Source organism: Panicum virgatum, chromosome 3K (genome assembly GCF_016808335.1).
Source record: "Panicum virgatum strain AP13 chromosome 3K, P.virgatum_v5, whole genome shotgun sequence".
Lineage (NCBI taxonomy): Eukaryota > Viridiplantae > Streptophyta > Magnoliopsida > Poales > Poaceae > Panicum > Panicum virgatum.
The window spans coordinates 1,193,459-1,317,855 of NC_053138.1; the positions used below are offsets into that span (position 1 = coordinate 1,193,459).

At 45.5% G+C, this 124,397-nt stretch overlaps 16 protein-coding genes, 2 long non-coding RNA genes, 1 other non-coding gene and 3 pseudogenes across 28 annotated transcripts; 9 read left to right on the forward strand and 13 right to left on the reverse strand.

Annotated features, from left to right (window-relative positions):
* Positions 1-9: 9 nt before the first annotated feature.
* On the forward strand, positions 10-1,902 carry LOC120696612 (annotated as a pseudogene).
* Positions 1,903-2,059: 157 nt separating this feature from the next.
* Positions 2,060-7,185, reverse strand: LOC120696611 (UV radiation resistance-associated protein-like). The gene is made up of 6 exons (XM_039979569.1): positions 6,734-7,185; positions 6,180-6,386; positions 5,709-5,889; positions 3,530-3,684; positions 3,074-3,304; positions 2,060-2,443 (listed from the first exon to the last, which is right to left on the reverse strand). Exons 1-6 carry the CDS (start codon positions 6,974-6,976, stop codon positions 2,324-2,326), a joined length of 1,137 nt encoding a protein of 378 aa, XP_039835503.1. The 5' UTR covers positions 6,977-7,185; the 3' UTR covers positions 2,060-2,323.
* Positions 7,186-8,920: 1,735 nt separating this feature from the next.
* On the forward strand, positions 8,921-9,646 carry LOC120700319 (calmodulin-binding protein 25-like). The gene has a single exon (XM_039984547.1). The coding sequence runs from the start codon at positions 8,921-8,923 to the stop codon at positions 9,644-9,646; it is 726 nt and encodes a 241-aa protein (XP_039840481.1).
* Positions 9,647-17,262: 7,616 nt separating this feature from the next.
* Positions 17,263-17,947, reverse strand: LOC120700510. Its single transcript, XM_039984772.1, has one exon. It carries the CDS (start codon positions 17,763-17,765, stop codon positions 17,331-17,333), a length of 435 nt encoding a protein of 144 aa, XP_039840706.1. The 5' UTR covers positions 17,766-17,947; the 3' UTR covers positions 17,263-17,330.
* Positions 17,948-19,053: 1,106 nt separating this feature from the next.
* Positions 19,054-19,127, forward strand: TRNAV-CAC. The gene has a single exon. It is a non-coding gene; the product is annotated as a tRNA-Val (tRNA).
* A 500-nt stretch (positions 19,128-19,627) lies between these two features.
* Positions 19,628-23,653, reverse strand: LOC120696613 (histone-lysine N-methyltransferase, H3 lysine-9 specific SUVH3-like). Its single transcript, XM_039979571.1, has 3 exons — positions 23,351-23,653; positions 20,594-22,655; positions 19,628-19,997 (listed from the first exon to the last, which is right to left on the reverse strand). The coding sequence occupies exon 2, from the start codon at positions 22,644-22,646 to the stop codon at positions 20,643-20,645; it is 2,004 nt and encodes a 667-aa protein (XP_039835505.1). The 5' UTR covers positions 22,647-22,655; positions 23,351-23,653; the 3' UTR covers positions 19,628-19,997; positions 20,594-20,642.
* Positions 23,654-23,788: 135 nt separating this feature from the next.
* LOC120696614 (mitochondrial import inner membrane translocase subunit TIM8-like) lies at positions 23,789-25,722 on the reverse strand. Its single transcript, XM_039979572.1, has 2 exons — positions 25,553-25,722; positions 23,789-24,194 (listed from the first exon to the last, which is right to left on the reverse strand). Exons 1-2 carry the CDS (start codon positions 25,598-25,600, stop codon positions 24,009-24,011), a joined length of 234 nt encoding a protein of 77 aa, XP_039835506.1. The 5' UTR covers positions 25,601-25,722; the 3' UTR covers positions 23,789-24,008.
* Positions 25,723-27,165: 1,443 nt separating this feature from the next.
* LOC120696615 (alpha-L-arabinofuranosidase 1-like) lies at positions 27,166-34,172 on the forward strand. Of its 2 annotated transcripts, none has more exons than XM_039979574.1 (18): positions 27,166-27,530; positions 28,064-28,276; positions 28,364-28,418; positions 28,976-29,172; positions 29,516-29,637; positions 29,724-29,871; positions 30,512-30,581; positions 30,698-30,843; positions 30,926-30,971; positions 31,051-31,103; positions 31,613-31,757; positions 31,981-32,099; positions 32,222-32,293; positions 32,744-32,847; positions 33,039-33,095; positions 33,178-33,370; positions 33,453-33,596; positions 33,853-34,172. In XM_039979574.1, the coding sequence occupies exons 2-18, from the start codon at positions 28,100-28,102 to the stop codon at positions 33,973-33,975; spliced, it is 1,971 nt and encodes a 656-aa protein (XP_039835508.1). In that variant the 5' UTR covers positions 27,166-27,530; positions 28,064-28,099; the 3' UTR covers positions 33,976-34,172. The 2 variants fall into 2 exon arrangements, with proteins under 2 accessions (XP_039835508.1, XP_039835507.1); XM_039979573.1 differs by having other exon boundaries at positions 27,220-27,530; positions 28,097-28,276.
* On the reverse strand, positions 34,043-35,097 carry LOC120696616. Its single transcript, XM_039979575.1, has one exon. It carries the CDS (start codon positions 34,977-34,979, stop codon positions 34,356-34,358), a length of 624 nt encoding a protein of 207 aa, XP_039835509.1. The 5' UTR covers positions 34,980-35,097; the 3' UTR covers positions 34,043-34,355.
* Positions 35,098-37,823: 2,726 nt separating this feature from the next.
* On the forward strand, positions 37,824-40,193 carry LOC120696617. The gene is made up of 2 exons (XR_005684248.1): positions 37,824-38,435; positions 39,652-40,193. It is a non-coding gene; the product is annotated as an uncharacterized LOC120696617 (long non-coding RNA).
* Positions 40,194-44,355: 4,162 nt separating this feature from the next.
* LOC120696618 lies at positions 44,356-51,210 on the forward strand. Of its 3 annotated transcripts, XM_039979578.1 has the most exons (3): positions 44,356-45,894; positions 46,382-47,927; positions 50,542-51,210. In XM_039979578.1, the coding sequence occupies exon 1, from the start codon at positions 44,361-44,363 to the stop codon at positions 45,570-45,572; it is 1,212 nt and encodes a 403-aa protein (XP_039835512.1). In that variant the 5' UTR covers positions 44,356-44,360; the 3' UTR covers positions 45,573-45,894; positions 46,382-47,927; positions 50,542-51,210. The 3 variants fall into 3 exon arrangements, with proteins under 3 accessions (XP_039835512.1, XP_039835510.1, XP_039835513.1); XM_039979576.1 differs by having other exon boundaries at positions 44,356-47,927; XM_039979579.1 differs by having other exon boundaries at positions 44,356-47,927; positions 50,545-51,210.
* A 2,260-nt stretch (positions 51,211-53,470) lies between these two features.
* LOC120700511 lies at positions 53,471-55,938 on the reverse strand (annotated as a pseudogene).
* Positions 55,939-57,564: 1,626 nt separating this feature from the next.
* LOC120696620 (aladin-like) lies at positions 57,565-62,409 on the reverse strand. 2 transcript variants are annotated; one of them, XM_039979581.1, is made up of 15 exons: positions 62,136-62,409; positions 61,978-62,033; positions 61,715-61,876; positions 61,048-61,162; positions 60,848-60,947; positions 60,548-60,730; positions 60,252-60,310; positions 60,070-60,157; positions 59,919-59,994; positions 58,977-59,076; positions 58,813-58,864; positions 58,339-58,476; positions 58,148-58,235; positions 57,990-58,052; positions 57,565-57,887 (listed from the first exon to the last, which is right to left on the reverse strand). In XM_039979581.1, the coding sequence occupies exons 1-14, from the start codon at positions 62,191-62,193 to the stop codon at positions 57,999-58,001; spliced, it is 1,329 nt and encodes a 442-aa protein (XP_039835515.1). In that variant the 5' UTR covers positions 62,194-62,409; the 3' UTR covers positions 57,565-57,887; positions 57,990-57,998. The 2 variants fall into 2 exon arrangements, with proteins under 2 accessions (XP_039835515.1, XP_039835516.1); XM_039979582.1 differs by having other exon boundaries at positions 61,974-62,033; positions 62,136-62,222.
* A 90-nt stretch (positions 62,410-62,499) lies between these two features.
* Positions 62,500-64,830, forward strand: LOC120696619 (protein ROOT PRIMORDIUM DEFECTIVE 1-like). Its single transcript, XM_039979580.1, has 2 exons — positions 62,500-62,739; positions 62,897-64,830. Exon 2 carries the CDS (start codon positions 62,980-62,982, stop codon positions 64,327-64,329), a length of 1,350 nt encoding a protein of 449 aa, XP_039835514.1. The 5' UTR covers positions 62,500-62,739; positions 62,897-62,979; the 3' UTR covers positions 64,330-64,830.
* Positions 64,831-67,048: 2,218 nt separating this feature from the next.
* Positions 67,049-72,783, reverse strand: LOC120696621. Of its 3 annotated transcripts, XR_005684251.1 has the most exons (10): positions 72,678-72,783; positions 72,204-72,303; positions 71,878-71,934; positions 71,300-71,437; positions 70,490-70,628; positions 69,596-69,664; positions 68,756-69,006; positions 68,478-68,682; positions 68,069-68,230; positions 67,049-67,384 (listed from the first exon to the last, which is right to left on the reverse strand). It is a non-coding gene; the product is annotated as an uncharacterized LOC120696621 (long non-coding RNA). The 3 variants fall into 3 exon arrangements; XR_005684249.1 differs by having other exon boundaries at positions 68,478-69,006; XR_005684250.1 differs by having other exon boundaries at positions 68,478-69,006; positions 71,300-71,442.
* Positions 72,784-73,873: 1,090 nt separating this feature from the next.
* LOC120696622 (glutamine--fructose-6-phosphate aminotransferase [isomerizing] 2-like) lies at positions 73,874-79,360 on the reverse strand. Its single transcript, XM_039979583.1, has 11 exons — positions 78,549-79,360; positions 77,857-78,029; positions 77,229-77,340; positions 76,702-76,841; positions 75,963-76,124; positions 75,424-75,745; positions 75,049-75,299; positions 74,846-74,960; positions 74,493-74,748; positions 74,256-74,424; positions 73,874-74,146 (listed from the first exon to the last, which is right to left on the reverse strand). The coding sequence occupies exons 1-11, from the start codon at positions 78,802-78,804 to the stop codon at positions 74,063-74,065; spliced, it is 2,040 nt and encodes a 679-aa protein (XP_039835517.1). The 5' UTR covers positions 78,805-79,360; the 3' UTR covers positions 73,874-74,062.
* Positions 79,361-97,315: 17,955 nt separating this feature from the next.
* LOC120696626 lies at positions 97,316-102,462 on the reverse strand. 3 transcript variants are annotated; one of them, XM_039979592.1, is made up of 3 exons: positions 102,164-102,462; positions 101,484-101,614; positions 97,316-98,972 (listed from the first exon to the last, which is right to left on the reverse strand). In XM_039979592.1, exons 1-2 carry the CDS (start codon positions 102,362-102,364, stop codon positions 101,501-101,503), a joined length of 315 nt encoding a protein of 104 aa, XP_039835526.1. In that variant the 5' UTR covers positions 102,365-102,462; the 3' UTR covers positions 97,316-98,972; positions 101,484-101,500. The 3 variants fall into 3 exon arrangements, with proteins under 3 accessions (XP_039835526.1, XP_039835525.1, XP_039835524.1); XM_039979591.1 differs by having other exon boundaries at positions 97,316-98,981; XM_039979590.1 differs by lacking the exon at positions 97,316-98,972 and having other exon boundaries at positions 101,251-101,614.
* LOC120696624 (probable protein S-acyltransferase 4) lies at positions 98,691-101,356 on the forward strand. 2 transcript variants are annotated; one of them, XM_039979587.1, is made up of 4 exons: positions 98,691-99,036; positions 99,636-99,869; positions 100,324-100,825; positions 101,225-101,356. In XM_039979587.1, exons 1-4 carry the CDS (start codon positions 98,716-98,718, stop codon positions 101,284-101,286), a joined length of 1,119 nt encoding a protein of 372 aa, XP_039835521.1. In that variant the 5' UTR covers positions 98,691-98,715; the 3' UTR covers positions 101,287-101,356. The 2 variants fall into 2 exon arrangements, with proteins under 2 accessions (XP_039835521.1, XP_039835520.1); XM_039979586.1 differs by lacking the exon at positions 101,225-101,356 and having other exon boundaries at positions 100,324-101,005.
* Positions 102,388-105,324, forward strand: LOC120696625 (phosphoglucan phosphatase LSF2, chloroplastic-like). The gene is made up of 4 exons (XM_039979588.1): positions 102,388-102,836; positions 104,151-104,356; positions 104,534-104,704; positions 104,777-105,324. The coding sequence occupies exons 1-4, from the start codon at positions 102,581-102,583 to the stop codon at positions 104,981-104,983; spliced, it is 840 nt and encodes a 279-aa protein (XP_039835522.1). The 5' UTR covers positions 102,388-102,580; the 3' UTR covers positions 104,984-105,324.
* Positions 105,325-105,708: 384 nt separating this feature from the next.
* Positions 105,709-110,738, reverse strand: LOC120696623. Its single transcript, XM_039979585.1, has 2 exons — positions 110,227-110,738; positions 105,709-108,515 (listed from the first exon to the last, which is right to left on the reverse strand). Exons 1-2 carry the CDS (start codon positions 110,231-110,233, stop codon positions 106,402-106,404), a joined length of 2,121 nt encoding a protein of 706 aa, XP_039835519.1. The 5' UTR covers positions 110,234-110,738; the 3' UTR covers positions 105,709-106,401.
* A 2,022-nt stretch (positions 110,739-112,760) lies between these two features.
* On the reverse strand, positions 112,761-117,203 carry LOC120700320 (annotated as a pseudogene).
* Positions 117,204-119,743: 2,540 nt separating this feature from the next.
* LOC120700512 (probable rhamnogalacturonate lyase B) lies at positions 119,744-122,544 on the reverse strand. Its single transcript, XM_039984773.1, has 9 exons — positions 122,412-122,544; positions 122,178-122,297; positions 121,928-122,069; positions 121,669-121,845; positions 121,216-121,569; positions 120,772-121,067; positions 120,573-120,689; positions 120,313-120,436; positions 119,744-120,190 (listed from the first exon to the last, which is right to left on the reverse strand). The coding sequence occupies exons 1-9, from the start codon at positions 122,534-122,536 to the stop codon at positions 119,921-119,923; spliced, it is 1,725 nt and encodes a 574-aa protein (XP_039840707.1). The 5' UTR covers positions 122,537-122,544; the 3' UTR covers positions 119,744-119,920.
* Positions 122,545-124,397: the final 1,853 nt, after the last annotated feature.

The following is a 124,397-nucleotide window of genomic DNA, read 5'->3' on the forward strand; positions in this document are numbered from 1 at the left end:
TAACTAAACCTTACCGAGGTCTAACTGGAAAACGAGGGAATGGGATGGAGAGCGGCGGCGACGCCGACCGCCGGCGGCCAGACGAGGCGGAGGAGTCGTCGGACGGCGACGGCGACGAGTCGGGTATGCCAGCTTGGAGCTGGGACGGGATAAACTGCGGACTGCTTGACTGCAGCAAGCATGGTGACGGATCCATCTACAGGGGCACCCAATTTTGGCACAGATTCTATCACGTCGCCGATACCAGAGAGAGTACGCCTCCCATCCTCTGCCTCTCTTCCTCTCATGCTATCCCGCATCTGTCTATCACCCCATGTACAAGTTTCATCATTTGTCAAATTTAACAATTTTATATCAATTCTTCAACTCTATCTGTAATACATTACCATATTGATACAGAATTCGACTTTTCATATATTATATATCAAGTTGTACTACTCCATGCTTAGTACATTGTGATTTTGATATCAAATTCTATTCTTTGGTATTAAACCATTCTACTCTATATATTCTTAGTATGGTATGGAACTGATAGCATCTTCATTGTTTTAGAAAAATGCCGGGAATTCATTAATGAAAACACTTTCAAAAGTATAAAATGAGTAGATTTTTTTTGCCATGGCAGTGCATTGTGTGCTAATTCAAACCATGCTTCTATCTATAATCTATTCTCTTGGATTTTCTTTTATTTCCTTTTGATTCAAAGTTGGGGCTGAAATTTTAATTTTTTTTTCATATCCTTATGCATGATTCTCTATTGCTGCTCAGCCCTTCTGGAGCCAATGATGTTGTCGACTCCAACCGACTGCCGGCCAAACATGTGGGCTTGCAAAGCCCACAGCGGGGCGCCATGATGCAGATCTTCTCTCTCAAGTTGGCTCATACTAGTGCTGCCATTGATGGCCCAGTTCAGATTTATGGTTTCTTGGCTGTCCGCGATCGCTTGAACCCATTGCGTAACTACATCTTCAACCGCACCAGGGAGGATCCTTTCATTGTGGGGCGACAGGGCGGTGATTCCGATTCGTTTATACAAATGGCTGGCCCCAAGAGAGGCATCGAGATGAGAGCTTCTGTGCTCATTGAGTATGACATGAAGATCAAGAGAGGAGGGAGACAGGAAGACGATTTGCAGCTCATCGACGGAGCTGCGTGTTTCAGCGAATTGGCCTCACTAGACCGTAGAGTTTATACACAACGGATTGAGGGTGATGTTGGCGCGGTGGAGGCAACTATACAAGTTGGGATATCACAAATGCATCATAACAGTGGCTTAGACCTCTCCCTGAGTTGCCATGTTAGTCTAATGCCCCCCAAAATTGAGCTCTTTCAAGGCGTTATTGCTGAGCCATGTGACCTAAACAAGTTTGTGGTTGCTGTGGTGAGGGGCTCTGCACTGGTTGTTTACCTCACAGTTGATCAGATAGGTGGTTCGGATCGTGCTCGTCCGTGCTATGCATTCAGAGCTAAAGCGCATGGACATGACGTGCAAGAGTTCAAACTTGATTTTGCCAATATACTGGTGAAGGTGTCATGGTCAACTTTGGTCCCGTTTAGAATAGCCCATGGCCTTTTGTGATCCACTACTCTACCCAGAAAATAGTGATAGATCCCAAGGGCTTTTGTAGCAGGGAGTGGAGGACCACGCCGTTCATCAGCTCCCAAAGCCAAAGGCAGTGCTGTGCTCAACTGGCATCAGGTCCGTCAGACCACTCAACTTGAGCAACAAAACAGAGTCAGTCAGTCACTCAAATGTACTACCATCTTGCCTCATACTCTCAAAGCTATCAGACCGAGCTTAAAACTTCAAAACAATCACACCACCCATTCGAGCTATTCGCATGAAGAGGCGGAAAGCATGCTGATTCCTATAACTTCAACTATACGTACAGTGATCGATCATTTTGTGAGGGTTATGCTTTCCTACGTCAACCACCAGTCGAACCACACTGAATGATACAGGGAGTTCGAGAGAAAATAACATCGCAGCTCCTCACGTTTTTTTTTATAAAAAAATGCTATTGACATGCAGTGCACAACCGCGGCGTACAAAACAGGCTAAAACATGAAAAGACACCTCAATTGCACCCCCAGTTATTTCGTTTATATCCACATCTTTTCATGTACACCTGGAAGTTACAACGTTTTCACCAATATGTTGATCTACTCATCTCCAATGAACGTATCAGCACAGAAACATTGACAGACTCTTCCGTGTCGAAACTCAAAAGGGGGTTAATATAACAAAGGTGCTTGTTAAAAGTAGCACCAACTTTACCTAGACTAAACTCACTCAGAACTCCAAAACTGTATCTGGGTCAAACTAATCAACACAAATGTATTGTTGCGACTGGATGATCGTTGTCAGCTGCTTCAGGTTAGCTAATACATGTCTCAGCCCAAGGCTTTCAGCACCAATGTAATTCACAAGTTGTTCAACATCCTGCCAGGAGGAAGCATGCAGGAGGTTATTAATGTCCAAAATAAAACAATGCCAAGAACACGTGTATTAGTCCTGATAATCATAAATTCCAGGTGGCTACAATAATTATATGAAAATTTTGCCTTCAAAATGTTGAGCAACTCTAGAGAAATGACAACCAGTTGATCACAATTTCATGAATCACACATCACTAGATTCTTTGTTCGATAATTTTGTTCTTCACAGTTTCATATGTTGTCCAGAAATATGCCAACATCTTCATCAGTTGACACTGTTTCTGTCAAATTCAGTTAAGATTTATATTTTATCCTAAACCGAGCAACTTCTAATCATTCGCCCACTCCAGTACCAAAACACAATTAAACTCTGAAGCTCAATCAGGATTAAAGGGGATAAGCAAACAGACATAGGCAGGCCTTTCTTTCAAAGCATCTTTGAATGCGCTAAAATATTTTCTACCTACCTTTTAGTTACATGGGTTTCCAGATTTGGCAAACAAAGAAAGAAGAGAAAACATGTATATTCTTCCACAGTTCGTTTTACATCATCCTGATTCTATTATCAGCAACAGTGCTAAAAAGTAAGACTCATTGACATTAACTATGCACTTTGAATGAAATAGAGACAAACCTTGTTCAATAAGAATATTGCATAAGCTGATCTTGTTGTCTCCTGACCATCGAAAAATAGAGGGAATTCCATTGTTCTCATGATTGTGCTCAACGGGACAGAACTCACAACTGAGGTCATAGATGATGGTTCAACTGAGGGCGAAGGATCAAGAATATACGACTGCGAACCTCCAAAGCGCAAAGGATATCGAAGAGGAACATTGAGATATGATGCAATGAGGGAGACTGCCTATGATTCATAACAAACAAACAGTCAGGTTTGTAAAATAGTACCATCTGGAGAGCATTGTTAGTTATATGTCCACCCAATCTGAATATCTTCTTTCTTCTAAAACAGAATGAAGTCATAAACTGATAGTATTTCAAAATGCTCTGGCAAAGAAATTAGAATTGACAAAAGAATGGTGCATTTAATTTCCAGTTTATAATAATTAATCAAACTAGATATACTTACATGTGCAGCATATCCCAGAACAGTAGAAGATTTATGAAAATCAGTCTTGTCACTGAAATAGCCAGTCTTTTTGGCATTTGGCTTCGATAGCTGTAGACCCAATATGGCCAGAGGTCTTCTCTGAGAGCCATTTGGCAACATTGATTCAGCAGCGCCTGAAAAAAATTCGTAGCATTTAAGTTTTGGAAAGACACAATTTCAGAATAAAGAGTCTTACGGCAGAGAACTAGTTCTCTATCCAATAAGTTTGACAAAAGTATTAAGAGTAAAATGCACTGGGGGTCCTTAAACTAGTTGAAACTAGTTGACATGTTCTGTTTAGGTCCATGAACTTCGAAAATGCATTTATAGGTCCACAATCTATTCAAGTGTGTCACTTGATGTCCAAAACACCTCTGACCAGTGTTGACCGCCTACGTGGACCGCCACGTCCGATCCAACGTGGCTGCTGGATGCCAAGCGTGCCTCGCCGGCTCCCGCGCGAGCAGTCCTGCTGCATCGCTCCGCCCTCCCCCCCCCCTCTCTCTCTCTCTCCCCGTTCTCCCCCTGCACCGCGCCTCCGCCTCCCATTTCTAGCCGGCGCCGCCCCCTCTCTCCCCCCTGCGCCGCCGGCGAGGCGAGCCGCGGCGGAGGGACCGGAGCCCCGGCGAAGTGAGCCGCGGCGGAGGGGCCGGAGCCCCGGCGAGGCGAGGCTGGCGGCGGAGGGGCCCTCCTGCCCGACGCCCCGGCGACCACGTCCTCCTCTACCTCGCCGGGGCGGAGTTGCGGCGGGCGAGCAAGGCCATGGCGGATCTGCGCGCGGCGGAGCTCGGCCGGCCATGGCGGATCGGCGCGCTGTCGGATCCGGCTCCCCCTCTCCGGCCTGCGTGCTTCGGTGGCGGCGGGCCGACGCGCGGCAGGTCGGAGCAGCGGAGCGGGCCAGGACGGCGCTCGGTCGGCCGCGGCGGGGCAACGTCGCAGGCGGCGGCAGGGAGCTCCCTGGGTTCCGGTCCGCGGCAAGATCTCCTCGGTCCGCCGCGCGCTCGACCAGCCCCTCAACTACACTCGCATCTACCTCGCCGACCTCCTCCCGCGCTCCGTCCCACGCGTCCTCTACCTCGACTCCGGCATCCTCGTCCTCGCATGCGGCGGCCCCCGCAGGGCTGCGCCGGAGGCCTGCTCGGCGCTGGGCAACGCCGAGGCGAAGGCGGAGGCAGGGCCTCGGCGCGCAGATGGCAGGCTCGCGGCCAGGGTGCGGCGAGCGGCCGAGGCAGGCGAGCGGGGCCGGCGCGACGCGGAGCAGTTGGGAGCGAGCGAGCGGCAGTGGCGGGACTGCGCGTGGGGGAGCCGGCGAGGCACGCGTGGCGGCCAGCGGCCACGTTGGATCGGACGTGGCGGTCCACGTAGGCGGTCAACGCTGGTCAGAGGTGTTTTGGACCTCAAGTGACACACTTGAATAGATTGTGGACCTATAAATGCATTTTCGAAGTTCATGGACATAAACAGAACAGGTCAACTAGTTTAAGGACCCCCGGTGCATTTTACTCAAGTATTAATGTTTCATATTTAGTATACCTCTTCTTAGAAAATTTCAAGCAACCCAGTGAAATAAAACAATAGTTCTGTCCACAAAAAATAAAATCAATTCATGCAACTAGGAGATCGCTGCCAGACACAAAGGTACACTTCGTACAACACTGTGAATGATCATACTTTTTACAATAAACACTTCATGACTTTCTTTGTTAGCAACTGTAAATCATGTGATGATGCGAAAGGTCCTCTAGCCTAGCGGCTAGAGCTTCCAAGTAGCACCCAGCAGGCCCGGATTTGAATCCTAGTCGGAGCGAATTTACGGGGCTGGTGTTAAAAAAAAATCCCCTTGCCGGCAAAAACTGGGGTTTCGGGGATTTTCTTGATCTGTGATCAAGGTTGTTTTCTACCTTAATTACAATACCTTCGGGGGTTCCCCCAGCGGATCAAGTTTTTTTTGTAAATCATGTGATGATAAGCCCATAACTACAATTTTTTTTTGTCTATCACCATTCACCAGGCCATCCCTTATTTTTCAATAAAGGTCTGCCACAGAACACCAGTAATACGGTACAATTTTTTTTGAAAAAAGAAAAATTATCCCTAAAATTGTGTAGTTTGAACACAGAACTGAAAACCCACGAAAGATGCACAGAAAAAGACATACTTGTTTTGGTGCTGCTAGTGGTAATTCCAGGCTTGTGATCTGGAGATTGTTCATCCAAAGGCCTCACAGGATATATTTGGGCAACTTGAGTTACCATATATTGTTGTCTTTTCCGTAACTTCTGTTCCATATTTTTAAGGCGCCCATGACCATTTTCGCCTGACAGCAATTTATTAGCTTCCTATAACCATCAAATAAAATATCCAGTTAAGATTTGTGGAAAGGAACATACTTGTTAAATGCAACAAACAATACATGTAAGGGGCGAATGCATAATACACAAGTTTAGACAAATAATTTATCAAAATGATTATTACTTACACAGTCACTTTTTGTTTGCACTCAAAAGTTTCTCAAGGAAACTACTTGCTACAGTAGACATCCTGTTTCTGTAGCATTTTGGTATTGGTACTGGCAGTGCTCTTCGAGCTCAAGAGGGAAAAGAAATGTAAACATGGGAACATGGAATACCTCGAGCTTATTGCGTGCAGTGCCAAGAGTTTTGTTTGCCACAGACAATGTTCTAATTTTGACGCAAAGCTGTTCCCTTTTACCCTCAACATCATCTGACGATTTCTTTGTGCGCACTTTCAAATCCCCCAGATGATGAGTATGCTCTTGCAGTCTGTGTCTCATTTCAGCCAACTCATTATCCTGCTGGAGAAACGCCCGTCTAGCCTGCCCACAAGCACAATGATGTTACAAATCTGTGTTTTCTTGGGTTCCAAAACCAAACACGGGAATTACAATTACTCCATGGATGTTATTCAATTAGTTTCAGCTTTTCAGGACACGCTGCCCAGTCAAGAACTGGGAATGTGCGTTCCCCTCCTTTTGACACTCGAAGCACAACCGAAGGTATGGAGACGAATCCAACCTTTCCCAGGAATAATTCTGGGCTGAAAAGGAAAGCACCAAGATCCGAGCACCCACCCATTGGTAGAGCGCACAGGATCCGACAGTTCCACTAGGGATCGAGCAAGGAGGGGCGCCAATCGAGTTCCAACCTCAGTGATTATTATTACCTCTAATGCGGACTCGAGTCGCGCGGCGAGCTGCGCCTTGCGGTCCCTGCCGGATTGGAGCGCGGCGGAGAGGCTCCAGAGGCGGGCGAGCTCCTGCTGCAGGTCCTCCCAGTGGATGACCTTGGGATCGCCGATGCCCTCGACCTCGCTGGGCGGCAGGATCACCCAGCCGTCCCCCTCCTCCGGCGGGGGCGAGGGCGGGGGAGGCTCAGGGGCGGCGGACGACGGGCCCGGATCCTCCATCGCGGGGGGTCATGTCCGCGGGTGGGGGTTCGGGCGGAGGAGCGAGCACGGCATGGGCGGGCGGTGGGGGCTCGTAGTGTTGTGGTAGGGGCTGGTGGGAGGCGTCGGCCGTCGTCGTCGGGTTGGGGGAGCCGGAGATGCTTCGCCGGCGCGCTCCTCCTCCGGCGACTGCTTTGTTGTTTCTGGGAGGAAAAAAAATGTCGTCGATGGTGACGGGAGGCGATTTGGGTTGCAAATCTCTCATATAGGAAGAAGGCCCACGGCCCATTATCTAGTTTGGGCCGGATTGTTTGCTTACTAGGTTGGGTTGGACAAACAACGTACTAGTATTGAAGAACTAAGCCGGATCACAATTTATATTTTCTACTTATATACTGCTGTAAGAGCTTCGGTAGCACTTGAGGTTCTGAGTTCGACTTCTCATGGAAGTAAATATTTTGGAATTTAACGGCGTTATGCATACAGTGGTAGGCGACATTCCCGTCGACAGCGAGACGCATGTGGTGACTCGTCAATCTCGAGGATTTGCCGGCTCAGTCTTCGAAGATGCTCATAAGGGTAGGATTTGTGTACGTATGTTCATAGAAGTACGAGTATGCGTGCGTTGTGAGTGTCTGAGTTTGTACTGTCTAATCTAAAAAGAAAAAAACTTATATACTACTACGAGTCCTATATATATATGGACTAACGTCAACTAGTAACTCCTCCCTTCAAAAGATATGATCATCTAACCGGAGCACAGCTAATCAAGAATATATACAACTTTTGAAACAGAAAATGTCCCTGTTGAAAATAAAGAAAAAGCAACACTCAAAAAGCAAGCATGCTTAGTCAATGAAAATTAAAAAAAAAAGAGAAAGAGAAAGGGAAAGAACAAAGCAAGGTGCATTTAAGTCCAAAAAGATTTGATGATGAGTGATCACTGATCAAGCCCCACTTTATTTGTGCTTGCCGATGGCAGATAGTATTAGTAACGACTACTAGTAATAGTCAATGGACAAGTCAACTGCGCCCCCGCCGCCCCAGTTCGTACGTACTCTCTCTGACCCGGTCAAGCAGTGAGCCGCAAAAGCCATTGACCCCGGCCTAGAGTGTCAGTTCGGACGAAACCAGTTTCACACACAGGCCATGTTTGGTTAGCCATCCCATCACAATTTCACAAAAAGACGAATGTCCGCATGGAGTACTAAATGAAGTTTATTTACAAAACTTTTTCAGGGATGGGTGTAACTTTTCGAGACGAATCTAATGAGCCAAGTTTCATCATAATTGGCTACAGTGATGCTACAGTAACCGCGCCCAATCATCCCCGATCGTGCGGTCAAAGGCCTCATTAGTTAGAGTAAATGCTACAGTACCATAGTTGTGAAGGTAATTTTGTAATTAGACTTTATTTAATACCCTTAATTCGTAGTCAAAGTACCAAAATATTTTCATCAAAACTTTTTCACAACACAACCAAACACGGCCACACACTGCAAAGTTCAAAGCAAAGGGCGGGATCAATTTATGTACGACGCAACCGGTGTGGCCAGCATGGTCGGTGCTGCCCGCAATTATTAACAAAGCACACGCATGCATCCATCACTCCTCATCTCAAGCATGCATCCGCCGCTTGAATTTCTCATTGATCTTTTGGGTACCTACCTACCTACCTACTACCGGTGGTCAAAATAAAAACAAGCAAATACAGTATTTCTTTTATATGTTTGTATACATTCTCTGTTTTTAAAATTGCCAGCTAGTATTTCGTTTCAAGTTTACTACTAGTAGCATCATCCAGCACTCCAAGCTGAAGCCCGAGATATCCTGCCTCACTGTCAGCGTGGGACCAGCATCGCGCTGTGCTGACGTGCCTGGCGTTTGCAGCCGTGTCGTGCCTTGACTTTTTCAACCCACCACCTGCCCCTCATATAAACCACGGCGCAGCGCGCCCCGGTTGCCATGCCATCCCGCTCGCCTCCCTCGCCTACTCTGCTCATCTCCCTCCGCTCGCCAAATCCTGCAGCCACCACCACCAGAGCAGACCCGACCACCAGGATGCTCATGACCGCAGCCGCCTTGCACATGGACTCTGCCCTGCCACCCTCCTCCTCCACCTCGCCGGCGCCGCCATGGCTCCCCGTCCTTGCCGATGGTAACCACCATCACCAGCTCCTCCGCGACTTCACGGCCTCCTCCGCTCCATCCCAGTCGACGCCCTCCACCGCGGCGCCGCCGAGCCACCACCACCACCTCCGCACCGCGGCTACCGCAACCCGTCGCAGCGCCACGAAACGCCGCCCGCGCCCGTCGCGGAAGCTGCCCACCACCTACATCACCGCCAACCCCACCAGCTTCTGCCGCATGGTGCACCAGGTCACCGGCGCCGACGACCTGCTGCCTGCGCATCCTCCGGAAGCCGCTCTCTGCCGCCCGGCGCCCTACCGCGCTGGTGCCGCCGGCCCGGGCGGCGCGCTGACGACGCTGCCCACGCTCGACACGTCGGCGTTTCTGCTCGGCGCGGCCGGATCCGGAGTGGCCGCGCCGTGCGCGGCCTCGGCCGGGTTTTCCACGGCGGCGCCAGCGGTGGATCGGGCGGAGGCCGGTGGACCGCCTGGAGGGGCTCGCAACTACAGCAGCTGTGGTGGCTTCCCGACCTTGGATTCCTGGGATGCTCATCTCTTCTAGCTCCCGTTTGGTTGCCTGCTGCCATCCTCACTATTAGCTTGCTGCTGCTTTAATTTTCCTTGGAACCAATGACCAGCAAGAGAGAGCAAGAGATCGTCGTCATGTCTCATTTTCTGTCGTTATTAGGAGGATTGTGTGAGGTGGCTCGATCAGCAGGGTACCAAAATAAAGCAAAGCCTAAAGCGTGATTTGTTGTTATTATAATTAATACAGTACTAGTAGCATGTTAAACTGAAAGGATGCTTAGACCGCACGATACGTTGAGATGAAGCCAGCCAAACTGATGGAATTGGACAGCGACAGAGCAGGAGTCAGCTCGTCCGATCCTTGAGAACTAATTAAATATGGGATTGATCCTTGGCTTGCCTGACTGCCAGCCATCAGTATCAAACGAAATGAAAAAAAAAACAATGGGTTGACGTTGACGATCCTCCCAAACAGAAAAGGCAAGCGATCGATCAATGGAGAAGAAAGTCCAAATTCAAAACAAAGCCGGCCGGACTAATCAACCATGACACTGATAGGTAGCGGTGCGGTGATGGTAAAACCTGACGCTTCTACCACCAGCAGCCTACTGTACTGACAGAGAAGACCAAGGAAAAGAGCTGCAGTCGCAGAACGGCAGTCAAAAGGAGCGGCCCGTCGTCGCAGAGGATCGGAGCGAGCTCGGCGAGGCAGTCCAGAGTGCACGTTAGAGCAAGGCTTACTGTTACCCCGCTCGTCGACGAGTCGCGTTCCACATCAGCTCAAGCAGCGGTGCCGTGGTGGTGGCCCCATGTATCATTCAATGTTGTGCAGAGTCCAGGAGCGATGTGGAGCCAGCGGAGAGGTTGTTGGCAGGCGCACGTTGCCGCACAGTGCAAATCGCCCGCTCCAGCCAGCGCCGAACGAATCGCCTGTTTCATTCTCTCTTCCTTTCTCTCTCCCACGTCGAATCCGGCTGATGTGCACATGCATTTCGGCAGCTGACGTGGCTCGATAATAGCTGCTGTTAGGGCCGGAGTCTCGGTCGGAGTTCGTACCGACAGCCAGAATCCCCATGAATTGAACGGTGCGTGTTTGCTTGTGGTTTCAACGCAACGCCATCGATGTGCAGTAGTACTGCAGTATGCCGGCGGGCCTCCGTTGACGGCTGCCCCGTCCTTGGGACTGCCTGCTCGATCGTCAGACAAAAATCCAGGGTCCACCCACCTCTACAGTCCACTCCACCGTCCACGTGCTTGGCTTCCTCGCGGCCAACCTGCCTGCCGCCTCATCACTCTTCGATGGGTACCGCCGCCCACATGTACACGCCATCATCTCGCCATGCTCATGTCATCATCATCTCCTTGATTGTCAAGTCGCGCCTTTTCTTTTCTTTTTTCTTTCTGAAATTAGAAATTAATATATAGTTCATGTATCAGTGCAACTGCAGGCAACTACTTAAGCAACAAATATCTATCGGTGTGAGCTCAATGACAGCTTAACTGGATCGGATGGCTGCAACTGCCTCAAGGGATATATTAATTATATACCAAATTATATATAAAAAATTATTACGGTATTACCCTTCTTCAAATCCTAGATACGCTAGTGGCTTATAGCATCCACACTTTACCTTCAACCGGATAGGTCGTCATTCCTTGGACTGTAATTTTCCTCCGATTCATCCATCATATCGTCGCTCGAGGCATATTCCTTTGCCGCATGAATGCTTTCGAGCATGATTTCCACCTGTCTCATCGTCGGCCGGTCCTTGCTTATGGCCTTCACGCACATCTTTGCTAACAAAGCAATGTCGACAATTTCTCCACCTCCCTCCTTCGACACTTGTGGATCCAATATGCAAGCTAAGTTGCCTTCGGACAGTAGAGTCACGAAATGGTATACAAGACTATGTCCCTGAGGGGATCTGTATGAAACAGGCTTCTTTCTGGTAAGCAACTCTATCAGGATCACACCAAAACTATAGACGTCACTTTTCTCGATAAGATACCCCCTGCTATAGTACATAGGGTCCAAGTATCCGAATGTTCCTTGGACTGTAGTATCCATCCCGGTCTGATCAATTGGAAGATACCTTGAAGCTCCAAAGTCTGATAACTTTACCGTCAAATTATCATCAAGAAGTATATTAGGAGACTTCACATCTCTATGAATTATTGGCGTTGAAGCGAGTGAATGAAGATATGACAGAGCCTTGGCAATTTCAACTGCAATCCTCAGTCTATATTTCCATGATAGTGATACCGAAGCTTCCATGTGAAGATGATTATGAAGAGTGCCATTGGAAATAAACTCATAAACGAGTAAAGGAACTTCTGTCTCAAGGCAACATCCAAGAAGCTTCACAATATTTCTATGGTTTATTTGAGAAAGAATAGCAACCTCGTTGATGAATTCATCGATTTCTTTTTGTATCACTATCTTTGACTTCTTAATTGCCACCACATGTAGACTCGACAAAATTCCCTTGTACACTGTGCCATGCCCTCCACCGCCAAGCTCACGAGCTCTGTCAAAGTTGTTGGTGGCTTTCTCTAGCTCTTCTAGAGGAAGGATCATTCTTTCTGCTATGTCTGCCATGTGGCACATTAGTTGTTGCAGCAGTTGCCCTCAGTTCCGTATGAATAACAGCAGTCTCATCCCTTTCTTTCCTTTGTCTCTGGATTATACGAATTATAAATGTGCTGCCTATAACTAGAACCATAAGGATCCCACCACTTCCAGCTCCTAGGCCAATGATTAGCCCTGAGAGAAGCACACCGAATTATTGAATTTTGAATTATAAAAGGTCCATATAGAGTATAGATTTTGGAAGGGATTCGGAGCAATTTTTTTTCTCTCTTATGTGTGTTTTTGACAAACCTACAAAAAAAGGTTTGTATTAACCCTGCATATGGTTGGTTGTGTGGGTTAAGTCTGAAAGCTGTAGCGTGAATTGTTACCTGTATCAAGATCATGTGGCGGCAGGCAGCCATTTTGCTTGGATGGGTCGCCGGCAGTTCCCTCTGGGCACTCGCACAAAAATTTGCCAGGTAGATTTATGCAGTTACCAAAGCATTTATATTTATGGCGAAGCTTGCACTCGTTGATATCTAAAACAAGCATGCATGAAAAACAAATTAATTTCCATCCTTCTCCCCACAAAAAAAAATCATCCTTGAACTGCATGCACATTTGATTACCTTGACATCCGTTGGGGAGGTAAGGGTTGCCTCGGTAGCCTTTATCGCACTTGCAGAAGTAGCCGGTGGTGTGATTGAGAAATATAAAGATTTATGACATCAAATAGGTGCACTATGAAAATATAGTTAACAAAGAATCTAATAATACTTAATTGGTATCATAAATGTTATTATCTTGTTATATAAATTTTGTCAAATTAAAAAATTTGACTCTCTAAAATTTTTGAAATAACTTGTAATTTAGAATGGAGGGAGTAGCTAGCTGGAGGCGGCGAGTAAATTACACGGTCCCAACAATTGAAGTGGACGACGTATATATGTAAGGCCTACACAATGCAGCGTAGTTAGGATGATCCATCCACAGGTGCCGCCGCCGGAGGACCCAACGACATTCCTTTACCAAAATCCAAAGGGTAATTGGTCTCTGGGACATCCTCAAATGATGATTTTGTGCCACGCACACTCCATACTTCGAATTTGTGCACAGCACACTGTGATTCTATATTTTTGTCTCCAACACACCGCAACACATAAAAAGACTTCTTTGCCCTTGAAAAACCGGGCCCACCCGTCAACTCTCCCCGGCTCGCCCCGAAGCCGCGCGCTCCGCCGCACCGCCGCCGCCCAGCCCTGCACGCCGCGACGCCGCGCCCACGCCGGCCTTGCTCGCCACGCGCCGCGGCCCGGCGAGGGGAGGAGAGGCAGAGGGCGGGCGAGCCGCCGCGCGGAGGGAGCACCACGGCCGACGCCCCTGCTTGCCGGAGCAGGACGGGCGTCGCTGCTCCGTCCCACCGCCTCGACGCGCCGCCGCCACTGCTGCCCGAGGGCGCAACGCCGGAGGCCACCTGCCGCGCCGCGACGGAGGGATGGCGCCCCTGCTCCTCCCCCCTCCCGCACATGCGCCGCCGCTGTTCCGGCCCGCAAGGACGAGGAAGGCCGGCACGGGGAGGGCCGCCGGGGAGGAAGGTCGGAGGAGGGACGCCGGGGTTCGGGAGCGACCGCGCCGGGGAGGAGGGCCATGGCCGCCGCGGCGCCCGCCGTCGAGCTCGAGCCGGGCCGTCCGCGCTCGCCGTCCTCCGCGGTGGAGAGGGCGAGCTCCCGGCGGCGCCCGGCGAACGGAGCAGGGGAGGCGCCGGCCCCGCAGAGAGCCAAAGAGAGGGAGGACCGGGGAGGAAGGGAGGGGGACCAGGGAGGGAGGAAGGAGCGGCGTCGGGGGAGGGAGTGTCGGGTGCCACAATTAGTGACACCCTAATCGGGGTACTAAGACCGCTTTTAAAAACACAAACACCTGTTAAGTCAACTAGGCCCACGGCCTCCTTTCAATCCGGAAGAAAGGAAAAGACTCAATAAAGCCCAGCACGCGGCCCATTCACATCTCCCTCGAACCCGCAAAACGATCTCCGCCTCGCTCGAGGGTCCCTCCCGGGCCCACTGGACAATCTCCGCCTCGCTCGAGGGCCCCCCCAGGACCCTCGACCGCGCAACACACTTCCGCCTCGCTCGAGGGTAGCGGATCTACCCTCGAGCGGGTAACTCATCTCCGCCTCGCTCGAGGCCGTCTCTCGGCACAAGGGACAAACGGCCCCGCCGCCCAACCGCCCGCCGTATGAAGGCATTAAAGGCCAGCCACTCCGCCACGGCTCAAAGGACGGGTGGTGTCAGAACGCCACTCCCACAGTAGATGTGACCGGGGTCCCATCCGCTGACCCTGGTCATCACTCCGCCATCCCGGACGCTGTAGCAGCGCCTTGGGACCTGCGACGCGGGACAAGACAGGCTCGGTACAACTCCCGCCGACCTTCCGGACCCGCCCCCCACTAAGGAAGGGGTCCGGCGACGTCACGTGTCCCCCGGACCTTCTAGTGTGCACACCCGCACTCCGACAGGGGGTCCGAGGCCGACTCGCGCCATAACTACCGCCAAGGCACTGCAGAACGACCGGCGCCGTCCCCGCAGGACCAAGGACGAAATCCAGGACAACAGCAGCGCGCGCCGCCTTCCCACAGTGTACTTCCTACAGTGTTCGACCACTGTACCCGCGGTTTGGGGGAAAACGACGACTTCCGCGCCCTACACTCGTGTACGCCGCCCCCTCCTTGTGACTATAAAAGGAGGAGGCGGACCCCCTTTAAGGCTCTCGGGGGCTCATCTGGACGCGAGGCTCTAACTGGACTCTAGCCTGCTGGTCTCTCTGGTTTCTATCTCCCAAGAGAACTCTCAGCACTATTGATCACTCATCTCAACCGACTCCACTCCTAGCAGAGACTTGGGAGCTCCCCTCCCTCTCTCGCCTCGCTTGTATCCCCTACTACAATCACCCCGGGTGCAAGATAATACAGTGCCCTCGCACACCCCCTTTGCTGGACGTACGGCCCCGCGGCCGGAACCAGGATAAAACCGTGCGTTACTGTGATTGCCTCTTGCATCATCATCTGGGACGAGGAAACACGCAGCATTTACTAGTTGGGATCCAGGCCCCCGGGTCGGGACACCGACAGGGAGCGAGCGCTGCCGCCGGTGCGTGCGCGGCGGAGGGAGCGAGCGCCGCTGCCGGTGCGTGCGCGGCGGAGGCAGGCAGAGGGAGGACAGGGAGAGAGGTACGGGGAGGGAATGGAGGAAGGAGGAGAGGGAGAGAGCTGACGGTTGTCCCGATTTTTGCAAGGGCAAAAAAGTCTTTTTATGTGCTGCGGTGTGTTGGAGACAAAAATATAGAATCACAGTGTGCTGTGCACAAATTCGAAGTATGGAGTGTGCGCGGCACAAAATCACCATTTAAGGATGTCCCACGGACCAATTACCCAAATCCAAACTAGTGGCGAGCACCACGAGCGCAGCTCATCTAGTAAAAGATGTTACCAGCTGCGCGCGGCTAGCTACCCAATGACACCGGACCAACACAAGGCCCCACGCCCAACAATATATATAATCTGTCTCTCCTCTGAACGACAGGCATATAGATCGGATCATATCGGAGGAATACAAAAAGCTAAATAAATTAAATATAGTGAAACCTAATAATCTACTAAGTTAGTAACAAGGAGGAGGATAGGAGGAAATCAGTACTGGATACGCCTGCTAATGGGTGTTCACCTACCCCACTCCCGCCCCTACCCATTGTCAGATCAAATATTTTGTCACCCGCCCCACCCACGCCCAAATATTTTAAAACCCGCCCCAACCCACCCTGCAGTTGTGGGTTAAACATCAAGTTGCAGGCAGGCGCGCCTGCAGGCTGCCTGCACCCCGCAACCTACCCCGCGATGGCATCCAAAATAAGTGACTTGAAATATACCAGTATATTTCCATGAAATTCTCACAGTTTACAGGAACTTGGTCAATCGATTTAAATCATCAATTGCTCGCTCCTGATAATGACGCCTCGTCTAAATTCGCCCTAAGCATGCCTCGATGCTTACACTTTATCCATACGGGCCATTCCACATGATGGAAAACTAGCAGCCTAGTAACCGGCAGCGCAGCCCATTTGTTCTTTGTAATATATATGGGCTTACTGGGCTGGGCTGCGCTACTCGTGTAGCCCTGTGGATCCTATACATTTTCGCAAGATTTTTTTTCTTCCCCGCCTTTTAGTGTTTGAGATTCGTGTAAACATCTACATCCGTTGAATCATCTCCATCAAAACCTACCCTCTTTGCCTCCTCCATCCCCGCCGCTGGCCTGAGACGCCGCCCCGGCCCTGCCGTGCGCCGCCCCGGTCTCGATGGGCATTGCGCGCCGCTGCCGGCCCCGCCATGCGCCACCGCCGGCCGCCGCGTCGCCGCTTAGGCCACCGGAGATGAAAACCCAGGCCACCGGGAAGAAGACCCAGCCACCCAAACCAATCAGACTAATTCAACATTTTGAATATAGCTTTTTCAACATTTGGCGTTTATAGTTTCAATATTTCATCTTTCTAATTTCAATATTTGAACACTAAATGTTGAACATGTTTTAAAAAAATATTGAACACATTTATAATAATATTGGACATTAAATTTATCTTTATCCTCAGCTAACTGGTCCAAATGGACTTTAAAGATATATGATTTATCTATTTTTCACAAGATAGATAGAGCCCCTAGTAGCCCAAACCCAAATGAGACCACGTCCAGCGGATTAGCAAGGGGAGGATCCCGTTACAAACAGCAGGTCATGTTCGTTATTACCAGACCAAATGCTGGGTCAAAGTACTATGAGGACTAGGACAATTAGTTGATCCAGGTCAAACCTGTAAGTGCGTGGCAGCAAGTAAAAGCTCAAACCTGTAAGAAAATAAAAATGCGGAACAATTAGATAAAGATGTTATTTACGAAGATGATGAACTGACCGGTTACTGTGTACAAAAACATGATCAACTGTTTTCATCATACCCAATCATGTTCTTTTTTCAAACAGATTGACTTCAACGTTGCTTGCTTTCTTTCACAGAAATAAAGGTTACAGTGAATCTCAGAAATGCATCTGTTACAGCACATGCATCTGACGGAAAAGAAGAGGTACAGTATCAATATAGTTTTTCAGTCACCAGCATGTTGGAGCAAGGCTGATGCAAGCTTGGCCAGCTTGAACGCGCAGCCGTCCTCTACCGTCAGTGGCGACGCCACACGCCTCCTGACGAACTCGGCCTCGCACTGCTCCGCCTCCCTCGCCGCTTGGCCCAGGCAAGATTTCGCCTCGCCGTACCGGAAGTCCTTGACTAGATCCGAGCACCTAGGCTGCATTTGCAGCATGCTACCGTACAGCGCCTGGCACGCCTGCAGGCACCACCTCATGGGACCTCCTATGTTGTCTTCTTTCTTGAGCTGATTACCAATCTGTGTTGATGTGCTGGTGGCGTTGGCGGTTAGGAGATCGACGGCGATGATGGCGAGCTTCTGCATCACGCAAGGTGGGGCAGCTGCCCCAGCTATCGGCGGAGCAGACCCCCTCCCCTGCCCCTCCCATGGCGCCATGGCGTTCCAGGCGACTGGCGATGGAGCAGCCGAGCACTTGCCGCCTACCCGTCGATCTGTCTGCTCGCCGGCTGGAGGAAGAAGACAGTCATTTTGGGCTGGTGGCAGTCGTGTGGCCCATTTAGTTTAGTTATTGGCCCAGCCCATTGACACGCTGAATGAAGTGCTCCTGGCCAACCCGATGCCCCCTCCCCTTCCTCATCCCTCTGCTCCACGCCTCCGTCCGACGCCCCTCCTCGCGGCCTCCCGCCTCCCCTGAATCCCCTGCCTCCATCTGCGGCGGCGCCAGGAGGGGCCGAGCCTGTCGCCACAGTCCGCGGAGGAGCCGCTTCTTCCTCTTCCGGGGGCCAGAGGTGCGGCGGGGGTGGCACAGCAGCAGCCAGGGCCCTCTGTTGAAGCCCAACTGTCTACGCGACTATCCCGTGCCGCATGCGGACTCGGCGCACGTTCCCGACGCGGTCACGACGTCCTCGCCACGGCGCGCTTTGTGGATCACGTTCCCGACGCGGTCGCCACGTCCTCGCCTCGGCGCGCTCTGCGGATCACCCAAGACTCGGACGCACACGCCCACTGCTCCGTTCTTCCTGGAACGCCAGCGCGTCCTGTAATCTAGGGTAGTTTTGATCCCTTCATTGAGTTGGATGTATATATAGGCTATGCCGGTGATCAATGGAAACCACGGTTGATCCAGTTCCACTCTACACCCTCCGGGGGCTCCAGGAGCGCGGGCCACGAGCCGGCGCCGCTGCGGCTGCGCCTCGGGCGGGCTAGGCGCCGGGCAGGGCTCGGCACGCCGGCGCCCTCGGCGAACATGCTCTGCTCCAGCTAAAATTCCGGGCTAGCTCCGGTCTTGCATATAGGAAACAACGGCCGGTCGACGGGCGCTGCTGCTGCAGCAACCTCAGCGCGAGTGGCCGAGACTGTTAGGAGCGCCAAGAGGAGCAAGAGGAAGATGCTGACAGTACTGCTGAAAGAATAAGGGGAAGAGGCCATGTCCACTTTTGTTCTTGGATGGATGAGTAGTTGAGATGTTTTTGTGGAGCATAGTGCGCATGTGTATTTTATACTCCAGTTCATCAACACGGCAACGAATAATTGATGAGAGGAATCCAAGATTAGACAAAGCGAATCCAATTGTGGGATATGGCATTGATTGGGTGGCAAATTGCATGTTTGCTTTCCATTCCTTCGTTCCATTGCCGCTGCTCATCATTGATCATTGTCGCTATGCTATCTCATTATGAGAATATGTGATGTAATAATGGACGATCAGTGAGCTAATTGAAACGTCTGGGTGGTGTAGTTGGTCATCACGTTAGTCTCACACACTAAAGGTCCCCAGTTCGAACCTGGGCTCAGACATGATGTCTTTTGTTCCTTGATTTCCCACTGTTTTTTTTTCTTCTCCCCTGTCTATCCATGCTGGAAGATATAGGCGTAAGAACATTACTCTGGCAACTATACAACTTTGCTCACATTTTATCACAACATTATCATGCTTGTGAACCATCTAGTGACCATTTCGTTAGAGCATCTCCAAGAGTTTGCCATATTTTACTTGGCATATTTTGTGTTTTGCCAACTTCTAAAAGGATATGCCAAGGAAAAAAAGAGCTTATCTCCAACAGTTTGACATAATTCACTTGCCAAATCCAGATCTAACTTACATCAGGAATCCTGAGAGAGAAACAAAATTATATTTATGCCCTTCCACCTCTTGAAAACTTAAATCAAGAACCCTTCTCTGTTATTTATTTTTTTTCACCCTCCCACCTGACTAAAACCACGATGCCAACCGCGCGGCGCGCGTATATTTACGCGTTGGAGGCTGGTTTTTCCCAAGTTACCAAAAATTGCTGTCTTTTGCCAAACTATTGGAGAAGTATTTTTAAAGTTTTTGCCAAAAATCAAAGATAACAACTCGATTTGCCAAACTCTTGGAGATGCTCTTATATTACAGAACTTAAAACAGTCCGTAGCGCAGACGTACATGACACCACATACTGCCATTCTAGAGTCTGGGCCCTAGGGTAACACATTTTTCCTAAACTAGAGCATTCCAGCCAGACATGCTTACACAAAATACCCATTGCCACAAAAGCTAAGCGCCTCACTGACTACTAACGCGCATTTCAACCTACTACCTGTCTGCCCCGTTGCCAGTAGCAGTAGAAACCAAAATCCTTTACAAGACAAGTCCCTGCTTACACAAGCCCAAAGGAACACTGCAACCTGAAAAGACAAGATAGAAGCATTAAGTAACCATGGCCAAATTGAGCTTACCAAAATTTACCGTACAATTTTACCACATTACACACATTGACAAATGCATGAGCAATGAAATGCATTGTTACTCTAGTTGTCAGCGACTTTTTCCCAGATTTTAGCAAAACATACAATGCTCAACTGCCTTATCTTTATGTGTGGAATGACCTGCAGTCCTGATAAAAAGTTGTCCTTTCTTGTGCTTTTTCTTGGGGGTAGAAAGAAAAGATGTTGGGGTTGAGATGGACATGCATTGTCCAAATGTTGGCCAAGAACAGAACTGAATTATTAAACAATCTTAAAAGTGCCATCATGAATAACAGCTACTCAATATGTAAACAAGACTGTGATCTACTAACCAGCAACCACTGAGCACCGGAGCAAGATATATTCAAATTTAGAAGGATTATATTGATGATTGATAAATTCGATAAAAAGAAAATAATCATCATAAAAAATATACAGAATAGTAAAGAGTTCAGCAGAATGGATCAATACTAATACATAGTAAGTTGTAAGAATAATTTGTAGCGCAGTGATCAGAAATGATAAAATTTCTTTACCTGCTTTAGTATATAAGTTCATGCATTCCCAGCACGTCTTTCAGTTTTATCAGAAAGAACCTCGGCAATTGGTAGAGCCACAAAGGCATGGCTTGAGTTTGGGAGCATTTGGAAACTTTCCCTTGATGCCAGGAGGAGCTCCTCTTGTTCCATAATCATAGGTCAATTCAGTCATGGGAGGAATATGTTTCATTGCAAAAAACATGATATGTGGGTAACTGTTGTCGGCATGATCATACTGTACAGGCTGCCAAAGGAGATTTGGAGAACAGCTATGGTTCAGAAAGCGAGCCACATTACCTGAACTTTTTGCACTTATGACAATAGGTAATTTCTTTAGTCTCTCAGTTCTGACATTAGCACTTGCGTCTTCAAGTAATTCTGCTCCTTGGTTCCATCTTAAAGTCTTATCAATGGGCCATGATGTGCAAAAGGCATATTCATCTTCCTCTCCATCCATGTTCATATTTGTTTCATCAATGATTTTACCAGCATACTCACAGATGAATGTGCCAGCACGAATGGGATCCCAAGACCGGACACCCCATCCACAATCCCCAGTCCAAAAGACCTCAAAGTTCAGATAAACACCCTTCTGTGTGACCCTGTTTCGACAATCCTGAGAACACTGGCATCTGGAAGAGCACTCATAAAGCATTGGAATATGCTTCACAAGCAATCCAGAGGAGGTGTAAGGAAGATCACCACCGTTCAGCTGTGAACATGAACAATTAGGATCACCAGGCAAGCACACACTAGGACACTTGCAGCTCTGTAATGCTTTTGTCTTGCTAAGTGGCCTCAAATACTCCACTCCAGTTACATAGTTGAAGTAGCTTGGCCCTTTCTCATCATCAACATCATTGACAAGGCAAACAGGTGTGTTCTCCACTTTTGATGATAAATCCAGTAGTATAGCCTTGTCTCTTGTTGCAGGATTTGCTTTCCACTTCTCAGTCATCTTCCAAACTGAAATTCCATCAGGCTGTCCTGGCTCCCTTCTCAGATTGTACTTGAACACACTAAAACCATTCTTTGCTTTGTCCATCCAGGAATCTTCGACCCGATAAAGTCCATCATAGATGTAAATTTTGCCCGAGTTTAAGAAAGGGTCTTGTTCACTGCGCACAACCCTGATCAGGTTTTTCTTTTTCATGCTGTTCATGAGAGCGAGGTTACCTCTTTCAAGCTTCTGATCATGCTTCTCCTTGTGCCGACTATTGCCTCCCTGGCCTGTGTACACCAAAATGTTCATGTCATTGTCATCATTCTCATAACCACCAGATGAGATGATGCTGACAGCCAGAGTATCATTGTTTCCAACATGCTTAGCGGAAATGTAATCAATGCCAGCCATTGCAGGTGCATGTAAGCCTACAATGCACATTTCAATCCTGAAGAAGAAAATGTCTCCAATTTCAACACCAGGTACAGGTCCTATGGTCTTCAGGTTATTGATCCTCAGGCCATTCTGCATCATGAGAGTACCAGCTTTCAAGTCAGCCCTCCTGCCTGCGTTCTCTTTTTCATCGAGTTGCAGTATACGGCGCCGAAGTGAATCAAACATCATCATGATTTCTTCAACCGATTCATTTGGGTCACTTGACGAGGATGGACAGGAGGTGAGTTCTATGTTGAGGCTTCTCTTTGTTGACCTGCGCTTGATGTTAGCTGCATCAGAGTACCCAGCCTGCTGAATCCTCTTGGTTGTCTTCCGTGATGTTGATGCTGGTTTTTTATGGTCAGAAAAGGGCTTGTAGTCTTCATCCGATGATTCATATTCATGTCGCGGAATGGGAAATGCTGCTGAGATTGGAGTAGCCTTCATAGGAATTGGTGACTTTGGTAACGGCTGATCAAATGCTGCTGCAGATTGTTCTGGTGAGGCGCGCGGCCTGAACGGCGTGACAAAAACTAGCATTGGATCAGTTGACTGGGTTGTCACATCATATCCCAGAGGAGTTGGGAACATTGGTGCTAATGACCGCAAAGGCTTCATGTCCAATGGTTGCTCTTGATCATCATTTTCTGATTCATCTTGCGAGTTCTTCATGGTGAACTCCTGATAGTTGCACTGAACAATGGTCAATAAAGGTCACCGAACAGTCTGTATTTGTAATGGTAGCAGTGATAAAAATAACCAACAAATTGTGATTACCGTGTGTAAAATGTATGCAAAATTGTGTACTAAACAAGTGAGATGGATGTACAAGAAACAAGAAACAGAAATGACAGACACAAAATAAAATATAAGAGATAACACAAATGACGAGCAAAACAACGACAAATGACAATTTCTAAAAGAAAATAACAGGAGCATAATATCTTCTTAAGTCCAACAATAATCAAATCTAGAAGAAAATGAATATCCATTGATCATTGCATGTTTTGCTGAGCATAAAGAAGTCACACTAGATATATGTATCTAGTATGCTTACAGATTCAAGTGGATGGATTCACACAAAGCACAAATGCTTCAGCGATCTTCCACCTTTACATATTAATAAAATAAAATGCAGGTATAAATAAAGAGACGATGGGGGGGGGGGATATGATATATTTCTGCAACATTGAGGAGATCGCCCAGGCAACCAGAAAAAAGAGGGCCATTTCTTTCAGTCAAATCTAAATCTTAGGTTATTCTAGGCAACCACTTGCACGCACCAAAAGAACACTAGCAAAATCAAGAGTTGGGCGTTGAGACTAAAACTTTCAGAGTAGCAGATTGGCTAGGGAAGATGAGATGAGAGCTGTAACCTTGGGGGTGTCGCCGGAGCAAACAGTGCACGGAGTCTTCGGAGCTCACAAGGTCGGAAGAAAAAGGCGCTGGGTGCTGTGCTGGTACAGTGGTGGAGTTGCTCCTCGTTCAGGTCGCTTCTCTCAAGATATATACGAACACGTATACGAACACGGGACAGCAGGCAAGTCGTGTCACCGCTCATTAATCTCTGGCGGACTGGCTTTCACCAAACAAAACAGTGAATCCACTCTCCACCGTTGGACTTGGTTAAACCTCGAGATACGGGCCCCTGGAATTTGCTGGAAACAACTACAAAGAATGTAAAATAGTAGTTGCTAAACTGATGAATCAGCGGTTAGTCGACGTAGCCAGGATAGGGTGGTAAATTTGTAGGCCTTGTTGCACATCAGCTCATGATCATTTTAATCCAACATCACGTCACCTTAGAACGCATGTAGGAGCATTTTTTGGCCTCTGCTTCACTCCAGGTTAAAACATAGAGAAGTACTAACAGAACATTGCACATTGGGCCTGCCTTTCTATCAATTTCACCAACAATAGTGCGCCAGCAAAAATATAGCAGAACTCGTGCTACAGCACAACACATGTACTCTGTTTGGATGGTCCAGAGGGTACAAGAATTTTAGCTGTAGAGAAACGCCGATGTGACTTCAGCTAGCGCTCGGTGAAGCGTTGCATGGTCATCATCTTCACTTCTGCGAAGCGTTTTGCGCAGTTGGACAAGCACGAAGCCTCACTCCTGCTGAAGCTGCTTCCGATGCTCCCAGTAACGCATTTGTCCCAGCAAACATGAGTCAGCTTTGCCACGAGCTCGTTTGTCAAGGCCTTCGTTCTCTCCTCCTGCAACACACGAAAATTTCTTCAGTAATTCTATTTCTGTCAGAGGAACCATCACTGTGTCAGTTCAGTTGCACAGTTTTTTCCCCAAAGAGATACGGGAGGCACTAATTGTAAATGCTACAAAAGATTCGAAGGATACAGGGTGATACTAATTAACTCTCCAGTATGCAGATAAGAAAATCAAACTGAGACAGAAATCAGTTCCTTGAGTAGCAAAGGTACTTTAACAAAGGCCATGTTTCCGTGAAGCATAATAGAAGGAAAGAGTCATTGCCTCATGTAACTATTCGCTTCAAATTGGAAATTTGACATCACCAACCATCATTATTACCCCAGGTTCGACTACTTAACTACAAAATGCAGACTTTTGCGCTATTTAGACCTTGCAGATCACCACAGCACATCTGTAAGTGTAAACATGCTAATTTTTATGCTACTCACAACTACACAGCTCACAAATTTCACTACAGAACCATCACAGATGCTGTCTAAAAATAGTTAATCTCAATCATAGAAACAGTGTGCATCCTGGACAGATATTAGGTTCAGTTAAAAACACGGGAATGCAACATGCCAGCTCCTTGTATAAATCACACATAGACATGGGAATTCAAGAGAGTTTAAATTCAAGCAATTAGCTTATAAACTAAACTGTTTCTTTGTTACCATGAGGCCAAACTCTTTTTATGGATCCACGAGATCACTTATTATTATATGGATCCATGAAGTCACTTTTAACACCCATTCTGAACTAACACGGTCGTTAAGTACGGGTTACAAGAAAACCAGTCAGGAAGTCCTGTTAGTTTAGATCAGATAGAAACATTTTATATTTTTTTTAGAAAAAAAAATGTGTGAGCCCATTTAGGCTTTGCCAGAATTAGCAGAGAGATAGTTCGATAAATCAGTACACAGTCATTGCTATGTATGGTTTACGAACAGAGAAAAATCTGGTACTACCTCCAGTTATAGAATGGATCTGAGAGCAGTTACATCTCTGTACGAACCCCTGCCACACCTGTAAACCCCGAATCCAGGGGCACTATCGCTCTCAGCATATTAAAGATTCGCTTAGCTCTATTATAATCCAGGAACTATATAGCAGAGCACACCGAAGAAGAATAATAAGTCTAAACAACGGAAAAGGGGAAGATACGAAATCCACGTGGGGGTTTAATGGTTCACACAGCAAGAAGAATCAGTACATTTTAGCCACGATTTACCAAGTTTTTGCATCATAGGTGCCTGCCTAGGTGTACATCGAGCAGCAGCGTCCACTAGATCAGAGAGCCCGAGAGGGGGGAATCGCTAATCACATCAGATGTTCTTTTTAGGTCTACTAGGTTGGAGTGGGATACCTCTATGAGCGCCTTGAGGCGCGGGTTGTTGAGGACCGAAGCATCCATGGCTTGGCTTGGCTGGCTGGCCTTCCTCTCTGGAGCTCGATCTCGGTGGTGCCGGGTGCCCTCGCCGATTTTTTTTCTAGGCAAGAACGGGAATGGGAGGAGCGGAGGCAGGAGGGGAGAAGTGGAGATGTTGGTAGTTGGGCCTTGATTTGACGAGCTGGGCTTTTGGGCCTAGTAACCTTTTTGGGCCGGGCCTAGACCGGGGAACCACTTGAATTGTGCATATGTAAGGGAATTCCAACCAATTTACGTCAATCTGGAGCATTTGCCGGCTCAGTCTTCGAAGATACTCATAGGAGTATGATTTGCGTATGTGTGTTCATAAGGGTGTGAGTGTGCATGCGTTGTGAGTGTCTGAGTTGTACTGTGTAATCTAAAAAAACCAAATTTATATTTTTATTTATCAGGACAAGACAATTGTGCTAGCTAACTAGCGATGCACACGATCGTTTCGATGCGTAATCGTACGGTTACGTTTCGGAAAGATAATGATATAGTACATACTAGTATGTGACGTCATCAACCGTCATCTTTAATAATTGACATGGTGACAGATATGGATGGATACACAGGTTTCTTGCATTGCTTCTCTTCATGCCTTGTGTGATGATGGATCGATGGATAGATAGAGTTTGTTCCGGTTTTGGCGGTTGCGTCCATTTTAATTCTATGCGCTACCGCCACGCAACACTAGCCAAAGTGAGCACCATCTGTCTGTCTGTCACTGCTAGTGCGATCGATCCATGTTGCATTTGGAGCCAAGCAAAGCCATGGACTCACGCATCGCATTTGCATTGCACGCGCACGAGTAATACCAAGACAGCAAAACGACGTCAATTTTTTTTTAATTTCAGTCATCCAGCAGAGCTATGCATAATGCTGGTCTCCTGAATCGTTCCAAGTGGGGTATTTGGATCCCAGCAGCTAAAATTTAGTCATGTCATGTCCGATGTTTCGATGCCAATTAGAAGGAAGTAACATGAGCTAATTATAAAGTCTAGGGCTAATTCGCGAGCGAATGTTGAATGCTAGTGTTTTTTCTTAATTACTCCATGCATCTCTAGCTTATATATTTACAGTCTCATCAGTTCTATTTAAAGGTGGGACCAGAAGGGGCACGGCCATTGCTGTTGAGTGCTTCACTCTAATTAAGTTGCTGAGTGCTACCTGGCACCTACTAGCAGTTTGAACTTAATTTCAAGATACGGCCGGAATTAAACAAGACGACACTCTTTGCTAGCTGTTGAGTGCTTCATCAAGTAAGTGTGATGACGCGCGCCACGTCAAAACATTGATTTGCTAGGCGGTAGAATTTTTCTTGCACAAATGGAGTAGAAACTAGTTAGTTTCAACTTTCAAGGCATGAAACAGAAGGAAAACCATGAACCGGCTAATTAGTAGCCTTTGACAGTGTGAGTAATTAGCTAGCTAGGGTGGAAGCACACAAAAGGTACACCAAAGATGCGGCCACAGCCAGATCAAGGCTCCAAAGTCGTTCCTTGACGAGGGGAATTGCCCGCTCCATGATTAGTACTCCTCCAGAAATGCTTGATAATAATTAAGAAAAAAAATAAAAAATCCAAATGGGGCGGATAAGGCGACAGTGCCGCTCGTCGGGCCCACATGACGGCAGCCGCGCGCCGCCAACCGCCGCCGAACGAAGCCGCGCTCCGGCAAGCAACTGGCCGCGGCGCGCCCCCTGACGTCCGCCTTCTCCGGCACAAGATGGGCGTCTAGACCGGAGAGCGGAGCCGGGCTCCACCACACTCCTTGCGTGGCTTCCGTAGTCCGTAGGCACACTTCCCTTCAAAGCCACTGCTTCGTCTTCCTCTACTTAAGCGCACGCCCCCCGGGCCCGTGCCCTGTACTCGCGTCCGGGACCGGGAGCTCGCCTCTTCTTCCTGAGGAGGTGTTGGATGGTGGATGCATGGTGAGCGCTTCGCTAAAGACTCCATCTTTTCTCACCCACTTGCTGATATTTAGTTTCCTGTTCTTTTGGTTCCAATTTGAGCTCTTGGTTGTGCGGGCAAGTTGTTTGATGGAATGCCCGAGAGGGAAGAATTGGTTAATCTCTGCGTGTGTTTTTTCCCTTTTAAATAAAGGAGCGTCCGGTGTTAGTTGAAGGCGAATCTCTATGTGCTTTTGTCTGGTGAACGAAGTGATCGATAATCTCGAGGCCCTTATTTGCCTATTTATAATAATTTATCCCTATGTCTTATCACAGCTTTTCAGTTTTAGATTTCCAGTGTACGGAAGAAGATGAACTCTACTCTGGCTTATATATACATTGTTTTAGACGTTCATCGGTTCTTTTCCGTATGTACCATTACTATGTGTTTGCCTTTTAGTTGTTCTATTGCTGCTTCAGTTCTCTCGAAAATGGAGATGCCATTTTGTTGTAGCTTCAGTTTCAGTCTAGCTCAACTGACCTGTATGATACTCTCTTCTCTATTTGTCCATTAGACACACTCATTGCATTAGTTCTTACAAGGGAAGCCTATGGATTTCAAGGAAGCGTCATCTACTACAATCTTCTGCCTCTTGCTCCTATTCTGCCTGGGCTGCAGATGCCTGGCATCAGAACTAGTGGCCACACAGGCAGCAACTCTCAAGGTTGACGCCTCACCGCAGTCAGCCCGAAAGATCCCTGAAACACTATTTGGGATATTTTTTGAGGTGGGACAGTAATTTATTCATACATGCCAGTTTCTTGGGCTTCTCATGTTTTACCACATATAATCAAATGAATTGGTTATACTGTAGGAGATCAATCATGCAGGAGCTGGTGGAATTTGGGCAGAGCTTGTTAGTAACCGAGGTACGTCGGTTATCCTTGATTGTACTGTGCCTTTTGGAATGAACTTTCTGGAAAGAGACTGGACCTGCTTATTTTTTGCTGTGGGTGACATGCAAAAGAATTTTTCCCATTTAATAGCCTCAAGGTGATAATTTGGCACATTGTCTGGTAAACTCAAATCTGTGCTCCCTGAACATTTTTTTTTCAAACCATGATTATTCTGAGCATAGTATGGCCCTGTTTGGGACCGCGAGCGGGATAAGCGTAACGCGGCTCGCGGCCCGCTTATGCGATTTTTGGCCGTGCAGTTCAAATCTCGCGTATTACCTTCGCATGCGGCCAGAATAAGCACGTAGGAAGCGAGGCGTTCGGCGGGATTCTTTTTGTGTTTTTCGCGGATAAGCACCGCAAACGCAGTCCCAAACAGGGCCTATGATTATCTGAAACAATAATACCAAGTTTATTCTGATCATAAGCTGGGAAAAAACATAATAGGTCATTTCTGTCAGATGCTGTTGTCAGTTGTTGATGTTCAACTTCATGGTTCGGCATAAACAGCTTCTGGATTTATGCTTCAGGTTTCGAAGCTGGAGGCCCACATACTCCCTCAAACATTGACCCATGGTCCATTATTGGAGATGACTCTTCCGTATTTGTGGCGACTGATCGTACATCATGTTTCAGTCGAAACATTGTTGCTCTGAGGATGGTGGTCCTCTGTGATGACTGTCCTACTGGTGGTGTTGGTATTTACAACCCGGGGTTCTGGGGCATGGTATGACTTTACCATATATTGCGTGTATGAGAAATGGATAGTTTCATTGGGACTATCTAGTTGATATCAATAATTTGTATGATACTGTTGTAGCCTTAGGTAGTTATGCTATGTGATTTTTTTTCTTTTCCATATTTTGCCAATTCCCAATTGCGGTAACAATTGCAATAGCTGAAGGACTAGTGTTAGGAATTATGACCATCAAAGCTCCAGGCATTTTCTCTATATTATTTAGTAGTGTTACCTTTCATGTTCTGATGTTAGGAAGATATTCAGTACGTGTTCTGTTTTCCAACCTTTTCAACTATTTTCCTTTCTATAATGTTATCATTTAATCTTGCAGAACATAGGAGATGGAAAAGCGTACAATCTTGTTATGTACGTTAAGTCACCAGAAACAACAGACTTGACTGTTTCACTAACAAGCTCTGATGGGTTGCAAAACCTGGCTTCAACTACTATAACGTTAGTGTCTTTTCTCTCAATATTGGGATGGGATCAAGGAAAGTATTTGGATATTCAAAACAGCTGAAAGGATTGCTTTGTTGCAGAGTTTATGGTACATCAAATTGGACAAAAGTGGAGCAGAAGTTGGTTGCTAAAGGAACCAATAGAACCTCAAGGCTTCAAATAACAACTAACAAAAAAGGAGTTGTTTGGTTTGATCAAGTCTCACTCATGCCTGAAGACACATACAAGGTATATTACAGTATTAATATATTATTATGGATCTTATAGTGAAAGACACAACTAAGGCCAAGAAAAAACCTTATAAAATATGAATACTAAATATAGATTAGTAGTGAACCTCTCAGTACGAATCACTAGTCATTTACTTCCGACTAGCAACAAAACATTGCCCCTTTAAACCAAAAATAAAAAAGGTCAGCAGGTCGAGACTCCCCCCTTCAGTTATCCAATAATTATGTCCCATTTTCATTGACTATTGGGCTGCGTACATCGATGATGTGCCAAGCATGCTCTGTGACACCCACTTGGCTGCAACATTTTTACTATGATCTGCACTTCATCTTCCTGCAAACCATACTACTGACCACCTATAACTGTTTACCTCAAGAGAAGAATAGTGTACTGTAGCACCCAGTTCACTGCTTTAGTTTACTTGATGAACGAAATCACCAAATAAATGTTTCTAATCGATACCATGTTTGGCTGAATTTATATTTTGATTCATCTTTTTCATGTACTCAATATCTCCAGATTCGTTAATCTTGTCATAATCTTGAAAATGGAATTGATCTGTATCTGGTATATGGTCATAATTACCGTGCAAGAGTTTATCTGAGTATCTGTCAACAATGCTTCTCGTTACACACAGGGACATGGTTTTCGCACAGAACTTATATCCATGCTTTTGGATTTGAAACCGCGATTCTTGAGATTTCCTGGTATGCTCCATCTTTTCTGATTGAAAATCAGGTTCTTGATTTTGGACATTTATGATAGATTGATATATGTTCATACACGCTGGGATAATCGACTAGATTCCATACAACTATTGCAGGAGGCTGCTTTGTAGAAGGCGATTGGTTAAGAAATGCATTCAGGTGGAGAGAATCTATTGGTCCATGGGAAGAGAGGCCTGGACACTTTGGGGATGTTTGGCATTACTGGACTGATGACGGCCTCGGATATTATGAATTTCTCCAGGTACAAGATTACACTGCTTCAATTCACCTGTCCTTTCCTGTCATTGTCCCTCTAACAATTAACTTTGAAATGTACATCAAAGCTTGCGGAGGACCTGGGTGCTGCCCCAATCTGGGTATTCAACAATGGTAATTGTTTTCGGACTTGTTAAATCATTGATCACTGTTGGCCTTCTGAACTGATAGAAAGTCCACCCATAAAACTCAGGAGTTAGCCACAATGATGAAGTTGATACTGCTGCTATTGCTCCGTTTGTAAAGGTATGTTTTTTTAGCTCCAAAGTTATTTCTCTAGCAGGCTAAACATTTTTTTTGTAATAGAAATATAAGAGTCTTCAACTTTTTTAATGCACTGTACTTTCTCTGCAATAGGTGCAAATTACCATCGTATATCAGAATAATAGCATTTCATTTATTTGTGAGCTAGAAAACATATGTCAAGATGAAAAATTTATTACTCAGATTACAGCGACAACAATAACATGTGATCAATGTTGAATAATACTGAAGTTATTCTCTTATTCTTGAGTGCTGAAAAAAAAGATATTGTGATGGGTTTAGTCCATTCCTTTTTACTCTGGCAGTTCACATGCAGATATGATGCTTGGCTTGAGTTGTACATTTGTACTACCAAGATTCTCCATGAACTAGCTTCTTCCTTCATATGAATAGTGGCTAACTGAATAAGACCTTATATTCCTATAGACTTAGGTAGTTTTTATACTCATGATTGTAGTTTAATTGCTGTGGAACTGTTTGTTTTTCTACAGGATGTATTGGACAGTCTAGAATTTGCAAGGGGGAGTGCGGATTCAACATGGGGTTCTGTTAGGGCTGCGATGGGGCACCCTGAACCATTCCCAGTGAAATATGTTGCAATTGGAAATGAAGATTGTGGAAAAAAATTTTACCGCGGTAAATTTTTCAATTACATATGTATTGCATCCTTAATAGAGTTTAAGTCGAGAAGGTTTTGTGCACAAGGGCTACCCAATATCCCTTTATTAGGAAAAGAAAATTAAGTTGAACATAATTCCAAGTGGTAGTCAACAAGGGAAATAACTTCACCTACAATCTGTTTGTATAGATGAAATGTACTTTTAGTTGCATGCTTATATTCTCAGTTTCTGTTGAACAGGTAATTACCTCAAGTTCTACAATGCTATAAGGCAGGCCTATCCAGATATTCAAATGATTTCAAACTGTGATGGCTCGTCTAGACCACTTGATCATCCTGCTGATTTATACGACTTCCATGTAAAGTTCTTGTTGCCATATCTATTTGTCTCAGTTTTTCTCTGTCTTGATTCTTGTAGTTCTGTTTAACAATTCATTGTCAATTTTCCTTTTCTTAAATCTCGAAAATCCTTCTTTTTTAGGTATATACCGATTCTAAAACTTTGTTTAACATGAAGAGCACATTCGACAGCACATCTCGTAGTGGACCAAAGGTAAATCTCAACTTTCACAAGGAAAATTCTTGAGAAATAACTCTCTTTCATGACCTATCGTTTATATTGATTCAGGACATCCTGATATTTCTCTTGGGGTGTTCTTAGGATAGTATAAAAATTAAGGAAAGGGTCCTGTGTTTCTTATATAATCACTGCCCTGGAAATGTTACAACTTACAACTCCTAGTGCGAATCCTAGCTAAAAAAAAGACAGGAGGGAGAATAAGGTTGCAAATTCTTAGGGGTCATTGTTATCATAATGGACTACGAGAAATATACATATGTGGAGCCTTAGCCGCAAGTACTGCTTTTTGTGATGTTATTTTCATGTTCAAGACTCTGAAGAACTTCATTGACTTCCTTCCTTTCTCACCATCATTCATGCCTATTGGCATCATTATTTCCTGTTCAGACAGCAAACATTTTTCTGAATATGATTCAAATGCAGGCCTTTGTGAGTGAGTACGCCGTTTGGAGAAGTGATGCAGGTAGAGGAAGTCTTCTTGCTTCATTGGCGGAAGCTGCTTTCCTTACTGGTCTGGAGAAGAACAGGTGCTCTCTCTATTACTGAAATTGTTGGTTGTTAGTTGCATGATGATCAGACCTGAGTTTTCGTGGATAAATTGTAGATGACATCTTTTCGCTTTAGTCACCATGACCTGATGAACTTCCATCTGCTGTTGTTTCACTACTAAGAAAGTCTTTACTGAGAGTTATTTAACCTTCTTGTTGTTTCTTTGCAGTGACATTGTTCAGATGGCAAGTTATGCTCCACTATTTGTAAATGACAATGACAGAACGTTAGTATTTATGGGTTGATGCTTTCTTTATTTCTTTTTTGATTTAACATTGAGGTAAATTTTGTTTGAATAAAACTGTCAGGTGGAACCCAGATGCTATCGTCTTCAACTCGTGGCAACATTATGGAACTCCTAGTTACTGGATGCAGACACTTTTCCGTGAGTCCAGCGGTGCTATGATTCATCCAATTACAGTCAGTTCCAACTACTCTGGTTCGCTAGCAGCATCTGCAATTACTTGGCAGGATTCAGAGAACAGCTTCCTAAGAGTAAAGGCAAGTAAAATTTATCACATCCATCCTAGCTACTATCTGAAGGAGCAAAATCTCCTACTAATCTTGGAATGCTCTTGTGCAGGTTGTAAACTTTGGATCAGATGCTATTAGCCTTACAATCTCCACAAGTGGACTTCAGGCCAGTGTTAATGCTCTGGGATCAACCACCACTGTTCTCACATCCGGGAATGTGATGGATGAAAATTCTTTCAGTAACCCAAACAAGGTAATTTTTGCCCCTTGCTTTTGTCTGAGTGACCAGATGTCTCGATGCATGTTTGCGCTCTGTTTTCAGCTGTCCTCTGGCGCATCTGATTTTTTTTTAAAGAAGGGCAGGAGCACTGCCATATCATATAAGGAGAAGATAGAGTTCAAGTCTTACAAGAATGTGATTACATAAAAAAGCGCCAGATGAAACTATTGTGCAGGTTGTAAACTATTGTGCATCTGAATCCAAAGCCTGATTGTAAACTATTGTGCAGGTTGTGCCGGTGAAGAGCGAGCTGAGCAATGCCGCGGAGCAGATGCAGGTCACGCTGGCTCCTCACTCCGTCAGTGCGTTCGATCTCGCGCTGGCTCAGTCCAAACTTATTGCGGAGATGTGATCATGTGAAGTGGAATGACCCATAGTAGGCTGGTGACAGATACACGAGCAATACACTACAGATGGTGTGATACGCGAATACCAGCAACCAGGGAGTTGCTGTTAGCATCTTGATAAAACTTTGTATAGTGTAACACGATGCAGATATACAGTAAATAAAAATCACATCAGGGTGGTTTGCTGTTGGCTGATTGCTTCCTCCATGTTTGCTTTGCATGTCCGATCATGCCATACTTGCTTTGTTTTACTCATCCATTTTATTTCCAGACATACAGTAAAGCCACATCCTTGTTCACATCCTTCAGAAAAAAAAAGAGAGAAAATGAAACATGTTCGCCCTACTAGACATGACACATCAAGAAGCTGCTTCATCAGTTACTACTAATGAGCCCAGCTGAGCAGCGCGACGGCGAGCTTGGCAAGCTTGAACGCGTCGTCGTTCTCCATCGTCACCGGCGAGGCCACCTTGCTCTTCCGGAACCCCTCCTCACACTCCTCCGCCGCGCTCGCAGCTCTCTCCAGGCACCTCGTGGCCTCGCCGCTCCTCCTGCCCCTGACGGCGGCCGCGCAGCCGGGCTGCCCTCTCACCACGCCGCCGTACAGCGCACGGCACGCCCGGAGGCAGCGCGTCGTCGTCGTGGCCTCGTCGTCGTCCTTGCCGGCGCGCTCCCGGAGCAGGCCGTCGATCTTGTCCGCCGTGCTGGTGGCGTTGGCCGTGAGGAGGTCAGCGGCGATGACGGAGCAGGCGCCGTAGTTCGCGCCGGCGTTGGCGCTCCGGCCATCGGAGCCGAGAGCCTCCAGGCAGAACTGGACGTCGAAGAAGGTGCTGCCACCGCCGACTGTCTTGCAGACGGGGAGTATGCTTGGGACTTGAGAGGTTGTTGCCACCTGGGTCGGGTCGGGCTCGGCGTGAGCGCCGGCGAGGAAGAGAGCGGCGTAGAGCAAGATGGCACTTGCATTGCTCAAGTAGGAGGAGGAGGCGGCGGCGGCGGCTGCCATCGCCATTTTCGTGGCGGATTCTTTTTTCTTCTTGCCAAAGTATGTTGTGTCGTCGTCAGAATTCAGATGAGGATGAGCGGCGCAAGGATTTATACAGAAGGACTGGTTTGACCTTGTGCCACTCGAATTAATGATGTGCAATGTACTGGTCATCATTTATTGTGCACACGTTTTTATAGACACTAAATATTTGCAAAAAAAAACACACAACAGGTGGCACAAGTTGTGGACCACTTGCTCACCGCACAACGAGGGAAACCACCACGTGTAGATGCATGTCTTTACTAGTTTGATGGCAAGATGCCTCTCTGCAGTTTGATCCAGATGCCAGTTACCAGATAACAGCATGATGCCCGACGAGTTCGATCACGACGGTGAACAATGGGCATCAGAGGTCCCTTTCCCTAATCTCATTCTTGGGGAAGCTGGCTCTGTCTGTAACTTGCTCGACGCGGGTCTAGTTCACTTGCTGGAAGTCGGTCTTGCTGCATCCTCGATCAGCGGCGCGCGACTCAGCGGTCTGTCAGTTAGTATGCACGCGTCAGCTTCATGCGCCATGGCTGGACGCCTACCTGACGCCGGAGCAAGAGACGCGTCTGAGGAACAGAGGCTCCTGTTCCGGTGTCTGAGGAACAGACGCCCGGCGCGGTGGTCTGCAGAGGCCGCCGCCCGTGCGACGGCGACGGGGCGAGGCGATGCCGTTCCAGCCGCGTCTCCCGCACGAACCGTCCGCGCGGCAGAGCAACAGTGTCCTCTGACCTGCGCCGCGCTCCAATGGCCGTCCTGAAGCCGGGAGCGGCGGTGACCGCGGCGAGGGGGGCGGACGGTGCTCGGCCCCGGCCGTGGGGGTGGACGGTATTTCATTGACCGTCCACCACTGGGGGGTTACAGGAGCCGTCGGATCTGAAACGTGCGGCTGGAATGGATCCGAGCAGAGGAAGGCCAATGGGCGCGTCGCGTGGGCTGGAAAGCCTAGTAATCAACGTGGGCCGTTAGTCGCGATGCACGGCCCAGGTGGTGGCCGTCGCCGGCGGCTTCCTCACTGTCGGCGGCCTTGACGACAATAGTTCCCCTGCGGACCGGTTCCTCTCCCCTCTCTGAATTCTGAAACTTCTGCATGCGGAGGGCTTTCCGGGGCTATTCTTCCCCGTCGCCGGCCGGCTTCGATATCCTGTGATCCTGGTCAATGCAAGCTGCCGCACGACCTATGGGGTGCTTCATGCTCCAATGATGCATCGCTATTGCAGTTCACTGTTCTCAGCGGTCAGCTCATTCGCTGCGCGCTCTCCGTTGTTCTCCGGGACACAAAGCTCTCAGCTTCTGACGTTGGCTTCTTCTGGTTCGCGTCCTGTGCGTGCATCCACGCCTGACGAACTCAGCTCTGATCCGTCTGTCTCACCAGCAATAATTATGTGTCTCTGCAGTTTGATCCAGATGCCAGGGAACGGCATTGATGCCCGACGATTTCGGTGACGACGGTGGGCACCCGCACCAGAGCTCGCTTTGGGGGGCTGGTAAGGTGCCTCTGCGTGCAGCGATTCAGCACGAACGCGTCGGCTTGGCCCGCCACGGCTGGACCTCACCCGCCGGAGCTTGAGACGCGTCCGAGGAAAGAGAGACTCCTGCTTCGGAGTTGGGAGCGCGTGACCGCCGCGTTTCACCGCCGTGCCGCAAGCCGACGCCCGGCGCGGAGGTCTGCGGGCCGCCATGGCGCCCGCCATCTGTGCGAGGGTGGCGAGGCTGTTCCAGCGTCGTATCCAGCATGAACTGTCCGCGTGGTGGGGCAACCGCGTTCCCCGACTCGCGGCGCGCTCCAGTGGCCGGTGAACGGCGGCGGGAGCGGCGCTCACCGCGGCGAGGGGACGGACGGTGGCTCGTTCCCCGACCAGGGGGTGGACGGTATTTCATTTACCGTCCACCCCTGAGGTTATGGGAGCCGTCCGATTAGCAACGAGCGGCGAGATCCGAGCAAAGGAAGGCGAGCGGGCGCGTTGCGTGGGCTTGAAAGCCCAGGAAGCAGCCCAGTAATCGGCGTGGGCTGCGCATACGGGCTAGAATTCCTGCAACGACTCCACCGACCACCAACCAGGCAGGGCAGCACCTCTCAAAAAAAAAAAAAAAAAAAAACAGGCAGGGCAGCAAGCGTTGGCGAACTAGGTGGGCGAGGACAAAGGGCCATGGCCCAGGTGGTCGCCGTCACCGGCGGCTTCCTCAGCCGCGGCTGCGCACGATCGAATTGAAACTGCTTCAATTCTGCTTTCAAGCAGGGCTCTTCTTCCCCGTCGCCGGCAGGCTTCGACATCCTGTACATGATCCTGGTCAATGCAAGCTGCCGCAGTTCGCCAAAGAAAGATGCTTCATGCTCCAAAGAAAGATGCATCGTTATCGCAGTTCGCTGTTGTCAGCGGTCAGCTCATCCGCTGCGCGCTCTCCGTTGTTCTCCGGGACAAAGCTCTCAGCCTCTGACGTTGGCTTCTGCTGGTTCGCGTCCAGTGCATGCATCCATAGGCATAGTTCAGATTTTATTTCTTTGCAACAAACAAATTTCTCGGTGCGCTGTTCCATGAGAGGAGCAATAAGAGGTGGCTGGTGTAGCACCATCAACGATCCCACTCCGTGGAAGTTGTGTGCCACACTAGACTCTCACTGCAAAGGTGCAAGCTGTTGAGTAGCGCAACCGTGTCCGCTCTTCTGTACAGCTGCAAGTGTATCTAGAAACTATAATCTCGTTTCGTGGAAGGTGGCTCTGCAGTTTGATCCAGATTTCAGGGAACGGCATTGATATGATGCCCGACGATTTCGGTGAGCGAGGACGGTGGGCACCAGAGCTCGCTTTGGGGGAAGCTGTCGTCTGTGCGTGCAGCTAGCGATTCAGTCGCCACGGCTGGACCTCACCCGCCGGAGCATCCGAGGGAGATGGACGGTGGCTCGTTCCTCCGACCACCCCTGGGATCATGGGAGCCGTCCGATCGGCAACGAGCGGCGAGATCAGTGTGGAGGAAGGCGAGCGGGTGTGTCGCATGGGCTTGAAAGCCCACGAAGCAGCTCGCTGAGGCGCCGGCTGACGGACGCGGCGGCTCGCTGCTGCACAGCACAGGCACGGTGGAGGAGAAGGGCTAGAGGCCTCGACGACGACGGCCAGGGCGGGTCCTCGCGCCCTCTCCACGATCCGCTGCTCTCAAGATTTCTCGACAGTGCGTGGCCAGTGTGCTGTTCCCCATCCTCTCATCTCCCGTCATGCCGTCGATGTCGTGCGGTCGTGCCTGATCCTCCGGGCGGCTGCTCGCGTCTCCAGCTCAGTTGCGTCGGCTACATATCGCTTTGCGGCGGCGACGGAGGCCCGCTCTGGTTCAGGCGGTGTGGCGGCCTCAGATCCGCTCTAGCACTCTTCCTCCGTTGCTGCAGCGGCAGGGCCCCCTCGGAGCAAAGCAGTCTTCGTCGGGCCACCCTTCGTCGTACCAGGTATCCGTACCCCCAATAATATCTCCCTATATCTTAGTGCACGCAGCCTTATACTGATGAGGCCGTCTAATTTTTTCGGCTCTGAATAATCCATGTTATATATGTTTTATTTGCCCAACACATCCATGTTGGTTTAGTGCTTAAGTTTGGATGCACACATCATTCTAGGTTGAGTTGGAGTGGATTTTGGTAGAAATTAGATAATTTTAAATCCCAATCCACTCTAGTGCACTCGGACTGGGATAAATACGAGTCCATTGGTTTTCAATGGATTACTGCTTGTGTGGGTCGATCCAAGGGTTGCTGCCAGCGCGGCGGTGGCCATTCTGAAGATGTCCATTGATTTTGTGGGAGGCAGAGCAGCTGCAGCTGCAGCTCGGCTGGAAAAAATTCAGCTGCCCAACCATATTGTCGACTTTGCATCTGGTGGCGGGTGGCGTCTCTGCATGTGTCATGGCCAGCAGGTCCCGTTTGGATGCGTAGCACAAAACGTGCTAGGAAAAGAATCTTCAATGCATGAGCTACTAAATAAAGTTTATTTGTAAAAAATTTTCAAGGATGTGTGTAACTTTTCGCGACGAATCTAATATTGGTAATTAATCCATGATTGACTACAGTAATGTTACAGTAACTATCTTCTAATCGTGCGGTCAAAGATCTCATTAAATTCGTCTCGCGAAATAGCACAGGAGTTGTGGAGTTAGTTTTATAAAATACTTTTATTTAGTATCTCTAATTATTGGTCAAAGTGAGCTATGCTACCCAACCAATAGCGCAGGTTCTCCGATCATCGGAACTGAGCTGGCTGCGCAGTGTCCACGGTGGCTCGGGCACTTGGATTCCCAGGTGTTGCGTTTATTCCGCCAGCGGCCGCTACTGTAACTTGATCTGATACTGTCCACTATGTTTCCCTGTTGTTAGTTTATTCCGCCAGCGGCACCAAAACAGGTTGGGGTTGTGCTTCACAGTGGCAGGAGCCTGAATGAATTCTTTTGATGTATCCGGCCGGTCTTGAATTGAGTTGTATGCAACCTTTTTGCCTCCTATGTCATTGGTTGGTTGTGGACTGGGTTACGGTTTAGCTCTCAACCAAGGAACAGGCCTAGCCTAAATGTAGTCTGTATCATTAAGGAATTAGGCGATATTTACTCTCCTTTTTGTTGTTATATGCATCATTTTATTCATTTATTTATAACATGAAATTATGTCTCTATAGATTGGGCGAAATTCGAGGCAAATGACAAGGATCTTGAGTCAGATGATGCCCTATGGGACCTGTATGAGCGCTGGTGCAAGTTTTTTAACCAGGAGCGTGACCGTGAGGAGATGGCTCGCCGGTTCAGCTCCTTCAAGGAGACTGTGCTGAGAGTGGAGAAAAACAAGAAATCTAATCTGCCTTACAGACTTGCGATTAACAAGTTTGCCGATGGGAAGCTAAGGGAACTCTACATCAAAAGTTCGACCATGAACCATAGAAGGCCTCGTTCTGCTTCACCGATCTATGGGAGTCAAGTAAGGGGCCAGGCCAAGCGGGCCGGCCGCCGCAACTGAAACCTCGAATCCATCTGCAATTGAATTAGGCATTACCGTTCTCAGGATCCACAAGACCCATGAATAACTTTTCGTTCGAACCTGTATTAAGTTATTGTATATGTGTGACTGTCATTCGGAACCATATATGCATGCATATGTCTACTCTACTGAGCTGCATGTTTGGTTCTGTGCAAACTTGCATGCAATTTTTCAAGCTTACCATTACAATTCTATCGCTCTCCCATTTATGTCATTTTCTTCGCTTTTGATGACCCACCGTCAGGGGCATATGCATAGGGGCATATGCATACATGGATGCGTATCTATACTATAAGGATCCGAATAAGTTGAAATTGCTTCCCACCAAAAAAATTTACAATTAACATCCAAGGGGCATGAGGGATTGAGTAATATTACAATTAACCGTCCGCCCTTGGATTAGGTAATCACACTTTTGTAAGTCCCCACTTCCACTCCTCATGCGCGCCCCCTTGGATATTGATCCGGTGGCTCAGATTGAAATTTGCATGATTTGCACCAGATATGTCCCCACATGTTTATTGGGGATCACATATCACATGAAGTTGCTAGCTGCAGAATGGTAACATGTATCATTCTAGAATTTTAGAAATCATGAAACAATATTACTCTGACCTTAACTTCTTGTAAATTCTTATTCCTGTCTACAATGAATCTTATTGGTCCTTGCAGACTTGGTATTTTGCTACTCAAACAATATCTGCGCTTGACCCACTCACTAGTAGTTCAGACATTCTTCCTAGAAAACACGACCAGACAGTCAGCTGTCTGCATGAGGCAATGTTATCTTGCAAGCAACAACTTTTTCATTGCTACAAGTCACAGAACAATAAATGGCAGAGGAAGTATTTACCTGAGATAAACAATCCAGTGTGCCATGGCTGAGAAAGGTACACACCCACAAGCAGTCCAGTGTGCCATGGCTGAGCAAACCTGGTCGATACATAGTCAATCTATCTGTTTTCAGTATGATCTAATCCTGCTGGCCAGTCATGCATGTGCAACAGATGTTAAAGTTTTCTAGTGATGGTTGTAAGATACAAACAAGGATCTATTGTAAAACGTTATGTTCAGTTTGTTGGACAGAACTATTTGCAAGACCTTCAATTAATCAATGTAATTATGTAAAGAATCTATGCCTCAACTCTTCAGCGATGTATTCATAAACTCACTGTGTTCATGGGCATATCTTTTTAATAGCAATATTTTGACTAGGTCAAGATAGTTGTAGTCATCAGCTAACAGCTAGATGTTTCCAGCAGTTCATCTGGTCCCATCAGATTCAAAATTACCAATCACTATGTCTAAGCAAGTGGATTCCAGCGATGCATCACAATTCATCACAATTAACGGCCCACGTTATCACTGGGCCAAAATTAAGCGGCTCCAGCCCAATGGAGTTTTTTTAATTTTTATATTATTTATTTTTTGATTTTTCAAAAATATATGCCGCAAATATTTTTTGCAGATCTGTCCTCCTGTCGCCAATTCAACCGGCGGTAAGGACATACCGCCGGATGAACCGGCGATAGGGTACTGTATCCGGCGATAGGGTAGTACCCTATCACCGGTTCATCCGGCGGTATTTTTTTTTTGACCTGGGCATCTCATTTTCAAAAAATCATACCTAATATATATGAATTCGGATGGAGATAAACTTTAAATGAAAATTGTAGATCTCGACGAGATCTACAACTTTGTAGTTCAAACTTTTTTCATTTGGAGCCATCTTGGTGCTCAAATAATCGATAAATGCTCCAGATCTAACATTTAATTTTGGATCTGAAACTTGTGACAATTATTTGAGCACCAGGATGGCTTCAAATGAAATAATTTTGAACTACAAAGTTGTAGATATTATTGATTTCTATAATTTCTATATAAAGTTTATCTCCATACGAGTTTATATAAATTAATTATGATTTTTTAAAGGTGTGCTGTCCAGTGTTGAGACCAAAATTTAAATTTTAGATTTAAAATTTGTGTTGATTATTTGAGCACCAAGATGGCTCCAAATGAAAAAAAATTTGAACTACAAAGTTGTAGATCGCATCGAGATCTACAATTTTTGTATAAAGTTTATATCCATCCGAGTTCATATAAATTAGTTATGATTTTTTGAAAGTGAGCTACCCAGGTCAAAAGAAATTCCGCCGGATGAACCGACAATAACACCGCTATAGTACCCCTATCGCCGGTTCATCCGGCGGTATGTCCTTGCCGCCAGTTGAACTGGCGACAGGAGGCTAGATCTGCAAAAAAAATTGCGGCATATATTTTTAAAAAATCAAAAATTAAATAATATAAAAATTAAAAAAAGTCAGCCGCAATAAAACGGCCCACGCTGATCACTGGGCTTTCCAGCCCACGGACGCGCCCGTTGGCCTTCCTCCGCTCGGATCCGACCGCTCGTTTCTGATCCGACGGCTCCCGTAAGTCTAGGGTTGGGCGGTAAATGAAACACTGTCCACGTGGTCGCCCCCCGTCACCGCCGCTCCCGCCGCTGTTCACCGGCCGTTGGAGCGCGACGCGGTCTGGGGAACGCGGCTGGCCCACCATGCGGACTGTTCGCGCAGTATACCCAGCTGGAACGGCCTCGCCTCGCCCCGCCGCCCTCGCACGGACGGCGGCCCGCAGACCACCGCACCGGGCGTCGGCCAGCGCCGCGGCGGTCACGCGCTCCGGACACCGAAGTAGGAGCCTCTGTCCCTCGTAAGCGTCTCCTGCTCCGGCAGGTGGGCGTCCAGCCATGGCGGATGAAGCCGACGCGTGCACTAACTGACCGACCCCTGATCGAGGATGCAGCAAGAGCGACTTGCAGCAAGTGAACTAGACCCGCGTCGAGCAAGTTACAGATAGAGCCAGCTTCCCGAGAATAAGATTAGGGAAAGCGACCTCTGATGCCCAGTGTTCACTGTCGTGATCGAACTCGTCGGGCATCATGCTGTTATCTGGCAAACTGGCATCTGCTCATCTGGATCAAACTGTAGAGGCATCTTGCCATGCATCTCCGTGGAGTGGGATTCTTTTTTTGTTTGTGTGTGTGTGTGCGTGCGTGTGTGAACGTTCATATCAAGTTTTTCGTTAAGTAGAGAAGAAAGCAAGTGCACAACAGATTACAGGGATCTTCAGGAAAGAAAGAAGCTAGTTGGTGATCTTCAGGAAAGAAAGAAGCTAGCCAGTTCATGGAGAATCTTGGTAGTACAAATGTACAACTCAAGCCAAGCATCATCTCTGCATGTGAACTGCTGGAGTAAAAAGAAAAGGACTAAACCCATCACAATATCTTTTTCAGCACTCAAGAATAAGAGTAAAAGTGTATAACTTCAGTATTACTTCAGTGTTATTATTCAACACTGGTCACATGTTATTATTGTCGCTGTAATCTGAGTAATAAATTTTTCATCTTGAGATATGTTTTCTAGCTCACAAATAAACTCCATCCATCTTGAGCTGATGACCGAGCGACGATCATATTTCTCCGGCACGACTGGGCTAGGCTGGGCTGACTAACTATTATGGGGTCTTTCCTTAAAAAAGTTATTATAGGCTGTGCTTAATTTTTCTCCATTACAATTTTCTGTGAGTTGAAGAAACAAAGAGACTGCTTGGTTTGCTACCAATTTTTATCATGCCAAAATCTAGACATGTCAATAGAATTTGGCTATCAATTGGTTTATGACTAGAATTTGGTCATTTTGACCAAAATTATGACAAGTCACTAGAAACTTTTTAAACCTTACAAGAGAAAAGAGTATTGGTTGGCACTAAACCAAATGTACCTAAATTTTTTGCCAACACTTTGGCATGTCCAAATTTTGGTAAGCTATATTAGCTAGCCATGATTTTGGTTTGGCAAAAATTGATATCCAACCAATCAGGCTCAAAATCTTGAACCCTGCTGGTATTTTTGAGGACTCGAAGAAGTGGCGTTTGACTGATGACTACTAGTCGTCTTCAACATTTGATCCGTCTAGGAAGGAGCAACATTTGATCCATCGCTCGTCGTAGTCTTCCATGTAGGAATTAGCCAACTTGTGTCCACTATAATATAATACTTGCTTAGCAGTGAAGACGACGACGAGAGATGGACCAAATGTTGCTCCATCCTAGACGGGTCAAATGTTGAAGACGACTAGTCGTCAGAGGAAATTTTTCCTTGACGACGAGCAGTGGCGTGATGCCCTCCCATCCCTTCTTCGAGTCCTCAAAATACCAGCGGCATTCAAGACTTGTTTCTTCAACTCACAGAAAATTGTAACGGAGAAAAATTAAGCACAGCCCATAATAAATTTTTAAGGAAATAGCAGCCCATAATAGTTAGTCAGCCCAGCCCAGCCCAGCCGGAGAAATATGATCGTCGCTCGGCCATCAGCACCTCTGCCTCCGCCGCCGCCCCTCCCCTGCGGCCCCGTCGCCGGCGTCATGAACGACCAAGACTCCCCTCCCCTGCTGCCCCGACGCCGGCGTCGGTGTCTGACCTCCGCGGGCATCCTCTCCGACACTCCCCTTCCTGTTGATCTTCGGTCTTCCCAAGCGACACGGGACGAGATGGCCCGCCGCCGGGCGTCCCCGATCGACGTCGACGACCTCCTCGCCGAGATCCTCCTCCGCCTCCCCGCGCTGACGTCCGCCCTCCCCCGCGCGTCCCTCGTCTGCACCCGCTGGCGCCGCCTCGTCGCCGACCCCGACTTCCTCCGCCGCTTCCGCGCGCACCACTGGAACCTCCTCGGCGTCTTCCTTGCCAGCTTCCCATTAGAACACACAGATTTCTTCTCCAGCTTCTTCCCGGATCCGCTGCCCGTGCGCTGCGAAGGCGGCGGCAATGACTACATCTGGGAATTCCAAGGCTGCCGCCACGGGCTCGTGCTTCTCTTCAACACGACTCGCTACAACTACGGCCTACGCCAGGTGCTGGTGTGGAACCCCGTCGCAGGCGAGCACCACCTCCTAGGCACTCCGCACTTCTCGGATACTAAAAACTGGGACAGGTACTACCCTTTCAGTCCCAGCGGGGCGGTAATCTGTGCCGCCGGCGACGAGGGCCCGGGACCCTTCAAGGTGGCTTTGGCGTGGTTCTGGAACAGCAGCCGCACTGCACACGTCTGCGTTTACTCGTCAGACACCGGTGAATGGGGTGATGTCGTCTCCGCAGCTGTCCAGTCTGAATCTTGTTTCATTGTTTGCTCTCGCAATGTCCTGGTTGGGAATTCGCTTTACTGGATTCTATTTGGCAGCCAGCTTCACATCCTTGAATTCGATTTGGGTACCCAGAACCTATCCGTGATAGAGGTGGCGCTGCCGACGGATGTCCATGCAAACCATCGTGGCCTCTACCTGACTACGGGAGCAGAGCATGGTGGGCTTAGTTTAATCGTCATGTCAGCCAACCTCAGACCTCAATTGTGGGAGATGGCGGCCGACTCGGATGGTGTTGCTCGATGGGTGCCAGGACGAACAATCGAACTGGACAGGCTTCTTTCGCTCGGATCAGGGGGGTTTCCAAAATGCATAACAATACTTGGGATTGGTGGGGATGATAATGTCATATTTGTGATACAGTGACATGCGGCTGTAAATCAACTGTTTTGTTTTCAATATCTTAGTTGCTAATCATTTTAGTATTCATCACGTATTTGATCATTTTGGATTGGCATTTTCTGAGAGCTGTGTAAACAAACTGGAACATGTGCCATGTGAGGGATATAACCAGTTACAGTTTATTTGTTCCCCATCTCTTAACAGTCATTTGTTCCTTACAGGATTGCCTCATAGCATTCAATTATTCTTTTTCTGAGTTCATTCAGCTCAATTTCTTTTCCAGATTAAATAGTAGGGACAGGAGAACTGAGGCGGGGAAGGTGATAGACAGGATGAAGTAAAATAGGTGATTCAGGAATAGGTCCAGATTACAATTTTGCCCACAGATCCCTTTTTAATTCCTTCTACTTATACATACTCACACATGCACACACACTACTCGATTTGGCCCATCTACACTATTTGAACCGAGGTGATTTGTGTTTAATTCTGTGCGTACGGTAATATGGCGAGGTTGACTTGTTGATTGTTCATACCTTTAGAGGTTATACTCAGGTTAGTTAAAAAGAGCTGTGCAACAGTGCAAAGCATACTTTTGTTAGACCAACTTCACATTTGAGTTTGAGAAAGTGAAAAGTGTGATAGCTTTGACTAGAAGGAAAAATTAGCTATAGACAATCTATGGGTGTCTCCAACATTTGAGATAGTATCATAATACAGTACTGGATAGTTGCCTGATTTAATCCTCGTAATTATTATTATGTTCTTTTGGCATTTTCCCTTGAAACAATTAGCAAAGCTGTTGATAGTATCTTCTGTTCCTCTATGTGCAGGTACTGGCTCGATAAAGTGCAGCTTGGGGCCCTGATATTTGGCTCCAGTGCAAACTGGGGATTCTCGTGGACTAGGGACAGCGTCTGTGTGTACTCCGTCCTCAAATGCAACGTATCGTTGTTTGAAGCATATTTGCATACTATTTATCTTCCTCCAACTAATAAGAAATAATTAGTTTTCAATGAGAGAGTGTCATAAATATTAAATTTTATGCCACATTAGCAAATTTGCTGATATGACAGTCATTATAAGAAGAGGGGGAGTTTCATGAGATGGGAGAGGAGTTTCTTTGCTAAAACAATATCTAGCTCGGTTACTAAGTTTCCAATCTTGGTTACTGTGCGATGATACTTCACACTGAGACTGCCTTTATAAGTTTGAGTAAATTAGCTTAACCATAATAAAAGTTCATCTTAGTTTCTTTGTCCCTTTTCAATTGAACTCGCTTCTTTGGCTCAAAAACAAATTTTGTTTTGGTTCTTGGCCCTTTCGTTAGTTTGACAAGCTAAAGGTGTTAGAAGCAACGCGAAATAATTCTTTTACCCTGACGCCAGATGAAACATTACAACAACGTGCACAATAAAGTTGTACAAGTATTTAGGCTACCTATTATGTCAATCTACGAAAATAAGATATAAAATTTTTAAGCATGAAATTATTTTCATATATATTTGCACATGGTATCACATTAAAAATCATTATTTTCATATATATTATTGCAATTGTGGATTTATATGCAATTCAAATGGCCAGTGTGATGTCATGTGCAAATATATATGAAAAACTAATTTCATATTTGAAAAAATTATAAATTATTTTGGTAGAATAATGATAATAGGCAGGTTTGTATGACTTTACTGTACGCTGCTGTATTGTTGCATTTGATGCTAGAGGTAAGAGAGTCATTTTGCTTTACTTTAACATCATTAGCTTGTCAAACTAATGGAAGGGCTTTATTCGCAAAAAAAAAACTAATGGAAGGGCTAAGGAGCAAAACAAAATTCATTTTTAATCCAAAGAAGAAGCAAGTTCAATCGAAAAGAGGCCAAGAAACTAAGCTGAATTTTTTTAGAGCCAAGAAACTAATTTACTCTTAAGTTTTTTCACAATATATTGTATCATGCCGGTCAAATAATTACAATTTACATGTATGCTTTCTTAATTGTTTTTGGTAACAAAACATAGAAGAGAAGAAAATCGTACCTGGCATGAGAGTTTCGTAATGAATTTTTTGAGGGTAAATGTTGGCACGAGGGTTAAGGAGAAGTTGATGAGCTTTATAGCATGGGCCGGTTTGTGCACTTGTGGGCCTTTCGCCAAGCCCACGGCCGCCGCCAGCTCCAGCCTCTAGCAAACCAACCTTATCCCTTCACTTCACTTCACTGGTGCGGCGGGGGCTGCCGGCAGGACGCTCCGCGAGCGGCGGCGGGCGGCACCACGACGCGCGACCGCTGCAGTCGGCGCCCGGCGGCGGGAAGCTTCAGCACCATGACGCGCGGCCTCGCGGGGCTGGCCTGAGGCGGCCGCAGGCCGACTGCATGCTGTGTGAGTACATCTGCACTGGTTCCTCAAGTTCCGTGAACTCGCAGCCAAGGCCTCCCCACAACGACCTTCGTCGCCGCCAGCTCCCACCACCATAAGCGCGCTCAACGATGACCTTCTCCGCGAGATATTCCTCCGTCTCCCTGCCGTCACGACCCTCGCCCGCGCGGCTTTCAGCTGCCGGGCCTTCCTCCGCGCCGTCCGCTCCTCCCCCGCCTTCCGCCGCCGCTTCCGCGAGCTCCACGCGCCGCCCCTCCTCGCCTTCTTCCTCGTGCCCTACATGAGAGCCATTGTCCCTGCAGATGGAGGCAGGCGCTGCTTCGAGGCGCGCGCTTTCACCGATTTACTCCGAGATGACGACGCCTCCGTCTGGTGTACAGATTCTGATACAGATTCTGGGGTTCCCTACGCCGACGGGTACATTTGCTTTAGCAATCGAACCACCGATCAATGTGTCGACTATAGCCCGCACTCGCAGGCCCTGAAAATCTACCCCACGACGGCGATGAAACCCGTCTTGAGTTCCACATGCTCTCTCCCAACGCAGAGGAAGAGCGGCCCTCCTGTGTGGTCTGCGTCCACCACGAACGCTCATGGGCGTGGGCAGTGGCGAATCTAGTTTGAAAATATAGAGGGGGATCATGTCCGCACTCTTATTCTTCCTCCTCTTATTTTCTTCTTTCTCCCCTCTTCCTCTCGATTGTTTCATCTCAAAAATCAAGGGGGGGCTTAGGGGGTATCCATGGGTATTAGGGAGGTAGGGGGGGGGGGGGGGGGGGCTTAAGCCCCCCTAGCCCCCCATGTGGATCCGCCCCTGGGCGTGGGCGCGCATGGCCGTCTTCTCATCTCACACCATGGAGTGGCACATCTTACCTGAAACCGGGACGCTGCTACTTGAGGGTGACAGTAACACCATTGCTACGGTTGTCAGTGGGTTCATCTGTTGGGGGCACAAAGAGAAGGGCTGCATCCTTGTTCTCAGCACTGAGACATTTCAGTTCTCTATAATGGATCTGCCGTCGCCCTTGAAGTTTCCATTGTCAAGTTTTATGCTTGGTCAGACAAAGGATGGGAAGCTCTGTATTGTACATGTACATGAATGCAAGCTTGTTGTTTGGCTCCGGACAGTTGAAGATGGTGTTGAGGGGTTTATGCTGCATAAGGTGATTTCACTATGCACAGCAGTCAAGGAGGTCACTGAGCGTCCAGTGTTGGATAATGCTGATGTGCGGCTTATGACGATTATCAATGGCTTTGTGTACCTATCTGTTTTCTACTGGAAATCGCAATCTTCTGATTCTGAGTGGTTCCTGTCCATCTGCCTGGAAACAACCGAGGTGAATTTGCCCCATAAGGCAGGCAGGCGTTGGTACTGCCCAGTTGATCCCTACATCATGACCAGCTGGCCATCTTCTTTGACACACAACAAGGTCGGCCCATGCTTATGTGTGTAAGATGTAGATAAAATATGTTTCATACCTAGATTGTCCACTGTTTGCATTGCATGAGAGCATTGGGTTATCATATTGCTGTTAAATTTTGCCATCCGCTTTTAGTTTAGGTTTAGATGAAGTAAACATGTCTGATTTCATAACTCGTAGCAGAGGCGCTCAATTTCTGGTTGTGTATGATAGCATGAGGGTTTGTGCATATTGTATGATACCGTAAGGATGTAAAGGGCTATATTGTAGTTATTTGAGGCTGGTTCTTATTTCTGGTGACAGTGGTTATGCAACTGTTCTTATTTCAGTTTCATTGCTTCTGTAAAAGCTAAATAAATTGGTCCGTCTATTGGTTCCTATTGCGCCCTGCTGAAATGTTTCTATGCAAAATTTTAGATGATTACTTATATGAATTTTAGATGATCACATGATGTGCGATTTCAGCGCGACTAGGCATGAGGGGGGAGACGTTAGTCTAGATTGGCAAGTGGTGGTCCAGAAGGATACTTTTCGGTATTTAGGATCGGTGCTACAAAAGGATGGCGACATTGATGAAGATGTCAGGCATAGAATTTCAGCTGGCTGGTTGAAATGGCGGCAAGCTTCTGGCATCCTTTGTGACAAGAGGGTGCCACAAAAGCTAAAAGGCAAATTCTATAGGACAACAATTCGTCCGGCGATGTTATACGGTGCTGAATGTTGGCCTACAAAAAGGCGACATGTGCAGCAACTGAGGGTAGCAGAGATGCGGATGTTGCGGTGGTTTTGCGGGCACACAAGGAGGGATAGAGTCCGGAACGAAGTTATTCGGGATAGGGTCGGGGTGGCACCAATTGAGGAGAAACTTACTCAGCATCGGCTGAGATGGTTTGGACATGTCCAACGAATGCCTCCTGAGGCGCCGGTGCGTAATGGGGTTCTTGAGCGGGTCGATAATGTAAAGAGGGGTAGCGGTAGACCTAAACTGACGTGGGATGAGTTGGTTAAGAGAGACAAGGATTAGAATATCTCTAAAGAGATAGCTTTGGATAGGAGCGCTTGGAGACTAGCTATCAATGTGCCTGAACCTTGAACTTATTTCTTCCGGGTTTCATCTCTAGCCTACCCCAACTTGCTTGGGAAAAAAAGGCTATGTTGTTGTTGTTGTACTTATATGAATTCCCTTTATGTCACAGCAGGATTTGGAAACTGGAGTGACAGGAGGCATTTCTGAAGATGATGGTCCTATGGGCACACAAGAAGCTTGCCATATCCTTTTGACCGCACTGCGTTCATTCAAAGAAACTTTGATTGATGATGACAAGGTGAATTTTATGGAGATGGATGCCGTCTTACTTGATGATGAGATGAACTCCCTTGTGAAGAGAATAACTACTTTAGAGTCAGGATTAGCAGCTGCAAGAGACAGTATCTTGAGAATAGGTGGCGACTATGATAACAGGAAAGAAATGGAAAGAAGGAGCTGGTGGCAAATGTGGACGGCAGGGCTGGGAAGAGCTTGTTCCCGATTCTTCACTAGTTGATGGATATCGTTGTCTTTTGTTGAAGCATGTTGCAAGGGAAGGGAAGGTTGCAGACCGTTTATGTGCTAGTTTAGTTTCATGTTCCATGTCTGTTTAGTGTAGTACCCATCATCAGTACCTATATGTGTGCCTAGTTGGCAAGGTGCTTTATCTGCTCTATGCAGCGATGTCAATCAGTGGCCCATGGTCTAGAAAGCAAGCCATGCTCTTTAGCTTTTAGCCCAAGGGTTTGTTGTCTTTGCTCTGCATGATCGAATTTGCTTGAGTAGCCGTTGGCTTTTGATCCACTACATATTATACTATTTTCAAAATCCAGATCCACGGCAATCAATCCCTTCGTTACTCGCTTGGTTCATATGGTTGCATGTCCAGCCTACACATGCCAAATTAGGGCCTGTTTGGCATGGCTTCGCTCCTCTAAAAACAGCTCTGGCTCTTTTCTCCATTGGTGGAGTGGCTTCTCTGGTACGATTGGAGCCGTTTAGAAAAATATTTGGCAAAACGGCTTCACCTGTTGGATTGAAGTAGTAAAATGTCTAAATTATCCCTCCTTGTATTTTCTTTTTTTTTCTTTTTTTTCTTTTCTTTTTTCTCTCCCCTTTAATTTTTTTTCGTCTTCTACTCCTTATCCACTCGGACCTCTGGTGCACCGACGGCCTCGGCCGCGTGCTGCCTCCGCCGCCGCCCTTCTCCACACCGCCGGCCGCTCGGGCCCCGCCGGCGTCCGCTTGGCCCTCGCCTCGGGCGTGCTCTCCCTTTGCTGCCGCCGGCCGCCTCCAGCGCGCACTGTCCGCTCGGGACCTGCCTCGGACGCGCTCCCTCCGCCGCCGCTCGGGCCCCGCCCCGGGCGCGCTCTCCCTCCACCGCCGCCGGCCGCCTCAAGCGCGCGCTGGCCGCTCGGGACCCGCCTAGGGCGAGCACTCCCTCCGCCGCCGTCGGCCGCCTCGAGCGTGCGCTGGCCGGTCGGGACCCGCCTCAGCCGCGCGCTGTCACCGCCGCCGCCCTTCTCCATGCCGTCGGACACCTCGGCCGTGCGCTCCCTCCGTCGCCGCCGGATACGCAGGCCCCGCCTCGTGTGCGCGCTCCGTCCGCTGCCGCCGGGGAGGGGCATTCTGGGACGGGGGGGGGCAGAGCCGCTTGGAGCCACATTTTCATGGCTCCGCCTCCCGTATGGAAGCCGCGACTGGCTCGAAGTCTGGCTTCTTGTTTGGAGCTGCAGCAAAAACATGCATTTGACTCCTCGGGCTTGGTACTCTCGATTCGCCACGTTCTTGCTGACATTGGGGTTCACGGAGGTCAAGTCTGACACGTCTCTCTTCATCTACCGCCGTGGGGATGAGACTACCTATCTACTGCTCTATGTCGATGACATTGTGCTCACAGCCTCCAGTCAGCAGTTGCTTCAGAGTGTCATCTACTCTCTGCAGCAGGAGTTTTCATCTACTCTCTGCAGCAGGAGTTTGCTATGAAGGATCTGGGTCAGCTCCACCACTTCTTGGGCGTCACTGTTGAGCCTCGCCCGTCTGGTCTTCTCCTTCACCAGCGACAGTACGCACTTGATATTCTGGAGCGGGCTGGGATGTCTGATTGCAAGCCCTGCTCCACTCCTGTCGACACTCAAGCGAAGCTGTCTGCTGATCTGGATGATCCGGTGGCTGATCCTACTGACTACCGGAGTCTGGCCGGCGCTTTGCAGTACCTCACCTTCACCAGGCCGGACCTCACCTACGCTGTTCAGCAGGTCTGTCTCCATATGCATGACCCCCGGGAGTCGCACCTTGTTGCGCTGAAGCGTCTCCTCCGTTACATCCGTGGCACTGTGGACCTCGGCTTGGTACTTCACCGCTCGTCCTCTGCTGAGCTGGTTGTTTACACCGACGCTGACTGGGCTGGCTGTCTGGACACTCGCCGCTCCACTTCCGGCTACGCCGTCTTCTTGGGCGGCAACCTGGTCTCCTGGTCGTCCAAGCGGCAGCCGGTTGTCTTCCGCTCTAGTGTCGAGGCGGAGTACCGTGCTGTCGCTAACGGCGTGGCGGAGGCGTCCTGACTTCGACAGCTCTTGGCGGAGCTCCACAGCCCGCTCGCCAAGAGCACGCTCGTCTACTGCGACAACGTCAGCGTCGTGTATCTCTCCACCAACCCCATCCAGCACCAGCGGACGAAGCACGTGGAGATCGACCAGCACTTCGTGCGCGACAGAGTCGCAGTCGGCGATGTTCGGGTACTCCATGTCCCGACCACCTCCCAGTTTGCTGACATCTTCACCAAGGGACTGCCCTCCTCGACCTTCACGGAGTTTCGCTCCAGCCTCAACGTAGCCGGTGGCTAGTTGTGCCTGCGGGGGGTATTTGCCCTTTGTACTTTCTTCTTGTCCAGTCTTGAACACCGCTGCGTCGGTAGTTCAGACTGCGGGGGGTTAGCTTTATTGTTGTCCAGTCTTGAACACCGCTGCGCCGGTAGTTCAGACTGCGGGGGGGGGGGGGGGGGGGAGGGTGTTGGTGTATATTGAGCCCATGTATAGAGGCCCATGTATGGGAACTATATATCCCACCCTTCTAGGGTTTGGAGGAATACAAGTCAATTATTCTCTCCAATACTACTAATTAAGAAACAGAGCAAGCTGGTGTCTTTCTTACAATTCATGGTAATATAATTTCTTCTTGGATCCTTATGAATCATGAGCTATGCTATAATACTTTTTGCTTGCAAATAGTCAAAAAGGATAAAAATGCAATGCACCTTGTATGTATCTGAAGGCATGAGTGACACTTGGTCAAGCCATAATACTCCCCTTTTGGAAGTTGTTAGTTCAAGTCTTGCAGTTCTGCATGTTCCTTGAGCCAATAGTTGCAGTTCCACCCTTGTCCAGTTAGATACATTGATATCTCTGCAACAGTCAATATGCAATTATATCATCTGACAAAGAAAAGAATAAAATCAAATCAAAGTAACCTCCATGTCAGGGAAAAGATGTATACTGTGTAGAAGCTGATGCAAGGTTTTGCAATACGCCTGAAGGTTTTGAACATGTAAGTGAAGCAGTCAAGTCCACAGAGTCAGAAGATCTGATGTACATGACTAGATTATAGGTTTTTCCTTCTTCTATGTTCTGGAAAACAAAATGGTCAGGATCTTCGTAAAACCAGAAGGGAAAAGTGGAAATGGTTTGGAGAAAAATCAGAGTAACGGTTCAAAACAAAATGAGGTGTATCCATTAGATAGGCTCATGGAAAGCTGTTATCACCAGCAAAAGGATCAACATGAATAGAAACCAAAAAGTGATCTTGCTGTGCCATTCACTTCCTCATGTAAAAGAAATACACTGTGTGACAACTGACAACACCTAGTGTGTGAACTGTTGACTTAGAAAATATTCTATTGATTACACTTATATGTTCATGCTGTGGCAGATGAGTTATGCGTTAGGATGAGTACTATACCATGCCCCAGAATCCTGGGTTGTAAATGCCAACTCCACCAGGTGGACAATTGTCACATAGAACCTCCATTCTTAGAGCAACAGTGTTTTTAGTGAAACAGGAGACCCTATCAGCCGTGAAGGGAGGATTCATCTCCAATGATGCTCCATGGTTCTATGGTTAGCGTGTTGTTAACCAGGGCCTCGAAACCTAGAACAGTTAGGTGAGGTGAAACTTTTAGTAATGGCAGCGCGTTCAGTGTATTTATTTACATAAAAACCTCAACTATTCAAGTAGCAGAACTGAGTTAACCAGCAAGCAGCATAAACAAATGAGAATAAATAACACCATGGATAAGACATCTTTTAGAGTTGTCCTTTTCATAAGACATACTTTTTTTTTCTCGAGAGCGCAGGAGAACTACGCTTCATTATATTAAGAAGAAGAACATAAGACATACTGTAGTTTCATAAAAAAATAATTTTTTCTTTAATTTGATCAAAAGGAGCAATTTACTCTTTAATTTAAAAATCTGATTTTGGACCTACATTTCTACTACCTTGAACGAACCAAGTCAGCAATTTGATCAACTGCTGAACTACATTGAGCCATTTGCAAGGGCATTTCATTTTCAGACATAACTGCTAAGAGCAGGAAAACAGGGAAGAGTAACACACCTCTGTTGCTAACTAACTCTGCCCATAATCCACCAGATCCCGCGTGGTTAATCTCCTGTAGTATTGATAGTTAGCGTGAAGAAATACTTTGATTGGTTTCTACTAGGTAATGTAACTGAATAAGCTGATAAGCGCTGTGACTTTGCAAGGGCAGAAAGGAATTGGCGCAGCAAATAAAGAACAAGTTGCATAAATCTAGGTTGAAACCAAGAACTTAAGGCGGAAAGTACAATAATGGATGCGTACAAATTAAAACACTAATCGAGGGGAGGAAAGAACAGGAAGGCAAATCTTGGCGTTGTGATGGCTAGAGCTGCAGGCAAACCTCCACCTCCAGGCAAATCAGGGGCCTCTGCTGCACATTCTGGCAGCAGCATGGCCTTCTCGCCAAACTGGATCATCACTCCTCTCGCGACCCCCTAGTGTGGATGCGACGGAGGAAGATCCTCAGCGAGGGGAGGGGAAAAGAAAGACAACGGCTAGGGATTTGTGCTTGTGGCCCAGGCAGTAGGAGGAGAGAGCATCCCATGAAATGGGCCTCTCTTCCCTTCAGAAAAAAAATAGAGAAATGGGTCTCTCTCGTCGTCAGCCGGCCTGGCCTGGTAAGCCACCCAACAGGCTGGACCCTTTGTGGCGGCTGTGAACAACAGTCAACAGGGGTGATTAGTACAAACAGGGTCGTCGTCGTCGTCTGTTGTCTTGTGGATGCAATCGTTGGATGGAAGACTAATAAGAGAATGAAGAAGAAGAAGATGAAGAGTCACCTCGAAGAAGATCCCAAAGAGTGTCTGAGGGATCTGTCGGGACTTGCTGGAGTCCACGAACAGAGATGCTTCCTGCTCGTCCAGCCCTCCTGCTCCTTTGCAGCTCGTCGTCGTCGTCACCAACAACACGGCAACAAGGGAGCAGCACAAGAAGGCCCATGCCTGCTGCTTGGATCCCATGCTCGCTTTCCGGCACGCTGCTACCTGGCTGCAAAGCACACAAATTAAACCACATGTATCAAGCCAAGAACATAACTGACAGAAGGGATCAGCAAGCGATGAACGCAATGCACGCAGAGGATCAGAGCAAATATAGCCAATGCAACCGAAGATCGGAGGAGGATCTTGAGTAGGTAGAACCATGCATAGAATTGATACGGGTCGAGCACTCACCAGCAGGCCACCAGCCAATGCAACGCGCTCGAATCAGAGTAGTGTGATTCTTCTGCACGGTGTGCTTCTGTGCTCGAGGAGTAAGAGCTCTCCTTGTTTTAAGCACCAGGCAATGGTCAAGTTTGTTGGAATGAGGAGGAGGAGGCACATGACCAGCCACCCCAAATATAATCGAACGAGAGCTAGCTAGAAAACAACACCGGCTACAAGTGTTGGTCTACAACGTAACTAGCAGAAATGGCACTGTGCAACCTCCGAGATAAGCTTTGCATTGCTCTGCTCCAAGGAGCACTGCATGCCACTGCGACCTCGCTGACGTATCTTGTCAACAAGCTCAATTTAATTGGTTGGGAACATGCAAAGCAGCAGCAAAAAAAGAATGATGCGCTGAACAATGCCAGCCTCAGCTGGAAATAAAATGATGCAGTGCATGGCAGCTCACTATCATCCTGTTCAGTTACTACTGTTGGATAGGAGAGGAGAGGAGCCTTTTATTTAGAAAAGGCAATTGGTTTTGTGTATATATATATATATAACTCTTTACATAGAAACAGACTTATTACCTGCTGATCGAGTTCATCGTCTTCGATGGGAACGAAATTGCTGGTGCTTCATTTTCAGAGGTTCTTGTTGGCTTCCAAAAGAGAGAAAGAACCAGAGGTTGGTGGACAAGGCTCGCTGTCGCTGGGGAGAGAATGAAATTCTATTCTCGAGGCGGGTCGATTGGGACACATGCTTGCATGCACAAGCACAACATACAAAGGAAGAGACTGGCCATGGGCCAACAGAACGCCCCTCTATTCTCAGCTACATGGTAGCAAGCCATGGCGTGCCAAGGTTGCAAACAATCCTTTTTTGCTTTGATTATATTTGGTCTGCATTATATCGTCTACCGATCAGATGCATATGGGGTGTGTGTGCATTATTGCTGCCCGTCTTGGATCATGTATGCATCGCTTGCTTCAAGTATTCGGCAGCTCGTTGCTAGTACTACCTCAACCGGTTGCTAGAATCATGTCGGCATCCAGCTACAGTGTTCCATAGGAAAGGGACGCTCAAACCAAATCCTCCATTCCAAAGGCTCACGTGAACATCCTTTCCTCCGTCTTCATTAGAGGAACTCTATTCCGAAGCTCGTTGCAGTTCTGTTTATCTATGCCGTAGCCGCCTGTTAACTCTGTTACACTTCATTCATCTCCATTCCAAAAGCTCACATGAACTTCCTTTCCTAAGTTTCTTTATTCCTGCAATTTTCGTTCTTGGTTCACTCTGCTTGAATGATACTCGATTCTGAAGCTCGTTGCAGTTCTATTTATCTGTAGCCGCCTGGCAGCTTAAATTCCAAAGTACGCGTCCATCTTAACTCTGTTACACTTCATTCACCTCTGCTTGTTGCTGTTGGAGTGCAGACGGACACAAGTGGAACATGAAAATGTAACTAATAAATAAAATCAACTTAACGCAAATGTAGATACAGGTCAAATACATCTGGAGACGAATCCGCTAATAGATACACCCTTTCTCAAGCTACAATGTTACATATATGGGATGCAATCATGCTTTGCATTTCGCCTAGGCGCATAGAAATTGCACCTGCTTTACAAAAAGCAAGGCTTTGCAATGCATCTATACAGGCCATCAACAGTACTTCGAAAATTGTCTTCCGATCTGTATGTGAAACATTCGATATTCCCACTCTACAGCAGTAGTTGAAACATTCAGTACTGAACTGGTGAGGCGACATGCTGGACATAAAAAATGAAAGGAACGTGAAATTATCAAAACAGTAGGCAACAAATATCAAGTCATCGTAGATAACTGAAAGAAAGTCTGCTGAAGAAACTTACATTGTGGAGTTAATGGGAACGAAGTATAAGTGGATATGTACAGCACCAGCCACTGCTCCAGCACTGCATGTGCAGTAGAACCATATGTGAGCAAAACAAGCTGGTAGCACAAGCCCATTGTTGTCTAATCATATATGCAAGATTCACAGATATCTTACCACAGAAAGCAAGGGTCCTTGCTTAAATTTATTATGGAAAGCAAAAGCAAGTGGTTTCGCTCCTTCTCCAGGTCCTCTAATGAATCCACTGGATGTGCACAAAGGAATATCATCAAAGAATGGTTAAGGAATAACATGGAAACACAAGCTAATGATTGACATGACGCAGTATAAAGAAAATTTGCTCTTACACTAGTGATACTGAGACAAGTGGAGATCTCCTCACGTCATATACTGCAACAAGACCATGGTACATTTCATTTCCATCTTTGAACGACAATGCCAAACGCTCCCCTGAAGCATCCCATGCTAATTTTTCTATGCCTCGGCTAGATGAAGCACTTAAACCATTAATATGTGAATCAAAGGCAGTAACAATGGATGAACTTCCTAAATACATGGGAAATAATACTAGTCTAGGCTATAATAATGGATGAACTTCCTGAATACAAAGTATACTAAATGAAAATATGTGTAGTGCAGTGGTTTGCATGCATCTGTTAGATAACAAGTTCTTGTCTTTCCTTGTGATCCTACAAACCTATCCTATATACATTAAGACCGGATTCTGAGCTAGATGAGTGGATTCACTGCATACATGAGAAATAAATTACTAATTAATTGCAAATAAGATCAAGAGCTTATTCTAGTATCTCTGTTTGTACCTGACAATCAGGGAGGAAATTTCTGGGAGTTCAACTGGTAGGAGATGAGCATCTGAAGAAAAGAAACACAGGACAAATTGTCAGGATTCATCAGAAAAATAGTACAGCAGCATAGTTTTAGCAAAATAAATAAATAAATAAATTGCAGGTATATCTGTACATACCTATAGATGGTGGCTTAGATGAGAAGAGAATTGAGCCAAGTGTTGTGGAGTTAGAAAAGGATACCAATGCAACACGACCTTCTGGGTCCCAATTCGCTCCCTGTGAGGAACAAAAGTAGAAATAAGCAAACATGCGAAACAGTTGTAGAACAGATACCATCAAATGTGTAAGGGTACAGTGGACACATCATGTGTTGCTGCAAAGTAGATTGGCCATAAAGCAGGATTATGTATTGCTATAGCTTAGATACAATCAAATCAAACTAAGCTTTATGCAGTATTTACAATATTAAAATAACAAAACTAGAGTTAAATGCAGAACAAACATCTATATTTATGTGTTGCTGTGAAGTAGATTGACCATAAAGAAAGATATGTGTTGCTATAGCTTAGATACAAACAAATCAAACTAAATTTTATGCAATAGTTACAATATCCAAATATTCAAATTTCCAAATTAGTGTTAGTCACCATTAACTGCCAAACAAGCATCTAAATTTGTTTTCAAAAGAATTTATCCACCAAATAAATAAGTCTCATATCTTTTTGCCTTGAAAAATAAACTATTTTGAGTTGTTGGGACTACAAATCATTCAGAAATTAATAAAATTGAAAAAAATACAAAGTTGTCATGTATAAACAAAATTAACTTAAAGTATTTGTATTGAGATCCAATATGTACTGAGAACATAGATGTGTTCCATATGCACCAGTTAGATGCTAAACATATCAACGTTCAAGATAACTAACATGATAACCTAACAGATTCATGAATAAAGCTATGAAGGAACTGATCCATTTCTGTCAGATCCCATATAACCTCATAGTAACAAGAAATCTATAATATGCACTAACTTGCTAACTCCTTTACTAAGGAGTATCGTGCTCCAATGTAAAAAATGTTTTAAAAAATGGCTATTTATGGCTGAGGATGTTACGTACAGACACATATCCGTTAGATGAAGACCAAGGTTCTGAAGTCCATGTGTTTGTCTCCCAGAAGTGAAAAGTTCCATCACTAATATAATAATGAATTTTGTAAATCTTTGGAAATATTAGTAACTAGAAATGTAAAAATGAAAATTGACCATACAATTTAGCAGCTAGAAGATAATCTCCACTAGGTGACCACCGCAGTAGTGATATATTACTTAATCCACGCCGTATAGGAGTACCCAACCCTGTGGCAAAAGAAAATGTCTCTAGATATAAGTAGAAATTTCTGCATCAAATGGGATTGGTCATCAGAATTTGGAAAAAGATAGCTGTGCCTACCTTGAGACACATCCCAAATCGTGAAAGATGGACTATTACAGGAGGCAGATGCCAAGTATGTGGAGACTTGTCAAGGAAACAATATATTCAGCTGTTGGTTCTTCCAACAAACAACTACTCCTATTGTAAACTTTTCTGTATCCACAATGGATAGTAGATTTAAGGAATTTGGCAAAAATGTAATTTTATGCAGTTAGTCCACACTGACATTGAAGTTAGTGTAGTCCTAAAACAAGATATATGAAAACAAACGATAGCCTTTGCCAGATGCTTATGAAAATTTATATGAAGGATATCTTCCATCAGGTTTCCAACAAAGCGCGGTAACTTGCTCAGCAGAAGAGTCACGAAGAACATCCACCAGTATCCACCGACCACCAGAACTTCTAGGGAAGGCACTAAAGGAATAAGGGGTGACCCCAGCTTTCATGAATGGAACATCGCCAGGATATGATGCTGACCAGAGGCATATCCCTCCCCTAAAAAGAAAATGATCACCTCAATCTAAAAGTAACATAGGCCAGCAATTATTAAGACATGACAAGAGTGAGGAGCCCGGTTGAAGAGCTATAGGATCAGGCAGTAGTAATACACACTTGCAGGCGACTGCAATCATCTTGCCACTATTTGGTCTCCACTCAACAGCCTTAACATTGGTCTGCTGGTCGCTTGTCAAAATGAACGGCTCTTTAGCATCTGTTAAAAGGACCCGCCATTATTATGGGCTGTAACTAAGCTGATGGATATAGTGCAGTTCATAAAGTTAATACAACATAACAAGGTAGGCAGATCCCACCTGAATCCTCAAAGTCATGTACAATAACCTGGTTCTTCCCAGACACAAATGCTAGACAATGCTTGTGCGGATTCCAACTTATTTTCTGGATGTCAAATTCTTGTAGCTGATTTGGCTGGTAAAACAGAATGACCGTTCATGAGCATGAGTATAATGATTTTCTTCTAAAAAAAATACATGGAAGGACTTAGCTAATTCAGCAATCAGGAGGCAAATACAGGGTGCTTTTCATGACAAGGATAAAAAGTTGAGGCTTTAATTTTGAGATAACTTGGTAATGACAAAAAAAAATTAGAAAGTATTCAGGAGGAATCAACAAATCCATGCATAGATCCCAATGCTGTCAGATAAGTAGAAAATGGAACATTGATAGAACAACAACCTTCAATCTAAGGTGGGTTGTATAGTTACAACCTGAGTAACTTTACTATGTCAAAGCTATTGAACCAGTATATAATCATGTAGGCTCGCTGTGGAGAAGTGAGAAACAGGCAACGCATTCAGCCTTTGGGACCGTACATTGACAGTTTTTACAATAAGATAAAATTAATATACTGTCAACCTCTTAATGCACAAGGAAATGGTTTAAGTGTGCAATTCTCTTTGGGTGGAAAGAAACTTGGGGCACATTGGAGTAAAGTATCTCAGATATAGTAATCCAACTCACATTTAATGGAGGGAAGATCATCCGTTTGAAGAACTCGGATATGGTGGAAGTCACACTAGCTGTGGGCACGTTCTCAGTGGACTCTGGTTGCTCTGCAGCAGGGGGATCGCGGATCGGGGGAAGAGTGTATGGCTGGAAAGGCATAGGGCTGAAGACCATTCCCTGCAAATGCCAGATGCGAAACCCCAAATTCAGACAAGCAAATTCGCTTCGTAGATAAAAGAAAAAAAAGAGGCGAAATCATTTAGCGGGGACAAACTGACGAGGACATCGCCGTACGCGTCCTTGGCGCGGTCGTCGGACAGTGCCTCCGCCACAACTGCGAGGTGAGGAAGGCAAGATCGGGATGAGCACAGATCGCTGAAACCAACTGATTCAGAGATCGTCAAGGGGGTAGGAATCGATTAGACGAGGTAGGTACCGAGGTCGCGGTTGATCTCGCAGACGGTGACGGCGCCGGGCGGAGGGAAGATCGGCATCGTCGATCCGCTTGCTCGCTCCCTCGCGCCTCGCTAGGGTTGGGGACTCGGGGTTCCCAATCCCAGCCCGGAATAGGGCTCGAGCTTGACACAGCAGAGGAGGCAACGTCGGGGGTAGAGAGGCGGCGGAAGCAGCCGGTGGTAGAGAGGGCGGCGATGGGTGGCTTGGTCGGCGGCGAGGCGAGGTGGCTCTGCTGGCTACTCTCTTGCTTAAACCCTGGTGCGGGAGGGGGAGGGGAACGGGGAACCCCGACCGAAATAGTAACGGACGGGGCGATGGCTGCTGGTTACGGAATCGGACGGCCCAAGAGTCGGATAGAGAGAGCCCAGCGCCATCCGCCGCCTACTTCCCGCCTGCCGAATCGCGATCAGCCCCCGCACTGCTTCGTCCTGGCCCTTGCCAATTGCTACCTTGAATCTGAAGCCCGCCGGCACCCTCTCGTCCTCTGTGTGGCCACCAAGGCCTGCCGCACCCTGGAGTGGGCTTCATCCGTCGCTCTGATCAGTGGCTATGCACATGCTATGTTCGATGAAATGCCTAGCAAGGTAAATTTCGAGTTGCTGTGCTGCTATACTGTCTTGTGTCATGCTCTGTTCCCACTTGCTGACTTGCATTTGTTGAATCTTATGCATACATCCTCTTCCTGCGTGCTCCTGCCAATGACATGCTCTGCAGAACTAAAGATGTGTTCAACTTTGGCAGGTTGTCATTGCCCTACAGATGCACTTGCGGCTCTTGATGCAGCTTCCTGTATTCTAAGGATTGGAGTTCTAACATACAGACAAATGGCATCGATCGTATTCGGTCCAGGAAACATGCATGCCCTCTCTGTGCGGCTGAGAATATTATCTGGGAGTTGGACATTTCAGTATGGTCCCTTTATCTGTGGTGTGCAGCGGAGGTGGAAGAAGCCAGTAGATTCAGCAAGAACACGTCTGGAGAGCAGAACAAGGGATCATAGGCTGGACAAGCTAATGGTTCAACTGAGAAACTTGAAGCTGGCCCTGGTTGTACGTGAGTTGATATCTCAGCAGAGGAACGAATATGCTTCTCTCCAACTTCTTTCAAAGTGGAGACATGAGGTCGGATTGAACATTGAGATTGGCGCTTTCCTCAAGAAATATCCCCACATTTTCCAGATTTACGTGCACCCTGTGAAGAGAAACCATTGCTGCAAGATCACACAAAAGATGACTGACTTGATTGCAGAGGAAGAGGCCGTGATCAGGGAGAATGAGACCAACATAGTTCAGCGGCTCAAGAAACTTCTCATGCTCTCTACAAATGGAACTCTGAATATGCACGCATTGTGGCTAGTAAGAAGGGAGCTTGGGCTGCCTGATGATTACAGGTCTTCCATGCTACCAAAGTATCCACATGATTTATATCTTGAATCCCCTGATACTCTGTCACTTGTCTCTTGGGATGACGAATTAGCTGTAGCTAAGATTGAAGAGTGGAGGAAGAAAGAGTACACTGAAAAATGGCTAGCTGAATCAGAGACAAAATACGCTTTTCCAATCAACTTCCCTACTGGATTTAAGATTGAGAAAGGCTTTAGGGAAAAACTCAAGAACTGGCAGAGGCTTCCCTACACCAAGCCTTATGAGAAGAATGATTTGCATCCGATACACAATGTGGAGCGGATTGAGAAACGTATTGTTGGTATTCTTCATGAACTGTTAAGCCTTACGGTAGAAAAGATTATACCACTCGAGAGACTATCACATTTCAGACGAGTTTTTGCTATGGAAGTAAACTTGCGGGAGCTTCTTCTTAAGTACCCAGGAATTTTCTACATCTCGACCAAGGGAAGTGCACAGACAGTCATTCTGAGGGAGAGTTACAGTAAAGGCTGCCTGGTTGAGCCTAATCCTGTATACAACGTTCGAAGGAAAATACTAGATCTGATTTTGTCTGGATGCCGTAACGTTAGTGAACCGGAAACTGCAGCTTTGTTTGCTGAGGAGTATGATCAGGCAAGCTTCCATGAGTTGCAGCAGAACATGTGCCAGGTGGATACTGCAAATACCGTACTTGAACTTGAAACTGACAGTGACTCCTATAGGACGAAGTGTATTACTGAGAAGCTCCCGTACCAACATTTCTGTGCCTCACAAGAAAAGAGGGACTAAACGATGAAAGACTTCAACATGTAGGGATAGTTTGGGCCTCTTGGTTACCGGACGTGGATGGTGTCCACAGCATCTTCAACCATGTCCAATCACAATGCTGCATCCTGAAAACCAATTCATGGACCTCCTCAATCGGTGCCCAAACAGTAGCAACACTATTCAGTCTCTTGGTAATTTTTAGATGGTTTTTGCACCATCATACAGTGACACTTCAGATTGGTATATAGCTTCCACTTTGAACTTGGCACATGATGCCATTGATATACATCCAACTGCAAATATTTCCGTCCGGTTCAAGAAACACGAGAATCTCCAGATGCGGGTCTCCTGCAACCACTTCCCTGTTAAAACCGATAGGATCGTCATAGCATCGTGCCCTACTTGTAGTGGTTGTACAACAAGTGAGCATTAGAAGAGCAGAGCTTCACTGATCTCAGAAGCTATCTATAAGAATAATAATGGCACTGCTAGGAGTATTAGAGGAGCATAGTTTTTGAATCACTACGCTCATCGTCAATTCGTCAGCTACGAGCATCGCCAAGATATCACAGGGCACTGGCGACCTGACCGCCCTCCTGCTCCGGCTACAATTCCGGCGCTGACGAGTCCTAACTCCAGTCCTCCTCTCCCAGGCTCAGGGCTATATATTGCCGTGTTTGGTTCTGTTCTAGGATTCTAGAACACGATTCCCAAGAAAAAAATCTCGCATGCATGGGATACTAAACGAAAAATATTTGCAAAACCTTTTCAGGGGTAGGTATAACTTTTCGCGATGAATCTAATGACGGTAATTAATCAATGATTGGCTACATTGATGCTACAGTAACCATCATCTAACCACACAGTCAAAGGTCTCATTAGATTCTTCAGGGTTCCTAGCGCAGAGATTCTAGAGTTTATTTTGTAAATTGCCTTCATTTAATACCTCTAATTAGCGGTCAAAGTGCGTTCTAGCCCATCCTAGAGAAAAACCAAACATGGCATGTATCTGTGCTTCCTGGAGAGGCTAGAACTTGGAACAATTTCATCATCTCTAATCGTTCGATGATTCTTCAATCACTGATGTGTAGTGGGATTCATCGGCCTGAGAACGTAGATAGTGGCGTCAATCCTCATCATCACCTGTGTGCCGTGATCTAGTTTTTGCCGGGGTAAACACATCTTCAGCTATGCTGTGCGAGCGGAGGCCGAAGCCGACAACGTTGGAGGTGGAGATGCCCTTGCCGGCGGTAGTAGGGGTGGATTTAAGGGGCCAGCCCCCCCCACCCACCCCCCCCCCCACACACACACACCACGGCCCCACCCAAAATCTCCATCGTAAGTAAAGGAGAACCGGAGAAAGAAGAAGCAAGCCTCCCCCCTTAAATTTAGTACCTGCCTGGTGTGTGTGTGTGTGTGTGGGGGGGGGGGGGGGGGGGGGGGCTAGAGCCCCCTGCTGCCCAAAATCTCCGTTGTAAGAAAAGGAGGAAGATGAGAAGAAGAGGTGGAGATGGAGGAGAACAGGAGAAGTCCAACCCCCCCCCCCCCACCCCCACCCACCCAATGGATTGTTTGTCACAGATAGTTGCAACTTATGGTGTGTGGGAACCATATTATGGAGCCAACAATCCACCTGATATTTCGGGCTCTTTGCTTGGGAATCTTTCTCAGACCGTGCAAGTTTTAGTTGCAACAATTCATATGCCATGTGGACATTATTGACAGTAGCTCGTTTGCAGTTGCACTCCTTCAAATCTTCCTCTTCCATTCGATACAGGGGTAGTGTAGTAGTGGGGACTCAACTCGATTGGTGTCATTGGTTGCATTTCAATCTCATCTATCTGATCTAACTGCATCCCGTTCATGACATGCCAAATCAATCACCTATGGCTAGGAGTGGTAACGGATCATGGTCCTAATAAGTCTCTTCACAATCCAACATGATCCTTAAATTTTTTAGCTCAAAATTGTATAAGATTAGAGCACGATCATTTTAAGAGGAGGCCTATACATCTTATGGAAATGGTTAAGCAACTCATCTATAAAGCCCATTAAGGCCTAGTTGATGATCCATTTACTAAAAAATATTGAATCACATTTCGAAAATGTTGAATCAGCATTTTAAAAATGTTGTACCAATATTTGAAAAATGTTGAACCTCAACATTTTTTTTCTCACCTTCTCCGGCGCCAGCAGCTCCGGGCTTCGGCGGGCGCAGGGGTGCGTGGCGGCGACGGTGCAGAAGTGCGAGGCGGTGGCGGCATGTGCAGCGGTGACGTGCATGGGAGTGGGAAGGAGCATGTGGGGTAGGGTTAGGGTTGAGAGAAGGGATGGATGGTTAAGATTAGTTGCACGAATCTCAAACATTAGAAGATGGGTAAAAAACCTTCCAAAAGATATATAACATCCACGCATTTTAAGTCCCGTCTCTTAGATTATTTAGGCCAAATTCTAAGATGCTTTACCACCCCTACCATGGCCCATTAACTGCCTCCTCAGAGCTACTGGGCCCGGCACCTGTCATAGCGATTAGCGAGTGCCCTGGCTTGCTCAGCCCGGCAAGTCAGGGTCTGCCGCGTGTTGCCCGGTTGAGGCGAAGGCAGCATCAAGACTCTCTTTCAGAAAGAAAGAAGTCTTTAAGAACAAATAAGTTGATGGCATGAATGAATTGGTCTGGCTCCTGCCTGCAGTTTTTGACAACAGCAAAGGAAATACACTTCGCTCTCGAAAGAGAAACGTCTTAGAAGTCAGAAGGTAACACCTTGGCAAGCATAATGTTCTGGACTGTCAATAACATTAATCCAACTTCCTACAGAATTAGATTTGGTTATTTTGGCACGAAAGCCAAACATAAGTTCTCTAGTGCTCATTTATTTGGATCAGCATTACTGAATTAGGATATTGTTGGGGCAGAAACTGGTAGATCCTAAATGCTAATAGTATTTACAAAAAGTTCCTCCAGCGGTTAGCAAGCTGAATACTACACTCAGGTAGCAACAAAGCCGATCGCCCTTCCCAAGAACCACTCACAAGATCTTGTTTTCGCATACATGTCCAAGCTACCCATATTTGATGGCTGCAGATAATTAAGAATGCTAATTAGTTAGCATCATAGGATGAGTAGACAATAGTATGTGAAAATGAATCATGGAAGCAAAAAGGTAAACGTGAATTACTGCAACTCAAAATTTTACTATGTTCCCAATCCAAAAACATTGGCAGAGCAACATGAGTTAAGCTTGCAATTGTAGTTTGTGCGCAAAAGGAATAGCACACTGCACAGAACAAACCTCAGTACCTTGTAAAGTTGGTAATAATTGTTATATGCAATAAATAAAATGATAATGATATGTCATGAAGCTTATAGTGATTTATCTATCCAGCATTCCTGTAATATGACCTTATAGTGATTTATGACTTGGTGGTCCTTGATTTCTACCAGTCGACATAACACAGCAAAAGGGCTACACATGCCAAAAGGGTTTAACTTCTATATCTACTAAATTTTTTTAATTTCCCTAATAAAAATTTGTATAGAGAGGTCAGCATCAAGTGAGCTGAGGTAGGCTGACAGTCACTATAGAAGCATTAGCATAAGACTTACATGTCATAAAGGACTGATTACAAGGAGAGCAAGATGGAAATTTGACCCAGAAACAACACCATAAAAACAAGCACACATCTGAGGAAATAAAATTACTAAGATATGGACAGATATTTTCACAGTGAGTATTTGTATTTATATATTCATAAGTTGTACCTTGTCAACAGCCAAGGCCACCACAATCATCATCACCATCACTGCCAGAATCAGTGTCATCTATAAAAGGCCAACATATATCAGCAGCTCCTACCTCATAACAACCTGTACTAGGATGCTTTAGGCCATACATTTCCTGGTTCTTGCATCCATAGCAGTGCCCTTTATGCAAAAGAGTTAACAAATCTTTAAATACAAAAATGAAATTCAATTACACAAAACAAGGATTAAATATGTAACAAATCTACAGTGAGTAATTAATGAGAAAAAACTCAAATGAAAGCTGCTCATATACAATTTTTTTTAGTTGTTGGTGATTCAAAATGTAAACTAATCTAAGATTTCAAAATATAACTAACAAGCTTTAATGTTCACTTTGACAAATTCTTAAGAAAATTAGAGCAAATACCTTCATCATCTTGGTCCAGCAGGCAGCAGAAATATGACTTAACACCAGACAGTTGCTTTACTTCAGCAAAATAAAGTTGTGAAGTCAAAACATTAGTACTTCTATGCTCTGTCTCAATAGTGAAGTTGTAGTGATGAAAATTCTTGTCATGAGCTTCTACACTTAAACACTGATAGCAAAGCTCACCAAACCTGTGCTTGATGCCCTACAAATCCACGAGGAAACAAATCTTAATTGAACTATATGAAAAAGAAAATAAAGGGCGAGGATTGACAAACCTCAAGATTATTAATCTTTTCAGCATATTTTGTGAAAGCAAGAAAGCATTCCTCACTCATCCACTTGATTCCATTTTTAATTGTTTCTTTCTTAGAAACTCTCTTCATATTCTTGCAATTGTCCATTGTGTCATTGTCCTTTTCAATAGGATCACAGAACTCATCTGGCACATCATAATGCACGACATGTTTTTCTCCTTCATCTGGGATATAATGGGATAAGATATCATCATGCCCCCCCACTCTTCAATCTAAATAGTCCATTTCAATCTGATTAGAAATAATATTCTTGGAAAAATTAAGTACCTAGTGACTTCAATCTGATGTTTATAGCTACGACGAGAAAAATGAAGTACCTAATGCCTTCAATCTAATGTTTATGGCAATGACAAGAAAAATGAAGTACCTAGTGACTTTAATATGATGTTTATGGCAATAACAATAAATCTTAAGGTTCATGTGATTAAAAAGATGTTCTAAGCTTATACAACAGTGGATAGCAACCTTCTAATAGTGATGTTTAACACTAATCCAGTAAAAAATTCCTATGATGAAATAATATTAAGTACAAACAAGACCTGATGACCAGTGATTGTGAAAGGATGACATGATTCCTCAGTTGTACACTAGACAAGTAGACACTATGAGGGATAACGTGGTCATGGTGATAGACTATCCTATTCCATATTCAAAGTTCAAACAAACAAGTGGCTAAGGTTGAGGACTTAGGATTGGACAGTAGATTCATCATCCAAACCCCTCAAACCAAACACCACATAATGTGTTCCTAACAGGTCGTCATGTCAAACACAGAAATGACTGCATGCCATAAATACTTACATCTTTATTATCCAATCTACATATTCATCTTCATCATCATCAAATAAATCTCCTTTCTTTGCCTTGGTCCTGAGTAAAATCACATGCCACAGACAGTTAGCATGTTACTAACTTTATATTATTTAACAGACGTAAAGAGTTATTCCAAACTAAAATCACGTGCCTATTTGAATATGGCATGCTTGGGCAGTATTCTACATAAGGTATACAGAAAGTGCTCGTATTTGTAAACACATAACCAGCAGTGATAATTCATGTTTTTTATGTATCCCATAAAACATACAACTTTCATCATACGCAAAACTGATATAACATCCAGCACACAATTAATGTAAGAAGCCCATTAACAACACCTGCAGGATGTAATCTAAAAAATTGAGTATATCCATAAAAAAAAGATAAACAATGGTAGACTCAGCACATCAATCAATAGTAGTAAACGTGCAACCATACAGATTAGCATCAAATGTCATACTGTCGTGTAAGTAGTTACACTAGAAAACATAAGAGCTCAAGATGTGGCACATAATAGTGGCAAAAAAACATCGAGAGATAACTGATATTCTGCTGCTTACCGCAAAGTTTATACTATCTCAAATAAGCATGAGATGCGTATTACCTCAAAGCTTATGGAACATGATCAAATTAACAACAAGGTAATAATAGTACAAGACTAACCAGCGGGAACAAAACCAAAAGTTAAATTAAATGCTCCTTACATAATTACAGATATAGCTAAATAAATTCGAGTATTCATAAGCAAAGAGAGAACAATAGGTTTGAAGTTTTGAACACAGCTTTACTAGGCCAGATGGAAGCACAAAAAATTGCAAGAACGACAAAATTAACCCTTATATATGCCAGGAAAAGATAACTCAAGGCAGATGAACATACATGGTAGAATCCTTCTCCGAGGATCTGTCAATCTCTGAAAAAATGCCCCCCCTCCACCAGTGGAGGTGTCTCTACTTGCGCTTCTTTCCCTGTGGAACAAATACTATCTTCATTTGCCTCCAAGCCTGACTTGCCAAACCTAAATCGTCCATTTAAATCTGATTAGAACGAATGTCTCTGAAAGATCAGATGACGGTATTAAAAAGAAATCTGGTTAATTTGATTGTGTAAAATATGTTTTTAAGCTTGAGTGGTAGAGGATTGAAACTTTCAAAGAGTACTGTAAATTCCACAGGATGAACATAAGTTAGCAACAGGGCGTTCTTGTCATAAGCTAAATTAATATCCTCAGCAGAAAAAAAAACATCATGCAAACAAGACCCCCAAGTTCTGGATTCAGTCTCACAAATTCAGTAGATACAAAGGATAAACAATAGCAGACTTAGTACAACAAAAATAGTTTTTCAGAAAAATTGAGCAAGCAAACATACAGTTTGGCATGATATGGTGTAGGTGTAGGAGCGTTAAGCATGAGAATCTTAGACACCTCAAAGCTTATGGGAACATAATAATCAAATAGGAATGCAACAGAAGAATACTAATGATTGTGACATAAGATGCCATAGGAAAAAAGGTGATGTTTGATTAAAGGATCCTTATAAGATTATAACAGATTTTCACATGCAACTAGAGAATAACATGTCCATCGGCAAATTTAATAGGCCACATCAAAGGGATAAATATTTAACGGTAAGTTGACAATGCTAACAATTGCTTGCAGAAGAAAATTTCATGGCAGAGATATCATACATGGTCGAATCTTTTCCTTGTGACTTCCCGAAGATTTCAGAGGAAATACCCCCCTCTGCAATGGGATATGTCCCTACTTGAGCCATCTTCCCAGTGGAAATGCTATCCTCATACACCTCCAAGTCCAATTTATCGAACCTGAACTTTTCCCAGTAGAAAGAATATCCCCGAAAGAAGAAGCCTTTAGAAACTTAGAGATGATGATAATCATGATAGATCAAAGGTTCATTAGGTAAATGAAATAATAAAAGTCTGCTTAGGCTTCTAGGAAATATATTTGTTATTTGTTATTAAACTGCCGCAAATGGAAGTTACCAATAGCTTAAGAAGCAGAAAAGAATGGGAAGACTAATGTGGCTTTTGGTCTGTCGAAGCAGTCCCATTGGTTGGTTTAACCCATGATTAGATGCAACAACACCAACCCAATCCATTACTCAAACAAAACAAGTGGATTCGATTCAGGAGTAATGATTGGCTAATCAATCCGTAGCCCATTCCTCAAATCAAACTAACAATTATGACTTGGAAGGACTCAGAAACCAAAAGGACATGTAAAACGTGAAGGAAAGGAAACTTACAGCTGCGACATCCAGTCCGATAATTCTTCTTCATGCAAGCTAGCACCCATGTCAGCCCTAAGAAAGGTCACAACAGTTAGTTCGTGCCAATGGTTAGGATAAATGCTCCTGATGAAATTACACGGATTATATCCTTTATTAGGTAACACAAATTATATACAGAAAAGGAAAAGTAAGGAACTCACAGTACGACAGTAGTTACATGCAAAGTGAGAATAAAAAGGTCCATAAATTATGCCATATCGGAGGCATAAAGTTTGCAGGTAACAAGACAGTAACAAATTGTGTGTGTGAGCAAGAGAAAACTCAAGGTAGAGATAGCATACATGGTTGAAGCTTCCTTTGGCCGTGAATTTCTGTAGATGATTGAGAGTGTCGTTTCAGCAGCCGTCTTGCCAAACACTTCTGGATCTTGCTGTTGGCCGTCTAAATAGAATGCAGACAATGGAGGTTAACAACAGTGCATCAGGATAACACTAGCACGGTAAAAATGCAATCTGTTCAAAAAAAGGGGGAGTTTTATTTCCCTGAGAAGAAGAGTATATGATATTGGCTAGTGTGCATACTAGAAGAACTAGGTAGCACAATTATGAATTACATGATGAACTTTTTGATACAGGTTATGCAAATTATGAAATTTCAGATAAAGCAAGCTAAGTTGGGAACCGACAGTAGAGCAACATTTACATACATTCAGGGAATATTAGGTTCGTGCACTTATTGATTAGGCCGGTTTCAAAAGCATAATGTGTGCAGGGAACATTAAGCGCTACTTATGCACGTGAGCTGAGGCAACATACTTGGTCGAACCTTCCTCCTCCTCGGGCCTGCAAATTTCTGCAGAGGTTTCAGCAACCGCTGCTCTTCTGGAAGGTTGTGCTGCTCGTCTGGATCTTAATGCTACCCACCTAAATACAGTAAGAACATTGAGGGTAAATAACAATGTACGAGGTACGCACTAGTAGCAAGGTAAAAATGCAATCTTTTCAAAAAAAAAAGGGGGGGGGGTAGGCCCCCTGCCGCCCCCCTGCTGGGCGGCAGGGGTATAGAACTGTAAAATGTGAAACAAAAAATATATTTCTGTAATTTTTTTTATAAAAATATAGAAATAAAAAAGACGCCCGAAGCTCCACCTACTGGATGGGCTGGGCTGGCCGGCTGTTTCAGCCCCGCTTCCCGCCCAGCTATTTCCAGCCAGCCGAGCAGGTAGCATACATCTTCCATCTCCAAAAAAAAAAGTAGCATACATCTTACAAAGGCAACTTTAGTTAAAAAAAATACAAAGGCAACTTTTTTATTAAAAAAAAGGAAAATTACAAACACACCCTTGTAAGAAGCTTCCAATTGTTGAGAAGCGGCTTCTCTTCTAAGCGAAAGTTAAGCGTAAGCGGATAGTTTGGGTGGATTTTTCGCTTTGGAAGGGAAAGTGGGCTAGATGGGAGTGAAGGATGCGGTGGTTGAGCTCGGTGAGCTCCCTTGTAAAATTCACAATTTTAAGCCCAAGTTCAGGACTGCAAATATTTGGCTTTTTTGGTTTTTCAGATTTAGAAAAAAAAATATTTGACCTTTTCTTATCCCAGAAAAGCTTATAATATCTTGTTTTTAAAGAAAACATGTTTTGATGGCTGTCATGACTCATGAAAGTAGTAAGAACAGTGTATTGCGAAAAGATGGTGGAGTACCTTCCGCTACGGAGAGCTACGAATCCCAGGCCCTTCTTCTTCTTCTTCTTCCCCAAATTACCAGTAGAGCCGATCGGACGGAATTACTAATCAACAAGCAGAGATTGATGACATTTTTTTTGAAGAATTGATGACATTTATATAGGAGGCAAGGCAACGTCCATCGCATCATATGGTGTCCCAGCCGGACTCCAGATACACATCATCTCGGTCTCGGTTTCATATCCTTTCTTCCCAGATCAGAAAAAAGAAACAAAGAAAGACACAAGTCCCAAACCGATCGGCCCACGGCAGACGACACACACACCTGCACATTTCTTTCACAAGTACTACCATTTGCAACAAGCATTTCACAGTCACTTGTTTAACACACTGTAATACTTACCCACCCCAAGAATAATAAACAAAATAATTACAGTAAGCAAAATGGCGCTAACCTAAAACCCTGCTCGATACAACATAGGGATGGATACACGCCACCCATCTATCTCCTCTACCCCTGCCTATTGTGTGGTCACGCTCTTTGCCAGATTCCTTGGTTGGTCCACATCGAATCCACGGAGAACAGTCAGATGGTATGCAAGCAACTGAACCAAAAACGACAACAGTCCAGTCAACAGAATTGTAGTGAAAAGGCAAACTGAAAAGGGAGGTTCTAGGATTTCACAGAAAAATAAGAAAACAAGCGTAGAAAACCTGTAGTGGAATTATGTTAATCACAGGTTGGAGACAATCTGCGACCCCTGGAACTTCAATAACCCTGCAGGACCCATTGGGGCATACAGTAGACGCATCTCCCTTTGAGCACATCACTATCAGGCGCCCCTTGCGTGAAAGTAGCTGCTGGATTACCGATTGTTGCTTGCTGCAACAGGGGGAGAACTTGTTAAGCAAAGACTTTTTACCAATAATAAAACCAATGCACTTGATTACCTGAAGCATGCATCACGTGTTGCAATGACAATGATGGGAAGGATTTCATCCACCAGTGCCAGCGGCCCATGTTTCATCTCACCAGCAAGCAAGCCTTCACTGTGCATCAGCGCGACCTCCTTAACTTTCAGGGCACCCTCTAATGCAGTGGCATAGTTATAACCTCTTCCAAACACAAGGAGGGACTCTGAATCGATCAAGGAAGAGGCAAGCTCCTTCATTTCAGCATCAAGTTTGAGAACTTCACTGACACAGCCTACATTGTACAGTACACGCGATCAGGACTCAGGAGCATCACTAAAAAAGCATTTTGATTGGCAGCATAATAAACTTCTGTATCCAACACAACATACTTGGAAGACTGGTAAGCCCACTGATGATAGCATTCCTTCTAGCTTGAGTGGATATTTGATCAGATCCAATAGCCAAAGCCATCATCGCCATGGCTACTATCTGACTTGTATATGCCTGCAAGATTGGCAGGTATCTTTGTTAGGACATTGAGATGGAAAAATTAGGATAATCATTACAGGAAGAAAAATTTAAATAGACTAACCTTGGTACTGGCCACACCAATCTCACAACCAGCATTGATATGAACTCCACAGTGCGTTTTTCTCGACAGTGTGCTTCCAACAGTATTTGTTATGCCAACACAAAGGGCGCCATTTTCTAGTGCATAATCAAGAGCAAGGAGGGTATCTGCTGTCTCCCCTGACTGACTAACAAAAACTGCGGTGTCTTCCCTATAGATGGGACCTTGTCTGTCCAGCAAGTCACTTGCAACCTCCATAGTTACAGGAATACCTATGGTCCAAATAGAGCAAGGAAAAATGACTTAAACTACAGGACCCTAAATTCTAATTGCATCGACGAATTCCAAAATTTTCATCACAAAGGCAATACAGCCGGGATAATTGATTGGACTTACCGGTCATTTCTTCCACAAAAGTTCTTGCAGCTAAGGCAGCATTGTAACTTGTACCACAGCCAATAAAAACCACCCTTCTACAGCGCCTAATTGTTTTGAGATGTTCCTTCAGTCCACCTAAAAGAACCCCACCATCTTTTAGCCTGCCCCTCATTGTTGTGGTTAACGAGTGTGGCTGTTCATGGATTTCTTTTTGCATGAAGTGATCATAACTTCCTTTCTTTATTTGCTCAACTTCCATCTCAAGAACAGACAATGCTCGTTGCACAAATGCTGGCTTCTCTTTGTGAGGGTCAAACTTGAGGATAGACACACTGCCATCCTGCAATGCTTAAACCAATAAGGAATAGTAGAAGGTAGGGAATTATATTTGTTGGATATAACATCATGGTGGCAGGGAATCAAGAATAGCATTGATGATTATCAAGGTCTAGAAAACCTCAAATTAAAATTGAGAAACCTTTATAAACAAAAATACTGGCAACTCATCAAAAGCCAGAAAATGCATGTAAACTAACAAACAAGCCCTTAAACAATACCTTAATATGCACAATTTCATTATCTTCAAGAGCTAAATAGTTCTTTGTATGCTCTACAATAGCACACAGATCACTGGAAAAAAATAATTCTTTGGGCTTTCCATTTGTTGTCAAGGTTTTGACATCATGAAATGGTTTCCCATTTTGTTGACCACTCAATTCCTGCAAGACAAGAGACATTGGTCATGATATGTATGTTATAAGATATATATAGGAAAGAATTCAAATTCAATAACACTATTATAAGATATATACAAATGCAATAACAAAATGAACAGTACAGTCTACAGTGTCATATTACTGAAAAGGTTGTCCGGAAATATAATCAATTTTTGAACTACATAAATGCATGGTTCTTAAGGTCAAACAGTGTAGAGAAAAACGTGTGGAAATTAACAAGTTCATTACTATATTGACTACGTGATGGTAGAGCTTGTTAATAATTTCCGAGATGAGAGAAGGAATAATGGAATAATGCACACTGATAGTGAAAGTCAGTTATAGGATACTATTCCATGGAATAATGGAATTAACATTATTTAATGTTTACTATTATGCTGTTTTCCCCTGTCATATATTTTTGAAGCAGATGATGACAAGAAAAGGTTAACTTTAGTGCCTCATTGTAACATAAGATGAAGCTAAGAACACACACAAAGCAAAAAAAAAAGATTAGTTTATTTTCCTCATATTAAACCCACACAATTGCCCAAAGGTATAAGGATATTATTTCGCTTACATTAACACCAAGTATCAGTGTGCTGCCTCGTTTGCATGCAATCAATTCGTTTGGATAGTGTGGACTTTTAAAGATAAGTGCATAAGCTCCTTCCAGCTGCCTCATAACTTCCATAACAACTTGGCTAAATGTCACATCACCTGAGGAAATAGTAAACGATGTAAAGAATTGCAACAAAGATAAGTCAGAGATGGGTTCAGTCGGCAATTATATATTTTGTAATGCAATAGTAAGTATTCTTCCATGCTGAAGGAACTCTTATGCCAAGTTTAGAGTCGTGTGTTGCCAAAGAAGTATCTACATTCTACTAGAAAGTGTAAAGCACAAATAGCATGTGTGTATCAACTATTCCCTCATCTACTTCCTAGGGGGACAATATTAATGTTTTAGCCATAGTGTAATGCTCCAAGGAAACAATTTAAGGGAAACTACAGACTAAATGGCCCAGATAAATATCAGAAGGTTATTTTTTTTCTGCTTTATGGTTATGACAGCAATATTGCAATTCCAAGATAAAAATGTAGTACCTTCTTCATCATGAGATTTATCAAAAACAAATTTTGCTAGTTTAGGTATGACTTCTGTATCTGTATCAGACTCAAAGGTGAAACCATGCCTAGTTAGTGTCTCTTTCAGGACCTGCACAAATATGTCAAAAGATTAGGTTATAGTTGTAATTTATCATGTTATCATACAGTTCGACATTAGTGCACAACGGTGTAAGGAGGATGAAAATGTTCAAAATCATTCAAGTTCCAAATGGTTGAGGCTAGTCATAGATTTCCAATAAATACAAGATCAACTTTGAAATCTAACATTGAGAATTGTGAATCATCATTTTTGGTGAAATACTCTTCAGAACTAGATATTCCATTTGTTAAATAGTAAATAATGTACTGCAGTAACTTTTCTTAGTACCAGTAATTTTATGAGATTTTTTAACTAATAGGCAGATTCCCTCCTTAAAAAAGGAAGATAATGAGACATCCCATGTGGAGGGGCTCAAAGCATGGATTTTCACATGGGGCGCAAGTTGGTACAGGCAAGTGGTTTCAATGATCCGTGTGCACTCACAACTATAAAGATTATATAGAATAAAACATACAATACACAAGAATTGTGTTACATAATATCACACCGACAAAGTAAGCAGACCTCATAGTTTGTGATGATGCCATTGTGGACGACCAAGAACTCATCACCGGCACCAGAAGATTGGGGGTGGCTGTTCCTTGGGGCAGGTACACCATGTGTGGCCCATCTGGTGTGGGCAATCCCAGCATGCACGCCGAATGCAGCATCCAAGTTCACATCCTTCTCATCAACCTCTGCAGAATATATATGTAAACGCGAAAGCTGGAGTAAGATTTAGCTTCTGTGCTACTCCTATAGCACGAATGACAGGAGCACCAAAACTGCAATGGTAACTTTGTGTAGCATGGAGTAGCATGGAAATCGAAAATAAAGGGATGTTGAAGTGCCAAATTGCAGAACATATCGAAATTTGAGAAGTGGCATAAACTAAGGAACAAGCTTCATCCGAATGTGTTCAACCTTTTTTTTTTTTGCTATATAAGGCCATGTGAAGTTCGAGATATGGATAAAAGCAATAGAGATCCAAAATTTTTGGGAGTAGACCATTCCAATGTCAAAATGCGAAACAAGAAAAGCAGAATTATCCAAAATTGCGACACCAAGTAACTTTATTACCCTGAAATTGTGACCTGAAACCCGGTCAAAATCGAAGCTTTTACCGCGTGAAGCAGCCAAAACTCCGCTTTGCGCCAGGAAGCATTCAGGAACCGAAGGTTGAAACGGACAAAAGCAAAGATCAAAAGAGAACTGACCGGAGTATACGGATCGCACGAGGTTCTCGATCTTGCCCTCCTGGCGGAACACAAGCGGCGGCGCCCCGGCATAGGGCGCATCAGGCGGGGAAGCAGAGGAGAAGGGCGCGGGCGCGGTCCGGTCGGCGTCGAGCGCGATCCCGGAGGAGTCGTAGCCGCGGTACTCGAGGCGGCGGAGGCCGTTGAAGAGGACCTCGAGGATGTAGCGGCGCTCCCGCGACACGTTGTAGTTGAGGTAGGCGAAGATCCCGCACATCCTGGCCGGGGGGCGGGCGGGCAGGGCTTCTAGAACCTTCTGCTCCGGAGGAGAGGAAGGTTCTAGGCACTGTGGGAGGGGCAAGGAATTGTTGGCTCAGTAGCGATTTTCTTGTCTTGGGTAGAGGCCAGGCCGTGCGAGAAGAGAAGTGATTTTATATCAGTTGCGTCCGCCGGCCGGAGAAGACGAGCGCGGACGGTGGAGGAAGACCAGAAGAGAGGAAGAAGAAGCCGCGTCGTTTCGATGGCCGACGGGGTGGACTCGCGCCCAGTGCTACGAGTACGACTCGCGCCACGTTTGGATTGGAGTGGGCACAAATTTTTCTGGATTTTTGCTGAGATCGAAATCGAACTATTTTAGTTTATTACCCACCAAAAGATAGAAGACGGTAGTGCCACCGAAACCAGGTTGGAGTTGCCGAGTTGGAGCGATCCGATTGGTCCGAGCACGGTGTCAGCAAAGCCATCAATCCATCATCCCCCATTGACACATGTGCGGTCAGCTCCGTTATCTCCTCTTGATTTCTCCAGTCGTTTTCTCACTGTATCGTCTCCTTTGTGAACGAAGGTGCGCAGTCGCAGGCGATGTGATCTTCATTCTTCCACCTTTATGGTCAGTATCCATGCTAATTGTGACATCGAATTGCTACTGCGGTGTCTTTTGCCATCTTCATTGTTGGTGTTGTCCCAAGCAACCATCATGAATTCTGAACCTTTATATACTATAGTAATTCCACAGAAAGTTGGTATTATTGTATTCTTTTAGAATAAAATAGTAGAGAGAAAAGTGTAGTTGCATGTTCATTTTCCGGTAAGGCATTGCTGCTGCTTCATGAATGGGCTTCTGGAACATAACCAGAAAAGTGGCTGCCAATTTCTTCCCTCGTCCCTGAACTCTCCTGGGTATGGAATTTTTTTCAAAGTACCTGAACCCAGGTCCAACACAAACGCCCAATCATCAGGCCATGCGTGGTCATAGCTACGAGAGTAATCCCCATCAAATTCCAAGAAGTAGACATGGTTCCTCCTGATAGCGGGGAACTCCTCGGCAGAAAGGGCCAAGTTATCGCTGCGAGCCGGAAGAGCGAGTGATTGCCAAGGTCCGTCACTCTATCACCGAGCTCCAGTGGCTGCCCACGCTCCGGCGGGCACTCCAGCTTATAGATCTCGGCGAAGGACGAGTGGCCGCTGCCCCTGCGCAGGATGACGAGCAGCAGGTCGCCGGCGCAGGACACCATGTGGGCCCCGCGGATGTCATGGTAGCTGTCGCAGCTGCAGAGCCGGCTCATGGGGCCCCAGATGCTGCTGATCTGGACGTGTGGCGCAGGCCCAAGGTTGAGGTCGCAGACGACGAGGACTTGCTGCCAATCCAACCAGTAGATCCTCCCCCCGTGGAACGCTACGCTGTCGATCCCGGCGGTGGGCCGGTCGCAGAGAACGCTCCAGGCGGCGTCCCCAGGCCGGCAGAAGAAGCTCTTCTGCGCCCCCAGGTAGCCGTAGCGCTGGCCTGCGACCGCCGTCCAGTCCGGCGAGGCGAGCGGATCGGAGGAGAGGAAGACCTGGGTGACGCCGGGCAGGGGCGGGAGGCGGACCTCGGCGCCGGAGGCCGGGTCCCACAGCACAAGCCGCGTGGGGGAGCTGGCGTTGTCGGTCAGGGCGAGCCAGCCGCGGGATGCGCCGCAGCAGTACGGGGCGCCGGCCGGCGGGGCGCCGATGGGCACCTCCTGCTGGAGGTGACGACGGGGGAGCCAGACGGAGTAATTTACAGGAGGAGGGTGCCGGCGGTGGGCTCCGGGCCGTCCAGCGGGCCAGGATCCACGGGCGGAAAGCGGTGGGAGAAGGGGTGCAGGCTCGCCATGGGGGCGCAAACCTGGTGGATGTGGAGGCGGTCGGCGTCGGTGGAAAGGTAGCCGGAGATCTGCTCGAGGAGATCGCCGGGGAGGGACGACCAGTCGGAGCCGCCGCCGGCCGTCGTGTGGAGAGAGAGGCGAGGACGTTTCATTGCGAATCTGTTTGGACCACCACCAGTGCGGAAACAAAATCTAGGTTGTAGGTTTCAAAAAAAAAAATCTTAATAGGTCGTGATCTCGCGGGCAAACTCGTTTTACTTTTACCAGCGACGTCCCATTACTCTTTTATTTATGGTAAAGATTTCGTTACGACCGGCCGTATTCTGGTCTGCGCGCATGGCCGGCTGCATCCGCCAGCGCGGCTAGCTCGTCCACACACTTCGGATCTGGCGGCCCACGTATCAGTCAGCAATTATTATTTTTTATTCAAAGCATTACGTCCATTCATTTTCTCAGAAAATTTAAATATTTCCCATCGTTATAGATGGCGTTCTTCGTTTGCCACGTTTAAAATTGCAATTATAAATAAGCCACGACAAACTTATCAGTACTTACAAATTTGTCACATTTCGTCTCGTGGTAGCCCACATCAGCAATCCACGCTGGATGGAGTAGGTCAAAAGACCTCCCTACCCTTGCCTCTCCCTTCACCTCTCCTGTCGCCTCTTTCCTCTCCCTCTGCTCTCACTTCCCGCTGCGCCGCCGCCATCGCCGTCTTCCACCGCGCCAGGCGCGCTCCAGGCGCTAGGCGCCAGCTTCTCGTGCGTGCATCTCAAGGAGCACGTCGTGAGCTCGTACAGGTTGCAGCACGGCGGCGGCGGTGCGCACGCGTCGAGCACCTCTCCGGCGCCGCCGCCGCCGTTGCAGGAGCCACGCATGCACGTTGGCCAGGTGCACTGCACCGCGGACGACGCCGTGCGCGTTTACGCGACGTTCTCCAGCAGCACGAACATGTTCTTCGCGGGGCAGCTAGCTGCAGCCGGGCTTCATGGTCAGGGAGGCGGCGGTCGTCGCCGAGGGCCACTGGGACTCCACCCTGAGCGCCGCTCTGCCTCCGCCCGATGACATTCCCACTCTCGGTCGCCGAGCTGCTGGTCCAAAGGAAAGCAGGTTACTGTTGCTCACTTGCTCTCCCCTATTGCGATTGAGATCGATCTCTATCTCTCGTTGTTTGATCCGTGTGAGGCTTTGCCCTAAAAAAAAATCGCAAGTTGCTTTCAGAAGGAGGGAGATGGAGCTGGATCTGAACGTGGCTGAGGTGGCACCGGAGAAGACGGCAGCGATGGCCACGAGCGACTCCGGCTCATCGGAGTCATGGGTGCTGAACGCGGAGGCGTTCGGCGGCTGGGCCGCACTTGCGGAGGGCTCCAGCTCGACACCCCCGTCGTCCGCCGTGCTCGAGTTTAACATCCTCGGGAGCGAGAGCGACGCGGTCGGCGCCGCTGCCGCGACGCCACGTCATCGCCACCGCACCACCACCACCAGCCGCAACTCATCATGCGAGAGCTCTTTCCGGCCGCCGCAGCCCGCCGCACCCGCCGCCGCAGCATTGGGTCGACCTTGGCTTCTTCCCCGCCGAGCCGTCGCGCTCGCAGCCGGACATCAGGATCCTGCCGCACCCACACGCCGAGCAGAAAAAAAGAGGAAAGAGGCGACGAGAGAGGCGAAGGGAGAGGCTGGGGCAGGGAGGTCTTTTGACATGCTCCATCCAGCGTGGACTGCTGATGTGGGCTGCCACGAGGCGAAATGTGACAAATTTGTAGATACTGGCAATCTTGGCGTGGTTTATTTGTAATTGCAATTCTAAACGTGGCAAACGAAGGAGTGTCATCTGTAACGATGGCAAATATTTAAATTTCCTCATTTTCTCATCTCTCTCTATGGTTCATCCGCCTTGTTCATTTCATCTCCTCATCCCCTCTCTCTAGGGTTCCTCTCTCTCCTCCACCGAAGGCATTTGCTCGAATCTAGCACCATACACGCGCATCTGAGCTTTCGTAAGAGCATTTGCGAGGGGGGTTGAAGTGCAACCCCTACAGGTACGTGCTCATCTTTTTTACCCCATTTGGCTGCATCTGGTCCCCCATCGCGCCTGCAGCGATTTTGATTTTGTGCTTGTTTTTTTGGTGAAGGTTATCGTCGTGGTCATTTGGAATCGAGGGGAGCGGTCAGAAATTTGCAGATCTGTGTAGTTCATAACCCCCCCCCCCCCAAACCCCAAATCCATGTGCCCCCCTCTTGCCCCTCCTGCATCTAATCCTTTTTGTTTGTTTTTGGTTTGATGGAGCTTAACGACAAGCACATCTGCAAGGGGTCTGTGATCGACTGGAACCGCAAATCATCCCAGGGGTTTGGCGGAATCTCAGGCCTAAATTAGGTGAGTGATCCCCAGCCTCCCAGCGCCTCCAGACTTAATTCCGTCTGAGTTCTCTCATCCGTGATGTGTTTTGGGGCCTGTTTATTTTCAGTGTTGTGGAGTCAAAGTTTTGTTGACAAGGGGAAGGTTCACACCGGAGCAGGGGAAATTATTCACCAGGCGAGTCAACTCGATGCCCCATCCTGACCCAGTCAAATTGTCAAGCATGCCACTTGGGCTATTGCACTGCTGCTGTCATCGATGTTAGAATGTGATCTATGCTCCTACTGTGAACTAGCCTGAAACGACCCGAATTTTCGAACGAAGAACCCGAATCCCTGTATCGTTGTGATAGTCCCTGGATCAGTAGCTATCACATACAGAACTCATTTCAGGCAGTATGTCCGTTCATACTTACTTAAAAGAGGTTCAAACATGGATTTAATTATTATAGAATCCAAATGATTTGTAGTACGAATTTATTACAAGCCCATTGGGCTAAACTGAAACAAACAGTAAACGATAGCGGTAGCTGCAGGCCTTCCTTCATCTCGAACTTCACCTCCACAGGCAGCACTTGAGCGTAGCACGGGCTTCTATGCTTCAATCGTACCATCCGTCGTTGTTGGTGTCGAACTCCTGATCGGATCCTGCATCTTGCCAAACTATCCCCAAGGACGGGATAGGTTCACGTCACCATCCGTATGCAAGTTTTAAGTGGATGCAAAGATATAAAAAGTAGCCAATGATAGACTGAGGTTTCCTATGCAAGCACATGTATATAAGTAAGTCATCTGTCACTCTCCGACACGGGCCATACCGGCACCAGTCAAACCCAAACCATAATCATGTCTCTCACCCATCCTAGGTCGGTGCAGGAACTCCCTCTCCATGCACCTCATCTGACTCCACAGGGGAAAAGTGGACTAGAGGGAGATAGAAATCGGGGTTTACTACTCTAAATAAAGTAACAGAAGTGTAGGAGATGTACATGACCGAGTATGTGTCTATACGTATAGATTTCACCCTGCAGGGGTTGCACACCTGTACCCACTCGCCACGAATCCAGCCGGGAGCGACCTGACTATCTCCGAGGCACCAGCCCACCGAAGTACTCTGAAGACCAAGACAAACCGCTACGGCACCATCCTGTCCCCCCAGGTTGGGATGCAATCCCCTCGTGGTTGGGGCGCCCTGGAGTTGTGTGGCTCTCCCCTTGCCATCCGAAGTTCCACCAAGCGCCCATGCTCCTCCCGCATCGGGCCTCCCTCACACTACCCTACTCCTGACAGGTCTGGTGACGCGCATAGTTATCTCGGACCGGATCCACCATCACAGTGGGTAATTGGTGTGCATGAAAAGCTCTACAAATCACAGATACCACATATGTCCATAAGAGCCGGGGCAAGCACTCCTCGCACTCATCCGCAGTGGTCCGCCAAAGGCACCCATAATAGGTATCGCCTCTCCTTGGGCACCCATAACAGGTATCGAACCTCCTTCTCTTCCCGCACCCGCCACAGGTGCTCCCCAGAATGTGCCCAATACACATTCCCGGCCAGTAGCTTGCCCCCGCTAAAAGTCCTATATCTGGCTCCTCACAAAGTGGGTCTCAAGTATGTAAGACTATCATATCATGGCACTCCGATACCCATTCACTCTCATAGTAGCCAAAGCATTCAAGAATTCATCAAGGAGTCATAGGGTACAAGGAATAGGGTATATAAGTAGGCCGTGCAGGCTTATATCACATACACACAAGTAGAGCAATAGCAATTCTAGCAAGCAATGCCTAATAGGAATTCAAATCATAGATGGGCGTGAACCTGAGTGCTCCTCGTAGAACTCCTGAGACTCCTGATAGTCTTGGTTGTCGGTCTTCTCTTCAGCAGCAGGACCTATTCGTAATTACTGAAAGTGCATCTAGGCCCCTAAATTGATTTTGGTGATTCTTGACAATCACAATTTGGGATATGATGCTTTCAATAAGATGTGTGCAGGAATAAATGAAAATAATCAAGAAGAAGATGAAAGGAAGGTCCCCAATTCAAACACATGGCGAATCCTATCGGAGTTTAATTCTAATTTTCGGTTTGAAATTGAGTTTGAGTATAGGACCACCGTACTATCAAGGGGGATGCGTTCGATTGATCTAGGTCGCTAAAGTGCATTATTGAGATGAATTACACGCATGAGAGACACACCTTGCACTCACAAATAACTTGTGCACAAAACTCAGCACTGGGTCGGATGATCCGGCCCTAGGCCGGATGATCCGGCCTGTTCAGCCGAACCTCTCTGTCCACGGCCGGATGATCCGGCCCTTGAGCCCGAAACTCTCTGTCCATCTCCGGATGATCCGGTCTTACCCTGGATGATCCAGACTTGAAACTTTCTAAACATATTTTCTAGTTAAAATAAAAGGTTTTTGTGAGTGAGACCGGATGATCCGGACCTATGCCGGATGATCTGGACCTGGGAATTTTTCGAGTGTGATTTAGCCTATTCTGTTACTCATCCGGATGATCCGAGGTTACACCGGATGATCCAGAACTCACAGAAAACACACATAACGGTCACCTACGGGGGTGGGGCTATAAATACCCCTTCACTCCCCTCTTTCACCTTCTTCTTCTCTCCCGACCAAGGCAGCTCCAAAAGCTTTCGTTCCCTCACTCTCCTCCATCCAAAAGCTAGATTCTTGCAAGGATTCACCTAGGGATTGAGAGGAAGTGAGATTTGGGAGTTGATTTGTGAGCATCTCACGAGCTTTCACGAGTTCATCTCAAGAAGCACTTGAAGCAACCTTGATTCGTCGATTTGCGTTCGTTACTCTTGGAGCTTTGCTCCTAGACGGTTAGAGGTGCCAGTGAGCTCCCATTGCTTTGTGGTTGAGCCTCTGGAAGTTTGTATTTCCCCCTCTCTTCGTGAGAACAATAGTAAGTGACTCAATCCTCCTATGTGGTTGATTGGGCGAGAAAAAAGACTTATAGGGCAACCCTGCTCTTCGTGAGCCCCTCAACGGAGACGTAGCTCCTTCGTGGAGTGAACTTTAAGATAAATCTTGTGTCTCCTTTACTTTTGTTCTTCATATTGTTTTTTACATGTTCTTGAGCTCGTTTGGACCCGATCTACTTTTTAGTAGCATATCTCTTGTGTAGAACTTGTTGGCAGGCTTGTTTACTTCATTTGCCAACTTTGTATTCAAAGGGAATCGCCAAAAGCTAAGTAGATTTCAAATCTCGTTCAAGATTCCTTTCGCCTGCCGGATCATCCGACCCTACGTAGGATCATCCGGACCTGGGAAGTCTGAAAGATCCGATATAAGGCCGGATCATCCGGGCCTGACGTTTTTACTGCCAAGTTTTTTAGGAAATTTTTGAACAGGCCTATTCACCCCCCTCTAGGCCTAGTGTCGATCCTTTCAATTGGTATCAGAGCCTAATCTCTTGATTAAGGCTTAAACCGCTAAGGGAAAAGCACTATGGCCGGAGAAAAGGATGAAAGTGCAAGTGGCACTTCCGCTACCTTCGAAGTCAATGATAGTGACTTTGAAGTGAGCGATGTTGAAGGAGAAATGGAAGAACAAGAGAAGATGGTCAAGCGAAGAGAAAAGATTAAGAAGAAAATGAACGAAAGACTTGAGAAGAAAGCTCAAATGCTTTTCGAAGAGAAGATGAGATTGGAGAAAGAAAAGAAAATTCAACAAGGATATAACTCGGTGTCTCATGCATATGAGACTTCATAATCCTCTAACTCTTCCAACATTTCTTTCTCTACCATTCCAATGGGCAAACCTCCTCTATTTGATGGAAACGACTATGACAGTTGGAGCGAAGATATGCAAGTGCATTTATATGGACTTAACCCACATCTTTGGACGGTTGTGTGTGTAGGTGTGCCCCAACTTGGAGAAGATGAAGGGGTTACTCCGGAATATGAACATGACATGTTTCACAATGCTCAAGTCGTGAGAGTCATTAGAAGCTCTCTTAGCACAATAGAGTACAACAAAGTTAGAGGCATTGCTAGTGCAAAGGAGATTTGGGACACCCTCAAGATGCCACATGAAGGAAATGAGGAAGTCAAGGAGGGAAAGATCTTCTCCAAGGAGAGTTGGAAGCATTTATCATGAAGAAGGATGAAACTGTTCAAAAAATGCATGATAGGCTCACTCTTCTTGTCACCGACATCAAGGCCCTTGGTAATAAGGATTGGGATGACTTTAAGGTCACAAATAAGATGCTTAGAGCTTATGCACCCAAGAATCCTATGTTGGCAACCTTCATTAGAGGCAAAGATAACTATAAGAAGATGAAGCCAATCAACTTGTTGAACATATTGCAATTCCATGAGATGAATGCCCTAGATGTTGCAAAATCAATTGCTAAAGAAGAAGAAGTCAAGACCATTGCTTTCAAGGCCGAACCAAGCAAGACGGGAGAATCAAATGAGAAGCAAGCAAAGCAAAAGAAGAAAGTTGATTCAAGTGATGGAGAAAGCACCGATGAGGAACTCGCCTTGATGGTGAAGAACTTAAAGAGGTTCATGAAGAAGAGAAACATCAAGAAAGAAACCACACAAAGAAGATGCTACAAGTGTGGTGAAAAAGATCACTTCATAGCAGATTGTCCTCAAAATAAAAACAATGAAGATGAAAACAAGAAGTACAAGGACAAGGGTAAGGACAAGATCTAAGACAAAGAGAAGAGGTACAAGAAGAAGAATGGCAAGGCTCATGTTGGTGAAGGATGGGAGTTAAGTGATGACTCCGACAATAAGGGCATGGCATCACTTGTCTTGTTCACCGCTTCATCAACACCAAGGCTCTTCAACAACCTCTCCGACGATGAAGATGATCACCCCATGTGCCTCATGGCTAAGGGGAATAAGGTATCAAACTATTCAAACCCTCCATCCTCTCCTACCTCCACATCTAGTGAAGTATAAGATGACTTAGATAAAGGGGAGGTCCAACACAAAGAAAACATGATAAAGAAGTTTGGCAAAGAAAGCTATAAACAAATTAAAAAGTTTGTGGAAAAATTAGAGAAAAAGAAAGAGATTCTTAAAGAGAAAGAAGACTTGCTCGTCCTTGAGAAGGAGAGAAATATTTCTCTAGAAGAATCTTTAGCTAAGGAAAAAGATAAGATTGAGAAGTTGACAACGGACTTGTCTCTTGCCAATGACTCAAATGTGAGGATGTCAAAGGATCATACCTTAACAAAGGACTCACTAGCTAGCCTAAAGAATGCTCATAGTGAACTACAAGAGAGACATTCATGCCTTGAAGATATAAACAAAGATCTTGAAGTAAGCTATAGCACTCTTTGGGAGAGCACCAAATCTAGTTCTAAGGCTAAGCTTGACTCTAATGCCTCCACTAGCAAAGGGTGCTCAAAATGTTATGATCATGATATAAATGATTGTGTCACTAATTTTTCCAAGCTAGAAGAAGCAATCAAGGGCAAGGATGATCAAATCTACAAGTTGAACATGCTAGTAGGTAAGGGAAACCTTAAGCCAAGGAGTGACTTTAAGTCACACCCGGCTTATGACACGGCAAGAAGATTTCCAAGCATTGGTGATGGACTTGGCCTTACAAGAGGAAACAAGGTAAATGGTACTAAGATTGTGAAGGACCAAGCCATCCCACTTTGGAAGAAAGGAGCCAATCTTGAGGATTTGATGACCATGGCTCACAATGGCTCAAAGGTAAATGTTGACTAAGGTAAGAACAAGGTTGAGGCCACAACAAAGGTCAACACAAGCAACAAGAAGGTGCCATCTCCCATATCACGCAACTATACCATCGACTACACGGTTGTGATTCAAAATGGGAAGATGGTGGTCAAGTATATTAGTGCTCACACTAGGAAGTTGAGGAGTGTGTGGGTGCCCAAGATGGTTTATTCTAACCTCCAAGAACCCAAACAAGTTTGGATACCTAAAGCTTGAGCCTAAATTTGTTTTGTAGGCATACTCCTCCGGTGGAAGCGCATGGTTGATTGATAGTGGATGTTCAAATTATATGACCGGGGAGAAGGACTTGTTCACTTCTTTGAAAATAGATGACATACCCAAATAAACTATTGTCTTTGGAGACTATAGCAAAGGAGAAGTGATTGGTTTGGGTAAAATCATTCTCACTCATAATAATTCAATTAATGATGTTTATTGGGTTGAAAAATTGGGATACAATTTGTTGTCCGTCTCACAACTTTGTTTGATGGGCTACAATTGTCTCTTTACTGACGAGGGTGTGACCGTTACTAGAAGGGAGGATTCCTCTATTACTTTTATGGGTCTTTTGAAGGGCAAAGTCTATATTGCTGATTTCTCTAAGGAGAAGATTGAGCCCAAGACTTGTTTAGTGGCAAAATCCGACTTGGGTTGGCTTTGGCATCGCCGACTAGCCCATGTCGGCATGAGGAACTTGGCCAAACTTTAAAAGGACGGGCACATCCTACGACTAACCAATGTTGTTTTTGAGAAAGACAGGTTGTGTAGTGCATGTCAAGTGGGGAAACAAGTTGGTGCTCCACATCCCGCCAAGAACATCTTGACTTCATCAAGACCATTGAATCTTCTACACATGGATTTGTTTGGACCGATCACATACATAAGCATTGGTGGTAACAAATATGGTCTTGTAATTGTTGATGATTATTCTCGTTTCACTTGGGTATTCTTTTTGCATGATAAGAGTGAAGTTCAAGGAATTGTCAAGAAATTCATTAGGAGAGCTCAAAATGAATTTGAGTTGAAGATCAAGAATATTATAAGTAATAATGGTTCGGAATTCCGAAACACCAATGTTGAGGAATTTCTTGATGAAGAAGGGATCAAGCATGAATTCTCCGCTCCATATATCCCTCAACAAAATGGTATAGTGGAGAGGAAGAATAGAACGTTGATTGAAGCCGCAAGAACCATGCTTGATAAGTACAAGACTCCGGATAGCTTTTGGGCCGAAGCTATCAACACGGCGTGTCATGCCATCACCCATCTCTACATCCACAAGTATTTGGGCAAGACACCCTACGAGATAATCACCGGTAACAAGTCTAAGGTGCATTACTTTAGAGTTTTTGGTTGCAAATATTACATACTTAACAAGAAAACCAAAGGCTTAAAGTTTGCACCAAAGGTTGATGAAGGGTTTCTACTTAGTTATGGTACTAACGAACACGCCTATCGTGTTTTCAACAAAACCACCGGTGTTGTTGAGACCACGGTTGATGTGAAATTTGATGAATCCAACGGCTCTCAAGTAGAGCAAGTTGGTATGAACCTTGTAGATGATGAAGAACCAAGTATATCAATCATGAGAATGGGCTTAGGTGAAATGAAGCCAAGAGAAAAAGGAGGTCATGCTACGGTTGAAGCAAGAAATGAGGATCCAACATCATCAACTAGAGTTGAAGCATCAAGTTCTCAAGTCCCTCAAGATCAAGGTCATGCTCATGGTGACGATCATGATCATGGCATGGATCAAGGGGGAGCACAAGGTGAAGAAACTCAGGAAGAAGCACCTCAAACTAAAAATGATGATGATGGTGAACCTATTCAACCACAACACCAAGTGTCTCATCCAAGAGTTCATCAAAGTATTCAACGGGATCATCCCGTTGACAACATGCTTGGGAGTATTCGAAAAGGGGTAACTACTCGTTCTCGTTTAGCAACTTTTTGTGGACATTACTCGTTTTATTTCCTCTTTGTAACCTCTTAAGGTAGATGAAGCACTTGGTGATCCGGATTGGGTCATGGCTATGCAAGAAGAGTTGAACAACTTCACAAGAAATGAACTTTGGGAACTAGTGCCAGACCCAAGCAAAATGTGATTGGAACCAAGTGGGTTTTCCGAAATAACCAAGATGAACATGGAGTTGTCACAAGAAACAAGGCTAGATTGGTTGCTCAAGGTTACACTCAAATTGAAGGCTTGGATTTGGAGAAACATATGCTCCGGTAGCTAGACTTGAGTCAATAAGGATTTTATTAGCCTATGCCGCTCATCATGATTTCAAGCTATATCAAATGGATGTCAAGAGTGCTTTCTTGAATGGACCTCTATCCGAGCTTGTATATGTTGAGCAACCCCCGGGTTTTGAAGATCCCAAGCATCCCAATCATGTGTACAAGCTCCATAAGACGCTCTATGGGCTTAAGCAAGCTCCTAGAGCATGATATGAATGCCTTAGGGAATTCCTTCTCAAGAACGGCTTTGTAATGGGCAAAGCCGATTTTACTCTCTTTACTCAAAAAGTAGAAAAAAATCTCTTTGTTTGTCAAATTTATGTTGATGACATTATCTTTGGTTCTACTAATGAAAAGTTTTGTGAAGAGTTTAGTAGGATCATGACCAAGAGATTTGAGATGTTCATGATGGGTGAATTGAAGTTCTTCCTTGATTTTCAAATCAAGCAATTGAAGGAAGGGACTTTTATCTGTCAAACCAAGTATACAAATGATATGCTCAAGAAGTTTGACATGGCCGATGCTAAACCAATCAAGACTCCTTTGGCCGTGAATGGACATCTTGATCTCAAAGAAGATGGAAAATCCGTGGATCAAAAGGTATATCGCTCCATGATTGGTTCCTTACTCTACCTTTGTGCATCTAGGCTGGATATTATGCTTAGTGTGTGCATGTGTGCAAGATTTCAAGCTAATCCTAAGAAATGTCATTTGGTAGCTGTTAAAAGAATCTTGAGATATTTAGTGCATACTCCAAACCTTGGCTTATGGTATCCCAAGGGCTCTACTTTTGATTTACTTGGCTATTCCGATTCGGATTATGCCGGTTGCAAGGTAGATCGAAAGAGTACCACGGGGACTTGTCAATTTCTTAGCCGGTCCTTGGGGTCTTGGAGCTCTAAGAAACAAAATTTTGTTGCGTTATCCACTGCCGAGACCAAGTATGTTGCAGCCGGTGCTTATTGTGCTCAACTACTTTGGATGAGGCAAACCTTGAGTGACTTTGGCTGTGAGTACAAAAATATCCCTCTCTTGTGTGACAATAAGAGTGCCATTAAACTAGCCAATAACCTTGTCCAACACTCAAGAACCAAGCACATTGACATAAGACATCACTTCCTAAGAGACCACGAAGCCAAAAGAGATATCGCTCTAAGTCATGTGAGTACCGATAAACAACTAGCCGATATCTTCACAAAGCCTCTCGATGAGCAAAGATTTTGTTTTCTTAGGAGTGAGCTAAATATCTTGGATTCTCGTAACTTGGCTTGATTTGTTGCATACACTTTTTATTGATGCCTAGACTAGAAAAAAAATTCTCTTGTGTGAGTTTTTCAAAATAGTTGATGTTGTGATCGTTGGATCACTCCTTGGTTCAAATGATCATTGTTATGTATTGTTGAATGTGGCTGATCATTTTTGAGTCAAAGAACTTATATGTCCATACTCAATCCTTCTCGTATCAAAACTTTTCACTTCGAGCAATTCTGTCCAAATCTTTCTGTGTTCCCCGGATCATCCGGAGCCCTGTGCTCAGACGGCTCTAGAACCCGCCGGATGATCCGGCCCTACACCGGATCATCCGGACCTGGGCGTCCGCCTATATATAGGCCCGCGCCAGCGCCTGCCCCCCCTCTCTCTTCTTTCTTTCTTCCACCGCCGCCGCCTCTTGCTTCTTTCACTCCGCGCGCGGCGATCTTGCGATTTGACCGTGGGTTTTCGCTGCGGGTGGACTCTTTGGATTCCCCTCGCTTCAGAGACTCCGTTCCCCTCCATCTCTCCTCCGGAACTTCTTGATTTGTGCGGGAAACTCAAAGGTAACTCATTCAAAACTACCGTCGCTCGATCTCTCAATGTAGGAAGTTCTAGTTCGATTCCTTTAGGGGATAGCATCCTAGTACTCTCTAGAACACATGTCTAAAGTTTCACAAGTTTTCGTTGGTCGAATCTTCGGTTTCAAATCTCTAGCTTTTTCATTCAAAACCCACTCGCCCCGATCTCTCAATGTAGAAAGTTTTAGGTGATTTCCTCAGGTGAATCATGTTCTTTACCTATCTAGAGGTCATGCCTAAAGTTTCATAAGATTTGGTGGGCTATATTCTTCGGATTTGTGATTTTGGGGTGTTCTTCGCGCAGACCCGGATGATCCGGTTATAGGCCGGATGATCTGACCCATACCCGAATGATCCGGCTGGGCACGGAGTGTGATACCCCGGCCCAGAGCTTAATAGGATTAATAGGATACTCATACCAACAAGTTGCAACTTCTTTTCCGGAAGTCCGATCTCCAAAGAACTCCGAGGTTAAGCGTGCTTGGCCCGGAGAAATTTGGGGATGGATGACCGACCGGATAGTTCTTCTCGGGTGCACACGAGTGAGGACAAAGTGTGCAGAAAAGACTGATGTTGGTCTGTGAGGGCAGTCTATTTCCTAGAAAGTAGCAAGATGTAAGCGGGCCCGACCTCGGGGAGGCGGGACGTTACAGAATGACACTTGTCCAAAAATTCTCAAATTTAAACAGGAGCTAGTAGACAAGTTTTGGAGCAAAATTCTCCACTGGTACTTCTCCAGATAAGGTCATCTCCTAAGTCAAATAAGGTTGTTTTCTCAGATATAGTAGAAATAACAGCTTTCTAGATGAACCTTAAACGAAGAATGATCGAGATGTGGGCCTGTAACCCACTCTATCGTTTTTAGCCCAGCCATTAGAGATTTCATTCAGATTCAAATGACATGATGCATGCATGTCCTATCCGTCCTCACAAAATAAAAGAATTGCCAAATAGCTTTGGACTTACGGGGTTAGCACCGGTGGCATGGCACAATTTACGTCTCTCCCTATATATATCTAGTCGACTTTCTAACCGTTCTTAACTTACGGAATCGTGGTTAGTGTACCTGCAGAAGATTGACAAGGCATATATATTCATTGAACCTTTCATGCCAGCACTCATGAAAGCGTTCTCATACGTTACCGCTCACTATAGAAGCGGCATCCATGCGTTCGACACTGCATGGACAGTGCTCATACGTTACCTAGGCAACGTATTCACGGGATACTTTTACTCCCAATATAATCAACGGATAGTTGGTATATTGGCAGCAGCTCAAGTAGGCCACTGCTTGAGCACAGCGTTCGGTTCGCATCACCGACGGGAAGGTCAGACTCTCTCAGCTGACTGAGTATACTTTACTTCCAATATAGTCAACTAATAGTTTATTTTTCTGAACATGTGGTATATATGCATGCTTACTTTTCTGAATTTTTTTTTTCTTAAGCGCACACCTTGTCCTGTGATGCATCAAGTTAATTGAAGTTACAATCAGAAGTTACAATGTGAATAGTACAGAAGGAGCAGCAAATCACCCAGTCATGAATATTTGCAATCGGAAGTTACAGTGCCAATAGTACAGAAGGGGCAGCAAGGCCAGGCTACATCATTTGAAGATGCATGTCACATATCTGCTTTACACCCCATTATTTTTTAGTAATCTTCACATTTATTTTAGGCAATAATACTATTCTGATCTAGGCAAATTTATTCATCAGATTAGGCAAATTATTTTTTAAATATTGCTACATTGAATGTTTTCAGAGGTGGGCAACAATACTTCCGCCGATTGACAGGACGCCGCAGTTCTCCAGCATGGCACCTCCCACCGGCCACACCAGCACGCCCTCGGATCTCCCGGCAATTCCTAAATGGTTGTGCTTAATAAACTACACTACCTTGTTGTTGATCCCGAAAAATTCCAAATAAGCAAATATGGGCACAACACAAGACAAAGAAGCTCAGTATCATTTTGCTAATATATCACTTCTTGCATTAGAGTTGAAGCCAAACAATTTAGTGATTATTCAAAACCAATTTAGTAATCTAATATAGGCAGTAATATTATATTTATTAGGTAATAGCATAAATTATTTATTAAACATTGGGTTTACTGAAATTCATTTGTAGGTTTGCCTATGCTAAATCAACAATCAGATTGTTCATTTTGTAGTCTAGCATTGTTTTGAATGGAAAATATCATCACTAAAGATACGTAGTAAATATTTGTGAAAAACACTAACTCTGCATAAAGTAGAGCTGAACCTAATCATAGAAGTTCTGTTTGTGTGTTTTTGATCTTGGTGGAATTGTTTTGGTGCGGGTAACAAGCCCACCCTTTTTACTGTCTTTGTCTTAGAGCTATGCTGGTGTAACTAGTCCAATTTTCCATAATAATATAGGTTAGTAGGCAATAATGTGGTTCTAATTATACAATTTTATAGTTATAACTAGGCAAAACAATGTAGTTTGTTAGGCAAAATTATGGTCCCAGCTAGGCAATAATATGGGAGGGAATTTGGAAATTATGGTTTTGGAGTATACAAATCAATATACTTCATTAGGCAACAAACTACCTGGAATGGACATCTAAAATGCTTAATTGGTATCCTTAAAATGCATACTAAATATTTCTAAATGCTTACAGCATGCACCCGAGGACCCTTTTGTGTTTATGATTCAAGGGTGAGAGATGAAACTGTTTGTGCATCCTATCTCACCATTCACTAAGCTGTGATTGTAGGAAGCTTGGATCTTGTAAGGGAGCAATAGATACATGTCTCAACCAACAAATGTCTAAGGAAAAAAAATAGGTTGGTAGGCAATACCATATATCCTCTCGGATTCATTTTGTTGACAACTTTTATTGAATCATCAAGCAATTTATTCATTTTACTTCAGCATTTTGCATTTTGATTCTAGCATTTTTCATGTGTTCTTACTGATAATTTTATTGATTTCATGTATGCAACTTATGCTAAACTAGCGTACAAATTAATGATACTAGTTAAGCACTTTTGTGTTTTGATTTTTAGCATTTTTCGTGTATTTGTGACCATCTGCCATTTTTCTGATGTAACAATCAATTCGTTCAATTCATGTGTAGTAGCATATTTTCTAAATTATATTTCTAGACTATACCGGCTAACTTTAAGATTACTTGTTGTTGGACTGAGGATAAAAGCCCCCACCCCTCCCACTATAACACCTGGGTTTTATGGTCGGGTTGGCTAGGTGGGGCGCTCTAACTTGGTATCAGAGCCGAGGTCCTGGGTTCGATCCCTCCCGGCCACGCAATTTCCGCTGCGTGATTTCCCCTGCGTCTCTCGTGTGCTGAGACCTGCTACGGGCTACGCCGGGCACTAGAACCTGCTGCGGGCTACGCCGGGCTCGCACGCCGTAGGGGGAATGTTGGACTGAGCATAAAAGCCCCCACCCCTCCCACTATAACACCTGGGTTTTATGGTCGGGTTGGCTAGGTGGGGCGCTCTAACTCTTGTCAACACTCAACCTCATAGAAGCTGGGAGCAATGTGCCATCAGCAGACAGATTGAAAGAGCATACAAAAATTTAGGTAGTTTAGATTTCTCTAACTTTAAGATTACTTGTCAACACTCAACCTCATAGAAGCTAGGAGCAATGTGCCATCAGCAGACAAATTGAAAGAGCATACAAAAACTTAGGTAGTTTAAATTTCTCTTTACATGATTGCTTTTACTAAATCACTATTGGTGCTTCATGAGATTATGTGTGACATGGCTCTGCTATTTTGATAAATGTGGCGACATGTTTCTCACTAGGCAACAATATGGTTTCATTAAGCAATAAAATAGTTTTCACTAAGCAATAATATGGTTTTCAGTAGGCAACATTGTTTTGTGTTAGTCAATGTTGTTAGTAGTTAGGCAAATGCTTCGTTCTCTTCTCTATCAGGCAGAATACTGTTTTTATTTGCTTGCACATTTATTCTAAGTTTTTTTATATTGTTTGCACATTTATTCTAGGGTGCTCGTGAGTTCAAATTAACATGCCTACAACTTTTAACCAAAATGCTTACTATTGTACTAGAAAAGCTAGTTCTTCAGCTTATCCAACCTTTATCACCCTTACTCTCCACTACATGCTACTGAACATATTTTCCTCTTTTTATGGCAGGCCATAATAAGTAGTTCGACATGAATGCAAATATGAAGTAACAATCATGTTTTTGAGAAGCAAATATGATGTTCAGTATGTTCAAGTATTAAGCAAGGAAGCAAATGTTGTATCTTGCAGCACTGTAAACAAGTGGTATTGCAGGAATGCATGGTCAGTCTCTGTTGTGCAGCTACAATAATAATACAACCAATAATTTGCTAGAGTTTTCTAAGCTGTAGATGTGAACTATGTGCAGATTTTTTGAAGTATTGCTAAAGCTGTACAGGGTGATTAGGAATTCAGGCAGATTAGGAGGGTGATGGTGTGGGCCTAGTTCTAGTGAGAGGAAATATGTACAGCACATCATCAACTTCTATTGTAATTGATTGATTACAGCTTTTTACTAGAAAAGGAAAAGTGTCCGTACATAATTTGTCTTTTTTCCAAAAAGGAGGGGCCGTACGGCCGGCCTAATTTACGGCCGGCTGTAAATTAGCCACATCCAACATAATTTGTCTTTTTTCCAAAAAAAGGAGGGGCCATACGGCCGGCCTAATTTACGGCCGGCTGTAAATTAGCCACATCCTAACATTATTATACTATAACTATACGGTACCAGGACAATTCCAGCCAACCAAACAAGTGTATCTGTAGTTTACAGTTACTAACTGCCACTCGAGAGAGAGCAGAGAGCCCTGCCCTCAGTTCTTACCTTTTGGCCGGCGTGCACTTGTCTGTGTGAATTGGCAAACCAGCTTCCATTTCCAACGGGGATCGCGGCAGGAGCGCAGGACTAGACTGGCGTTTGTCAACCAAGTTACACGCAACCTAACACAAGAGAGCTGGACGGGACAGGACAAAATGAAGCAGCCTAACTCCTATGCCTGTATGCTCACAGCACAGGGCATCCCTTGTTCCGTCCTTGGGAACTCCTTAAATTAAAAAAGGTAATCCAGTTATTGGCACGCAGTACAGCAAGCGCGCCAATTATGAATTATCCGTACTCCTTCCTACGGCAACAACAATGCTTCTGCTCTGGCCATCCGTTGAAAGCAAAGCAGACACACATTTCCTTCTCATCACCATGCCATGACTTGTGAGAGAAGCCGAACTTCACACAACAGCGGCGAATCGTCATGAAACCAGAGCCTGAAGATGAACCACCGCAGCAGCTGGAGGCCAAACCCAGGAGGCTGTACCAAGCCTGGAAGGGACACAACGTATGCACGACTGTTCAATTCTCCTTTCTTCTTCTCTCCTTTGATAGATTGCCTGCTCTACAAACTTCATATGATTTGCCACCAACTGAGCAGAATTTACTGACAAAACAGCTTCCTCAATCTGCAGATATTCCTGTGCGGTGGCCGGCTGATATTCGGACCAGATGCCGCATCCCTGCTGCTCACGACCTTCCTCATCATCGCCCCGACCATCATCTTCTGCTACCAGATGGAATCCAAATTCCACCGCTCTAGTAGTACTGGCCAACAGCATATGCATCGAGCAGCGTTGTTGATAGTCATCATCACCACGATTATGGTCAGTATCCATGCTGCCATCAAGTTGCTACTACAGCATAGGATAGTAGTTTTTAGGACCATCTTTGTCAATTGTCGTCCCCAGCAACTATCATGGATTCCAGAATGATATCAGACTTGATATCTGAATCTGTGACCAAACATTTCTTCAAGATTAAACATACCAATTGCCACAATAGCCTAAAGCAGAAATAATCTGGTTCAACTTGGCCTCAAATGCAGGACCTGGTCTTCCTCTTCATGACATCTGCAAGAGACCCAGGAATAGTGCCAAGGAACACAAGAACACCACCTGAAGCTGATGAATTACTGCTTGGCTCCAACACACCATCCATGGACTGGAGCGATGGGAGAACCCCACAGATGAGGTTTCGCCGGGCCAAGGATGTCATTGTGAATGGCTTCGCAGTGAAGGTGAAGTTTTGCGAGACCTGTCTGCGGTACCGCCCACCACGATCCTCGCACTGCTCCATCTGCAACAACTGTGTCCACAAGTTTGATCATCACTGCCCATGGGTTGGTCAGTGCATTGGACTTGTAAGTAAGAAACTTGTTACTATTAAGAGACTGTTGTAAGCCGTGGAATGAATTTTGCTTTAGTAAGAGACTGCAAGGATCCAAACCTAGCCTAGTCTTCATTACAACACCTTGTATTTATTCATTTTAAGCTGTTCTTGAATCTGCAGTGATCCACAAGCAATTTGTACTTATGCATAGTTGCATACAGCTCTAGTTGCACTATAGTACTACTAACCAAAAAAAAGATCCACTTAGTTGTGTTAGACCAAACAGTTAGTGCCAGATTATCACAAAATCAACAGGGAAAGCTGTTAACTCTAACTGGGGGTTTGTTCATCAGATTAGACACCTAACTAGGAGGTGAACTTCCAAAATTTCAAAAGAAGAAATGAACCACGCAGAGCATATTTCTCAGTAGCTGACTTTTGAGTTTTGAGATCAAGGACAGAGCATAGTTAGCACTAAAAACTGATTAGTCAAACATAATCCAAAGTCCTGTTTCTGAAATACAATATCATGCAAATAAACACTGCCTAAGTTAGTTGCATCAATATTTGTATTCTTAAATAGTTTCCTTGGGCTAGAATAATCACCATTTCTTTTCATGCTCCTTGCAGAGGAATTACCGCTACTTCTTCCTTTTCATAGCAACATCAACTTTCCTGTGCATATTCATCTTTGTTTTTGCATGGCTGAGTGTCTACAGCCAAATGAAAGACAACGGTGGCTCTATGTGGATGGCCTTGCGCAAGGAAGCATACTCTTTTGCGCTAATCATATATACTTCCATTGTTGTTTGGTTTGTCGGTGGCCTCACTGTATTCCATCTCTATCTGATCGGTACTAATCAGGTGGTTTACTTCCTTAATTGCATTTTTTTTAAGAATATTGTTACAAATCCTGATTATCTTATACCAGACTTCAAGTAATGCATTTAACTGGACTATATGATATGCTGAGATAGTTTAAATATCTAGAACTAGTGGCTCAATTGGGAAATCATTCTGCCCTGCTATTTTAATTGGTTTCTCTTTTCTTTTTGAATGGGAGATTGCTGCTAAAAACTTCATTAAAACACAAAGACTGTACACAGCAAGCTACACACAGAAAGAAACAAATATGGATTTCGACACAACATGTAGTACAATGTAGAAACATACACATGAAGGTTATAAACAATATATTGTCCAAATTGAAGTATTCTTATTGGTCTGCAAAATAGTCAACAATTCCAATGACTATCATAATCATATTAGCACTTGTTAAATCCTGTAGTTATAACGATACTAACTGCATATCTTACAGACAACATATGAGAACTTCAGATACCATTACGACAAGAAAGACAATCCCTACCGAAAGAGAATCGCAGCAAACTTTGCGGAAGTGTTCTTTACCAAGATACCTCCTCCAATGACCAATTTCCGTTCGTGGGTAGGTGAGGGTGCACTTGAAGCTGGATTTTACACTCCGTACATTGGGCTGGATGTGACAACCCCGAGGGAGAAGATTGATCTAGACAGGGAAAACAAAGAAGTACTTGTTGGGGGCGTGCAGATCCCAACAGTACTTCAGAATATAGACTATGGTTCCTTTGAAGATAGCTCAGAGGACAAGAACAGGATTGAGGGCGAAAAAACAGTGCATTTTCCTTCAGCTTGGGCACAGGGAAATGAAGGTGCTGGAACATCTGCAACAGCTACCACAGCATGCAACGATGAAACAAGCGAGGACGATCTTAATGAAATTGATAGCCCGAATATAACTTCCACTCAAGCATCTGCAGAAGCTAACTCAGAACCACCAGGTGAGGGTGATGCTACAGAAAGTGATAGTTCAAACAGAACTGCCCAATCTCCAGGAGCCATGAATCCATGATCAAATAGCTTCCTTTAGATGTGTATATCTGGGAATTTGTTTGTAGATAGCTAGATATGGCCATTGTGATTTGTGGTTGACATGATTCTTTATAACATACATGATAACTAAAAAAAATGTGCAGTACTATTCTTATCTATAGCTAAAAACATGTTTTCAACAAGAGTGTATTAAGGTGAAATAATTTCTGTATCTCCCATGGATTGTTCAAAATAAAAATCAATTTCATTATTTACGAGCATGTTGACCTTGGATGGAAAACTCAAAAAATGGATGTAACAGAAAAAAGTAGGTGTACTGACTGGGTTTCATGCCTTTGTAATGCCAGGTCAGACTGATAGAATGGAAGAGCCATTGGAAAGGAAGAACCAAAGAAGTAACACAATCTAGAATTCTAGATGCTTTGTCAGTTACAGAAGGAAAGCAATGATCTCTCATACGGCATGGAACAAGAGTGCTAACAATCCAAAGCAGGTACTCCTTATTGAAAAAAGAGTACATTTAACAAGCTGAACTTTGAAGGACAACTAATATGCAACTCAAAGCAAAGTCTCATGACTAAAGACAGTGTCATGGGTCACACATACGTGCACAAAAGAAGCCCTCAAGGCTGGTAGACATCTGGAAGTTGAAGGCCTACACTGGCAGCAGATTTGTTCAATATCTTCTTCATTTCATCAGATCGGTCCACAGCAATGTTGTATGAGAATAGCAGGTCCTGACAATGAAAAATGAACTAGAGTTAATGGGGGTACATGATAAGCCTACGATGTCATACAAACATTGACTCGATGCGAAGAACTTGCTTGGTGTAAAATTAAAAGGAGGTATCCAATCAGGGAAACCAGAAATAAAACAAACATGCGTCCAAATTGCGATCAAATGAACCGACACATAGTGCAGTCTGTTATCTTATTGTTGCATTAGTATGAACCAAACTATGCCGCTAATTACTGAAAGCAGTGATTGGGCATTGAGCTAGACAACAACTAGCAATCAGCCAATCAGTGGATAGCAAATGATCTCTGTAGACTCTTATCCAAATTTCTTACAACAATGAGCTTTCATGGAGTAGCATCCCATTCTCTATAAGAGACCCATAGCACATCCGAAGAAAGACAGTCAAATTACGTGTGAAGAGGGAAAGGACTCTTCTTTAGCATTTCATCGAACACGTGATCTCCCCCTTATAACAGGATCCATATCACGTTTTTTTTCCCCCGCAGAAGCACCACCGAAATCGATAGCACCGCGCTTAATCCCCTACCTTGTGGTGATGAACGCTGGTGAGGAGGTAGGCGTAGTCCCCGGCGAGCCGCAGCCTCGCCCTGGCGTCGGCCTCCGTGCCGGCGGGGGCGCGGAACTCGGCGGCGACGAAGTCCCGGAAGTGCTGCTTGGAAGCGCCCCCGCCGACGTGCTTCTGCACCGCCTTGAGCACCCGCCGGTACACCGGCGCCGCGGCCGCCATCGGCCAGCTTGGGCAGGACACGAGGCGGCGGAGCGAGCACGTGCTGGTGTCTCTTACAGCCTGACGGCCTGGTTCGCTCCCTCCTCCAAACGGGGGTGAAGCCGTGCGTGAAGGCCTCCTGGTGGGCCAATTTGCAATCAGGCCCACACATTCCCCTCCGTCTTCTATTCCGCTCCAGCCTCTCCAGACTTCTGAGATCCTGCGATCACGGCGGCCATGGCGACCACCGCCCGTCTCCTCGCCTCCTCGTGCAGTCTAGCCACCGGCAGCATCACCAACAGGAGCAGGAGGGCAACCATGGCCGCCGTTGGATGCGCTCCCGGCGGCAGCAACACCCACCGGAGGAGCATGGGCCTTTTCCTTTGCCGCTCCTCCTCCACGGCCGGAGCTCAATGGGGCAGGAGGATGGAGGATTACAACACCGCCATGAAGCGGATGATGCGCAACCCCTACGAGTACCACCACGACCTTGGTAAAGAACCCATTGGCACTCCTCTCCTCTTGCGATGGCCCCTGCGCAACTGGTTATTGAAATGAAATATCGGCTGTTGATTTCTTATCCAAAACAATTGATACCATTCTGTGCACATACTTTGGATGGATGGTTGGTACTAGTTTGATGTTAGTAATGCCACGCGATTGATGCGGTACTAGGTGGAATTACCGCTGGGTTTGCTTCAAAATTGGATTCTCGTACATATGCCAACTTTGTTTTATATTATAATCTTTCTCTTAGAGATTACAATTGGAGATGATATCAGGAGAGAATGTTGTATTGCTTGGCTCACAGGGTGTTTAGGAAATTGCTGCTTGGTCATCCTGAGCTGTTGGTACCTCTGCAGTTAGTAGCATTTGGGGGGTATAGCTATAGGGTCCGTCTATATTTCTGTAAGTGTGCTAGTCATTACAAATCGGATTGATTTCTCTATCTAAGACTCTGTGATCTGGATTTTCCCTTTCTTGGCAAGAGAATGCATAAAGAAGACAGGATATTGGCATTTAAGAAGCATCTTAATTATCAAATTATTGCTTCTATGATTTGAAGGAAGTAATGACAGAGCAACACTGCATTACTGTTAGTGAGACACTCTAATGGGGAATTTCAGTATTTTTTTTGTTTGGCAAAATGCCATAGCCTCATGTATCAGTTTGATGGCGATTTCTTAAAAACTGCTACTCCCTCCGTTCCAAATTATAAGACATCCCAAGAATCTTGGAGAGTCAAAGTAATCTCAAGTTTGACCAAGATTATAGAGAGAAATATAAAGATTTATGATATCAAATTGATGTACTATGAAAATATAACTAATAAAGAATCTAATGGTACTTAGTTTATATAATAAATGTCATTATTCTATTATATAAATTTGGCCAAACATAAAAAACTTTGACTCTCCAAGATTGTTAGAATGTCTTATAATTTGGAATGGAGGGAGTAACTCATTATTTTGTGGTAGTTCAGAATAACTCAGATCTATGTCAGGACATTGAAGAAATGCCTCATTTTTAACAATTACTTGTTATTTTGCCAAAATATTTTGTGACATGCCAAGGTGAGTTTCTGCTGAAACTACTGAAAATGGTCGCAAGATAACTACTTTGTATAATCATCTGATTCCTCTTTTGTCATTGAGTCAATAAGGTTTTCTTCTCTAGATTTAGTAATTTTAGTAAGTTTCTGTTCTAGACACAATAATTTACTATAACCAAAGATGTGCAATTTCATCTAAAGAGAAGAAGAAATGTGCTTTTTCATGGAAAATTAATTCTTACACATGGAACTTAGGTATGAATTATGCTGTCATCAGTGATAGCCTGATTGTTGGGTCACAACCTCAAACTCCTGGAGATATCGATCATTTGAAAAATGAAGAGAATGTTGCCTGCATTCTTTGTTTGCAGCAGGACAAGGACATCGAATACTGGGGTATTGATTTCCCAGCTATTCTCAGCAGGTGCAAAGAACTTGGCATTCAGCATATCAGAAGACCGGTGAGCTTATTTAACCATTAAGCCTATACCATTTTATCTGTTTAATTTTCTTTTGAATTCCTGATATTGTAAAGAAAACTAGATCGGTCTCTTTTATTGTTCTTTCTACATATGAAGTGTGGCATACATTCATATCATTTGCCCTCTTGCGCATGCTTACAATTGCTTGGTTTGCAGGCAGTTGACTTTGACCCGGATTCCTTGAGGTCACAATTGCCAAAGGCAGTTTCCGCATTAGAGTGGGCTATATCGCAGTGCAAAGGGCGGGTTTATGTCCATTGCACTGCTGGACTTGGGAGGGCTCCGGCAGTCGCAATTGCATACATGTTTTGGTTCGAGGATATGGATGTAAGTTTGTTTCATCTCCTTGTATACACACGGTGGTAGAAAATTAGGTGCTCATTTATCTGTCACATGCAGCTTAACACAGCCTACAAAAAGCTGACCTCCATAAGGCCCTGTGGGCCCAATAAGAGAGCCATTCGTGCTGCCACCTATGATCTAGCTAAGAAGGATGATCCATGTAAAGAGCCTTTTGAGAATCTACCAGAGAATGCTTTCGAGGGCATTGCGGACTGGGAGAAGAAGATAATTCATGACCGGATACGTGCTCTTCGTGAAGCATGAGTTGAAAAAGGAAACCTTGACAATAGCCTCTTTCAGGTGTGTTTCCACATGCTGCATTACAATTTATCCAACTTTCCTACACTGATCTCAGGGTAGGAAAATTGTGTACGCGTATGATGAGAGATGTGATGCAGCTACTATCAAAATAAATCATATGTATGGTCTTATTCATCAGTTGACTGTTGGTAATATAAAGAAATAAAGAGGCGCTCATATGTAGTCATCACATGATATTTGTTGCAAGCCACTGCACATTTGTGGTGAGAGGGCATGGCGTTTTGTACAAAGAACCCCAACTATCTGCTTTATTGTAAAATGAAAGAACGTGAAAATTTGATTCACTGTTATGATCGCTGTGGATTACAGCGATGGTGTGGACATTAAACAAGAATCAGTATTTCTTTTTTTTAAACAAAGTGCAGACACAGACGCCAGCTGTATCACAGTTCAGTCTCATCTTAAGGTCTCAACCGTAGATAACAACTAAATGCGTTCACATCCATATTATTCATCATGAATCATGATGTAGCGTTGCAGTAGCTAGTCCTGCCTGTTTGCATCTCTTTGAAGGACTTACAGTTCTGCTACTTGAAGCAATCTGCAACAAGTTCAAAAACCGGACAAGCTGTCTGGGAACGAAACTGGACAGACAACTGGGAAACAAGACACACATTACAACAGAATCATATTAGCATTCATCGCAGTGCTTCTCCTTGTAAACAACATATCACAATCAGAAAAGCATTCCTTGATGTATGGGGAAAATTAGTAGTACCCCTCACTCACAGACAGAATTAAGCACACCAGTAGCAGGATAGGAGTTCGAGCGACTGAATAGAACATCATTTACAGGACCTTGATGCACCCAACAAAAAATTTAGTCAGTTCCAAAATGCTACTATGACACGACCTCTAATCACAAATCTATCCTGGAGCAATTACAAAAAGGAAGGGCAAAAAATTATCAACTATACCACACACTAGAGGTCCACGTTTGCCTACTGATTTAACCGTTAAAACACTGACCATGAGAAAAAACAAAATTCACCCACAAGCCTAAAGGTACTTGGCCCAGAATCTCGGAGGGCAACCAGAGCAGAGCACAGCTCACCAATTTACCCATGACTATTCATAAAATACATCATGTTGCTAATATCCTCAAGGATCTATATACTGCACTCTTGTGTGGATGGCTGAGGATGAAACCACGGAACAGTAAACAGTGACGGTGATCCGATTGAGGATAGCAGCAGCAGATTACTATTTTGGAAATACCTTTATCGAAGAAATGGTGCAAGAAGAACAATAATATGAGCTATGGACCTTTCACAAACAAATTATCTACAACAACAACAAAAGATAATGGTCGATCACTCTTTATCTTCCACATTTTTGGATTTGCAAGATATGCTGTGGTATTAACTTGATGACGTATCAACCTCCTTCCCATGATCTTCATTTATTGTTCTTCGCAATCTTTTCAACCATATATCATAGTCCATTGGGTATGGGGTCCCACAAAGGCTGTCAACATAATCCGCAAACGCTTTTAACACTGCTGAGACATCGCCCAACCTCTGCTGTATTACTCTCCTCGACCATGATGTCTCCCTCCACTGAAGTGCACTTTCAACCGAGTCAAGCTCTGGGCAAACTCCACCACAACAGAAATATAAAAGATAAATTAAACTTTCTGCATCAGATGCTGCGCATAGCTTGCCTTCCTGAAGCGCAAATGTAGATGAGAAGAACAGATTCATTACAGGCCGATCCCTATCTTCTAGGATAGCATGACCCCATCCAATAAGCACAAAATATGGATGCCTTGAACCATTACTAACACGGATCACATTCTCTGGCCGGATATCACCGTGACGGATTCCTGAAGATGCAGCAGCAGCAGCAAGAGCAGATAAACAGTCATGGCAACATCTCAGAGCCTCCTCAACACCGAACAATCCGTTCCGTATCAGATTTGAAATGGTCTCACCGACTGGTGAGGTGACAAGAATCGGAGTACTGCACCATGGATGACCACAACTTCCACTTGCGTTAGGCTTGTTACAAGGGCCTGGATGGACGACCCGTCCAGAAAATACCATCTGTGGTATATACCTACTAGAAATGCCTCTTTGCTTCATCAATGTCAGTACTTTGGTCTGCCTTTGTACTTGGTACCAGGAATTCATATCCTCCCATGCTGGCTCCAAATGAGAAGGGCTGGAGCCTACATATAACAAATAGGTTTTGGTAGGCTCTTCTACAGGAGTAGAAGTATAAATAGGAGGATCACTGTCTGTCAGAATGTCATTGATTTGAAAACCTTTCTGGCTGTAAGCATCATCCATCAGTATAACAGATCCTATTTCAAGCTTCAAAGTTTCCTGTGGTTTCAAATCAACAGCTGCTTCCTCCTGAACTTCGACAATTTCAGGAGAATGACTTCGCTGCTGGAATCGGAATAAACCATTACCATTAGCTTGTCTGTCGACCAAATGTCTTTCTGATCTTCGACATTGTAGCCGTGAACTATGTTCTGTTGCCAGTTCATCAAGAGAATACTTTGGTTCTCCATAAAATTGGATCATTGAGTGAAATAATGCAATGAGAACTTGAAGGGTCCCAATATCTCCCCAGTTAGCATTCCCAAGTTTGTTCCATACTCGATCTATGGAAGAAACTGAAATTTTAGCATGCTTCTTTATCCATTCAGCAGCACAGTTATAAACATTATTCAGATCAAAATCCAGTTTGTTCAGATCACCTTGGACCTTTACCACTCCTCCAAACTGTGAATCAACTAGAAGCAAGTAAACACAATCTGAATTGCGGAGAACGGTGGAGGATCTGCTGAGGCTTCGAGACAGTAGAATGCGCAAAGCAAAGAACAGTGCCTCCCCTAAGACAGCAGGAGATGGTTCCTGGTCCCCCTGTGCGGAAACCATTCCAATATCAGGTCTCAACAAAGCTAAAACCACGATATGATCCCATCTACCTTGTGAATGCTTCAAATTCTTCAGCAGTACAGCTGTTGCACAAACACCATCTAGTTTTCCGCTGCTAATAGCCTTCTCAGCAGGATAAAACTTGGAGCTTGTGCTGTGTATACAGGCAACTGAGAAAGGCAATGCTTCATCAGGACCCCAGAAAGTTTCCCACAACCCCTTAATGCCTGCATGAAGGAAATCCTCCAGAGCAAGATATGCAGTAGCTTCAAAAACATCTGATGTTGATGCATAAAGAGCATTTGGCATCCGTACTAGCTGCTGAAAAGTAACACCCTCCAGTGCATAATCGAAACTCTGTAGTTCACTAAGGTCAAAAGGAACATCAAAAGCTGGTTTCCTGAAATTGCAATCTTCACTGTGACCAGAGAACCAATCCTCTAGACTTGAAGTTAAAAGTTCATTGTCCACAAACTTCCGGAGAAAATCTTTACATGTCGATGATGAGAAATTACGCTTTCGACCTCGTGACGAAGTACTAGGCTTTTTTGGTGCTGAACCAACTGATATATTGTCAGGCGATTGGTCTGCAAAATAATGTTGAATTCCTTAGGTACTAAGTGTAACTTTTGTATACAAGGGATATAATTGAATATGAAAGCTTTGAGAAATTATAGGAATCAAGGTGAGTAAACAAACCGGAAGTAACAGATAAACACTAGAGTAGTGAAGATAGCAAGTGTAGCATGAAAGGATGCAAGTTATCTAAAGATTGTCCACTATGTTTAAACAATACTTATATGTCAATACCAATACAATCTTATATGGACATGAATATTTTTGTGTTTTTTCCCTAGATGTACCCAACAAGTCCATACATATCAAAGAGAAATCATAGAAGCTTAATATGGACACAATGTTCAGGACAATTAGGTTTAGAGAACGATCAAGCAATCAGCTGACAAAAAAGATTTTTCTCGAGTGAACCTGACCAAGCGCTCAAGAATTACTGAAATAACTAAATATGAGCATAATATTAGTTTACTCTGGATTAGTGGAAGCACACAGAATTTAGCTAATCCCATTCTATCATCCACTCCTTATACAAAACTTTACACGAACATAAAAACAGACTAGATGGATCGTTCTGTGGAAATTGTGCTATAAGGTTATGTGTGCTGGCTCCTTGATCAATCTAGGTACAGAAAATTAGAAATTGGCGAGACAGTCCAAACGTGTATCAAAACTTTAGTCTACATATGGAAAAAAGAAGAGGAACTTGGTAGTTTTCAGTGCGAAATTTTTTAGCACAGTAGCCACTGCATCACTAGCAATGCAAGTGAAACTTAGATGTTTACTGTTTCAAAACAAACAGTAGGCACCTTTTCTGATCTTTTATAGAGCTCAAATAATTGAGGTTCTAAATGAAGAATTGGCATCCCTACATTTTGAAACCTTCTTTTACATTCTGTCACAAGGGCATTGCAGTTGACAAAATTATATATGGCATGTACACTTAAACATCACAAAACTCAGAAACACAGATGACTAAAATGTCTATTGATTTCTATCTGGTAACAAAAATGCGGCATATTCAACTGCACTTGTGAGATGTGCGCGTGGTAATTCCTGTAATACGATTTCGAAACAAACCCATTGGATTGCACTGCTTTCCTTTCCGCATTGCAGAATATCATCTCAATTTCATTCACTAATTGCACAGGTGATCCTAAAACCTAGCTGAGTGGCATAATGCTAAAAGTGAATCAGCCCTACATTAAAAAAAAGGCAATCCTATTTAAATGCATAGACCACCAACAGAACATGAAACAAATCATCTTAACAGCCATCCTAATAATTATGCAAGAGTTTAATTTCGTCCTATATATGAAGCAAATGCTAGTTTCAGAATTCAATGCGGGGAAATCCATGAAAGCACTCTCCTGGGACCATGAAATCCATGGAAAAGGGATTCAATGCTGAAATTCAATAGTGGCATCCTAAAGGACAGAAGTCACACACTTCCAGAGGAAAAAATTGAACCTTTGCCTCTTCCCCGAATGCTTACCGACATATCCGCACGAGATCGACCAAAAAATAAGAATCCGCAAAGACAATCGACGGAGATTGTGTACATGTATTCTACCGCTTCGACGAAGAACTAGCCAAGAATCGGGGGGCAAAAATAAAATAAAATACAGTCGAAACAAAGCCGCCTGAATCCTAGTCTTCAGGAAACCCTGCGCAGATCTAGAACAGGGGCTATCCGAATCCTGGAGCAAGAAAGAGCGGCCCTACCTTCCATGAGGCGGCCGGGTCGCCGTCGTCGTCCCCCAGGGCCGGCGGCTGCGCGGGCGCTAGATTGGCGCCGCTGCTGGGCCGGTAGGACGACTACTCCCAACTGCCTCCGCTCCCCGGGGTCGCTGGACGGCCGCCCCAAGAAAAGACATCCGTCGGTACCAGGTGGAACTATGGAAGGAGGTAGGAAAGGTGGAATTTTTATTGCGAGGAAATCAATAGAGTTCTTCTTCCGTTTCCACTGATCCCCGAATTCCGGTGGCGAGCACAGCACAGCAGAGCAGAGGGAGCTTGAGCCGGAACCCGGAACTGCCTGATGATTGCCCGTTCCTTTTCCTCCCTGCTCGGCGGCTGCCGCCCCCAAGCCGAGGCCCCAGTGGACTTTTTTTTTTTTACTGGGAGGGAGCTCGCCTTTTTGTGCGTGCAGCCGTGCAGTTCACTAGCCTTCAGGGTGTGTGGTGGTGTGCGATGCTCTGCTGTAGCTGCGCTGTGCTGTTTTGGGGTTTTGCTCTTTCTCGTCTTGGATTTGGTGGACTCCGTTTGTTTTGTTGGCTGCCAAGATGACATGGATTATTGGCCAGCGGGATTAGCTTTTGCCATCAAGCCTGTTCTTATGAGAATTGAGATGAGATGAGATGGGGACAACCTCCGGCATGGAGTCCATTATTCAAATAGAGTTGATTATTCAAATAGTAAAGGAAATTATCTTGCAGGTGGTGAAGCGGAACTCCTTGACAGGGCCGGTGGCAGTGACTAAAGTAGTGTGACTGGCGATGGAATCGATGATGTTGCGACAAGCATGCCGTGCCATCTCAAGACAGCATGATACTAATTGATCATAGGGGGGATGGCAAATGCAAAAGGGGCACGCACGCACGCTGGCTACCATCGTTGCGACAGTTGCATTGCATGCTAATGAAAAGCTAGTGATCGATCTCTTCTCTGCGCTGATATTGGGTCGGGTTGGGAGATGGACCTGTATTTATATTGTGACGTTGCATTGTGAGCGTGTCATGGGTCCATGCATGCGCATCATTATGGATGCTACCTGCAAGTCATGCACGCACGAAAGACTTTGCATTATGTTGGGAGGGAGGGACAGACAGATAGAGACACATCGATCACGATCACTTTGAGGCAACGCTTCCTCGTGCAAACTGCCGCTTGCTGGCTTGCATCTCTTGTTTTGCTGCCTTCTCTCTCTCTCTCTCTCTCTCTCTCTCCCTCCTGGGCTAAGCCTATACGAAGGTCCATCACTATCTTTAGAGCCCAGCTAAGAAAGAGTCATAGATTCCCTCCCACGGCGTTTGTTTGGGTTAGACTAGTTCGCTTTTTGTTTAAGTGCAGTAAGTTCTGTGTTTGAGTTTTTCCTGCGTGCTGAACGTTGGAAGGTTCAGACCAGCAAGGTTTTGTGTTTGAGCTGTTGATCGGTCAACCTGATGCTGTAGTCCTATTTGTTGGCTGTAGTCATTCGTTGTGAATGATCAAAGCCGAAACTATTCCTTAATTTTTTTAAAAAAGAAGAGGGCCTGCTTGACAGCCCAGTTTAGGATTTCTTTCTTTCCCAAGAATGGGGCTGCCTAAATCTGCTCAGTGATTGGTGCCGGTTGGATATGATAATAAATAATTATAACCTGCAGTTGTGTTTATAGTAGAGCAAGACTAATAATTTAGCCTCCTTCTGGCTTTATATTAGTGTCACATCACTTAAAGCTCATCTAATAGACAACTCGTACAATAGTTCATTGTTGATATAGACTCCATCATTAATATATGACTCACATACCCCTCACAAGATACCTTAAAACCTGTGTCTTGGCTAGCTGCAAGCTTTTTTTATGAGACAGGAGGGGCCCCTACTGATTATATATTAAAAAAAAGGAAAAATCAAAGCAAAGTCTACAACAGGTACAAGAGATCAAGAAAAAAAAATTAGCTGCAAGCTTGCAGCCCACTTCTCATTTTCTCTCTTCTTCATCTCAACATTAATTAATGTGATGCGGCACCTCACACAAACCGGTTAGGTGGCTTTATAATACTTGCTTGTAGTGGGGTACCGCAGCATCCGAACTTATCCAATGGCCTTTCAAAACCGACTTCTCGGATGTGCTGGCAGGTTATAAAGCGACTCGTCACCACTTCAGTTGTGCACAATCCACTACAGTTTGGCGCTTGTTGATGCCCCAATACAATCCACGTGGTGTTGATTCTGTGATTTTTTTTCTTTTTTCTTTTATTACCTGGTTAAGGCCTCCTAAAGATATAACCTTGTATTTCTCTGCTCTATCAATGAAAACGCATTCGTCGAATGTTGTTTGTAAAAAAACGACTCATCTGTTGTGCTGGCAGGTTATGAATCAACTCATCACCACTTGAGTCGTGCGGAGACCAAACATTCGACTCCCAAGGCAATAGAAAAATAATATCACAAAAAGAAATTGACTAATTTATTCATTTGAACTTCCAAAAATATACTGACTGACTGGGCCAGTTTCTGCAGGTTTATCCTAACTCAAATTCACTTTGGTCTGTCCTACTGCTAACACACATGTAGGGATTCATGTAGGAAGAGTAATTCATTCTGTTAATGCACTGGAAACCTTTGGTTTCACTACTACCAATACTATCGCCTATATGTTGTGTTTCTCGAGTGTAGCCAATAGCCTACCGAATTCCGGCATACTGACGACCATCATGCACCTCTCGTGGGGGATCGGCGGCAGGCCCTTCCAGTCTGATGTAGTCGTACATGACTCCCAAGAAGAGGCCCAGAGCTCTCGTCTGCGTGATGCTGATGCTGTTCTCGCCTTGCACACACATGATCGGGAACTCGAAGCTCCGCTGCACGCCGTGGATGCCGTGCCGCGCGATCGTGTTGCCGTCGCCGATCTCCGGCGTCGCGAACACGCCGCCTCTGCTCCTCCCCGCGCCGCCCCCTTTCACTTGCACCCGCAGTCTGGACATGTGAGCAGCTGCGAGGGCGATGCGCAGAGTGTAGGTGCCGTTTGCCACGACATGCCCCAGCTCGAACCGTATCCGCCGTGTTGTGGGTATACTGCCGTTGCCAACTTGCCTGCAAATCTATTATCTTATTATTTGGCCAACAAACGGAGCATCCACGTTCGCTCTCAAGGTCTAGAAATTTCCATATTAATCGGAGAAAAATAGAAAAACAAAAATTACCCATCACTGCCATTATGATAAAAAAATAGCCTAAAATATCTCTGTGCCTAATTAAAAATCTCCCATCAATATCATTATGAAAAATTAAATATAAAATACCATTTAGCTATGCATCAATTACAAATATATACTATTAATAAAAACTAAAGCTAACAACAATCAATAAAAAAAATGAAAATAAGAATAATTATCAGCATAATATTATTAAAGCTCAACAAATCAAATTATTATTATAGGTAGATCATAGTTGAATTGTTTTAATCAATAATAAAACATAATTTACGATAATAAACAGGATGATGTATGGTAAAAAACAGTATAACTTTTAAGTAAGAATACAACGACATGTAAATTTTTGAATTTTCAATACTAGCCGCGCAAATGTGCGGGCTATACGCCTAGTTTTATTTTATTTTCCAAGATGTTTGTTTATTCAATTTTTACACTTCCTTTAGGCTTAATTTAGACCATCTGTTAATCAGTAGTACTACATAAGCAGAGATGATGATGTACTGAATGTATAGTTACCTTGTGACATGAGCAAAGAACCAGTCCTTGGAGTGGTTGCTCTGACCAACTGTGAAAACAAGATCATTTCCCTCCGGGTACAGCTCGGCGTACCTCTCCCAGAGACCGTACTGCCTGTACCTGTCCGATGCCAAACCAGGCCAACCAGATCAGAGCTGAACCAAACAAATTTACATGAATGAATATAAAATGGTGATCAAGGACTAACTTGTCCGTGTTCAGATATAGCTTGTTGGCGTATTTGGGGTCGGCGTCAGGGACGAAGAACTCCGCCGCAGTCCGGTCAGGAACGCCGATCTCCCAAAGCGTCGGGCCTGATCTCGGAGGCTCGAACACAAGATCACCGAGGTCAATGTCACCACCTGAAGTTACAGTGACAGGAGAAGTGTACATGTAGTCTCCCAGGAATCCGGGCACCCACGCGTAGAGGTTGTACACCCCTGTTCGGACATTGCTGACAGTGAACCTCCCACTGGTTGCCGCCCTCGTCCAAAACTGATAGCCCTGAACATAGTAATACATCGCCATGGCATCAGGATGTCTGCTGACAATGTGCGCCAGAAGTTCATCAGAATCGTCTCTGACTAGTTCGTTCTCTACCAACTTGCAGTACCTTGCACTCTGTCGCCCACGAGCCGGGCTGCCCGGGCGCGGCGAGCCCGACGAACGCCGTTCCAGCAGGCATGTCGTCCTTGCTGACGTACCTGTCTCTGACCAAGAGCCTGCCGGCGACCGACCCTCTGTCCCCGGCCTTGGCGAAGTCCGGTGACCCAGGGAAGCTGTACGGCCACTTGCCAACTTCGGCTTGCGCCTGCGATTTGGCGTCGTCCCAGAGAGCCCGGAGGTTGCCGTTCTTGGGGTTGGAGTTGAGATAGATGAAGACGGGACCTAGCACTTTCTTCCAGTACTCGCCGTCGCCGAGGTTGAGCACTATGTCGTTCCCAATGTAATGCGTCCCAAGGAACATCTAGCAGATGGAAATTCACGAAGTTCTTATCTGTGTTCATCGTTCATCGATGATTTGGAGGGGGAATGGAAGAAATTTTTCTTACGGTGAGTGAGGTGGGTCCGACGTGAGATGTGAGCTCCCGCTTCATGGGGCCTCCGCTCTTGAACTCGTTGCTTGGAGTGATGACCCAGAAGCCCATGGGGTTGGGGTGTCTGCTGCTGATCCATCCATGGACGACGTTGTCCTTGTTGTCCAGGGAGTACTCGTACTTGTCATCCACCTGAACAAAATTCAGAGAGTTGCAGACTCATGGCTCTCTGTCTCTGTCTGAAACTTTAGCTTGTTCAGGTAGTAGTATTTACCTCTCCCTTGAACTGTGGCTCGATGGGGTGAACCAGCAGGACGGCCTCCTTGTAGGCCAGTGGAGCAGCTCGAGGCGCATCTCTGTCTGCTGCGCTGGGCATGTGCCTCTGTATGTCGTCCGAAATCGCCATGTAGTTGAACCTAGCTAGCCACAAGTTAGAGTTCGATTGATCAGCTTGGTCATCAGTAGTTAAGTGATGAAGAAAACTCCCTAACAATGCCAAGCTCAGATGCAGAGATCGAGTAGATGATGATCAGTCGTGTACTTGGCTGGGTTGAGCTTGAAGGCGAGCCGAGCCTCGGCGATGCCGAGAGCAGGCCAGCCGCTGGGGTGCTCGAGGATGGCGTAGCAGTGGAAACCGGAGCTGCCTTTCAGCATCACAAGCCTGAAGCAGCAGCAGTTTTTTTCCCCCCACAAAATTCAGTGACTATTTTAACTGGAGGGACAAAAGAAAAAAAAAATCAACACAAGCTGGATGGCTGCTTGCGCACCTCTTGTCGATGTTTAGCCGAACGCTGTTTGGGCTTGACGGATTATACGCACTCCTGAAAGAAAGCTCCACCTGTTCTTCAGTTGAGGACACCACCCTGAACTCTGTGCCATCCAACCTGTACAAATATATTATAATTCAGCTTGTTAATTTCTTCAGGTTATAGATATTAGATAGGCTATTGATGATCCACATCCAGCACTCGATCACGTACATATCGATCATTCCACTTGGATGACCTGGTCCGGGATAGTTCCAGACCACGTCCCAGTACCCTCCCGAGTTGTCGTTGCGGACGTAGTCGAGCAGATTTTGGTCGCCGTTGTAGCGGACACCGGTGATGTGCCCCCTTGGGTTTTGACAGCGTCACCTGCACCATGCCGTTGTCCACAACTACCTGCAAACACATCATATATATCATCACCATGTGCTTATGACCGATTATTATAATATTATTATGCAGGGTTTTCTTTTGACTGATAATTATATAGTTGTACTTGTAGGTGGTTAGTTCATAAAAATTACAGCAACACATATATACGTATTCAAAACAATTTAAAGATGATATTGTTGTGCAGTGGTTGACAACATATCGCAAATAAGAAATTAAATGTCAAAATATACTTTTACATATTTTCACCTTTTACATCTTACATTGGTAACGGAAGCGGTGCAACTTAGCAAGACTCTACTTCAAAAATATTTTGATAATATCTATATTTATTGGATTTAAAAAAAATATTTTGATATAGAATAATGGCTAAATATATACCCACAAAGATCAAGGTCATGCATATCCAAACTAAAACGTCAATTACTTTGGACTAGACAAATAATTTAATTAGTACTCTATCCTAAGCAAACATAAAATTAGATTCCGAATTAATTAGTACTACTATAAATTTGGACACACACACACACACACACACACACACACACACACAACTAATACTACATAAATGATGGGGAAGAATACTTATGGTAACACTAGCTAATTGAAAATTTGGAATCTATAAAATTTATGTTTTCCAGTCTAGCAAAAAACAAAAAAGCATTTCACACATGGCAGTAGTTATTAGGGAATGGATCCGAGATATTGGATTTCTTTCATCCAATGGTTTAGAAGGTGATAGATTTTAGCATTGACAATCTTCAACTATTGGCTAACCACATATAATTAATTCTAAGGAACAAATCCTTGTTACCCGAGTAACAAATAATGCACTACTATTGGCTACCACATATAACCTCGGAATACTATGCATCTTCGTTTCAAAATAAAAAATAATAATAATAAAAATAGTACGCACCTGGCCTTGGTGGACGCTTAACGTAACACCTTGTGCTGCGTGGTCCGGCGGCGGGACTGCGCGGGCGAGCTGCAGCAGGGATGCTCCAGAAACGGCGACGAGCAGGATGACCGGAAATATTGAGGTCGCAACAGCAGCAGGCGCGGCGGTCATGGCCGATGCCCAGCAAAACCTACAGTAGCTGCGACGTCCTGATCGAAGAGATACAGTATAGACCAATAAGCTACTGCATGCATGTGTGTGGAAGAATTTTGACTCACAACAAGCTGAGGCTCTTGCCTATTTTATATGCAGGTATACGAGCTGATCGATCGACCGGCCAGCGGTTCAGCTTGAGTTGTTGTTGGTCTGAACTCTGAAGCCAGTCGTTGAGGTATGCAGCATGGGCATAGGCTGAGCTGTGACAGACCCGCCGAGTTAAAACACTTAATTAAACGTAACCGTCATCATCTGAACGCATCCGGGCAGGGTGTTACATGAACTCCCGTCACAGCTTCGGTAGAGGTGCACTGCCGGCCTAATGGACAGATGCTCCAACATCCCATCCGGCTGCAACTATTTATACATATCATCAGTTGCAAGTCGTCATAAGTCAGATTCCATCTAAGGTTTCTTTTGCATATCTTGGAAAGATACCAATATCATAGCATTAATTTTTGGGGTATCCATATCCATTCTTGGTGTACTTAGCCATCAGTGTCCACTTTTGGTAGATTTGAAGTTATAATTGGCGCGGTACTTAATAGCTTTTTCAAGAATGGTAAAAAAATAGAGCTCTGAATAAACGGGAGTAGTTATTTGGCTACATGCATGACGACACATGATCTTGGGTTGGGATTTGGCTATATTTGTGTTTGGATATTCTGAAGGAAAAGCATCTAAAATAAGCCTATCAATGGACAGGACGCATGCATAACCATCATAAAAATTTAAAAACTACTATAGTAGGATGCGATCATACTAAAAAAGTATATATAACTAGAGACTAGAGTACCATGCATGCATAGATATTTTTAGTAAAAAGTAGTTTTTTTTTCTCAAACTTTCCTGAAGAGTTTTTTAGGAAAATATTTTATGAGAAGGACATGTGAAATTTTTTCCAGAAAAAGTTTGGTGAAGTTTTCCCCAAAACAAAAGACTTAAAAGGATAGATGTGTTAGGGAAAACCTTTTTCATAAAAGGATGTGCCACATGTGCATGATCGAGTTAGGGCTTTTTTGGTAGGGCTCCGGCTGCTCCGAAAACAGCTCCGGCTCTGGCTCCTCTGGTGGAGCGGCTTCTCTGATGGTGAAGAAGCTGTTTTGGAAAACGCTTGGCAAAACATCTTCACCTGCTGGATTGAGGTTGTGAAAATATCTAAATTGCCCTTCTTTATATTTGTCTTCTTTTCCCCCCTTTTTTCTCCTCTCATTTTATTTTTCTTCCCCTTTTCTCTTTTTCCTCCTCTCCTCTTATCCATTCACCCCACCCCTCCCCATCTCCTTCCTCTCGGTTCTCTCCTCGCCCTGCTTCCACCCTTCTCCACACCAACACCGCCACTCTCCACCGCGCCATGGCTCATCTCCCGCCGGTCGCCTCCCCCCCGGCCGCCACGCACCTCCCTTCTGTCGCCCTCCCCCCACCCCCACTGGGCCACGCCCTGCGGTGGCCGTCCACGCCGCCGTTAGCCCCGCCGGTCCAGCCCGCTGCTAGCCTACGCACACGTTGCCGTCGGCGCCTGCTCTGGCTGCCTCGCAGGTCCCGCCCACCTCCGCGCGCCACCAGCCTCGCTCCCTCCACCTGCTGCCCTCGCGAGGACAAGGATGTCCACGGACGGGAGGAGCCGCTTGGAGCCACGTTTCCGTGGCTCCACCTCCCTAGTGGAAACCGGAAGGGGCTCCTGGCCTGGAGGTGCTCCATTTCGGAGCCGGTTTTGGAGCCTTACCAAACAAGCCCTTAGTTTGTTGTTGTGCGTATGTGCACATCAACAAGGATTAATTTAGGGTATCGGTAATGCTACGACTCAGATGTCTAATTTTTTGTTCATCGTCAGACGCTCGACACATATTGCAAGAGGTAAGCACCAATGTTGCAATAATTATTTTTTTATGTTCCGCAATGGATGTTGCATGAAACAAGACGTTAGTGTTGTAGTGGGAATTTTTCCATCCTTGGATCGGATGTTAGAGTTATTTATATACATATTTTTTTTGACATTGCAAGCATTGATTTCTAATGTCGCAACTATTATTTATTTATTATTAATGTTGTGACGGACACTGTTCATGATGAAATTCTGATCGGGATGTCCGTACGCTAGAAGCTAGTGTCATTACGGTATACTCCTTTCAGTTGCAAACACTTCATTCTTAAGCAAGATTCCATAAAGTTTTCGAAATTTTACCATCGGAAACTTTTAAATATTCTATTTGGAAACATGAAAGTCGTCACTTGCATATATTTTCTCATAAAAGCCACTTGTCTTAATATAGAAGTTATTGTAACTAAAGATTAGATTTATAGCCTGGTTATGCATCATTCAACTAATTAGACGCGTCAATAAAGAAAAAGCTGACAGCAATCGAGTCGTGCATGAGTTAGGTTGCTAGCACACATACGCAAGAACTAATGGACACGTAATGGTCACTGAGGCCAAGTGGTACAAACGAATACGAAATGACATGAGATTTTTTTTTTCAAAAATTGTGGCCCATTTCACTCTAGTATTAGCTTCCCTATTAGTGTTATACATTTAGAAATCCATCCATCCTGCTACTGCTCTGAGTACAAACTTCAGTTTACTCCTACAACTGCTACTACTATGCGTTGTGTCTGTCCATCCTATACGAATGAGCAAATAATTCCTACCGAATTTGACAATAATGATCTGATCACGCCCCTCGCGTGGGGTCTCGCCAGGATCCAGGAGGCCCTTCCAGCCGGATGTAGTCGTACATGACCCCCAAGAACTCACCGAAGGCCCTCAGCTGCGTGATGCTGATGCTGTTCTCCCCTTCCTGCAGCAGGTACCCCCTGATCGGGAACTCGAAGCTCCACTCCATGCCGTGGATGCCGTGCCGCGCGATCGCGTTGCCGCCGCCGAACTCCGGCGTCGTGAACATCACCCCGCCCCTCCTCGCGCCGCCCCCGTTGACGAGCACCTTAATTCAGAATCGAAACGCAAACGCATCCGAGTTCAGTAAGTTCAGCACGGATCAGAAGTTCAGAACTGTATATACTACATTACACGCACGATTCTTCAGTCTGCGGCAGGGATTTGTACCTGCAGTCTGGACATCTGGGCAGCTGCAAGGGCGATGCGCAGCGTGTAGGTGCCGTCGGCCACGACGCGGTCGAGGCTGAACCGGATCTGACGCGTCGTTGGCACGTAGCCATTGCTCACCTTCCTGCAAATTAAAACCGAAGAAGATATCTTTTCATAAAAAAAACGAAGAAGATGCAGCTAGTACTCTGAAGCATGCAGAAACGAAGAGGCGAGCAGCACAGACGGATCAGACAGAGCTCTGCAGCGTCCGTCAGTACCTCGTGACATGCGCAAAGAACCAGTCCTTGGAGTGATCGCTCTGGCCGACCGTGAAGACAGGATCGCCGTCAGGGTACAGCTCGGCGTACCTCTCCCACAGACCGTACTGCCTGTACCTGTGTAACGAGATCAAATCAGCAAACAGATTGATCAGAGCTGCTGATCCCGTAACGTAACCAATCAAGATCGAGAGCTTACTTGTCCTTGTGCAGAAACAGCCGGTTGGCGTATCTGGGGTCGACGTCGGGGACGAAGAACTCCGCGGCGGTCCGGTCCGGGACTCCGATCTCCCACAGCGTCGGGCCTGACCTCGGGGGCGAGAACACGAGATCGCCGAGGTCGATGGCGCAACCTGGCGTTACGGTGACATGACAAGTGTACATGTAGTCTCCAAGAACCCCCGGGACCCATGCGTAGAGATTGTACACCCCCGCCCGGACATTGCCGATGGTGAAGCTGCCGCAGGAATCGGCCGTCGTCCAGAACTGGTAGCCCTGCACACAGTAGTACACATCACAGCATCAGAGAATCAGGATGTCTGAAATTCTGAATTCTGATGACAAGGGGTGTCAGAAGTTCAGAACCAGTTCCATCAGCTTGCTGCTGCCTGCTTGCAGTTACAGAGCAGACAACCAAATGTACCTTGCACTCTGTCGCCCAGGAGCCGGGCTGCCCGGGCGCGGCGAGCCCGACGTACGCCATCCCGGCTGGCATGTCGTCGTTGCTCACGAATCTGTCTCTGACCAGTAGCCTGCCGGTGACCGAGCCTCTGTCACCGGCCTTGGGGAAGTCCGGTGATTTGGGGAAGCTGTACGGCCACCTGCTGACTTCGTTTTGCGCTTGCGCCTTGGCGTCGTCCCAGAGGGCACGGAGGTCGCCTCGCTTCGGGCTGGAGTTGAGGTAGATGAAGACAGGCCCCAACACCTTCTTCCAGTACTCTCCGTCGCCGATGCCGAGGACGATGTCGTCCCCAATGTAATGCGTTCCCAGAAACATCTGATATATCAGTACAAATAGATTATAATGTTTTTATGCTGAATCTATCTTGATTGAAACTGGATTGGGGATTCAAGGGAATGACAGAAGTTTTCTTACGGTGAGGGAGGTGGGTCCGACGTGGGAGGAGAGCTCGCTCTTCATGGGGCCGCCGCTCTTGAACTCGTTGCTTGGAGTGATGACCCAGAATCCCATGGGGTTGGGGTGCCTGCTGCTGATCCATCCGTGGACGACGTTGTCCTTGTTGTCCAGCGAGTACTCGTACTTGTCATCCACCTGAACAAAAATTCAGAGAGTTGCAGGCGCATGGCTCTCTGTCTATGTCTGAAACTTTAGCTTGTTTTCTAGTAGTATTTACCTCTCCCTTGAACTGTGGCTCCTTGGGGTTAGTGAGCAGGACAGCCTCTTTGTAGGCCAGTGGAGTACCATGAGGTTCATCTCTGTCTGCTGCGCTGGGCATGTATCTCTGTATGTCGTCTGAAATCGCCATGTAGTTGAACCTAACACCAGTTTGTTGTTGGAAAAAAAATCAGCTTGGTCAAGAGAATTCTGTGACAAGTTCAGATAAATTCCCGGCCATCAATGTCTGAAGAAAAACGGGTACTCACTTGTCCGTGTTAAGTTTGAAAGCGAGCCGAGCCTCTGAAATGTTCATGGCAGGCCAGTTACCGGCATGCTCAAAGATGGCGTAGCAGTAGAACCCGGAGCTGCCTTTCAGCACCACAAGTCTGAAGAAACAGTTTTTTTTTTGGAGCAGATTTCAGTGAGAGTTTGGTACCATTTCAGAGGACAGAAAAAGATCAAAATAAATGCTCGTGTAATCTGAATAATGAATGTGTCACCTCTTGTCAACGTTTAGCCTAACACTATCTTGACGTGATGGATTATACGTACTCCTGAAAGAAAGCTCCACTTGCTCTTGGCTTGAGGACACGACGTTGAACTCCGTACTTTCTAACCTGTACATCAAATGCAGTTAGTTGCTAATGGAAAAGGTAGAGTTAGTTGCATCCAAAACGAAGGACACACATGCACAAATACTTTCGTCAGCTGTACTAGGCCCGTGAGTCCGAATAGATCGCAAAGCGTCCTTTGCCTTGGAGATTAGTACGTTTGAAAATCATTGCTTCTTCAATCCTCACTGGCCCACTCCACTGTTTGCAGTTGCCCAATAATTTCTGACGGCGTTTAAGACGAGCTAGGGTTGATTTTGAGTCAGACAATAAGTTAAGATGGAGCGACGCTTTACAGCAGATAAATCAGCCAAGTCGTGATCCTTTCGGTGCACATTCATAGCTAGAGTACCTTGCTGATTTGCTGTCTGGAAATACAGCTTTTCAAAAAAGAAAGAAAGAAATGCAGTGCGTCACAATGCCTAGATCGAGGACCTCGCCTCATGATCTTGTGTTTCTGATCTGTGACGGCGCTTCCATAAACCCAAGTTGTTGCAAATAGCTAGGAGCAGGTATGGTGTCCGGTCAAGAGCTTTCAAATGGCAGAAAAGATTATGCATGATATGTTGTGAGATGTAATTAACGGCGGCCTCCAACATGCAACAACACATGCATGTTCTTGATGGCTGCAATGGTAAATGTAGCAACTAGCAATACAGCAACGGCACCGATTAAGTAACAGTTTTTTTTTCTTCTTGCAAACGAAACTAACTCAGAGAGCATGCCTGCATGCAACATCCTCTTGAATTTATTTGTTCAGACGACAATATAATGACGGTGATGAACACACACACACCAGGGAGGTGGGCAGCAAGTAAAAAAGAGCATTATATTATATATATTGTGGGGATCGAGTTGCGTTGATGAGCAGGGAAAAGTACTCACATGTCGATCATCCCTCTTGGGTGATCGGAGCCGGGATAGTTCCACACCACATCCCAGTACCTGCATCATATACATTATCATGCTTTGCCGCCATTTTAATTTCGATGGGAACATATGAATTAATCGTACTACACTTGAATTAATGCAATATTTACCGTACCCTCCCGAGTTGTCCTCGCCGGCGTAGTGCAGGAGGTTGCGCTCGCCATTGTACCGGATTCCGGTGATGTGGCCCTGGGGTTTCGACAGCGTCACCTGAACCACGCCGTTGTCCACAAGCACCTGCACACGCACAAACGTTTTTTTTTTTGGAAAAAAGCAGTGATGAGGTAATTAATTAATAAGGTGAAACAAGTTGTGGACAGTAATTAATAATTACTTAAATTAATTACTACTAACCCTTGCAAAAATAAATGAGTACTAATTAAAAAGGAAACCCCATCAGTGAATATATGGACAGTAAATATATACGGTGATTCGCTGCCCTGCAGGGGCCCGAGAGGACGCACCTGGCGGCGGTCGATGCGCAATGTAACGCCACGGCCATTGGCGGCGCCGTTCACCGTCGTGCCGGCGGCGGCGAGGGGAAGCAGGGACGAGGACGGCGCTCCGAGTCCGACGGCGGCGATGAGCAGGATGACCGGCAGCAGCAGCAATGACCTTGTCGTGCCAGGGGCGGAAGCGGCCATGGTGTTTAATTTCGAGAGTTAATTCCTTGAATACCATCAAAATTTATATCAATCCCTTCAATGCCACTGAAAATTAAGCTATCCCTTTGTTGCCATCAAAATTTAATGTTTTATCCCTTCAATGCCATTCCGTTCAATTCTGCTGTTAATCTAACGGAATCTACTGCGGACCCCACGTGTAAGTGAAAGGGAGGACTAAGGCCTTCCTTTTTACCGGCGCCCTCCCTGCTCCCTCTCCGCGCGGAGGCACGACGCGGGCCGGCCGCCGGCGCTCCTCCCCCTCCCTCGCCGGCGCTCCCTC

Coding starts and splice junctions, on each gene's coding strand:
- LOC120696611 (XM_039979569.1), bottom strand. CDS start 6,976: ATGGAGGATCCGGGCCCGTCGTCCGCCGCCCCTGAGCCTCCCCCGCCC. Junction 5,890..6,179: donor CTGCACGCAATAAGCTCGAG/GTATTCCATGTT, acceptor TGATGGTTATAG/GAAGCTAATAAATTGCTGTC. Junction 3,305..3,529: donor TTCTGGGATATGCTGCACAT/GTAAGTATATCT, acceptor TATGAATCATAG/GCAGTCTCCCTCATTGCATC.
- LOC120700319 (XM_039984547.1), top strand. CDS start 8,921: ATGCCATCCCGCTCGCCTCCCTCGCCTACTCTGCTCATCTCCCTCCGC.
- LOC120700510 (XM_039984772.1), bottom strand. CDS start 17,765: ATGGCGCCATGGGAGGGGCAGGGGAGGGGGTCTGCTCCGCCGATAGCT.
- LOC120696613 (XM_039979571.1), bottom strand. CDS start 22,646: ATGAAGAACTCGCAAGATGAATCAGAAAATGATGATCAAGAGCAACCA.
- LOC120696614 (XM_039979572.1), bottom strand. CDS start 25,600: ATGGATGCTTCGGTCCTCAACAACCCGCGCCTCAAGGCGCTCATAGAG. Junction 24,195..25,552: donor GCCTCAAGGCGCTCATAGAG/GTATCCCACTCC, acceptor CGTGTGTTGCAG/GAGGAGAGAACGAAGGCCTT.
- LOC120696615 (XM_039979573.1), top strand. Junction 30,844..30,925: donor GATATTATGAATTTCTCCAG/GTACAAGATTAC, acceptor TGTACATCAAAG/CTTGCGGAGGACCTGGGTGC. Junction 31,758..31,980: donor TGGAAAAAAATTTTACCGCG/GTAAATTTTTCA, acceptor TCTGTTGAACAG/GTAATTACCTCAAGTTCTAC.
- LOC120696616 (XM_039979575.1), bottom strand. CDS start 34,979: ATGGCGATGGCAGCCGCCGCCGCCGCCTCCTCCTCCTACTTGAGCAAT.
- LOC120696618 (XM_039979576.1), top strand. CDS start 44,361: ATGATCGTCGCTCGGCCATCAGCACCTCTGCCTCCGCCGCCGCCCCTC.
- LOC120696620 (XM_039979581.1), bottom strand. CDS start 62,193: ATGCCGATCTTCCCTCCGCCCGGCGCCGTCACCGTCTGCGAGATCAAC. Junction 59,077..59,918: donor CATCTAACGGATATGTGTCT/GTACGTAACATC, acceptor TGTTCCTCACAG/GGAGCGAATTGGGACCCAGA. Junction 58,053..58,147: donor AAGGACCCTTGCTTTCTGTG/GTAAGATATCTG, acceptor CTGCACATGCAG/TGCTGGAGCAGTGGCTGGTG.
- LOC120696619 (XM_039979580.1), top strand. CDS start 62,980: ATGGCATCGATCGTATTCGGTCCAGGAAACATGCATGCCCTCTCTGTG.
- LOC120696622 (XM_039979583.1), bottom strand. CDS start 78,804: ATGTGCGGGATCTTCGCCTACCTCAACTACAACGTGTCGCGGGAGCGC. Junction 75,300..75,423: donor TTTTGTGGAAGAAATGACCG/GTAAGTCCAATC, acceptor TTTGGACCATAG/GTATTCCTGTAACTATGGAG. Junction 74,425..74,492: donor ACACGTGATGCATGCTTCAG/GTAATCAAGTGC, acceptor CCCCTGTTGCAG/CAAGCAACAATCGGTAATCC.
- LOC120696624 (XM_039979586.1), top strand. CDS start 98,716: ATGCAGGACCTGGTCTTCCTCTTCATGACATCTGCAAGAGACCCAGGA. Junction 99,037..99,635: donor TTGGTCAGTGCATTGGACTT/GTAAGTAAGAAA, acceptor TGCTCCTTGCAG/AGGAATTACCGCTACTTCTT. Junction 99,870..100,323: donor ATCTGATCGGTACTAATCAG/GTGGTTTACTTC, acceptor CATATCTTACAG/ACAACATATGAGAACTTCAG.
- LOC120696626 (XM_039979592.1), bottom strand. CDS start 102,364: ATGGCGGCCGCGGCGCCGGTGTACCGGCGGGTGCTCAAGGCGGTGCAG. Junction 101,615..102,163: donor CCAGCGTTCATCACCACAAG/GTAGGGGATTAA, acceptor TTTCATTGTCAG/GACCTGCTATTCTCATACAA.
- LOC120696625 (XM_039979588.1), top strand. CDS start 102,581: ATGGCGACCACCGCCCGTCTCCTCGCCTCCTCGTGCAGTCTAGCCACC. Junction 104,357..104,533: donor TTCAGCATATCAGAAGACCG/GTGAGCTTATTT, acceptor CTTGGTTTGCAG/GCAGTTGACTTTGACCCGGA. Junction 104,705..104,776: donor TTTGGTTCGAGGATATGGAT/GTAAGTTTGTTT, acceptor TGTCACATGCAG/CTTAACACAGCCTACAAAAA.
- LOC120700512 (XM_039984773.1), bottom strand. CDS start 122,536: ATGTACAGGTTAGAAAGTACGGAGTTCAACGTCGTGTCCTCAAGCCAA. Junction 120,690..120,771: donor CTGTTTCTGCACAAGGACAA/GTAAGCTCTCGA, acceptor CTCGTTACACAG/GTACAGGCAGTACGGTCTGT. Junction 120,191..120,312: donor CCCAGATGTCCAGACTGCAG/GTACAAATCCCT, acceptor TTCTGAATTAAG/GTGCTCGTCAACGGGGGCGG.